This window comes from Oryctolagus cuniculus, chromosome 7 (genome assembly GCF_964237555.1).
Source record: "Oryctolagus cuniculus chromosome 7, mOryCun1.1, whole genome shotgun sequence".
In the NCBI taxonomy this organism is placed as follows: domain Eukaryota; kingdom Metazoa; phylum Chordata; class Mammalia; order Lagomorpha; family Leporidae; genus Oryctolagus; species Oryctolagus cuniculus.
The window spans coordinates 45,349,294-45,492,210 of record NC_091438.1 but is presented as its reverse complement, the minus strand read 5'-3'; the positions used below and the strand labels follow the sequence as shown (position 1 = coordinate 45,492,210).

Here is a 142,917-nt window from a genome sequence, read left to right as displayed (position 1 = left end):
ACATTATTTTATTTATTTTTTAAAATTTATTTATTTATTTGACAGATAGAGTTGGACAGTGAGAGAGAGAGACAGAGAGATAGGTCTTCCTTCCGCTGATTCACCTCCAAATGGCCGCTATGACTGAAACTACGCAGATCCGAAGCCAGGAGCGAGGTGCCTCCTCCTGGTCTCCAACGAGGGTGCAGGCACCCAAGCACTTGGGCCATCCTCCACTGCCTTCCTGGGCCACAGCAGAGAGCTGGACTGGAAGAGGAGCAACCGGGGCTAGAACCCAATGCCCATATGGGATGCCGGTGCCGCAGGTGGAAGATTAACCAAGCGAGCCACGGCGCTGGCTCCTGTACTGTCACATTAATACCCAGCTAACACTTCCTCTATTAATACTGGCAACACTTGGTGATGTCAGATACTTGTTTCATTTTTTTAAAAGATTTATTTATTTGAAAGGTAGAGTTATAGAGAGGCAGAGGCTGAGGTAGAGGGAGAGAGAGAGAGAGAGAGAGAGAGAGAGAGAGAGGGAGAGAGAGGTCTTCGATCCACTGTTTCACTCCCCAGATGGCTGCAACAGCCACCAGAGCTGTGCCGATTGGAATCCAGGAGCCAGGAGTTCCTCTGGGTCTCCCAGGCAGGTGCAGGGGCCCAAGTACTTGGGCCAATTTCCACTGCTTTCCCAGGCCATAGCAGAGAGCTGGATCAGAAGTGGAGCAACCATGACTTGAACTGGTACCCATATGGGATGCCAGCACTGCAAGCGGCAGCCTTACCCACCATGCCACAGTGCCAGCCCCACTTGTATCATTTTCCAACAATGAGTATGAAATAGTCTTATTACTGTTGTTAATCCATTTTCCTGACTACTGATGGCTCACTTAAAAATGTTTATTACTACATAACATGTATTTTTGCTGTTATCTTAAAAAAGGATCTTTTAATCTTCTATTACTTTCAAAGACATACGATTGCACCTGTTGGTCTTGCAGCTGAAAACCTGCTAAACTCTTAATATTTCTAATGTGTTACTGTGAGCATTATCATGCATGTAGTCTCTTCTTTGTGTTTCTTTATATCCTTAGATCTAAATCCCTAGATGTGCAAGCACTGTAGCAGAGTATGGCCCTTTTTATTTTATTTAGTTTACATACCACAAAGTATGTCTTGAACGAATTGTCATATTGTCACTCAGAATAACTACACTTATTATTGAAGCAGGAGCACCCAATTCCACTCATGTTTAACACTGAGTTCTTGGGCAGTAAGTAGGTAAGTTGGATAGACCCCTTGTAACAGACGCAGACCTGTCCCTGGGTTTGACTCTTTTCTGTTGGCTTGTTTGCATGCCTCCTATTGCCTTGTGAGAGCTGCTTCTAGGTATTCCTAGCAAATACTTTTATGTTGTCATTTTCCCCAACTTCTTTCCACCTTTTTCAAGGTTCTGCTTGCTACATAAATTTTAAGTATTAAAATACATTTATAACTTTTTATATTTTCTCTTCCTTTATTCACTCAAAATAATTTTATTTCTCAATGAATTAGGAATTATAAATATTTTCTTCTAATTGTATATTTAAAGTAATTCACAGGGGATGGCATGGTGCCAGCCACCTGCAGTGTCGGCATCCCATGTGGGTGCCAGTTCGAGTCCCCGCTGTTTCACTTCTGATCCAGCTCCCTGCTAATGGCCTGGGAAAAGCAGCAAAAGATGCCCCAAGTGCTTGGGCCCCTGCACCATATGGGAGATCCAGATGGTTCCTGGGTTCCACCTGGACTAGTGAACCAGCAGATGGAAGATCTCTCTCTCTCTCTCTCTCTCTCTCTCTCTCTCTCTCTCCCCCTTCTTCTCTCTAACTTTTGAGTAAATAAATAAATCTTTTAAAAATTAATTTATAATACAACATAAAGGTTTTGAAATGAAGGGGAACAAACTTAAAATTACTAATGTGAAAACTTCCATCTCCAGAAGGAAGTGTAGGGTTGAGGAGCAGAGGGAAGTTGATAGAGTTGGAGCTCCCTCCCATAGATCTCAGCCACGCTTCCTCCTATTCCCTGAGATCATGGGAGGACATGAGAACAGATGTCCTTGATGGATGGATGGGTGACCTCAAAAAACCACTCCTTTGTCATTAAACATTTCTCCTATTGAAATGCTAATCAGCCAATTTGAACCTAACAGCCAAGGTTTGAAAATGAGTCCTCACGCTATGGCAACCATGCTGCTGATTTATGACCTATGCCTAACTCAGATGAGTTGACATCTGGGTGCTTCCCTGTCTAGGAGGCAGGGGCGTGACTCAATGCCTCTTGGTTCCATCATCCCAGGAATCAGAGAGCTGGGCGTGTGAGAGGCACTATCTGTGTGAGCCAGGGAATCAGTATCCCGGCCTCTCCTGCAGTAACTAAGTCCCTTGAGACAATCTGGGAGCAAGTCACACGGATAACACAGAGGCAGAGCTCTGCCAGCAACGTCTTAGGGTGGATTGCACATGTGACTTCCATGACTCAAGTGGAGGAGACACGTTCTCAGGGGCGTGAGATGCTCATGAAATGATTGTGTCCATACAGCTGCTCTCAGTGCTGACGCAGATACAGACATTATAACCGGATCCTGCTCTTTCGAGCTAGTCAGTCTCATTCCAGAGATCAACCACATGCAGCAAAACACAAGGAAGGCAGGGATCAGCCTGCGCAAAGTGGAGTTAACAGGCAAAGTCAGCTTAGGGACCTCCTCAGGCAGTGAAGCCCCTGAAAAGACTTCATTTAATGATAGCAGAAGTTTATAAATTGTTATCCACACTGGGATATGCCTGAGATTGAAGAGAAGGACTGTAATAACGAATGCTGAGACAAAAGCATAATCTTTGGCAAACTCAAATGTGTGGTCACCACATTTAATAAACGTAGACTATTATTTCCTGAAGAGTTATAATGAAGAAGAGCTAGATTGAGACACCAGTAGAGTGGGAGATAAGAAATAGTCAACAAAGTATACACACACACAAGCACACACAGAATCACTAAAAAATCCATGTGTGCATGCTTCTATAAGCGCAGTCATTAAGTCTCTGTGCTATTTATTTGCATATGCATAACCGCACATTTACAGTGTGGGACTACATGGGAACCAGTTTCACCCTTCCCCTTGCGTTGGAGATATTATTAATGCATCGCATTGTCGCAGCCTCTGGGGGATTTGAGATTCTCCCTCAGCATTTCTGCTGAGGACGGAGAGGATTTCTCCTCAAACGCTGCTCCTGGCTTCACTGTATCTTCTTCTAATTCATTGGGCATGTTTTGGGGAATCTCTCCATAGCGCTATACGCCAACTGAAGCAGATGTGACCCCTGACCATTCCCTGCGTCAGCTGGAAGTGGAAGGTCGAAAAGCGTTCCCAAGCAGAGAAGGAAGGTGTGAAGAGCCAGGGTAGAGAACTGAACCCCCCACCCAACAGCTCCTCCAGTCCTCCCACCAGGTCATTCTAGAGTGTCCCTGGATGGGGACCTGGCCGACCCCACCCCCTCCAGGCTGCCCATGCGGGGCAGAGCTCCCTTTCTCCACACATCTCCTCTCCTGGGTGTGTTCCAGACCGAGTCAACCGCATCCCTGGACTCTGCGGAAGAGAGGGGTGTTAAATACACACACATTCACAAAGCACATGAATAGCTGAAAAACCCGGACAGCCCCCAGAGCCACATTGGCCATGCTTAGAAAGCAGCGTAGAAACGTCTGTCCTCCTCTAGAAACAAGTATGTAGACATCTCAATTTTGAGAGTCCATCACACTAGCCACCTTCTACCCAACACTTATATTATTCCTTACAATATCCCTGTGAGTTTTTTTTAAATCTCTGTCTGTACTTTATAACTGAGGAAACTAACAACAGGAAAAACCTAGAAATGAGTCAAGTTAGGTAATTTTCACGGGACACACAGTTACCAAGTGGCAGAACCTGGACTGTACCTTAGGTCCATCTGACTCCTTTAAGTAATGGGTTACACTAGAGTTATGGACAAGAGAGTAACTCTTTCACCTCTTGGAATCACAGCATGTCTGTTGCAACTATTCAACTCTGCCTTTGCGGTATAAATAGCCATGGAGGGCGAGTGTTTGGTACTGTCAGTAAGATGATTCCCCGAGGACCAGCATCCCGCTTCAGAGTGCCTGGCTCTGCTTCTCATTCCTGCTTCTTGCTGGTGTGCACCCTGGGAGGCAGCAGGTGATGGCTCAAAGTAGTTAAGTTCCTGGCACTCCTATGAGAGTCTGCATGGAGTTCCTGGCTCCTGGCTTGGGCTTTGGCCTGGTTCAGCTCCAGCTTAGTGCAGGCATTTGGGGAGCGAAACTATGGATGGAAGATTTCTGTCTGTGTCTCTGCTTTGAAAATAAATAAAAATAAATAAGTAAGGGATGGGTGTGTCTGGGTTCCAAAAAATAAAAATCTGTGGCTATTGAAATTTAAATTTCAGCCGGCGCCCGCGGCTCACTAGGCTAATCCTCCGCCTAGCGGCGCCGGCACACCGGGTTCTAGTCCCGGTCGGGGTGCCGGATTCTGTCCCGGTTGCCCCTCTTCCAGGCCAGCCCTCTGCTGTGGCCAGGGAGTGCAGTGGAGGATGGCCCAGGTGCTTGGGCCCTGCACCCCATGGGAGACCAGGAAAAGCACCTGGCTTCTGGCTCCTGCCATCGGATCAGCGCAGCGCGCCGGCCGCAGCGCGCCGGCTGTGGCGGCCATTGGAGGGTGAACCAACGGCAAAGGAAGACCTTTCTCTCTGTCTCTCTCTCTCTCACTGTCCACTCTGCCTGTCAAAAAAAAAAAAAAAAAAAACAAAAAAACAAAAAAAAAACAAAAAAAAAAAAGAAATTTAAATTTCATATTACTTTTGTGTATCATGAAATATTCTTATCTCCCTTTTTCCACTGTTTAAATGTCTGACAGCCATTCTTTGCTCATAAGACTATGACAAAAATTGGCCTGTAGGTGAGATGGGGATCATCGAGTCATCGCCTGTCCCTGGGCCATGCGGGCGTTGGGAGGTGGGTCCCTCATGCCTGTCTCACACCCAAGGAGCAGGGTCCTGGCCAGGATAAAAGAGCTCAGGACCAGAGCACCTCCATCTGCTCATCTCCCACGGCCCCTGTGCTGCCAGGCCCCCTGGTAAGTGTCCACTGAGAACAGGAGGAAAGGCCTCCCCAGAGGAGGTCAGCCCAGAGCAGGAGGGGAGGCTGGGCAGGGCCTCGGGGCTGCAGGCCGCATTGTCAGAGGAGGAGAGTTAGGGTCCCCTCTGAAGCTCCAAGCCTGGCCCTGCCTGCAGAGGAAGAGCTGGAGCGGGCACAGGGCACCGCGAGTTCACTATGCTTAGGAAACCCATAAAGCTGTGGATCTGACATCTGCTCACAAGCCTGTCACGCTGAGACCTAAAAGGCAGTGACTCAACGGGCCAACCATCAGCCTAAACAGATGCTGACGGGAGGGAGGGATTGCTTTTTTCTAAGACATATTCTCGCTTAAATAACCTGCAAATTTGGGCAGTCAGAGTGTGAACACAGATTTAGAGTAATGTCCTCCTGAAAGAATGCATCTTTGACTCTTAGACATGTTTCATAAAACAGTTTGATCTGAGTTTACTATAACTGTAAAATAGATGTACACTCTTATGTGGCCTACAAAGCTATCTTTGTGTGTTTTTTTTTTTTTTTTTTTTTTTTTTTTTTTGACAGGCAGAGTGGACAGTGAGAGAGAGACAGAGAGAAAGGTCTTCCTTTACCGTTGGTTCACCCTCCAATGGCTGCTGCGGCCAGCGCACCGCGCTGATCCGAAGCCAGGAGCCAGGTGCTTCTCCTGGTCTCCCATGGGGTGCAGGGCCCACGCACTTGGGCCATCCTTCACTGCACTTTCGGGCCACAGCAGAGAGCTGGCCTGGAAGAGGGGCAACCGGGACAGAACCCGGTGTGCCGGTGCTGCAGACGGAGGATTAGCCCAGTGAGCCGCAGCGCCAGCCTACAAAGCTATCTTGAGCTTCTGAAAGGGGTGGCGTTGCTGACGTGTGGAGGGGATGCTTCCGTGATTGGGAGGGATGCTGGAAAGGTCAGAAGGGGCAGGGTGGCCTCTGTGGCCAGGGGCCGATCCGCTGTTTGGCTCTTCTTCAGCTCTCCAACGTCCACCCACCTGCCCAGATGTCCTGCCAGCAGAGCCAGCAGCAGTGCCAGCCCCCTCCCAAGTGCCCCCCCAAGTGCCCTCCCAAGTGCCAAGCCCCCAAATGCCCCCCAAAGTGTCCCCCTAAGTGTCCTCCAGTGTCCTCCTGCTGCATCTCCAGCTCCGGGGGCTGCTGTGGCTCCAGCTCTGGGGGTGGGGGCTGCTGCCTGTACTACTACAGGCCCCGCAGGTCACAGCAGAGCTCGGGCTGCTGCAGCCAGCCCTGGGGGGCTCCAGCTGCTGTGGAGGGGGCGGCAGCCAGCAATCTGGGGCCATGCGGCAAGATTCCTCTTCCTCCTCACTTCCTGAGTGTGGGAGAGGCCTGGGAAAAGCTTGAACTAGTGATTCTGTCTGGCCTGGTGCCTGGAAGCCCAGACTGGGCCTGAGACACCATTTGAAGGCCTCCTTCCCCCAGCCCTGCAGCTTTCCACAGTGCTAGTGTTGTGCCCAGATCGTCGGACCCCCAGATGCCGCCAGAGACTTGAACACACCGAAGTTCAAGAGCAAGGTTTATTTTGGAAGTACAGGCTGCAGCAGGGACCCTGTCTACTCAACTGCACAGCAGAGGGCAGAGGAAGGCCCCAAGCTGTGCTTGGGCGCCTCTCTTAAAGCCCGGTTACGTCATCGAGGGGTGTGGGGTAACAGTGGATTGGCCGGGGTCACCTCTGGTACTTCCTGATCGAACGTGGTTGTTCCTGATTGGGTCAGACCCAGGAGATTTCCTTCTATGGTGACCGCTAGCAAGCTGTTCCACTGTAACTTTCCGCCCCAGAGTGATGCTGCTTTTATGGGAAGTCGGGCCTGCCTCTCCAAATGGAGGCACTTTTTCGAAACGTAGTTACTCTGGCCCTTCACTAGGACTGGGCTGGTCCAAAATCAGGAGCCAAGAAATCAGTCTGGGTCTTCCAACTGGGTGGCGGAGACTCAAGCACTTGATCCATTTGGGAGATCCTGTTGTCTCCCAAGGTATGCATTATCAGGAAGCTGGGATTGGAAGTAGAATCCAGACTTGAACACAGGCTCTTTGATATAGGATAAGGGTATCCTGAGTAGCTTTCTAACCATTACACCAAATATCCACTGTTTTCACACATTCATAAACTGGCTTATTTGATTCTTACCACTTGTATGAGTTCTTTTTTAAATTTTTTATTTTATTTTTTAAATAATTTATTAATACATTGGATTTTCAGTGAATGCAAATGCCTAATAATTACTACAACACAATTCTCATCAATTATCATGTCAATGTGATATTAATACAAAGAGAACAAATTCAATGCACTTCATAAATACAGTTCTAATAATATAATAATGCTTCCCTCCCTTCCTACCTACTTCTTTCTTTCTTCCTTCCTTCCTTTCTTTCTTTCTCTCTCTCTCTCTCTTTATCCCTTCTTTCCTTCCTTCCTTCCTTCCTTCCTTCCTTCCTTCCTTTCATCTATGATTTTATTTTTTATAATTGTTAAAAGGAATTTGACAAACTGGAGAAAAGAAAAGAAACATGACAAATTTGCTTGGTGCTGACTTCAAAAGGCAAAGATAAAACAATATTCTGCCTGAACTATTTTCAGTTTGATATCAATAATTGCTCCTTCAGTTCCACAAGATGGCAGTTTAATGACATGAAACTTAGGTGCATTGAATCTCTAAAAGACACTAACTTGCTAGTCAAGAGGTTTATATTCAGTATTTTTTTTATAGGCAAAGTTAGACAGTGAGAGAGAGAGACAGAAAGGTCTTCCTTTTTCCATTGGTTCACCCCCCAAATGGCCACTACGGTTGGCGCGCTATGCCGATCCGAAGCCAGGAGCCAGGTGCCTCCTCCTGGTCTCCCATGCGGGTGCAGGGCCCAAGCACTTGGGCCATCCTCCACTGTCTTCCCGGGCCACAGCAGAGAGCTGGACTGGAAGAGGAGCAACCAGGACAGAACCGGCGCCCCAACCGGGACTAGAACCCGGAGTACCGGCGCCATAGGTAGAGGATGAGCTGCGGTGCTGGCAAGAGGTTTATATTGATCTGCTGTCTAAGCCATGAGATCTCATAGCCAAGACTTAACTTGCAATGTTTTTGATGAAACTGTGTTGCTGACTCACTGCATGCATACAAGTCAGGTCAGTTGGGGGTTTGGGTGTTGCCCTGCAGAGAGACAGAGGTGTGGACCAGATGGCAGCCCCAGCATCTTAGATTGAGCTTCCCTAGGATTGAGCTTCTGAGATGACCTACCATTGTGAGAACCAAGGAGCCAAAAGTCTGACCGCTCTCCCACTACTAAGCCTTTGGAACAACCTGAGCAAGAGAACAGTGTCAACCAGATGATTCAGTGACCAATACCTCAGAGAGATGCGGTCCACACTCCTCACTCTGCTTGGCTCAAGATGTAGACTAAGAGAATGACTTACATCATAAGAAGTAGCTATTTATAAACTATGAAATCAATGCTAATACTAATGAGAGGATGTAAAAGTTATTAAACAACTGCTGTATGTATATATGTGTATATATATATATATCTGGCTGGGATATTAGATTTCTATACCTCCATACCTCCATTAATTCAACATATATGTGTGTGTGTGTGTATATATATACACACATATGTATATATACACACATACATATTCCTATGTATATATGTGTATATATACACATATATATGTATATACACACACGTATATATGTATATATACACACATATATATTCCTATGTATATATATGTGTATATGTATATATTCCTATGTGTATATATGCATATATATGCACACATATATGTATATACACACATATATATTCCTATGTGTGTATATATATATATATATACACACACACACACACATATATATTCCTATGTTGAATTAATGGAGGCATGGAGGTATAGAAATCTAACATCCCAGCCAGATTGTTAAGAGATTTGTTATACTCTCATTTTGAGGGCTATGTCACACCAAAGTTGAAAAGAATAAGTGGGATTGATGTGCGTCCTCCAAGAAGGGCACAGGCAAAGCATGTGCTGTAGGGAGAAGCATAATCTGCTACAGGAAACCATCTGGTTCAGCTCAGAACATTTCTGAGGGTGGTGATTAAACCAGAGATAGAGCATCAGTCATTTCAAGCAGGGTTCTGGACTTTTCCCTTTCATCAGTGTGCAGTCCTGAACAAGACTTTGCTAATGCGTTAGTGTTAATTTCATGGGAACGGGCAAGTCCTTTCTTAGATCCTATACGGGAACAGAATGATGAGCAGACCAGAAGGGTTTGGAGGTGGTGTGCTGTCAGAGTCTAGGCACCTGTAAATGCCTGAGGCTCTGAGGAAGACAGCACATAAAACCAGTCTAAACTATTGCTACGTCTCTCTCTCTGTGTAATTCAGGGACTAGCGCTGTGGTACAGTGTGCTAAACTTCTGCCTGCAGTGCCAGCATCCAATATAGGCGCTGGTTTGTGTCCCAGCTGCTCCTCTTCCAATCCAGCTCTCTGCTTATGGCCTATCTCTCCCTCTCTCTGTAATTCTACCTTTGAAATAATTTTTAAAAAGTCTTTAAATGTGTAGTTCACCACATTTTGGTTAGATCATTGTGTCTGTTGTGACCTAGAGATTATTTCAAGTTATGGGCATTCAGCATCTGCCAGGGTCAAGAGAGAAGAGGGTGTGTTTAAAGCCATTTATTCACAGTAGGATTTTGAATTTTTCCCTTCATCAATGTGAGACATTGTGCAAGATTTTTGTAATAATTTAGTGTTAATTATTTATGGAGATGGAAGAATCTTTTCCTAAATCTCATGCTGGAACAGAATCAAAGAGGCCCTTTTTTCCCAACCCTGGACTCTGTCCCCGTGCGTGAGTGCTGGAGCTGTAGCAGGAAGAGACCGGAGGCACCTAACAGATGTGGATATAGAATGTCCATTTCCATTCCCATTCATCCTCGCCTCCCAGACTCACACGCACACATTGTATCATTAGTCGGGGTGCTTCACAGGAGCCTAACTGTCAGGAATTGGCTCATGCCACGGTAGTTCGGAGAGTCTGAAATGTACAAACCAGTAAGCTGTCGACCCAGAGAAGGGCTGACAGTGCGATCTTGTGTCTGAATGCAGTCTGGAGGACTCTCTTGCTCCTCAAAGGACCTGGGTTTTTTCTCTCTTAAGGCCTTCAACTCATTCATGTTGACTTATTTACTATGGAGGGCAGTTGGCTTCACTCAAAGTCTTGATTTGAACATTAATTATATATAAAAAAATTCTTCACAGCAACATCTCGAATTGTGTTTGACTGAATGCTGGATAGCACGTACCATCGTTCTATGTTGACACCTAAGTTAACCGTCACAGTCTACCTCTTTTCAACCTGGTTCCCATACACATCTATTTGAACAAGACATTTTTAAAAAGATTTATTTATTCACTTGAAAGGCAGAGTTACAGAGAGGAAGAAGCAGAGAATGAGAGAGAGCCAGAGCTGTGCTGATCTGAAGCCAGGAGCCAGGAGCCAGGAGCTTCTTCCAGGTCTCTCACACAGGTGCAGGGGCTCAAAGGGCTTGGGCCATCTTCTACTGCTTTCCCAGGCCATAGCAGAGATCTGGATCGAAAGTGGAGTATCCAGGACTCGAACCAGTGCCAATATAGGATGCCGGCACTGCAGGCGGCAGCTTTACCCGCTATGCCACAGTGCCAGCGCCTGAACCAGACATTTTTGTCTACTAAAGACTTTCTGAGATCAAGAAACACCCAAGGGGTATTTCTCTAACATCATCTCAGGTAACTATAGGGCACTGCAAAGATCTTTTTATTTAAATGATTTTATTTATTTATTTGAGAGGTAGATTTGCAGACAGTGAGAGGGAGAGACAGAAAGAAAGGTCTTTCTTCCATTGGTTCACTCCCCAAATAGCCGAAATGCCCAGAGCTGCACCAATCCGAAGCCAGAAGCCAGGTGCTTCTTCTCAGTCTCCCACGAGGATGCTGGGACCCAAGGACTTGGGCCATCCTCCACTTCTTTCCCAGGAAACAGCAGAGAGATGGATTGGAAGTGGAGCAGCCAGGACTCGAACCGGCGCCCATATGGGATGCAGGAGCTGCAGGTGAGGGCTTAACCTACTAGGCCACAGCACCAGCCCCTGTCCTGGATTACTCTCCTCTGTGCCCTCCTACTCCCCTCTCTGAGCCTCGAACAGATACGTTGATGCATGCAAATATTTCCCTCTTTGCAAATCTTTCTTTTGAATTCTAATTGATCAACACTACCCTAAAAAACAAGAGAATATAAGAAATTGTTTCTTAATTATTAAGTGAGGGAGAGTATGTCATAAATAAATAATTTATGACATTTTTAAGAATATTGTAGGTATCATGACATTTAAAACTATACATTGAGAAGCTAGATGATATAAAACTCAAGTATTTGTGGCAAAAATAAAAACACACATAAGGAAAAAGATGAAGTGTCAGGTAGGAGAAAATATAATACATATACCACATAAGGTTGATATCCCTAATATAGGAACAATGTTATAAGCTAAAAAGATAAACAAAAATAAACCCTTATGGACTGAGAGCACAGGGGGTTTTCCCCTTCTTACTCACACATTCACACAGTTGTGCACATACACAAAAGAGAGAGCATGGAGTTTCTGAATCTTCAAGTAAATGCAAAGGAAACACTAAAGAAGTATCTTACACTGGGATGCAGGCAATCAGATTCATTTATGTGTTTCAAATTAGTAGCATTAGAAATACTCAGTGTGTGAGAGAGTTTGTGGTCAAACACATCCACATTTCGGGCTGGCAATAGAAAGTGATACAACTGTTCCAGATGACAACATGTAGAGGGCACTCCAAAAGGCTCCTGGAAAATAGAATGAAAGATATGACTATAGGGCTGGCACTGCGACGCAGCTGGTAAAGTCACCAACTGCAGTGCGGGCATCCCATAAGGGCGCCAGTTCAAATCTCGGCTGCTCCACTTTCTATCCAGCTTCCTGCTAATGGCCTGGGAAAAAGCAGCAGAAGATGGCCCATGTGTTTGGGCCCCTGCCACCCACGTGGGAGACCCTGCTGAAGCTCCTGGCTCCTGGTTTGGGCCTGGCTCAACCCTGGCCATTGCAGCTCTCTGGGGAGTGAAACAGCAGATGGACAATTTCCCTCTTTGTCTCTGTCCCTCTCTCTCTGTAATTCTTTCAAATAAATAAATAAATCATTAAAAAGATAGGATTATTTTAGTGCCAAAAGTGTTTGAAATTCATTCTTTTTTTTTTCATAACATGTATATTCTACAAACTTTGTGAAGAGTGAAAAATTCCATTTGGTGAATATTTTGCCCCTAAATGAATTTTTTCTCTTTTTTTAACTTTTATTTAATGAATATAAATTCCCAAAGTACAGAATATTGATTACAATGGCTTCCCCCCCATAACGTCCCTCCAACCCGCAACCCTCCCCTTACCCACTCCCTCTCCCCTTCCATTCATATCAAGATTCATTTTCGATTCTCTTTATATACCGAAGATCAGTTTAGCATACATTAAGGAAAGATTTCAACAGTTTGCTCCCACACAGAAACATAAAGTGAAAAATACTGTTTGAGTACTAGTTATAGCATTAAATCTCAATGTACAGCACACTAAGGACAAAGATCCTACATGAGGAGTAAGTGCACAGTGACTCCTGTTGTTGACTTAACAAATTGACACTCTTGTTTATGGCATCAGTAATCACCCTAGGCTCTTGTCATGAGCTGCCAAGGCTGTGGAAGCCCCCTGAGTTCACTGACTCTGATCATATTTACACAAGGCCATGGTCAAAGTGGAAGTTCTCTCCTCCCTTCAGAGAAAGGTACCTCCTTCTTTGATGACCCATTCTTTCCACTGGGATCTCACTCGTGGAGATCTTTCATTTAGGTCCCCCCCCCCCCCCAGAGTGTCTTGGCTTTCCATGCCTGAAATACTCTCATGGGCATTTCAGCCGGATCCGCATGCCTTAAGGGCTGATTCTGAGGCCAGAGTGCTGTTAGGACATCTGCCATTCTATGGGTCTGCTGTATATCTCACTTCCCATGTTGGATCATTCTCTCCCTTTTTTATTCTATCAGCTAGTATTTGCAGACACTATTCTTGTTTATGTGATCCCTTTGGTTCTTAGTCCTATCATTACGATCAATTGTGAACAGAAATTGATCACTGGGACTAGTGAGATGGCATTGGTACATGCCACCTAGATGGGATTGAATTCGAATCCCCTGGTATGTTTCTACCTCTACCGTTTGAGGTAAGTCAGCTTGAGCATGTCTCGAATTGCACATCTCTTCCCTCTCTTATTCCCACTCTTATATTTAACAGCAATCACTTTTCAGTTAAGTTTCAGCACTTAAGAATAATTGTGTATTGATTACAGTATTCAAAAGTATTAAGTAGAATCCAAAAGTATTAAGTAGAACAAACAAAAAAAAATACTAAGAGGGACAACATATAAAGCTGCTCATCAACAGTCAGGGTGAGGGCTGATCAAGTCACCGTTTCTCATAGTGTTCATTTCACTTTAACAGGTTTCCTTTTTGGTGCTCAGTTAGTTGTCACCTATCAAGGAGAACAAGTGGTATTTGTCCCTTTGGGATTGGCTTATTTCACTCAGCATAATGTTTTCCAAATTCCTAACAGGGATCACTTTTCAGTTAAAATTTAAACACCCAAGAATAGTTGTGTGTTAATTACAGAGTTCAACCAATGGTACTAGAACAAAAAAAATACTAAAATGGATAAAGTATTACATTGTACATCAACCGTCAGGACAAGAGCTGATCAAGTCACTGTTTCTCATAGTGTCCATTTCACTTCAACAAGTTTCCCCTTTGGTGCTCAGTTAGTTGTCGCCAATCAGGGAGAACATATGATATTTGTCCTTTTGGGACTGGCTTAATTCACTCAGCATGATGTTTTCCAAATTCCTCCATCTTGTTGCAAATGACTGGGTTTCGTTGTTTTTGACTGCTGTATAGTATTCTATAGCGTACATGTCCCATAATTTCTTTATCCAGTCTACTGTTGATGGGCATTTGGGTTGGTTCCACGTCTTAGCTATTGTGAATTGAGCTGCAATAAACATTAATGTGCAGACAGCTTGTTTGTTTGCCAATTTCATTTCCTTTGGGTAAATTCCAAGGAGTGGGATGGCTGGGTTGAATGGTAGGGTTATATTCAGCTTTCTGAGGAATCTCCAGACTGACTTCCATAGTGGCTTAACCAGTTTGCATTCCCACCAACAGTGGGTTAGTGTCCCTTTTTCCCCACATCCTCCCCAGCATCTGTTGTTGGTAGATTTCTGAATGTGAGCCATTCTAACTGGGGTGAGGTGGAACCTCATTGTGGTTTTGATTTGCATTTCCCTGATTGCTAGTGATCTTGAACATTTTTTCATGTGTCTGTTGGCCATTTGGATTTCCTCTTTTGAAAAATGTCTATTGAGGTCCTTGGCCCATCTCTTAAGTGGGTTGTTCGTTTTGATGTTGTGGAATTTCTTGATTTCTTTGTAGATTCTGGTTATCAACCCTTTATCAGTTGCATAGTTTGCAAATATATTTTCCCATTCTGTCAGTTGTCTCTTCACTTTCCTGACTGTTTCTTTTGCAGTACAGAAACTTCTCAATTTGATGCAATCCCAAATGTTAATTTTGGCTTTGACTGCCTGTGCTTCTGGGGTGTTTTCCAAGAAGTCATTGCCGGTATCTATATCTTGCAGGGTTTTTCCAATGTTCTCTAATAATTTGATGGTGTCAGGTCGTAGATTTAAGTCTTTAATCCATGTTGAGTGGATTTTTGTGTAAGGTGAAAGGTAGGGGTCTTGCTTCATGATTCTGCACGTGGAAATCCAATTTTCCCTGCACCATTTATTGAATAGACTGTCCTTACTCCAGGGATTGGTTTTGGACTCTTGATCAAATAGGAGTTGGCTGTAGATGCTTGGATTGATTTCTGGTGTTTCTATTCTGTTCCATTGGTCTATCCATCTGTTTCTGTACCAGTACCATGCTGTTTTGATTACAACTGCCCTGTAGTATGTCCTGAAATCTGGTATTGTGATGCCTCCAGCTTTGTTTTTGTCGTACAAGATTGCTTTAGCTATTCGAGGTCTCCTGTGTCTCCATATAAATTTCAGCATCATTTTTTCTAGATCTGAGAAGAAGGTCTTCGGTATCTTGATTGGTATTGCATTGAATCTATAAATTGCTTTTGGGAGAATGGACATTTTGATGGTATTGATTCTTCCAATCCATGAGCATGGAAGATTTTTCCATTTCTTGGTATACTCTTCTATTTCTTTCTGTAAGATTTTGTAATTTTCATCATAGAGATCTTTAACATCCTTGGTTAAGTTTATTCCAAGGTATTTGATTGTTTTTGTAGCTATTGTGAATGGGATTGATCTTAGAAGTTTTTCCTCAGTCATGGCATTGTCTGTGTATACAAAAGCTGTTGATTTTTGTGCATTGATTTTATACCCTGCTACTTTGCCAAACTCTTCTATGAGTTCCAATAGTCTCTTAGTAGAGTTCTTTGGGTCCCCTAAATAAAGAATCATATCATCTGCAAAGAGGGATAGTTTGAGTTCTTCCTTCCCAATTTGTATCCCTTTAATTTCTTTTTCTTGCCTAATAGCTCTGGCTAGAACCTCCAGAACTATATTGAATAGCAGTGGTGAGAGTGGGCATCCCTGTCTGGTACCAGATCTCAGTGGAAATGCTTCCAACTGTTCCCCATTCAATAGGATGTTGGCTGTGGGTTTTTCATAGATTGCTTTGATTGTATTGAGGAATGTTCCTTCCAAACCCAGTTTGCTTAGAGTTTTCATCATGAACGGGTGTTGTATTTTATCAAATGCTTTCTCGGCCCTAAATGAATTTAACTTTTAATTCCATTTCCATAAACTTTTTGAAATACTTTGTATTGACATGTAATGAATTTAGACTTAGAGTGAAATTATCCTTTTACGAAATCATTCTTCCAAGTATTAGTCAAAGGAAATAAACATGATTCAGGAGAGAGAAATACCTAAGAATGTTCTGTGTAGCAAGGTAGATACAATAAGAGTTCTTCAAGTTACCAGGACACAAGTCCACACATCATGAGAGGCCTAGCATCATGCCCTAACCACCGTACCACTCTTTGGGATCTCTGCAAAAATGCAGAACCTGAATCGATTCACAAAGAGCCACCAGGCAACGCAAACTGAGATGCATTTGACAAAACCAGTGGCTCTTTAAAAGGTCAATGCCATCCCTACAAGGGATCCTGGTCTGGGTTCTCAATGAAAGAAATTTTGGTTTGCTATGCAGTAGTGCAAGTGGAAACATTTGAAGTTCTTTATACAGTGAAGTCTTAGGGCAACCAAGAGCAGATAACAATGACGAGACAGTACAAACAGCAATCAGTCAAGGCCAAGCCCATGCAGGTTTCAGGGTTTATTGTTACACATCAGGCTGCAGAGCCACAGATCTGTGCTCCAGGGTCCCCTGGGCAAGGTAGTCCCACATACGGGGATGAGGTCAGCAGCAAACAGTCTTTGGAAAAATCTGGGCTCCTGGACCTAGAGATGGAAGGCAGTTCTAGGCTTGAGGTCCGACCTCACCAAGGCCTCTCGGCAACATGGGCTGGCTCAGCAGCAGGGGCAAGAAGAGGGGAAGCTGTTTGGCCATTTGCTGCCTCCGTGTCTCCTCTTCCAGGCTCAGGGTCCCCCTCAGCAGCAGTCCCCAGATGACTGGCTGCCGCCCCCTCCACAGCAGCTGGAGCCCCCCGAGGGCTGGCTGCAGCAGCCTGAGTTCTGCTGTCTGCGGCGGTGCGACCTGCGGGGCCTGTGGTGGCTCAGGCAGCAGCCCCCACCCCCAGAGCTGCAGCAGCCCCCACCCCCAGAGCTGCAGCAGCCCCCACCCCCAGAGCCACAGCAGCCCCCGGAGCTGGAGATGCAGCAGGAGGACACTGGAGGACACTTAGGGGGACACTTTGGGGGGCATTTGGGGGCTTGGCACTTGGGAGGGCACTTGGGGGGGCACTTGGGAGGGGGCTGGCACTGCTGCTGGCTCTGCTGGCAGGACATCTGGGCAGGCGGGCGTTCAAGAGCTGAGGGGAAATCAAACAGCACGTCAGACCCAGGCCGCAGGGCCAGCCCTGCTTTTTATTGTCCTTTCAGCATCATTTCTAGTCCCTTCCTTTTAATCAACTGTGCAGTGTTAAGCACTGAAAATTCCATTATTTCCAATAGTTGGACAAATGTTTCCGTATCCTCTCTTCTAGCCAACTGTTCTTACTATACAATTGGAAATATATCCAAATGCTTTATAATTACAGACTGAAGGGGGAAACGCTGAGAAAACCGTCTGAAAACCCAGCATGTAGCAGGAAAGGAGTCTACCTAATTATACACTCGAGTTATAAAAACAACCTAGGAAGCAGTTCAGAAATGGAATCGTTTCTTTAAAGAAAACCGACGTTTCCTCTCAGGAGAATTCGCTATATAATCTTGCTCCATACAAAATCACAGTTGCAAAGCATGCTGGAGATTGCCTAGGGAGACGAACTGATAAAAAATATCATCGAATTAAGTTGAGACTGACACCCAAGTCTGAGCGTGGTCTGGGGCTCTGACGGTCTCAGCAGACAATCGCCTCCAGCACTCACCGCAGCCCTGAGCTTTCGGCTCGTCCGCTCTGTGGAACCGTCTGTCTGAGTGCATTCTCAGCCAGTTTGCTCTGATTTCTAGTCTCCTGGCTGGAAACCACCTTTCCCAGCTCAGGATTTCAGGAAAGAGCTATTATGTTTTCAAAGGTACACTTCCCATTGTGAATAATGTTACAGGTTTCCGGATGGCTGATGTTGCAATGTCCAGATTAGAACCCAGCAGCTGGAGGTCAATTTTGCTTTCTCTAGAGCACCAGAGAACACCCGCAAGTCACTATCCCCAGCTGCCCGCTTCGTGTTCTCATCTGTCCTCAATGCCTCTGTCTTTCAGTCTTCCTGAGACTGGTGCCTTTGTAATCTGGATGCCAGTACCAGCCCACCCCTTGAGGTCCTGCCCAGCCTCCCCTCCCGCTCTGGTCTGAGCGTCCCTCTGGGAGAGCCCCTGTTCCTATTCCCAGGGGACACTTACCAAGGTCACAGGCACACAGGGTCTGTAGGCACCTCCAGAGGAGAGTGGTTGCAGGTGCCCTGGACCTGAGCACCTTTTATCCTGGCTTTGGAATCTGTGACACGGGACCTAGGCATGGGGGACCTGCCTCCTGACACCCACACTTGCAGTGACAGGTCATGACTGGCTGATCCTCTCCTGCCTTCCTCCACAGGACGCAAAGCAGCTGCTCCCATGTTGGACTTAGCCCACTGACCAACGGACATGGGGTGGAAAAGTCCCCACCCTCACTCCCCACCTTGCTCTCCTGGAGGGCACCAGCCTTGCTTTGTTTTGGAGCTTGAGTTCCCGACTTCCCTTTTCTGCCTTCCAAGCATTAACTTAAAGGTTCCAGACAACCTAATTTAAACCACATTTATTAGACTTCTCCAACCCTCAACAATTTTATAGCTGTGTGTGTGTGTGTGTGTGTGTGTGTGAAGGCAATTAGGAAACTATCTTATGGCTGTGGCTGTGGTGTAGTTGATTAAGTTTCTGCTGGCAGGTTCAAGTCCCAGCTGCTCTTCTTCCAATCCAGCTCTTTTCTGTGGCCTGGGAAAGCAGTGGAAGATGGCCCAAGTCCTTGGGCCCCTGCACCCACATGGAAGACCTGAAAGAAGATCCTGGCTCCTGGCTTTGGATCGGCGCAGCTCCAGCCATTGCAGCTATTTGGGGAGTGAACCAGCGGATGGAATATCTCTCTCCTCTCTTTCTCTCTGTCTCTTCCTCTCCGTCTGTAACTCTAACTCTCAAATAAGTAAACAAAATCTTTAAAGAAAAAAAAGTAAACCGTCTTAATCATCAAACAAACCAAGAGAGAATCCTGTTTATACCTGCTGTTACCTGCAAGACCTTTTGAAAAATCCTTTAATTCTTGTTCTGAGTTGGAAAACTCTACTCTAAAGATAATATACATAAAGCTTCCACGGGTGAGGCTGAAGCTCAACGAGCTTGTGCAAAGACAGTTCTGGCAGGTATCACATGTTGTATTCTCTAAAGAAATGCCACCCCATTCTATCTTAAAATACAGCTGCTTTTTAGGGAGACTAGATCCATTTAAAAATAAAACAAGCCCCTTTTGTCTTGTTGAGATTTTATTGAGAACATATGAAGGAATGAAATTATATAGAAAATGGAGAGAGATAACTTCATGTGCTAGGGAGAGCGAGGATTCAGATTTTCTAAGAGGGTACTCAGGTGAGCCGAAGTTCACGGGAGAGAAAGTGGAAACGTGGAAGAGAGAGAGAGGCTGTATTGGGCTGGAGCACTGTCTGGTGCAACGGGCAAAGGAGACATCATCCCCAGTGCAGCGGAAATAGGAAGGCGCTTGGGAACAGGGACGTCTAATAACTCATAGGAATTCATTTTCTTTCTGTTTTATAAGCCTGTCTCAACTGCTGGCCCCTCAAGCTCTCAATTCAGTTATGTATATGAACATGGACTTTTCTTGAAAGAAATGTTGGTTTTTACACTGTCTGTAGACTAAGGGGAAGGGGCTACAGTTTCCATCTGGGTTAAGATAGTGGGGCAGATAACAAGAATCCCAGCTTCGGTGTGGCAAGGCTTTGAAACAACTAAACTGATTTGTTGGATGAAGGGTAATTGAGCTGGAGGTGATCGTGTCTAGAGGATGCGCTTCTCTCCTGGCTGGAGGGAGAACTCGGACGTCCCTGGACACTGGATGGATGCTGAGTTGGTAATATCTAGGTCGTTTTCTACAGCATGAACTCCACCAGTGTGTGACTCAGATGTGTATCAGTATGTGCTTCTACCTAGAGGTTCTACACACACCGTGAGAGGACCTAAGTGTGCAAATGTGTGCAACACCTAAGACCATATTTCTGTCCATAGCTGGTGTTGCCTGGAGTCCATTGTCCTGGACTCTAACTCCCATCTACCTTGTTCTTCTCCTGTTCTATTCTTCATTTGGTTCCAAAGAAGGACTCTCTCCCTCTCTCAACCCAAGACTGTTAAGGGAGGCTCACTGGCGTCCTACGGGGTCTGTGATGAGCTCTAATATCTATTGACAGGTGTTTGACGCCTGTGTGATGTGACCCTTTGCTTTTTCTCTAGTTTAGGCTGTGTTACTTCCCTTTAGAGATGTGATGTTTTTAGGCTAAAATGACGTATTTTTCTCTACATTGCACCCCCCCATCTTCCATGCTTTATTCCTTGCTATGTGCACCTCTTAAACAGTACCCTTTAAATCCCACTTGCGCTGTCTTATCTTTCAATGATTATTTTTCAGTGATTACAATAAGCTTTTCTTGGTTTTGCTGGTTGGGTCTTAATTTATGTACTTCTCATCAAACAGGGCTATGAATTCAGTAGGCAATCAACTTGAAAACAAATTTATTACTATCAGCAAGGATGTAACTTTGCATATGACTTAGGCTATCCTCACTAGAATTCTCACTCTGAGACACTGATGACGCCACACACTAACCTTAGCTTCTTGCCGACATCGCCCCTCAATCACCTGAGCAGGACTCGTGTTGTTTCAGAGGGTGTGTGTAATGAGACTGAAGTCAGGATATTGATAATACCGCCTGCATCGGATGTCCTGATCCGGAAGTCCAGCCTAGCCATTCCAAGGATGATGAGGACTAGAAACTATTCTGTCCATGCCTGTGCCACCATGAAGGGTGGCACCAGATTACCAGTTAATGTGACACAGGTTTAGGTAACAGGTAGCAGTGTGATGTAACATTGTGTCCTCGGCTTCCTTACATCGGGCGTTAGCTCTCAATGGACTGGGTGCTATTTTATTTTATTTTATTTTATCTCAAGACTCAGCTGACAGGGGTCCAGCTCCAAGTGTCAATTCTTACTGAGAATTGTATCTTGTGTCTCCAAGGAGATGCTCATTTTTTTTTTTTTTGGTGCCATTTTAACATGAACCATGTGCAAAGAAATGACTCTATATAAAAGTATGTTTCTTATGTCATCAGTTTTTCATCATCTCAGGGTATTAGAAGGAAGAGACCTGGTGAGCATTAATTCAAACAGTGAATTTTACTATGATTTCCATTTATTTATTTCTCTGGAAAACTCCTCTTTAGAGTAGCAACGATTAATCAATTTTCCAAGATTGCTAGAAAAATATATGCCTAATTATTTCTTTGTAAATAGGTAAAATATTTTAAATGTGGCAAAATTCTTTTTTTACAAATATTGCTACATTGTAAAAAAAAACACTTCATAGCAGAACATATAATACAAAAAAAAAAGATGGTAAAAAATTCCACCTGAGGAAAAATTGAAGGACACAGTCAAGATGATATTCAAACTCTTATAATTTCATAGAAAAAAAGTTATTCATAAACGAATGGGCAAAGTGCATGGGCAAACAAGGAGCTTAGGAAGAAACAGAAATCACTGGTACATTTCAAAATTTATTGTTTCATGTCTGTACCCAAAAATAGTCAAAGCACTATGTAGGAAACAAGAATGATTTTCAAGGATGAGGTCTATCAGGTTCATTCCTTTATATTTAACTTGAAAAGATTTAAAATACATAACAAAACAGTATTGCTCAAGGTGACAAGAAATGAATTTTATCAGAAATGTAAATTGGCACAACCAGTCTGTATGAAATTTGGTGATTTGTTATTCAACACATTCTCACTGTTGTATGTACAAATTAAAATTTAAAACAAACATTCTCTTTTATGTAGTAATTGTACTTCTTGGAAGGTAACTTAAGGAAAGAAACTTTGATAAAGAAAATATTTATGCTTAAGAATGATTAATACAGGCCGGTGCCGTGGCTCAATAGGCTAATCCTCTGCCTAGCGGCGCCGGCACACCGGGTTCTAGTCCCGGTCGGGGCACAGGATTCTGTCCCGATTGCCCCTCTTCCAGGCCAGCTCTCTGCTGTGGCCCAGGAGGGCAGTGGAGGATGGCCCAAGTGCTTGGGCCCTGCACCCCATGGGAGACCAGGAAAAGCACCTGGCTCCTGGCTCCTGCCATCGGATCAGCGCGGTGCACCGGCCGCAGCGCGCCGGCCACGGCAGCCATTGGAGGGTGAACCAACGGCAAAGGAAGAGCTTTCTCTCTCTCTCTCTCTCTCACTGTCCACTCTGCCTGTCAAAAAAAAAAAAAAAAAGAATGATTAATACAGGAAATTAAAAAAATTATAAAAGTTGCAAGATATCAGGCTATATAGGACAAATAAAATTTAAATTAACCAGTAAAAATAATTCAAAAATATAACTTTAGGAATTACTATTTTAAATGGAAAAATAATCTCTAAAATGTAGTTTTAATGTAAAATAGCTTAATAAGATAATATTGTAATAACAGGAATTGTTGAATATCAAAATAAAGAAATATTTTCACAGATGGATAGAAAAGAAAATTATAATGAAATATGACAATCTTCACCAAATTAATTCAAATATTCAATGAAATTTTCTTTGAAATTCTAATGTTTTGCTCGACTTTATTTTCATTTTATGGCACATGACAAACTGACTCCAAGTTCATGTGCAGGAGTGAACATCCAGCACTCACCAAGATAACTTTGAGGGATCATGGAAGCTGTGTGATTAAATATCACAGCTGATTGTGGGCCTGAGGGCAGACAAATAGACAATGAATTGTCCTTCTATTTATAAATCTACAGATTTGTGATAGAGAAAGCTTTTCAGAATTACTGAGGAAAGTTAAATGTTTAATTATGATACTGAAACAATTGATTACTCACTTGAAACAAATTAAAATAGCTGTAAAATATACATAGCTCTCTGCAAGATTGAATAAAGACCTTAATTTTTAAAAGAAAACAAATATTTGCAATTAAAAAATAGAAAAGAAAATCTCTGAGCATATGAAAAACTGAGATTTCTAAAAATCACACAAAGCACAACAATACAGATGCTGTTGCAGAAGTCTAGTTAGGTTAAAAGTGAAACACCTGTTTATAAATGACATTAAAGTTCAGACAAGAAGACACATTATTGGAGAAAGATACTTGCAACACCTCTAACAGAGGCATTAGTACCTAGAATATATGAAGAATACTTCTGGATCCTAGCGAAAGGAGATAAATGGAGAGAAAAACAATTTTAAAGAAAGAATAAGCAAGTCACAGAAGAGGAAACCCAAAGACTGGTAAACATTTACAAAGACAGTCACGGTCACGATGAAGCAGGGAAACACATGAAATCTACAACTGATAACAATTTACATCTATCAAATGGTACATATTTATGTTTACCAACAATGTGCAGCAAGAATGATTCCTACACCCCATAGATGGGGTGCAGAGAAATTTGAAAATTTGAGTGTGATTTAAAATCCACTTAGGAGACCTAAACTTGGAGAGACTCACATATATAAAAGTTGACATGAGCAAAAATTTTCAGAGCTACGATATTTGCACATAAAATACTGGAGATATCCTAAAGCCCACCCAAAAGAGACAGAATAACAAAATCAGGCTGCCTTCGTAAGATGGATTCTATCCAGCTGTAAACATGTGTAACCTGTGCGTTCCCAGAACAGGCTGAAGACCCTCCCAGGTATTATGGCATTTGCGCAAAGCTGAAATTGCAAACCTTGAAATGTTTCGTGTCTAAGTTATCTGTGTGGAGCAGACTTTGAAGGAATATTTGGACAAGGTTGTATGGAGTCATTAATTTAACATTGGGGAAGCAGAAAAGGAAGTGCTGGGGGAGGAAGCTCTAAGAAAGAGAGGTCAGGTACCCTCCAGGAAGAATGGGTGGAAAATGATGGTAGGGACTTCCCCACCCCACCTCCTTTCCCAAGTGGTCGAATTCCAAGCTGGGAGCAGCTTCCCTGAGCCCTGTGGAGGGAGGGAGGGAGGGAGGAGAGGACTTTGCAGTCATCACCTGTCACAGGTCTGTGTGGGCGTCGGGCATCGGGAGGCGGGTCTTCCCATGCTCAGGGTCTGTCTCACTCTTGGGGCAGGGCCCAGGCAAGGATAAAAGAGCCCTGGGTCCAGAGCACCAACATCCACTCTCCTCCTGAGGTGCCTACGGACCCTGTGCTGCCTGTGACCTTGGTGAGTGTCCACTGGGAAGAGAAGCAGGGGCTTCCCCGGAGGGATATTCAGACCAGAACTGGGGAAGCGGGAGTGGGGCTTCAAAGGTGAGGGTGGCTGGATTAGCAGGAGGGGAGAAGCGAATGCTAATGAAAGAGGATGCACCTTGGGGTGGGAGAATTTATAAACACCAGATGGTTTGTAAGTTGATGTTCTACATTCTAATCCAGATTAGCCTGGTACCTGTCTGAGGCTCTCACATCTCAGAGAAGCTAAAGTAATTCTTACTTTCAGAGGAGTGGGCAGGTGTGTTCCTTCTCTGAAGCCTATACTGAGGTCATAGTCATTCTCAGTTGGTGGAGACCAGGAACAAGTGTTATCAGTTGGCTCTTCCCAAGCCCAGTTGATGTGGCATCAGAGGCTGGTGGACAGCAAAGACACAGGATCACATGAGCAGAGATAGGCTAGGCACAGCTCATGCTTATAAATCCTACACTCTGGGAAACCACCTTCCAAGGGCATGATCCCAATGACCCAAGAACCTGTCACTAGGCCCGCCTCCTAGACATCACAATTGGACTAAGCTTCTATCCTTAATCCATTAAACACTGACCCATTAGCTATTAAAATAAGACTTTAGGGACCAAGTTTTTAACACATGGGCCTTAGCAGGGTACCAAAGCTAATATGCAAGCCACGATATTAGGGGAAACACATTTGGGGTTTGAGAAACAGAGATAATGGCCCTGCCTTCACCAAATACCATCCGGTTGGTCAAGAGTGGGTCCTGGGTATCTCCATCAGGGATGCCAAAGTTGAATATTGAGTAACATGTTTATGTTGGTGTTGAGGTGGGAGAGAGGGGAGGCTTGGGTTGCAGAGGATGCATCACTGGGCTTGGGCTCTCAGACCAGGAAATCTAGGGTAAGGTATCAGCTGCCACACTTAGCTTTAGATTTAACTCTCTCTACCTACAAGATGATTAGGAACGATCACCTCTTATAAGTGGGCCTCTGCAATTCTGAGTGTAATATGTAATATATTATATATGTCCTCCATACACGATAAATATATTATGTATCACATACATATAATCATGCACATCTGTTAAACAAAGCTGTGTGGAAAGCTGCTCCAAGAGGGAGTCCTTATTTCTTCCTTAACAAAGAGAACTGCAGCTGTAAACCAGCGCCCAGATTGGACATTCCAGAATCCTGAGCAGGGCGGAGGAAGAGTGGACTCCAGTCATGCTGTGGAATGTCCATTTGCCTTCTCTGCTTGCAAGACATTGTCTTTGGGCAAAGTGCATCATTAAGGTTGTCCCCATGGTCTTCTTGCACTGCTGAAAGAAGACAATCCACTTCTGTTTATGAAAACTTCCTAAGGTTCCAGTGAGTTAATGTGGAACCATTTGACACATTACAGATAGAGGGAAAAGAAATGATGGTAAGAAGGCAATAATGATGCTTGTGTGGCCTGGGTCTGATCTACTGTTTAACTCTCCCTCAGCTCCTGAACGCCCGCCTGCCCAGATGTCCTGCCAGCAGAGCCAGCAGCAGTGCCAGCCCCCTCCCAAGTGCCCCCCCAAGTGCCCTCCCAAGTGCCAAGCCCCCAAATGCCCCCCAAAGTGTCCCCCTAAGTGTCCTCCAGTGTCCTCCTGCTGCATCTCCAGCTCCGGGGGCTGCTGCGGCTCTGGGGGTGGGGGCTGCTGCAGCTCTGGGGGTGGGGGCTGCTGCAGCTCTGGGGGTGGCGGCTGCTGCCTGAGCCACCACAGGCCCCGCAGGTCGCACCGCCGCAGACAGCAGAGCTCGGGCTGCTGCAGCCAGCCCTCGGGGGGCTCCAGCTGCTGTGGAGGGGGCGGCAGCCAGTCATCTGGGGACTGCTGCTGAGGGGGACCCTGAGCCTGGAAGAGGAGACTTGGAGACCAATTATTTTCCTTCCCCCTCTGCCCTGCTGCTGAGAGGTCTTGGTAGACTGAGCCCAAGCCTAGAGGATTCTTCCTTCTTGGAGAACAGGACCTCAGACTTCTCCTCCAAGCTGTGCCCTGACCTCATTCCCACTCTGTGCGTCTGCCCTGGAGCCCTAAAGCGGAGTGTGTGTCCCCCTGCAGCTCCACCCTGCATCCCTCAGCCCGATGGGGACAATAAAGGCTGAAATCTGCTTTTCGTTTGGCGTTGTTTCTGGACTTGCATCATCATTATTCTCCTACACTGTTCTCAGCTCTTGGTACCCCCAATGCTGCTACACCTGCCTCACAATTTGCCATTTGAATCACTTATATCCAAAAGTTCTTCAGTTTTTCCCTCTTTCTTTCTCTCAAAACAGAATTGAACTAATGTGAATGTAATCTTTTTTAAAAAAGATTTATTGATTTATTAGAAGGGCAGAGTGACAGAAAGAGACGAGAGTTCCGCTGGTTCACTCCCCAAATGACTACAATAACTGGGCTGAGTCAGAAGATAGGAGCCAGACCGGATTCTGTCCCGGTTGCCCCTCTTCCAGGCCAGCTCTCTGCTGTGGCCCGGGAAGGCAGTGGAGGATGGCGGAAGTGCTTGGGCCCTGCACCCCATGGGAGACCAGGATAAGTACCTGGCTCCTGCCTTCGGATCAGCGCGGTGCACCGGCCACGGCAGCCATTGGAGGGTGAACCAACAGCAAAGGAAGACCTTTCTCTCTGTCTCTCTCTCTCTCACTGTCCACTCTTCCTGTCAAAAAAAAAAAAAAAGATAGGAGCCAGGAACTCCAGCCAGCTCTCCCACTTGGATAGAAGTTCTTGAGTCATCATTTGCTGTCTCCCAAGAGCATTGCACAAAGCTGGATTGGGATTCCATTCTAAGCACTCTGGTATGAGAGGTGGTAACCCAGGTGGTGACTTAACCCACTTTACCACAACACCTGCCCCAACAGGAACATAATCTTAAGGCTGACTTTTCAGAGTTGGTTCTGGGGGTTATGGAATCAGTTCTTTAGTCTGATTAAATATAAATGTACCTAATAGGCTGTATGTAAAGCAATAAAGAAGGCAATGTGGCTATAAAGAAATGCGTGATTCCTGCCGCGCTCAGCAGGTTAAAGCTTCAGCCTGCAGCACCAGCTTCCCATATGGGCACTGGTTGAAAGTTCCCCTCCTCCCCACTGGCTGCTCCACTTCTGATCCAGCTCCCTGCTGGTGTGCCTGAGAGAGCAGCAGAGAATGGCCCAAGTCCTTGGGCCCCTGCACTTGCCTGGGAGACCCAGACGAAGCTTCTGGCTTCAATTTGTCCCAGCCCTGGTAGTTGCGGCCATTGGGGGATTAAACCAGCAGATGGAGGGCCTCTGTCTTTTCTTCTCTCTCTCTGTGACTCTGCCTCTCAAATAAATAAATAAATCTTAAGAGAATAAAGAAATGTGAAATTTCACTACTGGATGTTCCTTCTCGAGTGCTTATTGGAAATAAGATTCTCTCCCTAATGGCATGGCAACAGCCATATGTTTGGTAATGTAGAATACTTTTTTCCAACTAATGAAATAAAAAAGACTAGATGATTGCTTCTAGATAAAGTGGGAGGAGAAGAGGATGAAGTCTAGGATTCTTAGGTTAAGAATCACAAAAGTCACCAAAAAGTTTGTCCCCTCTTTGAAAGAGACCCTTATCTTCTGTATGCTCATGACTGATATTGGTACAAATCCAGTCTCAGAATTTCATCTGGTGGGTGTCTGAATCACAATACAAATTGAATTCCCAAATGCTCAAGGTGTCTTCCATTAAAATGGGGGCATTGGTTAGGAAAGAATGGGATCCTGAAAACTGAAATGGAGACCAAGAGGAAGATTTTTTCTTCTTTTTTTAAAGATTTATTTATTTATTTGAAAGTCAGTGTTACACAGAGAGAGAAGGAGAGACAGACAGAGAGAGAGAGAGAGAGAGAAGTCTTCCATCCGCTGGTTCACTCTCCAATTGGCTGCAATGTTCAGAGCTGTGCTTATCTGAAGCCAGGAGCCAGGAGCATCTGGGTCTCCCACATGGATACAGGGACCCAAGGACATCTACTGCTTTTCCAGGCCAAAGCAGAGAGCTGGATCAGAAGTGGAGCAGCTGGGACTAGAACTGGCGCCCATATGGGATGCAGGCACTGCAGGCAGAGGCTTAATCCGCTATGCCACAGCTCTGGCCCCATCCTAGGGGAAGATTCTGATGAAGACGGGCACACTGAACCTGACTCTGGTGTCTGCTTCATCAGCTCTTCCATCCATGCCTGAGCATATGAACCCTAATTCTCCTGAGGGAACCACCATGGCCTCTTGAGGGAGCTGCCTGGCAGGACTCTGGTGATTCTACTCCGAAGCTGTCCCCACTACCCCTCTTTGCTCCTAGACTCAAGTCCAAGCATGCTTCTACAGGTGAGATACAAAGTACAACCCATGAAGAGATGGACTACATTCAAAAGATCTACATCATTTTCCCATTCTATTCAGACAGAAAATCAGGCAACTTGCAGGGGAATGGAAATTAAGGGTGTGGAACAATTGAGGGAGGAATACAAAGTTGAATCAGGCCATTATTGCATATTTCAGACTCCTGTTGCAGCTCAGAGGGCTTAACCTCTTACCTGAATGAAACAAGGAACACAGGGTAGTCCAGCATGAGTGCTGTCAGACCAGCTTTGGCTTACTGTAGAGGAAGGAATTCAAAGGCTTAGAGGGGCTTAAATGTTAAAGTGGACTTGTCACTTAGGATCAGCTCTCCCACTTTGGAAAGGTACAAAAAGGCACAGATTTTAGCAAGTCAAAGCACACAATTACAATAATTTAAAGATCTTAGATGGCTTTATTTTCAATTCTAAAATAGAGCAACATGTCATTCCATAAAATAGAACAAGTGTTCTGATGGTCCAGGCAAAGAAATTTGGTTTTATGGAGAACGGCTTAAAAACCACCAAAACAAAAGCAAAATCCAATTGATTTTCCATGTAAGGCAATGACAGAGAGAATAAAATAAATAACTGGTTCCAGCAGGTTACTTTGTCTGTATAAGGATTAGAGTAGAAGGAACTTGAGTATCATGCCAGTGAAACTGGTGCTGTTTGGAAAATCTGACTGATGCCTCTACAATTCTGTTTCCTTCTTAGGTCAGATAAGTAGCTTAGTTTTGGCTTAGTGATGTGGAATTTTAGCATACTTGCCTCCATTTTGATTCTTAACCTAGTCTGTGCAAGGGCTTAATCCTAAACAATGGCCTTCTCTAAATTTTGTTTAACAATCACAAGTCTGAAAAATAAATTTGTGAGGGAAGCCACCACATCCTTGAAGAGCTCTGTGATTGCTCTTCTCTGTGTTCAAAAAATTGTTGTGGGATGTGATGTCGCTGAATTGGGAAACCTAAATGCCATGGGAATAATTGAATCCCTGGGTGACAAGGGCCAAATGACTGTGCTTAAACACCAAGACGCACTGGGTGTGGATGTCAGAATGTTCTGACTCCCAGATGCTTGCAGTGTTGGCTAGTAGATCATGGTGCCCCTACAACTGGAAAAAAATGTAAAGCATAATCAGTTGTTGCTTGATCTGTAGAGACAAGGAATTCTAAGGAAAGTGAATAAAAATCTAACTTGAATCCTAAAAACAGAGTCACTGTCCTTCAGACATACCCAGACTTGAGCTAGTTTACAGACCTTGAACGAACGGGAGGATTAATTTCTGGAGAAAAGTCCTAGGACATTGTAAAAAATTTATACTTTTTATCATTCTCTAAGGCTTCTTTACAGGAACGCATGGCCTTTTATCTGGCATTGAGAAAAAAGAAATAATGGGACTTTTGTGGATAATTGGATATTGGCTGCTAATTGATATAATTCCAAGTGACCTAAAATGCCACTTGGGCCCAGCATTCAGAGTAGGGGCTTATGGAAGTCAAATGATCAATGGAATTTTAGCTGAGGTCCATCTCTCAGTTGGTCTTCAAATCCACCCTGTGGTTATTTCCCTAATTCTAGATGTACAATAACAGACACACTCAGCAACTGGCAGAATTGGGACCTACATTGGTCCCTTGCTTTGAAGAGGACTATTAAGCTGAAAAAGATCAAGTGGGGGTGACTAGAGCTGCCTCTATCTAAGAAAATAAGAAATCAAAAGTAGGATCCAGGGCAGGCATTCGGTGCAGTGGTTGGGACATCCATATATCACATATTGAAGTGCCTGAGTTCAAGTCCTGGCTCTGCTTCCAATTCTCACTTCCTGTTAATGCATACCCTGGTAGGCAGCAGGTGACAGTACAAGTATCTGGGTCTCTGACAACCACATGGGAAGCCGGGCTTGGGTTCTGGGCTCCTGGCTTCAGCCCAGCCTAGCCTCAGCTATTGCAGGCATTTGGGGAATGAATTAATCAATGGGAAATTTCTGTCTCTGTCTCTCTGCCTTTCAAAAATAAATTAATAAATAGATACTTTTTTTTTTCAAAAATTGATATTGCAATCCTGGAAGGATTGAATAGAACAGCGCCACTATCAAGGGCTTGAAAGATGCACGGTGATGATTCCCCTCACTACCTTATTCAAGCCACCTCTTTGACTTGTTCAGAAAATAGATGAATCTTGAAGAACCAAAGAGGGTTCCACAGAATGGTTTGGGTTCCACAGAGTTCATGTGCTGAGCCCTCCCAACGTGACTGTTTTTGATGAGAAGTCCTATAAGGAGTGTCAAAGGACGTCACAAGAATGGAGCCCTAATCAGATAGGGCTGGTACCCTTAGGAAAGAGGAATAGATGCCAGAGCTCGCTCTCTCTGCCATGTGAGGGCACGGCAGCAAGGTGAGCCTCTATGAGTCAGAAACAAAGCCTTTACCAGAACCCAAACTGGCTGCCTCCAGAACAATGGGAAATAAATTTCTGCTTTTTTATGATTTACTTATTTATTTGAAAAGCAGAGTTACCGGGGTGGGGGGGGGTGTGAAGGAGGGGACACAGGGAAAGATTGGTTCCGTCTTCTGGTTCACCTTCCAAATGGTTTTGATGGTGGAAGCTGAGCCAAGCCAAAGCCAGGAGCCTGGAATTCTGTTAGAGTCTCCCACGTGGGTGCAAGGCCTGAGCACCTGAGTCAACTTTCGTTGTTTTGCCAAGCGCATTAGCAGGGAGCTGCTTCAGAAGTGGAGCAGTAGGAACTCCAGCTAGCACTCTGATATGGGATGCTGGCATTGCAGGTGGCAGCTTAATCTGCTGTGCCACAGGCTGGCCCCAGTATTGTTTATTTATGACATCCAGTCCATGGTAATTTTTTTTATGGCAGCCCGAACAGACAAATACTGGATTGTGACTTAGCCAGGTGGTGACCTCCTTTGCAGCTGCTGTACTATAGTTTCTATGTTTGAGCAAATTATCACATCCCCTTCTAAACAGCTACTGACCTGGAAAGCATTTTTTTTCTCCAAAATAGTAAAAACCATCAAAATCTGTTTTTTCCTTCAGTTGGCAAGGACAGTAATGTTACTGTCCTACCTAAGCTGCTTCATAGTTAAGCTCTCCAACTCTATGCCATAACGTAGGTCTCGGGAGTCTTGATCTTATTTCCTTCTGTAAGACATCACATTGATCCTTACATTGAGACATCGGGCTGATCGGACCTCGTAAGCAAGAAGTAGTGATTATTCTAGACCCACTGGTAAGATATTTGCACGGCAGAGGATGGAAAATAAATCTGACGCCTCTGGGCTTGCATCTAGGGAATTTCTAGGGATCAGTAGCATGGGACACATTGAGATATCCCTTCTAAGGTAAAGAATGAATTATTAAACCTTGTCCCTCCTACAACCAAGAAAGAAATAGAATACCTAGTGGCCTCTTTGGATGTTGAATCAACCCTAATATGAGTGAACTACTCTGCCCCATTTAATAAAAGATGTGCATATGTAAGGGGTACAGTGAGGCCCAGAATGAAAGCAGAATCTTCAAAAGATCCAGGCTACTGTCAAGCTGATCTACCATTTGTACCTTGTGATCCAACAAATCCAATATTGCTGGAAGCGTCAATGGTGGACAGGAGTGATCTCTAAGACTCAACCAGACATCCATAGTCAAATCGTCCTGTAGATCCTTAGAATTGTGGAGCAAAGTCCTGCCATCTGTGAAGAACTACAATTCATTTAAGACACAAGTTTCTACTTGCTACGGGGCTTTAGCAAAAACTTAACCAGAAGCCACCAAGTTGCCATGTAGACTAAGCTGGTTATCACACACCGGGTATTATCCCACCCTTCTTGCATAAAGCATACATGGCAGCACCTTGTCATCAGATGGAAATGATAGCTGCGAGATTTGGCACAAGCAAGCCCTGAAGGCACAAGTAAGTTACATCACGTAGTGGCTCAAGGGCTCACGGCCCTAGCTCCTGCTCCACTGCCTTGTCTCTGTTAACCTCTACCCTCTGACCTCATGGGAAGGTCCCTATGATTAGCTGATAGAGAAGAGTCAGACCTGCTTTACAGGTGGCTCTGAGTGATATTGAGACAATACCTGAAAGTGGGTAATGCAGCATTTATAGCCCCTTTCTGGGACAATCCTGGACAGTGGTAAAATGAAATATTAGTGAGAGGCACTTAAAAAATTATTTATTGGGGCCAATGCTGTGGTGTAGTGGGCTAAGCCTCTGCCTCTGGTGCCAGCATCCCCTATAGGTGCTGGTTTGAGTATGCTTTCTCCTCTTCCAATCCAGCTCTCTGGTTATGGCCTGGGAAAGCAGTGGAAGATGACCCAAGTGCTTGGGTCCCTGCACCCAAGTGGGAGACCCAAAGAAGCTCCTGGCTCCTGTTTTCGGATAGGCTCAGCTTCCAGCCATTGCTGCCATTTGGGGAGTGAACTGGCAGATGGAAGACCTTTCTCTCTGTCTCTCCCTCTCTCTGTAGCTCTGCCTCTCAAATAAATAAATAAAATATTCTAAAAATTATTTGTTTATTTATTTATTTAAAAGGCAGAGGGGGATAGAGAGAGGTATCTTTCATCTGATGGTTTAATACCCAAATGGCAATAACAACCAGGTCTGGCAATGATGAAGCCAGAATCCAAGAAACTTTCTAGGTCTCCCACATGGTGGTAGGGGCCCCAGTCCTTGGGTCATCTTCCACTGCTTCTCAGGTACTTAGCAAGGAAGTTGGATCAGAAAGAGTAGCCAGTACTGAAACTGGTACTCCAATATGGTAGTCACAAGTGGCAGCTTAGCCTGTTGTACTGTAATTCTGGACCCCACAGGACTTTGAGAAATGGATCTGACTGTTCATTTTTCTTAGAGGGAGAAATTGTCAAATGTTTAAGTGCATGCAGATTCATGACTTGTGGCCAGTGGTTTGGATGAATGATCAGGGACTCGGGAGGAAAATGATTGCAAAACTGTTGACAACAAGATCTGAGAAGAGGCATGCAGATAGATCTCCTGATGATCACAGAATGTGAAGATATGTGTGATTGATGTGAATGTTCACTAGACAATGACCTCAGAGAAGTTTTGAGTCATAAATGACAGATATGTCTCTTTCTGCAGACACAATTCAGCCTCTTACGCCACGGTGACAGGTGTAGAGATTACGCATAGGCTCAGCATCACGGTCTTGCACTCACCAAAGCTAATCTGTCAGTAGCAACAGTTAAGTACCCAATCTTCAGCCTGTAAAGAGCAACACTGGGTTCTCAATAGCATCCCATTCCCTGGGGTGATCAGCAAACCACCTGGGGCAGGCTGTGCGTCCTGTGCTGGAGGGGCGGTGTTTCATTCTTAATGGATTAGAGAATTATTCAGATGCAGGTTTGCTTTCACTGAATGCCAGTGCTCCTGCCAAATCTATCATCTGTGGTCTTCCAGAATGCCTTTTCCACCATAATGGCATTCCTTCCCCTCAAGGAACTCATTTCACAGAAACGAAGCATGGTAATGGAACTATGCTCCTAGAATTCACTGATCTGATCCTGCCTTTGACTAGTACAGGCATGGTTAACTTGTGTAGTAACATTCTAAACACTAAATGATAGTGCCAAGGTAGGTGAATGCTTGCAAGGCTCCGGCTAGGGTACCCTGGGGCTATTTGTACTCTGAATCAGCAACTAATATATGGTGCTTTTCTTCAGACAGGATGAACAGGGCCAGCAATTAAAGGGTCGAAAAGGAAGTGCTACTGCTCATCTTACCCTTGATGATCCATTAGAAAAATGTCACTCCAGTTCTTGTGACTTCACAGTCTATAAATCTAGCGTTCTTACTTTCAAGTAAAGGAATTCTTCTAACCAGGGGACACATAATTCCTAAATTGAGCAAAAATTAAGGTGGCCATAGAGCCAGTTAGGGGTTTTACTGTCTCTGAGCCTACAAAGAAGGGAGCTATTATGCTGGGTGGAGTGGTTAGTACTGAGTTCCACGCCGCAATCAGATGGTTATTCCTGGTAAGGAAGAGTGTGTTTGGTTCATAGGCCATTGCTTCAGGGCATCTGTTAATACTACTATGCCTCACAACAGCTCACTTGGGCCAGGGCTGCAGTGGCTTTCAGCAATGAAGGTTTGGGTCACAACAGGAAAAGAACCACGACAAAGGCATTGGTAATATTTTCCTTATTTTTATGGGTATGTTTTTGGTAATATTTTTCTTATTTTTTATGGGTATGCTTTTATGTATGCCTCAAGTATGTTTTGTTTCCTTTCTTAATCTGTTACATATAACAATGTTGACTTTATATCATTGTATTTGAATATTGTTAACTTCACATCACACTAATTAAGGCTGCACAGGAGAAGAGTTAACATTATCCAAGGGCTTTGCATCCCCTCTGGAGAAATGGTTAGTTCAAGGTTAGGCTGTTCACCAGCAGTGTTGTGTTAGCTGCACATGTGACTTTGTTGTTGTCTTTACTGGAGATTAACATGGTTTAAGGAGTGGTGTATGATTACCCAGTGCAAGGATTGGACTGTGATGGTTAATTTGCATAAAAACATAAAAGTATTTGTTACTGATTTTTTTAGTCAAACAGCAGTTTGCTGTAAAGACTTTCTAATGTGATTAATGTTGAAATCTAGATTTTGAATGAGGCAATCTGTCCTCCATAACACGTGTGGGCCTCATCAAATCAGTTTAAAGGCCTTAAAAGACTAAGGTGCTTTCAGGAACAAGAAATCTGCCTCCCTGCAACCTTCCAATGCATGACAGTACTCTGAACTCTTCCCTGGGATTCAGCATGTTCTGTAGACTTTGGAGTTGCCAAACTACCATTATGTGAGACAATTCCTTAATAAAAATCTCTGTTTTTGTGTACTTCCAATTTGTTAGATTTCTTTGAAGAACACTGACTAACACAATATGCATGTCTGTATATGAGGCTGGAGGGGTAGCATTCTGTGTTGTTGTTTTTTTTTTTTTTGTCCATTCTTTCTTTTATGTGTATTTTTTTTGAATTTGTGTATTAGGGAAAATAATTCATTACTGGATATGCTGTTACAGTTTTCTCTATGTGATAAAATGTGAATTTATCTGACGTGGCCCTTTTTGCCATCTGGATTTCACTTCTATGTAATTTGATTGTTCAAATGTTTATTGATTATGAGTTTTGCTCTTTCTTAATAGGTACTATATAATCTCCGGTATTTCCTGTTACTTTTAGCGTATTCATTTATAATTTAAAGGAGATTTTCAGGAAGGTAAAAATCTACATTCATTAACACTCTAACTGATGGCTTGGAAGGAGAATGGGGAGACACAGAGGAAAATTAATAATTCAGTGTGATTTTCTTCCTCTAAAATATCAGAAGTTGGGGCAGACTTGGTGGCTCAGTGAGCTAAGTCACCTCTTTGGACACCTGCATCTCTTACAGGAATGCCAGTTTGAGTCTTGACTGCTCTGGTTCTAATCCAGCTTCCTGCTACTGTGCCTGAGTGGCAACAGATGATGGCCCGAGTAGTTGGGTGTCTGCTACCCACATAGGAGACGTGACTCCTGCCTTCACCTTGGCCTAGCTCTGCCTGTTGTGGGCTTTTTTGTGTGTGAGTGAACCAGTGGATAGATGATCTCTTTCTCTCTGATTCTCTCCCTCTGTTTCTCTCTCTCTTCCCCCATTTCAAATCAATCATCATTTAATCAATCAACTTTAAAAATTTCTCAGCAGCACACCCTGCATCGACCTACAAAGATTCAAGGGCAATGTTGTAAGAAATGGACCCCTCAGAGCAGCAGGCAACCTCAGAGAGCCTTGGCTAGCAAAATGTTAACTGAGTGGTTCCAAGGCCATCAACAGCTAATATCCATGCCAAAGGTCAGTCCTGGTGATGCTACAACCATACGGCTGGTTACCACTTAAGTTCATCACCAAGTGCTGTCCCACCTCAAGACAGAGGCATGGACCAGGCGATGTCTTCACAATGTCATCCTAGGAATCTGGAGCTGGATTTCAGGGTGAGCCATGGGATGAATATCCTGGCCACTCCCTTATAACTAGACCCATAGGAAAAACCTGAGCCGATATCACACCCAGGTGAGACAGTGGCAGACCTCTGCAGGGTGATGTGGCCCTGCCCCTTGCTGTGCCTGTCTCAGAGTAGTCTTCCAGAAAAGTCTACACCCAATGCAATAGACATTTGTAATGTTCATGCTACACAGATCTCCTGTGCATGCTTAACCTTATACTAGCTGCTGATAAGGAATAAAAATAAAGGGCATGAGTAGCATGTTGAAGAGTTTACTAAAATATCATTAGTGAGATGCATCACGTGAAGGATAAGAGACTAAGTGATGTTTGAGTGACATCATCTCAGAAAGGAAAACACCAAGGAACACAGCATGAAGGCAGAGGAAGGGGTTCAAATTCAGCCAAAAGGCCAATTACTCTCAGGAAGTAAGAAGAAAATTCTATCAATTGTAGTCTTATGGAACAGTTTGGATGGTCAGTCAATAGATATTAGTCTTTGTTGTGAGCACAGTGTGGAGCCTGACATGAGGCTTTCAAAAAGGTCAGAGTAAGTATTCCTGCCGGTGAGAAACCACGTTTGGATTCCACTGAAGAATCAAGAAGAAATTGTACATATGTGAGGCAGGGAAATTTCAGGGAAGTCACAGAATCTGAGAGCTCTGATGCTTTACTAATAGGACAAGGTGGGTTATAAATGTGTACTCAGGTCTCTCTCTCTCTCCATATCTACACTTATGTCTATATCTAACTATCTACACACACACACACACACACACACACATCCACCATGTGGTCAGTTAAATGCAGCAATCAAATACTCCAATGTACATGAACACATACATTTCACCACACATTGTTTCTCCTGAAGCATCATGGTCTGGATTTAGGCATTATTGTGTCGTTTTCTATTTCAGTCTGCATTCCAGAGAATTACTCTGGAACTTTCTTGAAGAGAAAACTTTCTTCACATAATTAGCCTTTGTCTAGTTTGCCTTCATCTAATTAGTCCTCTGAACTTTTAAAAGCTGTCCTCAACATAGGATGAACCCCTATTATATGACAAATTGGCATTAATATTTGTCTGAATCTCCTGAAAATGTTCCAATCCAAAAAATGGAAGAAAGACAAGACCAATCCTTGAGCCAACTTCGTGTCCATGTGGCTCCAGACTGGAAACACAAGTTTCCCACTGAAGGTCAAGCTCTCCTTGTCCTTAAGGCCTTCCAGCCCTCCACACAGGTGCCCTTTCCTCAGTGCCCGCAGCCACGTGGTTTCCCGGTCCTGCCCGGTCCACCGCTTCTTCTCCCTTGTCTTTCTCATCACAGACCTCACCTTCTCAGTTGTAAGAGTTCTGAAAAACAGCCTCCCGAGCTGTCCTACAGAACAACAAACAGGGAGCTCTTCCCTTGGGCGTCTCTGCAGGGTTCTTGGCACGTGAAAATACGTGAAGGGCCTTATTGAAAAAATGGCCATTTAAAAATTCAGATGCCACTCCCCCAGGAACGTGCTGCGATCTACACAAAGCCCACGCCTCTTTCATTCCTGATAGATATATTTTGTAAGAGGGCCTGCTACGTGACAGGAACATTCATAAACATTTTCCTTCCCTATTCTGTTGACCCTCACACTACTTGGAAAATAATCAGCACTATCTGTTTTGTCAGGTTCATGAAATTGACAAGAAGAAAGTGCAGGTGATTTTCACAAGGTCACACAGGCGGTAAGTCAGTGACAGAACCAAGATTCTGGGGCCGGTGTTGTATGAAGAGTAAAGCTACCACCTGTGACACCGGCATCTCACGTGGGCACTGATTCATGTCCTGGCTTCTCCACTTCTGATTCAGCCTCCTGCTAGTGTTCCTGGGAAGGCAGCAAATAATGGCCTGGGTGCTTGGACCCCTGCACCCACATGAGAGACCCAGATGAAGCTCCTGGCTCCAGCTCCAGCCTGGCAGAACCCTGGCCATTGTGGTCATCTGGGGAGTGAACCACAAGATCCAAGATCTCTCTCTCTTTCTCTCTCTCTCCTCTTCCCTCTCTCCCTCCCTGTATCTCTGTGGCTCTGACTTTCAAATAAATCCATAAATCTTAAAAAAATAGGACCTGGGGCCGACGCTGTGGCACAGCAAGTAGAGCCACCGCCTACAGGGCCGGCATCCCATATGGGCACCAGTTCAAGTCCCAGCTACTCCACTTCCCATCCAGCTCTCTACTATGGCCTGGGAAAGCAGTAGAAGATGGCCCAAGTCCTTGGGGCCCTGAACCTGTGTGGGAGACCTGGAAGAAGCTCCTGGCTCCTGGCTTCGGATAGGCACAGCTATAGCTGTTGCAGCCAACTGGGGAGTGAACCAGAAGATGGAAGACCTCTCTCTCTCTCTCTCTCTCTCTCTCCCCTTCTCTCTTCCTCCCTCCCTCCCTCCTTCTCCTTCTCTTTCTGTATAATTCTGATTTTCAAATAAATAAATAAATCTTTTAAAAAAATAGAACCAAGGGCCAGTGTTGTGGTTAATTCTTCGCCTGTGGCGCCGGCATCCCATATGGACACTGGTTCTATTCCCGGCTGCTCCTCTTCCAGTCCAGCTCTCTGCTGTGGCCTGGGATAGCAGTGGAAGTTAGCCCAAGTGCTTGGGCCCCTGCACCCACATGGGAGACTGGGAGGAGGCACCTGGCTCCTGGCTTCGGATCAGTGCAGCTGTGGCCATTGTGGTCATTTGGGGAGTGAACCAACGGAAGGAAGACCTTTCTCTCTGTCTCTCTCTCTCTCTCTCACTGTCTGTAACTCTATCTGTCAAATAAATAAATAAAATCTTTTAAAGAATAGAACCAAGATCCTGCCTCGTGTGAGGCCAACTCCGTACACACACAAATACACTCATACACACACAGGCAGGGCCTGCCAGGTGGCTGGAGAGAACCAAGACACAGAAAACAGAGGGAGGCAATTTAGGAGACCCCACCCCAAAATCAAGATCTGAGGGTCAGGCAGCTGTGGAAGGGCAACTAGCACTGATGGCAGAATTGTCCTGAGCCCCATGGAGGAAGCAGGTAAGGACGATCCAGTCATCACCTGTCACGAGACCAAGTGGGCGTCAGGAGGTGGTTCCTCCATGCCCATGCCCTGTCTCACGCTTGGGGCAGGGCCCAAGGCCTGAATAAAAGGCCCTGGGGACCACAGCACAGCCAACCTCTCACCTCCTGAGGTACCCAGGAACCCTGCGCTGCATCTGGTCCTGGTAGGTGCCCATTGGGAACAGCAGCAGGGGCTTCCCCAGAGGGGTATCAGACACAGCAGGAGGGGAGGTGGGCATGGAGGCTGGAGACCGTGCTACTAGAGACAGGGGAGGCCCAGACGGACTGAGCAAGGAGATCTGCCACTATAAGAGCAGCGGGGGTCTTGCCACGGCTGCCTAAGCTGTGAAGAATGGGACTGCTCCTCCACTGGGGATTCTCAGGGTGAGAGCCCTAAAGGCCATTCTGATTTCTTAGAAGATATTTCACACCGGGAGACTACCTTTGAGATACCACTGTATCCTTCTCTTCGTGGTAGGATTCAGGGACATCAGTTCTCACAATCTGGAAGAGATCAGAGGCATTTTGGGAGGTTGTTGGAAACATGGGCATTGGATAGGTATTTTGAAATTCCAGAGTTGAAGGAACACAAGAAGTATAATAACCTTAGGTGCAGGCAACAGGAGGCCCTTTGGAGAGCATGAGCGTTAGGCTGTGAGCCAAGGAACTGCGTACAAGCTTTGCCTCCCGCAGCTTCCTCTTCAGCTAAGTGAACCAGCCTGGAAATGGCCTCTGTCACCTTCTAGTCTAATCTAGCGCGTCTCTCTCACTCTGAACTATTTAGGATGTGTTATTTCCATAATCAAATTAAGTTTCATAAGATCATTTTAATATTTTGATGGCTTATGTAAGAAAAAAGTATGTTTTTCACTTTTTTTACATAAATTGGCCTCAATGTATCTATGTGGTGAAACATGATCATCCCTCCCTACTTTCAAATGATAAGCTAAGGTTCAAAGATCTCATGAGAAGAGTGGGCGGGATTTGAAAGGATAACAGTGTTGGGGATTTGCTCTCTAAAACTCATCCTAGTCGCTGTGTACAAATGCTGCTGAGAGGAAAAACCTACGTAGGGCTGGCCCTGCGGCCTGGCCTGACTTGCTGTGTGATTTCCCCTCAGCTCCTGAACACCCGCCTGCCCAGATGTCCTGCCAGCAGAGCCAGCAGCAGTGCCAGCCCCCTCCCAAGTGCCCCCCCAAGTGCCCTCCCAAGTGCCAAGCCCCCAAATGCCCCCCAAAGTGTCCCCCTAAGTGTCCTCCAGTGTCCTCCTGCTGCATCTCCAGCTCCGGGGGCTGCTGTGGCTCTGGGGTTGGGGGCTGCTGCAGCTCTGGGGGTGGGGGCTGCTGCGGCTCTGGGGGTGGGGGCTGCTGCAGCTCTGGGGGCGGGGGCTGCTGCCTGAGCCACCACAGGCCCCGCAGGTCGCACCGCCGCAGACAGCAGAGCTCGGGCTGCTGCAGCCAGCCCTCGGGGGGCTCCAGCTGCTGTGGAGGGGGCGGCAGCCAGTCATCTGGGGGCTGCTGCTGAGGGGGACCCTGAGCCTGGAAGAGCAGAATTCAGGAAAGCAGACCGCCAAGGACAGTCTCCTCCTCCTGGGCCTGCCCCTGCGTCTCAGATGTCCCGGGAGGATGCTGAACTTCGTAGAACTGTTTCTCCTCCCTGATCCCCGTTACCTGTCCTGGGACGCCATCTTTTTGGCCACCCTCACAACCTCAGGGCAACAACCATAGCTCATTCATCCTCTTACAGTGATTAAAAGAATAAAACGAGCAGTTTGCTGTGTCTCATTCAACAAGGCTCCTCTTCTTCTCGGGTGGCCATGGTTTTCCTCAGCCTGTCCTAACTTACGGATGACCTGACACCTCAGAGGCCAGAGGGGCATTCTGGCTTGAAGTGGAGTGAGTAGGGGAAGGAGTGGAAAGACAAACGCTTCCACTGCTGTGAGTTCCGCGCCACCTGACCCTGAAACAGGGTTGTTAGTGAACTAGCCTGAGTTGTCTTTTCTAAACTGCTTTGCCTCTGGGCCCCTTCAGGACCCAACCTGGTCCCTCCATGACCTTTCCCTCTGTGGGCTCATTATGTCACTCCTGACTTAGCCCCACCAAAACACCCTCCTGTTTACACATGCAGGAATATACGCATGCACATATGGAAAGAAAAAAGAAAAACATGACAAATGAAGAAAAAAAAAGAAATGAAGGATAGTAAAGGACAAAATAGCTTTAGTTTGGAAATACAGGTCTCCCTACTTCTGCAATCAGTTAATTTCAGACACATTTGCATATAAAATTACTCTTGCAATCATCTGGGGAGTGAACCAGTGGATGGATGGAAGACCTCTCTCTCTCTCTCTCTCTCTCTCCCCTTCCCCTTTTTCTGTGAGTCTGATTTTCAAATAAATAATTTTTTTTTTAAAAAAGAACTACATTGGGCCACAGCCATGGCTCACTTGGTTAATCTTCTACCTGCGGTGCTGGCATCCCATATGGGCATCAGGTTTGAGTGCCGGTTGCTCCTCTTCCAGTCCAGCTCTCTGCTGTGGCACTGTGGCCCGGGAAGGCAGTGGAGGATGGCCCAAGTGCTTGGGCCCCTGCACCTGCATGGGAGACCAGGAAGAAGCACCTGGTTCCTGGCTTCAGATCGGCGTAGCTCCAGCCGTAGTGGCCAATTGGGGGGGTGAACCAACGGAAGGAAGACCTTTCTCTCTGTCCCTCCCTCTCACTGTCTAACTCTATCTGTCAAAAAAAAAAAAAAAAAAAAAAAGAACTACATTGAAGACTCAATGGAAACTGTTTCCAACTTCTCCATAACTTTTTTTCTGGAAAGAAGTCAATAGGATTGACAATCCTATAGCAGTGTCTGGGATATTGTAAGAGTTCAATAAATCATAGTTTCTCTGTTGTAACTGTTACCACACTATTGGTGATATGACTGCTGCTATTGTTATTACTAACTACTCATTACTTCCTATGTTTATTATCAGTATTACTTGCTATTTTGTTTATCTGACACTTTCTTCAAATCCCTCTCCACCATCTGGATAATTTGCAAGTCTACATCTCCTTCAACTCCCATCTTAAATAACACACTTCTATGACACTTTATCAAGTCATATGTTTTTGTGAGCAGGTGTGTGTTAAGTAATCTATCTAAAACCCTCACATTGAGCAATATTAGCTTGCAGGATGTAATTAAATGCTACAGTACTTAAAGATAATGATCCTAAGGAAACTCAGTTTGATGCAAAAGAATACACATAGACTGTTTGAAGAAATGGGGACAACAGCAGATTACATAAAGGAGAAATTCACTAAGATAGAAATCATTAAAAAGAAACAATCAGAGGGAGCTAGGAACACTGCAGAGATCTCCCAGGTGGTGGAGGGAATTCACTGACTTTAGCAATCACCATTGCCTCATGGGGTGTGCATTAGCAGGCAGATGGAATTAGGAGTCAGGGATCAAATCCAGGATTATCTGATGGGCCAAATTCTCACTCACTGCCATTTGAACATCTTTTGAGATATTTATTCTTAGATCTATATTTTATTGCTGATATATGGTCACACACAACATAAGAGAATTTCAGTGAACAACAGACAGCATATATAATGGTGATCCCATGAAAGTATAATGGAATTGAAAAATTGTTATTGCCTGGTGATGTAGCCTGTCATGTACAATGCACTACTCATGTAAAAACAAACTACTGTAGTCACGTAAAAGTATAGCAATGCAATTATGTATAGTACAAAATATTTGATCATGATAGTAAGCAACAATGCTACTGCTTTATTACTTCCTATAGTATACTTTTTTAAGATTTTATTTATTTATTTGAGAGGTAAAGTTATAGACGATGAGAGGGAGAGACAGAGAGAGAGGTCTTCCCTCTGTTGGTTCACTTCCCAAATGGCTACAATGGCCAGACCTGCGCTGATCTGAAGCCAGGATCCGGTGCTTCTTCCCAGTCTCTCATGTGGATGCAGGGGCTCAAGCACTTGGGCCATCTTCCACTGCTTTCCCAGGCCATAGCAGAGAGCTGGATCAGAAGAAGAGCAGCCGGGACTAGAACCAGCACCCATATAGGATGCCGGCACCACAGGTGGAGGATTAACCTACTTTACCACACTGCTGGCCCCACTATAATATACTTTTAATCACTAATTTAAAGTGTACCCCTTCTACTTAAAAAAAAGTTTACTGTAAATCAGTATACCCTGTTACGTATGCTGGCAGCAGCCTCGTGTTTCTCGTCTTTACTGTGTGTCTTGGTTGCAGTATTTTCTCTTGTGCTTGATTTGATCTCAGGTTGTTTTGTTCATCATGGCCAGTGAGCATAAGAAATTCATGGCCAACGTTTCCAGTAAGAGTCCACATTGAGTGTTTAACATGAAACTAAAATGAAAAATAACGAGGGATGAGGAAGGACAAAAATCACTGACGGCTGTTGCTCACAGTAAGGCACGTCCCACTCCCTCGTAGTTATGATCTTGACAAACACAAACACAGTGATGGGATCAGTGAAGGATCTGCTGCGTGGAAGGCAACAAGACTAACACATGGTCAAGGACGTCCCCTGTCAGATATGGAGAGACTGTTAGTGACCTGCACGGAAGACCAGAAACAGAAGCTTATCCTTCTAGGCACAATGCTTGCTTGCAGTATTGAAAGAAAAGCATAGACTTGAGTAGGATGTTGAATTTACTGGCAGCTCTGGGAAGTTTCAGCTGTTCCAGGACCATTATCCATCACATATTGTGAAAGTGAGTGTTGAGTCGGCAAGTGCTGGTGTGAAGGTTGCTGGAAATCCCAGGTTAGCAGATTGTGGAGGAAAATTACCTGCCAGAGAAACCTTCAATATGGATGAAATCTCCCTGTTTTGGAAACAGATGCCTAGAAGGATTTTCCTCTAGGAAAAGGCCAAAGTAATGCCTTTTAAAGACAGGATAATAGTCTTGCCTTGGGCAATGTTGAAATCCTCTGTGAACTGGCAGACAGAACCCCAAGGCCTTCAAGCATTCCCGTAGGCACACACTGCTGCCAGTTCTACAAGTGCAACATCAAGTCCCAGGTTACCCAGTTCTGCCTCCAAGATGCTCTTCTGAATGGCTGTTAGAGCAGGACAGAGAACGACTATTGGGGAACAAGTTCCCTTTCCAGATGTTGCTTCTTGTTGATGATGCTCCTACACAACCTTCTGCTGGTAATCTTCACTTTCCAACATCCTAGTTAATCAGACTTTTCTTCATCCTAATATCAAAGTGATGCTTCTCTCCCCAACCACCTCTTTCGTCCAACCAAGAGATCAAGACTTTACAGCGGCTTTCAAAGTGCGCTACTCAAGGAGGCCCTCATCTCCAGACAATTGCTGCATCTCAGGAATACGCTGAAGCAATTCCGGAAGGATTGCAGCATTTATGACGGCAACAAGGGCCTCACTTGACCTGGAAGTGTTGTCACCAAGAAGTGTATGAGAAGCACCTGGAAGAGGGCACTCAAGAGGCTCAACCTTTACTTCAAAAGACTTGCCAAGATGAAGAGGTTGCAAAAATCACCCAGGCAGAGGTTTGGGGACGGTAACCAGTTTTAATCTGGGTGTGGAGGGGGAGGACACTGAGGAAGTCCCAGGGTAGTTCCTGAGAAACAGACTCATGAAGAGTTGGAAATGGAACAAAAATGCATAGCTGGAGACGAGGTCAAAGAAAAGGAAACTGAGAAAGAGGGAAAAGAAGAAACCCTAAGAAAATTCACAGTGAAGGGTGTAGCAGCAGCTTTTGCAGACCTCAGCACACACCTTGGAAATCTTGACAATGTGTCTCCAGACCAGGAGGTTCTCATTACTAGAGAGAAATGTTCATGGTAAATAATCTGTCTATGAACAAGTCTGTGATGACAAAAAGAAACAAACCAAGCCTGCCACCAAGTACATATTTCTAAGAAGAGTTACACCTCCTCAAAAGGAGCCTTGGGCACGTCCCTCAGGGGGACAAAGAGATTGGCCATCTGCTGCTTCAATGCCCACAAGAGTGGAGGCTGAGCAGAGCTGAGGCCAGAAACTCAGAGCTCAATCCAGTCCCCCAGGTCATAGCAGGAACCCAAGCACTTTAGCCATAATCTTCTGCCTCCCACAATGTGCATTATCAGGGAGCTGGAATTGGAAACAGAGCCAGGACACCAGCCCAGGCACCCTGATGGTGGGATATGAGCACCCCAAGAAGTATCTTTATCATTGCCAAACTCTCACCGAATGGCAAAAGATTTTGCATATGGAAAGTCTTTATAAAATACATGGAAAATGTGTATTATGAAAAAACTATGAATTGATTTATTCCAAGAAAGTTATATTTCCTTTTTAATTTTTTCAATCATCCATTGGTCGTTCAGTAGCATATTGTCTAATTTCCATGTATTTCTAAGTGTTCTATTGTTCTTCCTCTTGACCCCTAGCTTTATGGCTTCGATATCTGCAAACATATGTGGTATGATTTCAGTCTTTTTAAACATGCTGAGTCTTGATTTGTAGCTCAATATATGGTCTATTCTAGCCTAGAAGCACCCTACACCATACAGCCCAGGTGTGCAGTGGACTACACCAATGAGGTTTTGTAAGCGCATTCTATGAGGTTCACACAAGGATGAAATTACGTAAGAAAGCATTTCTCAAAACATATCCCTGTTGTTAAGAGACTCATGGTTATATATGGCTTTACATTTAAATTACATTTTCTGGGGCCAGCGCTGTGGCGTAGCTGATAAAGTCGCTGCCTGCAGTGCCAGCATCCCATGTGGGCACCAGTTCGAGACCCAGCTGCTCCACTTCCAATCCAGCTCCCTACTGATGGCAGTAGAAGATGGCCCAAGTCCTTGGGGCCCTGCACCCACATGAGAGACCCGGAGGACGCTCCTGGCTCCTGGCTTCCGATCGGTGCAGCTCTGGCCGTTGTGGTCAATTGGGGAATGAACCATCGGATGGAAGACCTCTCTCTCTCTCTCTCTCTCTCTCTGCCTCTCCTCTGTGTAACTCTGACTTTCAAATAAAATAAATAAATCTTTTAAAAAATAAATTACATCTTCTGATTGTTGTATAATGAAGGTACTTTGAGAAGTTTGTGGAAAATAGAATTAAAAGATAAATTTATTTGGATGTAAAAATTAATTTTTTCATAATATGCCTTTTCATGAATTTTTGAAGACTTATCAAATGCATGGGTGTGAAATTATTTGCAGCAAAATTTTTAAAAAATTAACTTTCAGAGTCAGAGGGATGTAGAGAGAAACGGAGACAAAAAGACATACACGACTCCACTGATTGACTCCCCAAATGCCCACAACAGCTAATACTGGGCCTGACAAAAGGTGGGAGCCAGGAATGTAACCCAAGTTTCTCATGTGGGTGGCAGAGAAAGTGAAGGCTAAAGCTAACTGTGGCAGCTCGGAACTGGCCCCAGGTTTCCCTCTGCAACCGCAGCCTCCCCCCATCACCATCCTGCCGTGACTCTCCGCTTGCAACCCGGTGTTCGACTTTGGCTCTGATAAACAGAACTGGATTCCTGATGACACACCTAATTTTGTTTAAGCCATAGACCGTAGACTGACAAGTCATCTGTGCCTGCCTGGTTTCTTCCACCCCACAGTCCATCCTCCTTCATTAGAATTTTGGAGATGTTCTCTCTCCCAGCTAGTTCAGTTACCTCCTCCCCCTAAGGCCCTGCCCAGCCCCCCTTCCAGCTCTGGTAGGAGCATGTGTCTTGGGAAACCTCTGCCCCTGTTCCCAGCGGACATTTCTCAAGGTCCCACCCAGCACAGTGTCTCTGAGCCAATCAGGAAGTGAGTGGGTGGAGATGCTCTTGCCCCAAAGCTGTCTTATCCTGGCCTTGGGCCTTTCCCCCAGCGTTATTAGCCCAGCACGTGCGAGAGGGCTGGGCAGGGGAGTACTTGCCTCCCCAGGCCCACATGGTCCTGTGACTTAGAAATGGAGTGGGAGTGAATCCATTACCACCTCCTGCCTTGTCTTCTTAGTGGCGCTTGCCAGTCACTCTCTTGGAGCTTGTTCCACAGAACTCCCCCCTTCTTCCTCCCACAGTGTTAATTCATTAGCTGCAGTTCTTCAGATTTGTACAAAGAAGCACAGACATCGCCAAGCTTTTTCATGTCTCACCACTTTACCACGGATGCCCAGAGTTCGAGTTTCCTCCTGTGCTGGAGTCACAGCAGCTCTTGCACAGAGTCTGGAGGACACCAACAAGGATACTCGGGGGGACATTCGAGGGGGGCGTTTGCAGGTACACTTGGTTTAGGTTTGGCACTGCTGCTAAATCTGCTGCAGAGTGTCTATATGTGCATATGAGTGCCCATGTCTGCTTTTAAAAAATATTTTCTTTTTATTTGAAAGATAGAGAGACAGAGAGACACACAGAAAAAGATATTCCATCCACTGGTTCACTCCTCAAATACCTGCAACAGCCAGAACTGGGCCCAGCAGAAGCCAGGAGCCTAGAGCTCAATCTGAGTCTCCCACATGGGTGGCAGGGACCCAAGTACTTGATTCAGCATCCACTGTCTCCCAGGGGCTGCATTAGCAAGAACTTGGAACTGGGAGCCTAGCTAGAACTTGATCCTAGGCACTCTGATACAGTATAGGAGCAGCTTCTTAACCACTGTGTAAAAATGTCTACTTCGTGTGTGTTTCTAAGGATGATATATGCATTATATGTATGGTCACAAAGCAAGCGAAGAAATGGGTGTGTTTTGACACTGCCTAGTTGGGGCTTGTAACAGCCTTCATTTTTAAAAATGTAAAGGGTATGGTCAGCTTGCCCAGATAGATCTGTGTTTGGTGGGGCCTCTCTTCTCATTTTTTATTTTGTGAATTCCCTGAAAAAAAAAGTGTTTTGTTTTGTTTAGGTTTTTAATTCGCTATTCCTTTTGCAAACAACTTTTTAAAAAATTTATTTATTTGAAAGTCAGAGTTACACAGAGAAGGAGAAGCAGAGAGAGAGAGAGAGAGAGAGAGGTCTTCCATCCACTGGTTCACTCCCCAAATGGCCGGCTGCAGCCGTCGGAGCTATGCTGATCCAAAGCCAGGAACCAGGAGCGTTTTCCAGGTCTCTCACATGGGTGCAGCAGCCCAAGGACCTGGGCCATCTTCTACTGCTTTCCCAGGCCATAGCAGAGAGCTGGATCAGAAGTGGAGCAGCTAGGACCTGAACCTGCACCCACATGGGATACCGGTGCTGCAGGTGGTGACTTTACCTGCTATGCCACAGCACCAGCCCCTGCAAACAACTTTAATAATGGTGTTAAAGCTGTAAACCCTGGGACAATTCATTCTAAGGGGTGAGTGTACAGTTGATGTGTTTTTTAATTTGGTAAATCCATGAATAATGTGCTAATGCTCATTTTCTTTAGGATATGAAGAGCCACAGGATGCTCTGAGTCTGTATATGTTATTCTCATAAAATTCATACTGTTGATACAAACCACTGTGAACGTTTTTTTTTTAAATTTTGTTGCAAAAGGATTGCTTTTGTTTCATTGTCTTGTCATGTACAAACTAGTTTTTATAGCTATGAACGTTAAGAGTAAGTTTCACACTTGCCAGCATCACTGGTCTGGTGTACACCTAATTAAAGCACATCTTTACGCAGTGTATACTTAAAATGGTGATGAAAGTCATTCTTTTGAAAGTTGTGACTCTTTCCTAAAGCCAAAGTTTCTGTTGCAATCGTATTGACACACCCATAAGTACAGGGTGGCATGCGTGTGTATGCATGCCACCTCCGCAGGGATTCGAAAGCAGGTGGATTTTTTATTATTTTGAACAGCAATTATTAATATAGCTCTGTTTAAGCTATTAGTGATTAAGGTTAATAGCATTTTGTGCGATTTCGATGTAGTCTGTTCATTAAGTAATCTTTTAACATTTCCTTGGGCCCGAACCTGCCCACTCAGAAAGCTTCAAATTCATGTGTATTCTATTCTATACGAGAAACAATGCTATTCTATACGAGTGACAAGTTATGCTTTCTTTAGCCTATACTCTTTATTCTGTGGTGAAATGGAGGCTTAAAAGTCTAAACAAAGGAACCAATTTAATACCCACCGTTTTATACAGAACTCACAGCATCTTTTTAAAACTCAGATTTGTTACAAAGAAATGTTTCAACAGATGGCCGTGTATAAAACCATGTGGGGAAAATGAATTCAGACCTATTAAATGAAGAACTTGTTTTTAAAAAGGATGTATGGGAAAGAAATGATGGTTAGAAGATAATACATGAGGCGTGTGTGGCCTTGGTTTGACTCCCTGTTTGACTCTCTTTCAGCTCCTGAAAGACGCCAGCCCAGAGCCAACAGCAATGCCAGCCCCCTTTGCAAGAACACCCCAAGTGCCCCTCCAAGTGTTCTACCTCTGAATATCCTCCAGTCTCCTCTGCCGTAGTTTCAGCTGCAGGAGTTGCCACACGTGGCCAGCTGGGGATGCAGCTCCAGCTCTGGGGGTGGCAGCCACTCCCTGCACCGCCGCAGGACCCCCAGGTCCCCTAGCTGCAGACAGTAGGCTCTGGCTGCTGCAGCCAGTCCTCCAGAGACTCTGGGCACTGCAGGGGGCTGACCAGCAACATTTTGGAGGCCCCCACTGAGGAAGACCATGCACCTATAACAAGAGTTGGGAGAAGTATGTGGTCACCTTTTCCTCCTCTTCCTTCTCCTGGGCCCTCATGAGTGGCTGAGATGTCCTGGTAAGGGCTCAGCATTCCAGCCTTGTGGAACCCTGTGCCTATCATCGGGAAGCCTGAATCCTTTCCTAACAGCCTATGTGCTGACCTCCGCACAAACTAGTGTTACTCCACTGTCCTCAAACCACAGGTGCTCACTCACTCCCAACTTACTTCCTTGCAGACCGGAACCTCAAAAGAAAAGATAAAGCAAAGATTTTGCTCACCATCTTGTTCTAGACTGTTCCTTCCCTGCTCCTGTGTCCATGTTTTTCACTGATATCCATTTTCTTGTTGCCTGGAGACCTTAGAAGTTGATGTATTAGTTCCACTGCTATGGCACGAGGACACCTCTTACTCTGACACGTGTATAGCTCACTTAAGCTGAGTCTCCGTGGGCTCTTAGGAGCACAGTTCCTTGGACTCTGAACTGTCGTTCAGGGTCCAGCTCCACCCTAGGCCACGGCGGGAAGACAGATGCATGCCCCATCCCTCATTGGCCTACTTCTACTCTTTATCATTTTGACCAACCCAGTCCTAAATTTCTTTATTTTACAGTGTTGAAAATTTTAAAAAATTACACATGAAATTTCTGCAAATAGATCAGGAATCTTAGTTCTAACTAGAAATATGCACATAGGATATAGAAAATATCATAAAATTTACAAATCTATAGAAAAACAAAGCATGAAATTCAAAGATTAGTTATTTTCATTTTCTCTCCAAGTCTCAAGTCCAGTTTTTTTTTTAAGATTTATTTTATTGTATTTATTTGAAAGATAGAGTTACAGAGAAGAGAGATAGAAACAGAGTGAGGGAGATTTTTATCCACTGATTCACTCCCCAGATGGTCGCAATGGCCTGAGCTGAACCTATCTGAATCCAAAGCTAGGAGCCTCCTCTGGGTCTCCTACATGGGTGCAGGGGCCTAAGGACTTGGGCCATCCTCCACTGCTTTCCCAGGTGCATTGGCAGGAAGCTGGATTGGAAGTGGAGCAACCAGGACTCAAATCGGCACCCATATGGTATGCTGGCACTGCAGGCTGGGGCTTTAACCCACTGTGCCACAGCACTGGTCCCTCAAGTCCAGTTTTTTAAGTCAAATATTTTCATATTTTATAATGAAGCCCTAGTTTTTAACATAATTTTTCTCAATTGTAAATGTCACATGAGATAATTATTAATTTCACTTTATGTTAATTATGCCTCAATAATGTTATAAACTTGGTAAATATCCATTACCTTGCACTTGCCTTTCAGTCCATGATAAAACACAAGTATCTGACAGCTCAGGTATGGCAGGAACTCGTCCCAGGAATCACGCAGTGCACACCTCCCAACTTCTGTGATTAATGTGACTTCCAGATGTCCCTGTGTCTTTGGTCAGTCACTCAAATTCAAAGTCCATGGCAGAACATTCAATACACGAGTCCTCGGTCATGCACCTGCTCTTGAACTATTCCACAAGGCCAGAATCCTTTCGATTCTGTAACATGAGGGGTTTCAAACACCACAGGTATTGTGTGAGCCACTCCAGAAAATCCAGCCAGCATCCCACCAAATGCAGAGTTGGCACATCTCAAAGTGACAGATGAGCACCATGCAGTCTAAACAGGAGTTCCCACACAAAAGAATCAAAAGAATCCCATATTCACCAGAGAGAGGAAGTGCCCCACCTGGACTCAGAAATGTTCCTCTCTCCTCTCTCAGACAGGACACTCCCTAAGGACGGGTGCAGCGGTTTCTTTCAGACCAGAGTTCCATGAGAGCTGAGATCACACTTTCCCACAAAGTCATAATGGTTTTATTGTATATGTTCTTCTTCTTCTATGAATTTTATTGTTCTGACCACCTTTTTTTAACCCATCTTGAGTTAAGGGTCATCATCGTTCTTTGGCGTATGGATTTCTAGTCGTCTCAGTATCATTTGTTGAAAGACTGTTCAACAAAGAAAAACATAGAGAGAAATACATATAAATTTTGGCACCCATATAAACAATTAATTCACCATATTTATAGTTTTATTTCTAAATCTCAGTTTCTTCCCTGAATCTTTATATGCATCCCTGGTTGACAGTTTTGTTTCCTTGTGCTTTGTTTTGCTTTTTTTTTTTCCTTTAAACACCTTGAAATGTCATTCCAAGGCCTCTGGATTCTTTCTTTTGTTAATGAGAATTCAGCTGTAAATACAACTGTGATTCCTTTGTAAGTGATGACCATTTTTTCTGTTGCTGTCTATGTTTATGTTTACGTTATAGTTAATGCTATACTATCTGCTTGTGAATTTCTATTTCTTGTATATTGAGCTTGCTTATCTTTTTAAATAGATTCATGTTGGCATTAAATTTGGGGAACTTTTTGTCATTACTTTTGAAATTTTTCTGCATTATTCTCTTTGTCTCCTTGACCTCTTGTACTCATCTAACACATAGGTTGGTGTCCTTAATGTCCTTTCCCCCCCTTAGATTCTTATCATTTTCCTTCAATATTTTTTCTTTCTGTTCTTGGATTATGTAATCTCTATTGATCTATCTTCCTTGTATATTCTCTTTTCTGCCAGTTCAGATGCACTGTTGAGATCCTGTAATGAATTTTTCATCTCATTGTCATCCTTTTCAACTGTAGAATTTCCAATTAGGTTTTAAAAATAATTTCGATCAGTTTATGGACAGTCTCCATTTTTAAGATATTTTCATATTTCCTTTATTTTTAAAGCATGATTTCCTTTAATTCATTGAATACAGCTATTAAGCAGGATTGGGCTATAATGCAGAACAATCCTGAATGCCATGATCCCTAATATTGAAATCCCCAAAAAATCAAAATAGCAAAAAACTAAAATCTTTAAAGCTTAAAATACTAAAAGATCAAAATCTCAAAAATACAATTCTGAAAAAGTTAATTTTAAGAATTCTTTGAAAGATATTCATTTACCTTTTCAAAAAGAATTTTACTTAAAAACAAATGAAGATAAGACTGGGTATTCGCAGGCCACTTTACACAATAAAGTAGAAAATAATAATATACACACCCTTTAAACATTTTTATTTATTTATTTATATTTTATTTTGAAAAATGGAGAGACAGACAAATAGAGAGTGAGATTTCTTCTGTCTGCTGTTTCTCTCACCAAAAGCCTAGAACAGCTAAGCCTGAGCCAGGCCAAAGCCAAGAGCCTTGGACATTATCTAGATCCCCCATGTGGCTGGCATGGACCCAGCTACTTGAACCACCACCTGCTGCACCCAGGTTGTGCATTAGCAGGAAGCTGAATCAGAAGCAGAGGAGTCAGGCTTCAATTACGCACTCTGACATGAAATGCAGGCAACTGGTGACTTAATCACTAAGCCAAATGCTAACCCCACGATATACCTATTTTTACAAGCATAAATGCTCTGTTACACTCATGGCAGATAAGTGTAAATAGTTGTGGGGAGAGAAACCACATTTATAAACCAACAGTTAAATAAGCAAAATGTTGAAATATATCTCACTATATTTGGTAATTATGTGTACCTTGCTTTATCAGTGTGGTCTCCTGAAATACCTTGATGGACAACCTCAGGTTTTTGACAGGATAGATCAAAAACAGCAGGGAGTCACCATCCACATGCAGTTGCCCAAGGAGGAGAACTCTCAGGAAATCTTACCTTTCACAAAGGCAGATGTAAAAAAAGGACTTCTCTTCATTTATTGAGGAAGTTTTAAAATTTTCATGTACATGCACAATGCTTACATACAAAGTCAACATTGTGATAATGCTTTTTGTGGAGTCAAAAGGCATAAAGCGAGTTAAAACTCTCCAAAGTCTTTACACAATGCTATGGTTTGGATAGTACTGGTTCTCATTCAAAGATCCATAATTAGAGGCTTGGTTCCCAGGGAGGCACTGCTGGGAGCTGATGCAACCTGTAGGAGGCAGAGTAGAGTGGGAAGTGTTTAGGTCTTTGTGAGTATGCCCTAGGAAAGCAGTTGTCATTAGAAGACTGATAAGAAACAATCCTAGCTTGAACCCAGTCTCCCCTGGCTGCCTGGGTATAGATGTGCCTGCTCATCCCAACACCTGCTCCCTCCATTGCTATCCCCACCCTCACCAGAGGCCCATCGGATCTTGGACTTTGAACCTTCACAACTCTGAGCTAAATAAAACTTTTGTCCTTATAAAGTTAGTTTCCTCAAGTATTTCATACACAATTTATATGCCCTGGTATTAGAAATGAGGCAGAAGGAAGTAGAGAACACAGAAAATTTTCTAAAAATAATGCTGATGATTAAAAATAAAGGAAACAGCTTTAAAAAGAAGCAACACAAAAAACTAGAAATAAAAAGAAATTGAAGGCCGGCACTGCGGCTCACTAGGCTAATCCTCCGCCTAGCGGCGCCTGCACACGGGGTTCTAGTCCCAGTCGGGGCACCGGATTCTGTCCCGGTTGCCCCTCTTCCAGGCCAGCTCTCTGCTGTGGCCAGGGAGTGCAGTGGAGGATGGCCCAAGTGCTTGGGCCCTGCACCCCATGGGAGACCAGGATAAGTACCTGGCTCCTGCCATCGGATCAGCGTGGTGCGCCGGCCACAGCACGCCAGCCATGGCGGCCATTGGAGGTGAACCAACGGCAAAGGAAGACCTTTCTCTCTGTCTCTCTCTCACTGTCCACTCTGCCTGTCAAAAAAAAAAAAAAAAAAAAGGAAAGAAATTGAACACACAAAAAACGATGTTATAGGGACAGATTTGTAGCAGAAAGGCAGTACATAGGAGTTGGATGACACTAGCAATCATTAATCAACCATACGTTGAAGCTCTACATAGTGATAAATAGCTGTTTTTTTCCTTTTCAGACAAGGCCCTGCTTGGACAATATGTTCACATTTATGTTCTTTTTGAAAATCTTTGATTAAATATGCACCTACACGAGCATGTCCTACTAAATTTTCCCATCTTTATACCGCACTTCTATGTTGTTTTGGTTACACAGAAATCTTTTCCACGTGCACTCAAATACAGCCCACGAGTTTGGCAGAATCAATATGAATGCCAGCTTAATATCATGCCATGTGCATAATTATTTTTAAAAATTTTTGCTTGGTTATTTTTATTTATTTGAAAGGCAGAGGAACAACAGAGAGACAGGGATCTTCCATACACTAGTTCATTCCCCAAATGCCCATGACAGCTGAGGCTGCATGGGGCCAAAGTCAGGAGCCCAGAACTCAAGCCGGGTCTCTCACTTGGTTGGCAGAGGCCCAAATACTTGAGCTCTGGCCTGTCCCCAAGGCATGTATTATCAGGAAGCGGAAACTGGATGCATGGGCGGGACTTGAATCCCGGCACCCTGATACACGGTGAGGGTGCGCAAGCGCTGTCTCAACCACTGTGAGAAATGCCCATCCCTGCAATCACGTTTGAATCAGCCAGTGATTCCACTGGTTTCATCACACAAAAGAGCCTTTAATTCACTAACTGCTCAAATTTCATCAAGTAGAAGAAACATCAATGTGCACAAATGACCCATTTTTAAATTGAAGCTTTGTCATTGTCATATTGTATGGCAAGTCCCTTCCCCAGAATTAAACATCTCACCCTTTTATATTGCTTTTGTTTAATGGGCTTGTGGTTTTCAGGCTTTTGGCTTTCAGATTTCAACTCCCGGGGATTTTAATCTTTTCTATTGTGACGTTCAGGATTTTAAGCCTTAGAGATCTTAGCCTTCAGGATTCTGGTGTTGAAGATTTTTGTCTTTCGGTGGTTATGATCACATTCACTTTAACAGCTGCTTTGAAGTCTTTGCTTATGAAGTCCAACCTTTGGGCCCCTCACAGGCAGTGAAAAGTCACACTTTGCTGTTGATTTGTATGTTCCATATGCTTTCCAGTGGGAAAAATTATCATTTTAGATATCCTACTGTGGCAACTGATCCTCCCCTCCCCAAAGGTGTGTTGCATTATTTGCTTGTTTATTTGTTTACTGATTTGGACAGACTTGTTAGGGTAGTCTATTTCCCCTGCAGTGAGCGGCTTCTGATGTCAGCCCCAAGGGTTCATCCTTGGTCCTGCACACAGTTAACCTGAATGGCGGTAGTGTCAGCAGAGCTGTTCTTGGTTGTCTCTTTGGTGACTTCTCTGCCAATCTGTCTTCCTCTGTGGTATCTCACTCAACTTGCAGACATCATTCATTGTTAGCAGATTATTCTGTTCTTTTTAATATAATTATTAAGAACATAAATAGAAGCAGAATTGAATCTGATTATATCCAGTCTCCTTTGCCGGGGTACTTTTGAGGTCAGTCTTTAAGGTTTGCTTTGAACTCAGAACTCAGCCCTTGCTGTCCTTGATTTTCCCTGGAAAACCATCTCTCCTCAGGTCTAGCATATCACTCTCATGGGTAAACGGCCTCCCTTTAACTGCTTACAGATAAAATCTGTCTTTTTTAAAAAAGATTTATTTTATTGATTTGAAAGACAGACTTACAGAGAGAGGTAGAGCCGGAGAGAGAGAGAGATCTTCCATCCACTGGTTCACTCCCCAAATGACCTTAACAACCAAAGCTGAGCTGATCCAAAGCCAGGAGCCAGGAGCTTCTTCCAGGTCTCCCATGTGAGTGCAGGGGCCCAAGGATTGGGCCATCCTCTACTGCTTTCCCAGGCCACAGCAGAGAGCTGGATTGGAAGAGGACCAGCCAGGACTAGAACCAGCATCCATATAGGATGCCGGCACTGCAGGCAGCAGCTTTAACCCACTGTGCCACTGCACTGGCCCAAAAATCTGTTCTATTTTCCAGAGTGGCGTTAGGCTTGGATTTGTGCAGAGTGTTCCAAATAAAGCCAATTCCTTTGGCAAGAGCTTTGGCCTGCCTCTTCCCCACCAGATTCTCTGAGCCACTGCTCTTAAGTTGGGAGGGGGTGGGTTATGTCTCCCAGAGTGACTCTTCTGCTTCATGGGGAGGACACTGTCCTGGGTGGCAACCTCTAGTCTTCTTGGTCTGCCTCTCTCACATGAATCCTCACTCTACAAGGAAGCTGGGACAAAGGCCATCCCAGGCACATTGGTAGGGAGATGGATTGCAGGTGGAACAGGATTGGAACTAGGGCCCAGAGAGAATGCCGGTGCTGCAGCAGCAGCTTTACCCACTAGGCCACAATGCCAGTCCCAGAATCCTATTTTTTTATACCTGAATAGCATGCCATTGTGTGTGTGTGCACATGTGTGCGTGTGTATCACATTTTCTTTATCCACTCATCTGATGACAGACACTTTGATTGATTCTATATTTTGGTTATTATGAATAGTGCTGCTATAAACATGGCAGTACAGGAATCTCTGATAGAATGGTAAAATTTAATTATTTTAGGCTTTCTGTAAGGCTCAAAAAGACTCTGAATCTCAAGATTTTATGTATTTATTTTATAATTTACTTTTTAAAAATTGTTTCCTAAGGAGTTATGGACCATGTAAACTCTGGGCATAGTTTTAATCATTTTCCTTTAAATCTCAGAACTTCTTCACTTCTCCCTTTGAATGGGGAGTGAGGAATGAAAGAGATTGACTCCTAGGAGCCAGCATTGTAGCATAGCTGGTTAAACCCCAGCAGGTGAAGTTGCTGCTACTGATGCCAGGTGCCCATATTGATGCCTGTTTGCATCCTGACTGCTCCACTTCCAATCCAGCTTCCTGATAATGTGCTTGGGAAAGCAGCAGAAGATGGCCCAAGTGTTTGGGCCCTTGCAGGCACTTGGGAGATCTGGATGGACTTCTGGGCTCCTAGCTTTGGCCTGGCCCAGCCCCCAGCCATTGCAGTCATTAATGGAGTAAACCAGCAGATGGATGGTATATCACTCAGTAATCCAGACTTTCAAATAAATAAATAGGTTTTTGTTTTTTTTTTTTTTAAAGAGACATGTCCATTGATGAAGAAAAGGCTCTACCAGGCCTATATTTTGTTACTGACCACTTCTTCTATTGAAATGGAAACCAAAGCATTTAGGTGTAGGTACAAGGTAACAAGCCAATCAGCATGATGTTAGAGCCTCAGCTAGAAGTCAGAATGATCAGTGGCTCTGGTATAGTCCTAACTGGAGGGAAAGACAAGGCAAAAAAAATCTCTTAGCCCTTCTTCCTAAGAAAATATGAGCAGGGCTGCATTCTGGAATAAGCTGTATGTGAGTCATGAACAGATGTCCTGTATGCTCCCTGACAGTAAACTCTTGGGCACAATCTAAGTCAAAATATCACAGTATTCACAGGATACAGTTGAGGTGTTCACAGTGTGAGGTGGACAGTTCCAACCTCACTGATTTTGTCATGCCATCTTCATCAGAATTAATCAAGCCAGGACAGAATATTTGGAAAGCACTCTGTAAATGGAAGAGTTATTTGCAAATGCTGGTGATGACAATTTTTTAAAAGCCTAATAGTTGGGAGAAAAATGGAGCAGGAGAAATCCAGGTAGGTAGGCGGCAGAGCAACTTCACTTGAGGTTGGTAACCCAGAGAGACCTATTGCTCAGAGGAATGGGGTCATGAACACAGATCAGGAATGATAAGAGATTGTTCCCAGGATGGATTATAACAATGGGAGTCATATCACTTCGCACACTATCATTTTAACTTGGTGCATTTAAGCTGAAGAATGTCATTCTCAATCTACAACTGGAAGTCACTTGCCTTTCTGTTTGCTCATCTTTCAGCTATTGTCATGTGATGTCTACTAATGTGTCTATTTTCTCTCTCCAGAGTGAATGCTTTGCAGCATGAGGTGGGACTCATACACTTTTTAGTAGGTGCTGAACAAATACCAAAGCATAGCATCACACTCACAGATCTGAAACAGGAAGAGAGATGGAGTGAGACTAGAAGGAGAACATTAAATTTGTGAGGCCCTGATTTAGAACTGGCTAGGTTTGTATGTCTGTTTGGGAGACACTATAGCCAGAAGCCTTGAAAAGGCAAATCTAGATGCTAAATATGTTCCTCTGTAAGTGCAAGTCCTTTTGGAGTTGACCTCTAATTCTATCCCATATGTGATGGAATTAAATGTACTGAAAGCAACCTCACCTGGAGATGTCTGTGGGCAGGGTTTTTTTTTTTTTTTTTTTTTTTTTTTATTGTTGTTGCTTTATGAAGAATGGTCTGAGAAAGACACAGAGGAGGAAGGGAAGCTAGGTTTGCTCAGTGTGGGACCCCCAGAAAGCACCATTATCCTGTAGGTAGGGTTAGTACGGATCGGGTGCTTGTGCTTGTTAGGTGAACTCCAGGAAATGCGTTTATGACGTGTGAGAACTTTGAAGCAGGCACTTTTATGGAGTAGTCTTGGGTGGAGAAAAGGAACAATCGGGAAGGTTCAGATCAGAGCCCATTTGCTTTCTCACTAACACTTAGTGCCTGTGAAGCACTTCTGAGGAGCAATCTGAATTATCTCCTATTCTGTGCCCTAACCCATACCCAAGGGAGCAGGGAGGGAGAAGGTTAGAAGGAGAAAGAGGAGGGAAGGACGATAAAGGCAGGGAAGGAAGGAGGGGGTCTGATCCCTGAGGCTCCATAACACAGACACCACCTCTGGGAGCCTATTCTGATGGGGTGAGAAAGGCTTCAAACCATGCCCCTGCCTTGCGTTTCACTCACAAGGTCCTTTTTCTCCCTATGCCCAAACTGCCTCCTGACGCCTTCCCAGACAAAACCGTGAGCCTGGATAATCCAGTCCTGCTGGATCTGGGGTACCACCGGCTGCTCCTCTTCTGACCTTGTCCTGTCTTCCACTCTGGTGCAGTCCTTATGTCCTATTCTATGCCCAACCCTGCCTACCCTTGTCCCATAGATAATTCGAAGGCTTTTGAGGACTGTTCCTACAATCAGAATACCCCTTGTAATTGCTCACCTCTGTCATTTACCAAACTGTTTCCTGAATAGTGTATGTGTCTGGCATTAGAGATACGGAGGCAGACAAGGTGCAGTGCTTATCAGCCGGGAGTTTCCTTGGTACCAGACTTTTTTCGGAGCTGTGCACACCAGCAGTGATTCTGAGATGGCAGCACAGGAGGAGGAGACCAGGACCAAATTTAGCAGCACGTGTTCTCACTTCACGTACCCTAATACACAAAGACATCAATGTCCACGAACGATAAAGAGAGGCTTCACTCTGTATAAGGCTGTCCACATGGTCCCCTGACATTGCACAAACAGTACCTCATTTGCCTTTAAGGGACAGTAGGGTGCATGGACATTCTACTCTCCACCCCATTCTCAGCTGCTTCGTAAGGTGAGGTCCACCCACACATTTCTCTATACTAGTTACAAAAGGGTGTTCACAAATGCCTGAGGTGAAAATGAAGAAAACAAGAAGTTAAGACACGATTCAAAACAGAAAACTGAGTTGGCCTCAGTTTTTCTCCATTTCGTTTTCCGAAAACACAGTCTATTTGATTGGTGCATAGGTTGTTTACTTCACCAAACATTAATGAGCATTTTCTGTGTGTCAGGGACAATATCAATCTCTAGGAATGCAGAAGCGAGAAAGACAATGTCACTGTCATCAAGGAACAGTTTAGTAGAGGAGATAGGACATGTACGTAGGTCATCATGACCCAGAATGACTACAGAGGTTGTGAGAGATGGCTACAGAGTTCAGAGGATGGAGGGCATGGGCGTGGCTAGGGAGACAGACAAGGAACCATAAGGGTGATAGCACTGGGCAGGACATGAGGTCATGATTGATGGGTGGAGGGTGGGGAACAGAGATCTTCCTCAGACTCTGGGTTGTCTTGCATCTGATCTTCTCCCTCCAATCCTTGATAGAACTCAACAGCCATCGCATTCCTGTCCTTACCTCCAGAGATGTCATCATGTTTGCCAGGTGGACCCCCCTCCTCCCAGGCGGGTGTGAAGGCTCTAGCCTTCTGACCACTCACCACATCCCAGATGTGTGTTGATGAGGAATCCAGCCTAGGAATTGTGAAACAACCAGATACATCATCTGCTCCTTTGTTGCCCTAAGATAACAAGTGGCCCGGAGGCTTCAATTAGAGGATATATAAAAACGCTCTTCCTCCTGGCCCCACAAGGCTTCCAGACTCTTCCAGGGATGGCTTGTCCACTCAACTTCCTCTAGGGTAAGGCTTCTTCCAAGTAGAGAGACACTGCATGTCCCTCTCTCAGGTACTGCTAAGGCAGCCCTGATCTCTCCTCTTTTCTCTCCTTAAAGAGTTGATAATCTGGGTAGGGGAGGCTTGGGTTAGGGAGAATAGAAGTGGGTACCTGCAAAAGATCCCAAGTGGTCTAACATAGGAGAAATCCATAGACACTAGAGTGCTGGACAAGCAGAGAGGAGATACACGGCCTTAGGAGTCTCCAGGAAGAATAAAAATGAGTGAAGAAAGCATAAAGCCTTGGTTCTTCTTTATACACTTGACACAGTGGATATCTGCCTGGGAAAGAGAAGTAGACTTTCAGCTCAAGTAGGTTGTGGGTTGGTTTTCTTTTTTAAGAGGAAGAATGCGTTCTTAGTTTGGTTGTTGTTGAATGGGCCCCCTGGGAATTTCCACAAACAGCTAGCCTTTGAAAATGTGTTTTTCCCTCCTGGGATGGATTTTCAAAGGTTGTAAATGGGAAGCTCCATTTTTAGGAGAGGAGAAGAGAAAGATGCCCAAGCCGCCTGGGTTCCTGATATAACCCAAGCTCTTCCTCTTCCAGATTTGCTGTGTTCGCCTAGCAATGTCACAGCAGAAGCAGCAGCAAACTTGGGAACCTCCCAGTGCTCCCAAAGGCTCCTCTCCTCAGTGCCCACACCCCCGCCTGGCTCCCTCCTCCGCACCCTGCAGTACTTCCTGTCACTCTGGTTCCCAGACATCCCACGCTCAGAGTCCAGCCCCCTCTAGGCGGCATCGCCGCAGGCAGCCCCGCTGCCTCAGTGGCGGCACGGTCTACCCCTGCAAAGAGGAGGAGTGCTAAGGCCGCCAGGCGCAGAGGAGAGCGACACAGGTAAAGATGCTCCTCCGCCCCTCTCCTTTGGGCTGAAAGCACTTCCCGGACCCCAGCACGGCCGAGGTGAGGACCACGCTGAGCTTCACTTGTGTTTCTGTCTCCCACTCCTTCCTTCAGCTCAGCGACAGCCACGCTGCTTCCCTTACAGCACGACGTCGGTGAGTCCACGAGGTCACGCTCAGGTGTCCTGGGATCCTTCCGTTGGATGCTGCTCCACTTCCTTTCCTCCTAAGACAGTTTAAAGAGATGCAGATTTGGGGGCCTAGGTCCTAGTATTTTGCAGCCTCCCAGTCATCAAGCTGTGTCATTGCATGATCCCAGCACTAAGGGCTGCAGTGCAACAAGTCTACGTTGAGGACTGTGTGGGTGCTGGCCTCTTGTTCATGGTGTAAGTGGGAGAACTGTTGCTGCTCCAGAAAATCTTCTAATGCAATGGGAGAGGCCATGGATGCTCCAGGTGGAAACATGTGAATTAATAAATATCATTTTAACCCTGCTAACCTACTCATTTTTACATTCTCAATTTGTATCCAAAAGAACTTAAAGTGGGGGTGGGGGGGAATGTCGAGAAGGTCAAGGACACCAGTGAGAGACTCATTCTGATGGTGGGGATCAAACAGGGTGGCTGGACCTGGAAGGAAAGCTGGGAAATGGGGACTCTTCCCCTTGGGGTGCGGAGAGTGGGCTTTCTGGGGTAGGAAGCAGTAAATCTGGCCTCTACCAGTACGTGGAACTGGGTGCTGGGAGGGAAGAGTGAGAGGGTGAATCTTTCAGGTGGAAGATTCAGCATAAACCAACTCCTGGCAGATGCAGTGCGGCCAATGGCAGAAATTTCAGTTTGGCTGGAGTGTCAGGTGTGGCATGACAGATGTGAAACTTTTCATAACCCCAGTTCCTTATGATAATTCAAATGAGCCGAGTTTCCTGGACTTATGGTCTAAAATCTGAGCTACCAAAGGATTGTACCTCTGGGGAATGACCTGGGATGACGTGAGCCTGGAATTAATAATGGGCGTTTGAAGGGGTTTTGTGAGTTAGCTGTGTTGCATGACAGTATAAGTACAGTGTAAAATATTTAACTGATCTCCATATTATAATGAACACTGGAATGAAAAAAATGCATGTATTAACCAAGTACCCAACAGATTGCATATCCAAGGCTCAGAGTAGAATCTCAGCTTATCACTTCTGACAAATGGGATGTTCATTTCTAGAGTTTACTAATCTGCCACATCACTATGCCCTAATTTGACCTCTGTTATGAATGTATCTATACATAGATGTACAACATAAATATATACAATTACAATTTTCATGTGTTGCAATTTTTCTCTTAAATGATGCATGTTTAAAATTTGTTAATGTAGATAAGCATAAGGAAGATTATTAAGACCAATCTAAAGTATTTTTGTTTTAACTTACACTTTAACATTTTTACTAATATAAAAATAACATATTTAATGTAATTCATAGATAGAAATCCAAGAATATATTACTTCCCTCCCTCCCTTCTTGCCCCTTTCTTCCTTCTTTCCTTCGTTCCTTCCTTTCTTGATTTTTCAGATACTATATTTTTAATTTAGTTTATAGTTAAAGGATTAATGTTCCACTAAATAAAGAGTTCAACAAGTAAAAAGACCACTGTTTAGAGTCTGGCCCTGTGGTTTATCATGTAAAAACACCCCATGCAGTGCCGACATCCTATATGGACACTGGTTTGAGTCTGCTGCTCCACTTCTGATCCAGCTCTCTGCTATGGCCTGGGAAAGCAGTAGAAGATGGCCCAAGTGCTTGGGCCCCTGCACCTGTGTGGGAGTCCTGGCTCCTGACTTCGGATCAGCTCAGCTCCAGCTGTTCAGTCATTTGGGGAGTGAACCAGCAGATGAAAGACCTCTCTCTCTCTCTTTCTCCCCCTCTGCCTCTCTGTAACTCTGCCTTTCAAATAAGTAAATAAATCTTTTTTTTAAAGACCACTGTTTAACTGGAATATAGACAAGGGTTATGAACAAGAATCAAATCCAAATATGTCAATTTCACTCATTTACAGAAAATTATTTTATATTACTTCTATATACTAACTACCACAAGTCAGAGAAAATATGTGATATTTGTCTTTCGGGGTCTCGCTTATTTCACTAAGCATAATGATCTGTGGTTGCAGATCAAACCACAATGAGATATCACCTCACCCCAGTTAGAATGGCTGTCATCCAAAAATAAAAAATCAATAAACACTATCAAGAATGCAGAGAAAAAGACATCCTAATACACCTTTGGTGGCAATGTCAACTGATATAACTGTTATGGAGACAATATGGAAATCTCTCAGAATACTAAGAGTAGATCTTCTATATGACCCAGCTATCCTACTCCTAGGAATATACAAAGAAAATGAAATCAACATATGAAAGAGTTACCTGGACTACCACATTTATAAAAGCTCAGTTCACAGTAGTGAAGATATGGAATCAACTTAGAGGTCTAGCAAATGATGACTGGATAAAGAAATACACACACACACACACACACACACACACTGCAGCCTAAAATCTTATCACCTAAAAATAACTTTGATTAATAATAATTTCATAAATATTTGAAAACTTAAAAAGATCTCAAAATGCATATTTTATAAAATGCTAATTTATAATTAAGTGAAAAAGTAAAATTTAACAGTGAAAGAGTAATTGCCAGCACTCTTCCATGCTGGTAAATATTGATCAACACTGTTTTATACTGGTTTTCTAATGGCATTTATGTTGTTTCCATTCCTTTGCTGTCAACACAGTAGCAATAAGCATTCTCACTGGAGATTAGTCTTAATTTTCTAAGGATAAATAAGTTTAGAGTTGAAATTCTAAGTTGTCAGAAACTATGAAGATTTTTACTTCCAACTTTTATCTATATAAAGAGAAGAATTTTCATGTATTTCATGATATTATATTCTTAAAACTGTATATATGAAGTTTTTTCAGACTCTCCACAGGGATTGCATTTTGAGAGCAATTAAAATCATTCCTTTTAAGAAAATCGTTTTTAGGGAGAGGAGTTCCTTTGTTGTAGAGGAAGAGTGAATACCGCATGAAAGGCCCATCAGTCAGAGCGGGAGAAGTCCACTCTGTGAGAAGAAACAGCTCCTCGGAGCTCTCCAGCTTTCTGCCCATTGTACCATCAGAAAATCTAGACTTTACAAGCTTAGACAATTCATGTAAGTGAAACTGAACATCTTTTCATGTGATCATTGTTTATAGCCCTTGCCTGCATTCCTACTGAACTATGTTTTTTTTTTTGCTTTTTATTTGCTAAACTCTTTATTTAGTGTAGCATTAAGCCTTTGACTATAATATCAATTTAAAAATGTTATCTCGGTGCCTCTGAATGGCCTGCTCTGAGTGGATTGGCCCCCCAGAGGGCTCATTCCATTTACCACTCATTCGCTGAGTGAAAGAGGCCATTCTCCTGCCTGGCCGTCATGGGCACCCGGACCGGGATTTTGAGAAGACATCGGAGGACCCCAAAAGCGGTGTCCTCTTGTGACGACCCCAGAAACACAGACTCCAGACCAGACGATGCAATAGAGCAGGAGACTAAAAGCTGTTGAACTCCAAATGGTCATCAGGCAAGACTTCCAGCCCATTCCACTGGACGACTTGAGCAGCCCTCTGGACCGAGCAACACAGTCTTTCCAAGGCCACTGTTGCACACCATAAGACAGGTAGCAAGAGGAAATACCCAAATCCCCCTCAACACCCACATGCCAGCTTCAAAGAAGTTACAGAAAACGGAACTCCATCCATAATCCCAAAGAAGAATTTGGGGTATTACCTCTTGAGGGAAAAATATTAGGCAGAAAGTCAGTTATGAGCTTATGTGTGTGTGACATAAAGGCCTAATGTGTCCAGCATATGCATCTGCATCTCAGTCATCCTGACAATGTTTCACGGGCAGCCTGGCCTTCGCATCCTGCCCTGCCCCCTTCTACCTGATAACCTGCCAGGTGGAGATCCCCGCCCCTTCTGCCTGACAAATCTTCCACAATCTCCCAGATGCGGCCCAGTATCTGCATTTCAGTATTACAGAACAGGCGGGGGTTGAATCTCATTTTCATGGTTGGGGGGTGGTTATGCACGGTCCTAAAGGAAAAATGTTGTTTTCATGCCGACTGAACCTGGGTGATTAGAAACTCCATGGCCAAACTAAAAAAAAAAAAAAAAAAAAAAATGACTGGAACAATGGCAACGGGAGAGGGAAACTGAACAGGGATGGTTTGAGTCATGGTTCGGCCGGTCCCCATGGCTTACTACCCTACTGTCAGCCCTAGCAGGACGCTTAATTGTTCTACTCCTAATTGTAACCGTAGGACCTTGTGTGTTAAATAGACTCATCACCTTCATACGGAAACAAGTTAAAAATGTTAAACTCATGGTCATAAGACAACAATATATCACATTAAAAGAGACAAAAACGAATAATCTCTAAGATTAGAGATCCTCACAACAAGGAGTGGGGAATGAAGAGTTAAAATTGTATGTGTGCGGGTGTAAAAAGTTAAGCTTATAGGTTTAAACCTTCCTGGTGCAGCTGTGAAAATAAGACAGAGTGAAGTAGCACCTTGACAGTAGGGACTCCATTTTGGAGCACTTGAGACTGCATTCTAGGAAAGCAACCCCCCCCCCCCCCCGACCACCACCACCGTGAGACTCTGGTCTGAAACTATGATCTCAAATAGTCAGACAATAGCAGTGCACTACATCACCCTTGGCAACACACAAAAACCCCCTAGCATGATTGCTCAAGCTTAAAAATAAAAAGGTTACACCTGGGTTACCTGAGCTAATAATGAAAATGTGATTTGTCTATGTCTGAAGATCATAATTGCTGATTGTAAGATATTAGCAACCGCTTAGCAACCGTGTGTTCTCTCCCCTCTCCCGATTTTGTGGTTTTTGCCTTTATAAACCCTAACCTTTGGTTATTCGGGGCTGCTCTGCTTTTGTATGATCAGGCAGCCCCAGCATGCTGGATAATCAATAAAGCTTCCCCGTGCTGTTTGCATAAGAAAAAAAAAATGTTATCTCAAAAACCAGTAAAACAAAATGTAGATGTTTAGATTTTTTGAAGGAAAATACTTTATATTGTATAAAGCAAAGTCATATGAGTACAGATATACCATGGTTTGAAATTCTATATCTAGCTAAAGGGACTTAAATATTAATTTTAGATGTTCCATGTGTTCGTATGGCATGTTTATGGAAAAAAACCCATGCTACCTAGGAAAAAATGCAAACTATCAATACTTGGTTGAGTAAAGTTTAACATGTAAGATGTTTTTCTTAGTCTTTGTCAGAATCACATGATTTGCAGTTGTCAATGTGTAAAAGAATATGCCATTTTTCATGCATCTGAAGGGGCCGGAGGCCAAGCCTTCCGTAACAGAGTATTAGCAGATGAAACCCATTTCAAATCTATGCTAACCCTGGGACCTTCTGGAAATTTCTGTGCCTCTGTGTGCCTCAGTTTCCTCATCTAAAACCATAAAGTTACAGTCGCTCCCTTTTGAGACCGTGGAGGGGACTATATGCCATATTCTACATAGCATACCTAGCAAGAATCAACTCAATATATGCTAATGATAGCTGGCATTTGGAAAGTATTCTATTTTTGAAAAGATTACCTACTTTAGGATAGTTTTATACTTACAGAAAAGTTGCAAAGATAGCAAAGAGTTCCCAGAGACCGGCATCCAGATTCTCCTGTCTGGATTTTACAGGAATGGTGTCTTTGTTATGGTCCATGCTTTGTGACTGCTGCCTGCTCAGGACACCATGTCCCGTTCCATGGTCATTTCTCCGTAGGCGCCTCTTGACTGACAGCATCTCCACACTTCCCTGATCTCGGATGATCTTGGCAGCTTTGAGAAGTATTCATTGGACATTTTGAAGAACGTCTCCCATTTGGGATTTGTGTGGTGTTTTTCTCATGACTGGAATAACTGACTTTTGGGAGGAAGAAAATGGGGAAGTACTGTTCTCATCATGCCATGTGAAGGGGACATCATCACTGTTGGTAATGACCTTGACCACCTCCCTGAGATTGTAGGTGTTTGTCAGGCTACTCTGTGCAATGCCACTCTTTCTTTCCCTTTCCATGCTATGGCTGTGACTCCATGCAGCCCATTTGGAGGGTAAGGGTTTCTGCTCCACCACCTAGACAGGTTAGAATCTACAAAAAGAAATTATCCAGGGCTCTTCTCTGCGAGAGATTTGTCTGCCCACACCTCATCTTTTCTTTTAACTCTAGTCAGTCATTTGTTTTTCTGAGTATGTCTCATGGTTGTTGGATATCTCTTTATGCCACACTTTGGATTATAATTCAGTGCTATGTTATTTACTCTGTTTTTCAGATTCTCTCAGCTCTGGAAGTTCTTCAGTTGGCTCCTGTGTTCTGTTGGTATAATACCACTGGTTCCTTTCTCAAGTGCTTCTCAAATTTCTAACATTGCAAGAGGCTCCAGACTTACCTTGCATATTCACTTACCTCCTCAGTCCAACCTAGATTCAACCTTTTCTCTAGAAACTTTGGATTTCCTTTATTGAAAACTGATTCTAGGACCAGCACAATGGTGTAGTGGGCTAAGCCTCTGCCTGTGATACTGGCATCCCATATGGGTGCTGGTTCATGTCCTCTTCTGATCCAGCTCTCTGCTTATGGCCTGAGAAGGTACTTGAGGACGGCCCAAGTGCTTGAGCCCCTGCACCCACGTGGGATGCTCCTGGCTCTTGGCTTCAAATCAACCCAGCTCTAGCTGTTGCGAGCATTTGGGTAGTGAACCAGTAGATGGAAGACCTTTCAATAAATAAAGTCTAAAAAAGAAAAAAAAAGAAAAACAATTCTATAATCCAAAGCCTGAGAATTGGATGTGCTCATTGCATGTATGATGTGTGAGAACTATTCCCTAAACACGTGACTCTGATCCACTTTGAATCATTGCCTGACCCACCTCAGTATTCCCTGGGACTCAATAGCCCTGACACGTGTGTGGGGATTTCTATAGGGGATGGTGGTCAACCTGGAGGGCGGAGGTGGAGAGAGTGCTGTGAATCCAGCTGTGGCCTGTCACTGACATGTTCCATTGGCATTCAGTGGCATTCAGAAACCTTAGGAGAATAAACAGAACCATCCTCATCATTGAGGGACACGAAGCTAGTCAAATAATAATAATGATGATGATATCAACAACAAGAATGCAGCAACCTGTATTTAAGTTGTATTATGCACCAAGTTCTCTTCTAAGCACTGGACATATGTTGCCCATTTAATCTCACAATGCTCTATGAAGTGTACGTAATTGTCACCACCATTTTATAGATCAGGAACCAAGGGAGAATGTCAAGTGACAAGGTTAAAACTGTGCAACTCATCAATGACAGACTGTGGCACTTGAAGCCAGGTGACCTGCTGCAAACACTGGGCATTCAACCCCTATGCTATCGAGGGAGCCAGCCCGACTGCATCCTGCAGCTCCTGGCCAGCAAGTACACACTAAATAAAACAGTATGGAAGCCCCTTGCAACAAATGTTTGCCAGTGGACAATAAGATTTAGGTTTCGGGGCCAGCTCTGTGGCATAGTGGATAAAGCCACCGCCTGCAATGTCAGCATCGCATATGGGCGCCAGTTCTAGTCCTGGCTGCTCCACTTCCAATCCAACTCTCTGCTGTGTCCTGGGAAAGCAGTAGAAGATGGCCCAAGCATGGGAAACCTGAAAGAAGCTACTGGCTCCTGGCTTTGGATCAGTGCAGCTCTGGCCGTTGCGGCAAATTGGGGAGTGAACCATCAGATCAAAGATCTCTCTCTCTCTCTCTCTCTCTGCCTCTCTGTATAACTCTTTCAAATAAATAAATAAATCTTTTAAACAAATATTTTAGGTTTCAACAAAAACAAGTTAGAAAAGGCTCTATGAAGACTGCCCCTGCCTTCATAGTAGCTAAAGTGTAAGCACACACCTGATCCTTGGAGATAATGTGCTAAAGACTACAAATACTCCTAGAGGGAGAGCCCCCGTGGCTTGACCTCCCTTCCACCAGCCCCTCCCTTCTGGGGAGCTTCTCCTCTCTTTACTTAGATAAAACTTCACTTCTTCTTCCCGTATCACTGTGTCTGGTCTCATAAATTGTCAGCAACACCAGGGCCCGAGTCTGAACTCATGTCACCAGTATTCCTGCAACTGTGTTCCCAGGAGTGAACTGCAGAACTGGACACGCTCTCCTCTCATTACTTCATGTCCCCACTCTTTCTCTGCATGAATGCTGGGTTAAAAGTCAATTGACCTTAGCTTCAGTCCTTATTCTGTCACTATTTGTGGACTGAGGAAGATGACATCCATGAACCTTCAATTCTCATCTGGGAGATGGAAACCTAGATCCAAGCCAAATGGAATTCTGATTTATAAATAAACCACTCACTGGTTCAACAAGCCTGTCTATATAAAAAACTCTTTTTTGAGCTATTATTGTAATTAAGCTTTCATTATCTGGTCTTACACACTTATTTGGGCAAAAATTTCTAACAAAGAAAATAATCTAAGAAGATGGACTGCCTTATAAGGTACTGGGTTCCCTAAGTAAAAGAACTGCCAGTTAGGGCAGAAGTTCATCATTAGGTATGTGCAGAGAAGTAAGTACCCTGTGGAAAACCACACCAGATGCTTACAAAATCAGTCCAAGTATGAATGATCTTGTGAGCTCCCTGCACTTTCTATATCATTCAATCTTTTATGAAGATCCCTAGAGGATCCCTAAGGAAAGTCATACAAAGCTGTGGAAAGGTTACCAAAATGTTCTACAGGTTGGCTCTATTTCTATTATTTTTCCAGAACACTTAAGAACTGAGGTTCCCAGACTGAGCAGAATGACCCAGAAAACATTTCAGCAATTCAAATGCTTAAGACTCACTCCTGGGGCCAGTGAGTGCTATGGCACAGCATGTCAAACCCACAGCCTACAGCGTTGGCATCCCATGTGAGAACCAGTTCAAGTCCCGGCTGCTCTACTTCTGATCCAACTCCCTGCTAATGCTCCTGAGAAAGCAGCAGAAGAAGACTCAAATGCTTGGGCCCCTGCACCCATGTGTGAGACCCAGAAGAAGGACCTTGCTCCTTGCTTCAGCCTGGCCCAGTTCTGGCTGTTGCAACCATCTGGGGAGTGAACCAGCAGATGGAAGATCTCTCTCTCTCTCTCTCTCTCTCTCTCTCTGTAACTCTGCCTTCAAATAAATGAAAAAAAAATAAATCTTTTTTAAAAACTTCACCCCTTGGAGATTGAGATTCAGCAGGTCTTGTAGGAATCTGCATTTTAAAAGTGCTTCCCAGGTGACCCAGCCCAGTCTGGGGTCTCTTTTATTTTTTTTTTTAAGATGTATTTATTTATTTGAAAGTCAGAGTTACAGACAGAGAGAGGAAGAGACAGAGAGAGAGGTCTTCCATCCACTGGTTCACTCCCCAGATGGCCGCAATGGCTGGAGCTGCACCAATCCAAAGCCAGGAGCCAGGAGCTTCTTCCAGGTCTCCCACGCGGGTGCAGGAGCCAAGGACCTGAGCTTTCCTTTTTTCCCAGGCCACAGCAGAGAACTGGGTTGGAAGTGGAGCAGCCAGATCTCAAACCGGTGCCCACATGGGATGCTGGCGCTTCAGGCCAGGGCGTTAACCCGCTGCGCCGCAGCACCAGCCCCTCAGTCTGGGGTCTCTGATCTACAACAGCATCAAGAATAATTCTAAGGGGTCAACCCTTATGGCATGGTGGGTAAAGCCATGACTATGGTGCCGGCATCCTGTATGGGTGCTGCTTTGAGTACTGGCTGCTCCACTTCCCATACAGCTCTCTGCTATGGCCTGGGAAAGCAGTAGAAGATGGCCCAAATGCTTGGGCTCTTGCACCCGTGTGGGAGACCCGGAGGAAGCCCCCAGCTCCTGGCTTTGGATTGTCCAGTCCTGGTCATTGTGGCCACTTGGGGAGCGAACTAGTAAAGGGAAGATCTCTGTGTCTGTGGTTCTCTCTCTCTCTCTCTCTCTCTCTCTAACTGTGCCTTTCAAATAAATAAATAAATTTTACAAAGCTATAGGTTCCCAGAATGATGGAGAAGAGTACCCTGATGCTGCCAATGAGGGTGGGTGTCTCCCCAACACCCATTCTTAGTGAGGATCAGTGGGGAAGGGACTCCCCTTCCCTGCCTGTCTCTTCAGATGTGTGGGCTGGGTCATGTGCTTTTGGCACCAGTGAGAGGATGATGGCCAAGTTGCTCGGCTTGCCTTGGTGGTAGGAGCCCACATTTAGCATCTAAAGAAATAGGTGAAGATGAACAGAGGAAAGAAAGCTCTGTCATTGTAGGCTGCAGAGTCTTTCTTGGATGGTCCAGAAACATCTTCTTGGGACCTTTGTCTAGAGGAAAAAAGGTAGATGCGATGATCTCTCTGTGTCTCTTCCTATTTTAGGACTAACACGCAACACTTGATGGTGACATTTGTAAGAACACATCCCTCATAGGGATCTTTTTAGCCATTGCCCCATGACTGAGGTGAACTGAGGGCCAGGGTGGACTCAGGATCTGATGAGTGGATCACAACGTTGGTCACCTAGGAGGAAGAACAAAGCTGTCAGAGCTGATGAAATAGTGAGCTACCCAGTTTCTAACATGATCTAGAATGGCCTCGGACACAGAGCTCACATAACTTCTCTGACATCAAGGCAAAGACAGCAACACTCATTTCACAAATGAAGAAATAGGCTGAGAGGAGGCAAGTGACCCACGGCTGGTCAGTGTCGGGACCAGGTCTGTGTTCCGGGGATGGCCTTTGACTTCCTTCCCAGGGAGTTTTCTGCAGTTTGAGTTATCAGAGAGATGAAGGACCACAGACCTGGCTCCAGACAATATTGGCATGCACCCTCCAGCCCCCCAAGCATAGCACTCAGCAGGTGGAGAATACCTAGGACTATAACAAATTATAATGCTCATGACTGCAACTGCGATCTCCAGGACACCACATGCTGTGTTAGTCTCTTCACCCACGATATTTCCTATTTCCACCATATTGTACATGACAGAACCAAGTCTGTAGCTCACGCTATGCAGAGAGTGAAGTGCCTGGCTTTTGAAGTCACCTCATAGAAGGGATAAGGATGTGTAATGCTGCATAGGTCTTGTCCCTCTCTTCTACCCACTGAGATGGGTACAGACCAATGGGGCCAGATTAGCAAACATGGGTCCCAGCTTCCCTATGACCCTAAAGAAGCACAAGCAACTCTGGTCCCTCAGTGACCCTTGTACAAGTCCCACTGCCCTTGGCAGGGCCATGAGTCCTCTCCCAGTGTTGTTTGCCAGCCAGGCCCGTGGGTCCTTCCTACCCACTGAGATTCTTTTACCACTTGGGTAAAAGGACTACACTTGTTTTCCTTTCTTTCATCACTTAGGAATTAGCTTGATAAGAATCACATGCATGCCAGCGCTGGTCTGGCTGGTACCTCACCCTTCTATTAAGGGACACACCCATGTCAGGTGGGAAACTACAACATTCTTGAATCCTCAGGCAGGCTGGTGCGGAGGCGCATGTGCAGATGACAGCAGGACTCAGGAATGCGCCAGCTGTGCCCGGACACATCTCAGCCAAACAGAGACCCTCCAATCGCCTTCCGACCAGTCCCCAATCCACCTTTGATCCTCATATCAAACCTTCGGGCAGACATTCACCACAGGCTTCGGTTTTTTCTTTTTTAAAAAAGATTATATTATTATCATGAATGTCAGAGTTACGGGGGCGCGGGGGTCTTTCATCTGCTAGTTCCCTCCCCAAATGACTGCAATAGCTGAGGCTGAGCCAGGCCAAAGCCAGGAGCCAGGAGCTCTTCCAGGTCTCCCACATGGTTGGCAGGGCCCAGCTACTTGGACCATCTCCTACTGCTTTTTGCAGGCCATTAGCAAGAAGCTGGATAGGAAGTGAAGCAGCTGGGACACGAACTGGCGCCCATGTGAGGTTCTGGTGTCTCAGGAAGCGGCTCAGTCTGTGTGACAGCAAATTATTTTTAAGCTGTCTGCTGTGCACAGACTTAGTTACTTTCAGTTCGATCCACAAGAAATACACTGCACGTCTTGTAATATTAAGAAACAAGCAGTTTATTTAAGTAGCAAATTTTAAGCAGCAGGAGAGAGAGAGAGAGAAAGAAAGAATGGGGGGGGTCTCTAAGAGTAGGGGACTCAACCCGGGAATTTACCACTAGGCAATCTTCACACAGCACCGGGAAAGGATTCATACTGAGAACCAAACATCATCAGTAATCATCACGGGCACATTCAACGTTCAGCTTGGCTGCGTGTTCCCCAGGATGGAACAGCAGCAGCAGAGGCTTGCTCCAGCTCCCTCTTAAAGCCCCCAAGGGCAAAGGTGGCTCGTTGCCAAGATTTTAGGCAAGCGGTGCATCCCATCTTGGATCTTGGCCAGAGAGCTGAGAAGCGAAGCATGCCCACCTGTTTATCAAAAACATTCCTTTATCCTCCTCCCCGGGAACTGGCCAGGCTCCCAAGGTGCAGGAGAAGGTCATCCGGCAGACAAGTTACTTGTTTACCAGAGCCGAACCTAGATACAAGCCTCTCCATCCTAAAAATTTGTCCTTACAATCTGCTACGCCACAATATGGTTTCTTTCTTTTTTTTGACAGGCAGAGTGGACAGTGAGAGAGAGAGACAGAGAGAAAGGTCTTCCTTTGCCGTTGGTTCACCCTCCAATGGCCGCCGCGGCTGGCTGCGGCAAGCGCACCACGCTGATCCTATGGCAGGAGCCAGGTACTTATCCTGGTCTCCCATGGGGTGCAGGGCCCAAGTACTTGGGCCATCCTCCACTGCACTCCCTGGCCACAGCAGAGAGCTGGCCTGGAAGAGGGGCAACCGGGACAGAATCCGGCACCCTGACTGGGACTAGAACCCGGTGTGCTGGTGCCACAAGGCGGAGGATTAGCCTAGTGAGCCACGGCGCCGGCCAATATGGTTTCTTAAGTAACCAAATCAAGGCCTCTAAGAACACCTAACCCTAACATCCCTTACAAATGTAAATTTGATTGTAACTCTTCTTTGACTAAACGGTCAGTGGTGGCTAGTTCTTTCTATGCCCATGTCTTTAAATAGGAGGATCCTGTTTTCAATTAAATTACATGTATACCTCCAACACATAAGGCAAAGGTAAATGTGTATCCAATCTGATTGAAGCAGGGGCAGGTGCAAGACCAAGATCATTGTCTGCTCAGGCACATTTTTTTAGGCAGACCAAAATAGTCAAGGATTAAGGATTAATGATATGTTTCAGTAGAACTCAAACCTTCATATAAGTAGAATGATACGAAGGAAAGCAAGTATGTCAAATGTTGTTTGCGTGGATCACACTATGAATTTCTTATTGTTAATCCCATTTTACAGGTTAAAAGATGTGACTCAAAAAACATTAAGTAACATCCTCATGGCTCAAATGCGTGGGCCTCAAATTCTGAGATCATATTCTTCCAAAGCCTCCATTCTAGGCAAAGACACAAAGCTGATGCAATAGACAACAGTGGGAAAATGTAAGAAGGGCTGGGAAGAACAAAGACAGAGATTTATACTGTCTGGAGCTATGGCTCTTGAAAGAGATGGAAGTTGAAGTTCCTTGGCAACAATGTTCCAGGGAGCATGACTGGGAAGCCATGAATCTATAGACTGAAATCACACAAACCAGAAGTAAGCCTCCTAATGCAGGGTCCCTCCTTCCTTTCTGACCAGCCAGTGTCCCACTTCTTGTTTGAATAAATCAAATATTTTGACTACTGACTGTTAGAATAAGTCAAGCTCTTGTGTATCTCTGTGCCAGCCCATGTATTCTGTTTCCCTCACAAGGGTGGGGAATGTTCTGTCTATGGGCTGTGCAATCATGTGCTCTCTCCCCACCAAGGCAATTGCAAGTGGGACTCCAAACTCAGTAAATCTATAGAAGACTAATTTTTGTGTTGATAATTTTGTATAGCCCATAAATGATGCTGTAAATATCCTAATGGCCCTTGTCAGAAAGATTCCTTCACCCCCTGACTAATTCTCATCTTTCAAAGCCCATCTCTTCCAAGAGCCACACCTGTGGACAGTATGAGCTGTTGTCTTAGCCCCTCCCCCACCCTCTCCATACCTCCATGATTGCCTATTTCACTGACTTCATGTCTTTTTTTTAAGGTATATTTATTTATTATAAAGACAGAGTTAAAGACAGAGAGAGAGAGAGAGAGAGAGAGAGAGAGAGAGAGAGAGAAAGTCTTCCATCTGCTGGTTCACTCCCCAAATGGCTGCAACAGCCAGGGCTGGGCCAGGCTGATGCCAAGAGCAAGGACCTTCTTCTGGGTCTCACGCATGGGTGCAGGGGCCCAAGCATTTGAGCCTTCTTCCACTGCTTTCTCAGGAGCATTAGCAGGGAGCTGGATTGGAAGTGGAGCAGCTGGGACTTGAATTGACGCCCATATGGGATGCTGGTGCCACAGACAGCAGCTTTATTTGCTATGCCACAGCACCAGCCCTGACATCATGCCTTTATAAGAAAAGAAATTGGAAGAATATGGGTTTCATAATTAAGGCACCAGCTTTGAACATAGAAACATTATTTACTGTTTTGGGTTTTCAGATTTTTTAAAAAGATCTATGAAATGGGGTTTAGCACTGGCAAACTTATAGAGCTATTGCTGTAAGGTAATGCAAATAACGTGTTTGATGGAAGAGAGGTTGAGAATAAACTTCAGTTCCCTCCCTTTCCCTCATCATCTCAATATACCATTCCTAGGGATATGGAAGTATCCTAATCTTTGAATTCACAAAACCCTGCACACAGCAGGCGCTCAGAAAATAAATTATACTACAGTATAGTATAAAAGAGGTTTCCACTGAGATCAATAGTTCTTTCATTATTGAACTAGTGATTTGTTAATGATAATAGGTCAATTAAATGTCATTTGCTAATCATTTGACATTGTGATTTTTGAAGTGGGCTCCACTGGAGGGAGGTGCATCATTTTGGTCAAATCTACAGATCTGGGCTTCAGTAGATCACAGTCTCAGCCAGGAAAGGCTTAGTCAGACAAGAACCACAGAAATCCACAGCACTCTGCTCTGACACAAGGAGGCGCTGTTAAGTAACTTCTCCAACAAGGGATGAACCAGACAGGCTCTGGTGTGACCTCTGGTGTTCCCACCCACTCATACTCACATACCAGCCTCATCTCTTCACTCTGTCCCTTGCATCCTGCTACTCTTCCAGGCAAAATACATTCAGGAAAGAAGCCTGGAGAGGCAGTTCGTGGGTTGGTTGATGAAAACGTCCTGCAGTTCATCTGGTCCAGTCTCCTCCGAAATGCAGCAGAGCTCTGGAGCCAGGACCAGAGCACTGATATCTGCCAATCTCAGCGCCGCCATGCAGGGAGCTTCCCACAGCTGCCCCTCTACCTGCCTGGCCTGGCCCGGCCTCTCAAGCTACTCCCTCGCTCTCAAGGTGTGAGCGGAGGGGAGACCTTTGCTTCCCCCCACTCATCAATTCACTGAATGCAGATTTTTGAGCATTGATAAAATGTCAGGTACTGCCAAGGGGGTTGGGATAAACAGTGAACCTTGAGATTCGATTCCTTCCAGCATGACGGGTACTGAAAAATACACGCAAACATGTGTCACAAGGAGAACAGGATACCAAGGAGAAAATAAGAAAATCGGGGTTGAAGAGAAGAGGCTCCTGAGCACGAGTGTAGGCACAGGCATCGGAAAAGACCGGAGGTTTCTCTCCCTGTTCAGGGATTCTTAAAGGGCGGTTGTGGGCATAGTGGACTTGAAGAATTGGGAGTGGAAGCAAAAGCTCTTTACATTTCACAGCAACCATCTGTTCCATGCAGTAGCAACAACACCACCTGTCTGGACACAGCCGTGACGGCTCGGGAGGCTCAAGAGAGAAGGAGAGGCATGATGAATGTACATACTGACAACAAGGCGGGCAGGAGGGGTTGCCTTGCACTGTTTTCTGTCCAGCCAAGGTGGATGACTACAATTTTGTGATGTGTCAGCCTGCTAAGTTGTCTCTTTATTTCTACTTTTAATTTTTACTTTTTATAATTTTTATTTATTTATTTGAAAGTCAGAGTTACACAGAGAAAGAAGGAGAGGCAAAGCGAGAGTGAGAGAGAGAGAGAGAGGTCTTCCATCCGCTGGTTCACTCCCCAATTGGCCACGATGGCCAGAGCTGTGCCTATCCAAAGCCAGGAGCCAGGAGCTTCTGCTGGTCTCCTACATGGGTGCAGGGGCCCAAGGGCTTGGGCCATCTTCCACTGCTTTCCCAGGCCATAACAGAGAGCTGGATGGGAAGTGGAGCAGCCGAAACTCGAACCAGTGCCCATATGGGATGCTGGCACTGTAGGCAGCGGCTTTATCTGCTACACCACAGCACCAGCCCCAATTTTTATTTACTTTTAATCACTTTACTTGAAAGGGAAAGAGAAAGAGAAAGAGACATAGATAGGTGGACCGAGATCGTCTGTCATCCGGTTCGTTTCCCAGATGCCTTCCAAAAGAGTAAGTTAAGCCAGATGGAAGCCAGGGGCATGGAACTGAATCCAGACCTCCCACATGGGTGGTGGGGACCCAGCTCTATGAGCCATCATCTGCTACCTCTCCAGATGCGCATTAGCAGGAGGCTGTGGTTGGAAGTGGCTGCCCCAAGCAGCATCCTGTCTGCTTTGCCAGTTGCCCACTGCTGTTTTTATTTTTATAGCAAGTAGGCAATGTAGGGAGGATTTGGCAGGGATGGGATTTTGTTAGTTAAGTGCATTAACAGCCATTGGGGTAAGGAAGTTTATAATATTGATGGAAGAGTAGTTGAAATGATGGAATAAGCATCTCCTTTGCCCTGTCTAGCTACCAGTTTCTGCCTCAGTAAGCGGTGTGTGTAAGCAGAGGCATGAAACCCTTCCCATTTGGGTCTTCCTACCATGCCATATTGGTTAATGTTGCAGTCACTCCGGTTTCTAAAGCAAATACACTGAAGCCCTGGTAGCGGCCCCGGTGTGCTTATATTACCAGCTGATTGTTGGTGAAATTTACACAAACACTATCTGCACACTGGGTTGTCACAGCACTTATGGTTTTGGATGTTCATCCCATCTTGCTTTGCATTCCTCCAGAAACCCTAGTTCCAATCCCCATACTGCATCATTGTAAATGCCCTTGTAAATCATGATCTTATCTTTATGGAAGGACTTCCAGCATTTATAGAGGGGAGGGATGCTCTGGGGAGATACTCATGAAGATTGGTGGTGACCCAGAGTGACAGAGTGACCGAGTGACAGAGCCACCGGAATGTGGGAGGCTATCATCACCACCGCCTGACAGGGAAGCAGATTTCATATCTTCGGTGGCTCATTCTCTTGAGTTGGGTGCAGAATATGTATAAAAGGCTTCAGCTCACAGGGTCTCCTTAGCTCCACTGCTTGCCCAAGGTTAGGAGGACAAGGTGAGTGTGCTGACTGACCTGTCGGCAGCTTGGGGGTGGCTGGGACTGCCACTTCTCTTCTCAATGGATCAAGTCATTCCGGGATGGAGAGAATGAGATCTAACTGGTAATTCCATGAAGACCAGGCTCATGGAAATCATCAAGGTGTTGAAAAACTGATGCCCTGGAAGGGGTGAAAGTCAGCCAGAGGCTGGTGCGGGGTGGGGGGGGTGGGCTGGATTGTAGGACAAGAGGCTGCCACTCAGGACTAAAGGCACAGTACATGAGGCAAGAAAGAAAAATAAAAGCAGGTGATGAAGAGAGATGATAGAACCGTCAACTTGGGCTAAATCTGTGGCTTCTGGAATGCATAAATTAGGGGACTGGACAGAAAGTGTTTTAAGATTGTTGAAACTATCGGGTTCTGCGTGCTGTTGCTTTTGAAATCAGGAGTCCTGGGAGAAACAGGACAGGCTGGAGATGGCGCTACCACATTCTCACTTACGCACAGCTGGTTCTCCACACCAGGGGAACAGGGCTTCTCTTCTGTAAGGATTCAGCCTCTGCAGCCACAGATTTGATTGCAGCATTCCAGGCTTTGTAGAAAAATATTGATGGAAATGAGGCCTGTACTCGCGGGGCTTTCAAGATACCTGCATTGTTTTCCAGGGTGGCTGAACTGTCTCCAAGATGTCCTGCCAGCAAAACCAGCAGAGGTGCCAGCTGCCGGCCAACCCCCTCCCCAAATGTCCACCCAAGTGCCCCCCGCAGGCCCCTCAGGCTCCTGCCTCATGCCCAGCTCCACGCCCCACTCCGGCCTCGTCCTGCTCTGCTCCCAGTTGCTGTCTCGCCCCCAGTTGCTGTCTCTCTGGCCGCCGGTTTCCAAGTCTCCACCCTCGCCAGCCCCAGCCATCCAGCTGCTGTGAGAGCGAGTCCTCTGGGTGTTTCAGCTGTTTCCACCACTCTGGGGGCTGCCGCTGACCTGCAACCAGCGAGGAACCAAAGAGCTGCGGCCAAGGACCAGCCTTGAACCCGTGCCTTTTCTCTTGCCTTTCTTCTCCCCTCTCTTATGGTACCGGCCGTGGAGATGATGGAGATGATGGCTTCCCCTTTCTGCTGAGCGTCTCAGGCCTCCCCAGCCTTTTCTCTGCTTCCAAGTCAAGATCCTGAATGTAAGAGAAGAACGGATTCCCAAAGCCTTCCCTGCAACAGAAATAAAGCCTGTCTTTCCTGGAGCCCTGCCCTTCTTGGTGTTTGCTGATTCCTCATCCCCTGCTCGGCAGAGCTCACATTCCCCTGGATTCTCTCAGCAGACCCCTGGCATGGGCCACCTCGGTGGGGGGGGGGGGGATGCCAGCCAAGTAGACTCGGGGCAGGGGGGGAGCATACAAGAGGGCCAGGAGAAAGAAGCCCCCAGAACAAAGTACGAGGGGTTTCCAAGATGCAAGTGAGCCTGCTGTGCTGGTGGTGCCACTGCTGCCATCGCGGGCTTTGCCTCTGCTCGCCAGGGCCTTCTGCTTCCCTCCGCCTTCTTACTCAGGAGACCGGAACGCTGCAGAAGGAGGAGGAACAGGGGGACTTGTAGCGCTCAGATTTCAGTTATACAAGGCATGGGAAACATCTTTCTTGAGCACACCCCCTTGACTGTCCCTCCCCCCACCTCTGCACCCAGGAGCGGGAGCAGGTGGGTCTGTACACTAACCAGGTCAGCACGACGTGGAGAGACACAGTGGCCTTGGTGCTGCTGCTTGCCCTTTGTGATTCTTCCTTCGTCTGCCCACCAGAGCCCCTTGCAGGGATCTGAGACATGTTCTCAAAGCACTGGGCCATGGGCAACAGCAACGCTTCTGCTCATCCTCTATGGGTGGCAATTTAAATATTTTTATACATCTTTTTTTTTTAATTTACTTTAAAGGGAGAGGGAGTGGGAGAGAGGGAGCGAGAGAGAGAGATAAAGAGAAAGGACATTTCCATCTGCTGGTTCATTCCCCATATGCCCACAGCAGCCAGGGCTGGACCAGGACAAAGCCAGGGGCTTAGAACTCAGTGTGATCTCCCCAGCGGGTGGCAGGGGCCCAAGTACCCCAGTCATTATCTGCTGCCTCCCAGGGTGTGCATTAGCAGGAAGCTGGAACCAGGGGCAGAGCCAGGACTCAAGCCAAAGCGCGCTCCAATATGGGATGTGGGTGCCCCAAGAGATGTCTTAACTGCTATGGCAATGCCTGCCCCTGGGCTCAGGTTCTTAACCAGACTATTGAGACACGCTGGGCTCAACAGCTCTGCCAGACACAAAGGGGCAGAACCTCAGGAACTGCACATAACCCACAGCGATTAAAACACCTGGCTTTGTGGAGTGGCGAGTGCCGCACACAGGAGGGATGGACTAGCGGACGGGAGATGGACGATTGGTACTCCTGGCCATTTCCTTCCCCATTTTCTTTCTGACTGCCATGACTGGCCAGGGGCTCCAGAGCACTGAGGGCTTTGGGAATGAGGATGGGGCAGACTCGGCTGCACTCCCTGACAGCCCAATATCCAGCATAAGGAATAAGCTTCCGGATCAACGTTTTCAGCCAGTGGAAAAGGGAAAAGCAGGGTTGCAGAAAGGAGGTATCTCAGGGCTCGCTGAGATTTCTGTGTGTGTGTGCATGTGTGCACATGTGTGTGCATGTGTGCATGTGTGGTTAAATACTGTGATATATTCAGCATGTTTATTAACAAATAGAAAATACCATGAGATAAATGACTACACCTTGGAGGTCACCCAGCTCCTCAGGATAATCTGGGATAGGAGTCTAACCCACAGATGCAGAGCAATCATTTTATAACATCTCAGTGTACATTTTCAACAGAAAACCATATTTATTGATTTAAGGGGAAATATCCTTGTTCTCTACATTCAAGCCTCACTCTCAGTATCTTCCATCTCCAACGTGCTCCTTACCACTGGAGAAAGAATGAATCATCTGATAGCTGACATGCCTCCTTTTTCAAATATTGACATTAACGTGATAGAAAAAGAGGCTGACGTTGGAAACTGAGCCTTTGAAACTACAGCAAAGAAACAGCAAGCCTTGACAAGTGGGAGAGACGGGAGAGCCGGTGCTAGGGCTGGGGCTGGGGCTGGGGCCCCGGGGTGGCCTGGTGCACACTTCGCAGAGTTCTGATACCCATCTGCATAGTGGTGATTACAGTCTCACCAGTGCTGCCCAACCTGGGAAAATCCAGCAGCAGAGTGGGTTCTGAGACTAACACTGAGATTGCAACTGCCATCTGCATCCATGACTGATCTATGTTCATCAAAATAGCCCAGGTGTTCTCAGCTGATGAGTTGATATAAATTTCAGTGTGAAAGGTAAATGTGCAGATAAACTCTACTCTGCTTTATTTGTGAAGGCAGTTCAAAAGTTCATGGGAAATGGAATTAAAAATATGAGTTTATTTTGATGTAAAACATTTTGGTGCAAATATTTTTTCATAATACATGGAAAACACGCATTTAAAAAAAACTATGCATGGATTTCAAAATTTATTTCACACCAAATTAAATCGACACCTTTAATTCCGTTTTCCAAGAATGGTTAAAAACTATTTACTTTCATTTTATTTAAAAGGCAGACACACTCACACACAGAGCGCTCATCATATGTTTGTTCACTCCTCAAATGCCTGTGACAGCCAGGGCTGGGCTAGGCTGAAGCCAGGAGCCTGGAACCAAATCTGAGTCCTCCACATGGGTAGCAGGTAAACAAGCACTTGAGCCATCATCTGCCGCCTGCTGGTAAGAAAGCTGCATCAGAAACAGAGGAGCTGGGGTTGGAATCAGGCGATCCGGAGTGGGATGTGGGAGTCTTAAGTGATAACGTAACTGGGAGGGAAGTGTGGTCATCTTCTTAGAACTATACCTAGGGATGCCTGAATCTGTTCTCTTTATACTAAAAATTTTTTAAAAAGCAATAAACCAAATGCTTGCCCTGGAAAAAAACCTTTTTGAGGTGCCCTCATATAATGGCCCCAGGGCAATATTTATTGAGAAATGTTGCAGTTATTAAAGTATTTGAAAGCTCTCATAATATAATCTTACGCTACGTCAACGGATATTCTATACAATAATTATGTGACTGTTCTTCATGAATGTTGTAAATATGTGTCATTCTCATGTAAATCACATGTATTATTTTTATTCACAGCACATAATCCGCATCTAAGAAAAAATATGCCTGATCAGAGACACCCAGGAAGTAACCTACAAGTCATCTACCCTACCCTGGAGCACATGACCTTTATCCTGGGCACGAATTCCACTTGAAAAATATCCAATTAATTTTTGTCTTCACAGGGCCAGTGTTACACTGTAACAGGTTGGGCCATCACTTGTGATGCTGGCATTCTATACTGTAGTGCTGGTTCCAGTCCTGGCTGCTCAGCTTCCAATCCAGCTTCCTACTGATATGCTTGGAAAGGCAGTAGAAGATGACTTGACTGTTAGGACCACGGCCACCCATGTGGGAGACCTAGACAGAGTTCCTGGCTCTTGACTTTAGCCTGGCCCAGATCTGGTTGTTGTGGTTATTTCGGGAGTGAGCAAGTGGATGGAAGATCTCTCTCTCTCTCTATCTCTCTCTCTCTCTCTCTCTCTGTCTTTGTCTCTTCCTCTGTGTCACTCTGCCTTTCAAATAACTAAAAACAAATAAATATTTAAAAATATATTTGCTTTCAGGCCGGCGCCGCGGCTCACTAGGCTAATCCTCCGCCTAGCGGCGCCGGCACACCGGGTTCTAGTCCCGGTCGGGGCGCCGGATTCTGTCCCGGTTGCCCCTCTTCCAGGCCAGCCCTCTGCTGTGGCCCGGGAGTGCAGTGGAGGATGGCCCAGGTGCTTGGGCCCTGCACCCCATGGGAGACCAGGAAAAGCACCTGGCTCCTGGCTCCTGCCATCGGATCAGCGCGGTGCGCCGGCCGCAGCGCGCCGGCCGCGGCGGCCATTGGAGGGTGAACCAACGGCAAAAAGGAAGACCTTTCTCTCTGTCTCTCTCTCTCACTGTCCACTCTGCCTGTCAAAAAAAAAAAAAAAATATTTGCTTTCATATATATTGACTAGTGGGACAAAAACTCATCAGTGTTTTTTATCTTATTTTTCAACATCATAATGCATACTTGAGGTACTATTGAATACAATTATGTTATCAGATGTACACATTTTACTAGACAAAGATATCCCCTTTTATCTCTTACTGAAAACATAAATTTGTGAGACTTTAATTTTTTCCTCAACCTTAATGTAAGGAAACATTATTCAAATTTCTTTAGCAAAATTCACTGTATTCCTTCCATTATTAGATTAAGAAACACCTATGCTCTATTCAAATAATTTTGGGAAAGGTAGCTCTAGAACAATGTTATTCAACCCCCTATTAGCTAACAATACATGTACACACGTTGATTAATGGATTCTCTACACAAATTATAATTTAATTTAAAGTACAATACTATAAGTAACAAAAATAAAAGTATGAAGAGATAATATTTAGAACTACTTCCTCTTTGAGTCATATTTGTCAGCTTCCAGTATTGTGTAGAGTCTTCTATGGAGACCAGAGCTGTTTTAGATGAAAATGGAGCAAAAATTACCAGGGCCAAACCCTCTGCAGACCCCAGGGGCCAATAAGCCATGTGGTTGATGCAGTATCAGGTGTGGATATCCTCCAGACCACACGAGGGCAGTGGTGGAAAGTCCACTGGATGAGGGACTCTCACCATCAACCTAGCAGTGCTCCTCTTCCAATCCAGCTCTCTGTTGTGGCCTGGGAAAGCAGCAGAAGGTGGTTCAAGTCCTTGGGCCCCTGCACCTGCGTGGGAGACCCGGAAGAAGCTCCTGGCTCCTGGTTTCAGATTGGCCCAGCTCTGGCCATTGTGGCCATTTGGGGAGTGAACCAGTGGTTGGAAGACCAACCTCTCTGTCTGTCCCTGTCTCTCTGTGTAACTCTATCTACCACAAGTAAATTAAAAAAAAAAAAAAAAAAAAGCAGTGTGGCATTGAACACTTTTTTGAACTTCATCTTAGACTTTTGAAAGTAGAAACAACCTCAACAACAACAATACATGCTAAGTTGTTCTGAAGGTTAAGAGAAATAATATATTTGAACATAGTTTGTAAATTATAAAATACTGTATGAAATGTTTACATCCAATAAATTACAGGACTCACTGATTTCTTGTGCATTGATTCCATTTCCTATTGATCTCTTGGCTTTTGCTTCATGTATTGATGTTCACATCTGACATTCATTCTCTGTCATTCATCTGCTTTATTCTTCATTTCTAACTCATCTCTTTTCTCTCTGTGTTAGTCTTCTTCACTGCCTATATCTCACTGCTTGTTAACTCAGTGCCAGCACACTTCTAAGACCTTAACATCTTCTCCCTCAATCTCTACAAGGATGGTATACAAGAGCATTGTGTCCATGTTCCTTGTACAAACCAGGAATCTGAGGTTAAGAATGTGTTCAGGGTTACAGAGCTGTTAAACTAAAGCACTGAGCCTGAGTTTACATTATCTGCCGCAGTTGGTCCACTCAGAAGATGGAAACCGGAGCTGGCATTGTGGCATAAAAGTTAAGCTGCCACCTGCACTGCTGGCATCCCATTTGGTTGCTGGTTGGAGCCCTGGCTGCTCCACTCCGGATCCAACTCCCTGCTAATGTGCCTGGGAAATCAGTGGAAGAGGGCCCAAGTGCTTGGGCCCCTGCTACTCATGTGAGAGACCCAGAAGAAGCTCCCAGCTCCTGGCTTCGGTGTGGCCCAGTCCTGGACATTGTGGCCATCTGGGGAGTAAATCAGCAGATGGAGGGTCTGTCTCTCTCTATCTCTACCTTTCTCTCTGAAACTCTGCCTTTCAAATAAATAAATAAATCTTTGAAAAAAGAAGATGGAAACCAGGGGATATGTTCAACAGAGGAAGCTCAATATATTAATATACATTGAATAATTAATATATAAGAAGGAATTACTATGATGCATAATTAATATAATACATAATTATCAATAATAAAAGACTAATGTAATATAGAAGGAAAAGGCGGAGGGAGGGAGATTAGTGAGGACTAACTTGGAGTGGGTTCTTACCTCATTGGTGGTTCAGCCACCGGTGAGCAGGGTTCTCTGGTCTGGTTAGACCAGGGAAGCTCTGGAGGCACTAGGAAGGCAATAGGCCACTTTCCCAAGGGCAAGGCAGGAAGCAGCTGAACCACGGTGCCTTGGGTGTGGACTGGGAGCCCATGCAGCAGCGGGGACTGAAGGCCTGCAGAGCACATGGGCCGCAAGGAGGCTTGGAGCGGAGTCGCAGTTCTGTGTGCACAGTCCCCACTGCCACCTTCCACACGGGTAGACAAGCCATGCGCTGCTCAGGCCATGCATGGGCTTTGGTCTCGGCGCTGGAGAGCTGTGCCAGGGCCATTCTCATGCAGAAGCTACACAGACGTGGAGGCATCGGGCTGAGGCTGGCGCCACACGCTCACCTGTACCTGCTTGCCTCGCCTCTCTTCCTCTTGCAGGGACTCCTGCAGCGTCCTCTGTGTAGAACTCCTAGCATGGTCTTCACCCTAAAGGAGGACTCCCATTGCTTATGGCGGGGAATATAGATATATATAGATAGTCTCTCAGTTTGAAGATGTGACACATGAATTAATAATTGATTTTCTCTCTTTCTCATAAACACACACACACACAGTGCCACCAATACTTTTGAAATTCATTTTTCAGGTAAATCAACTAAAAAGGAATGGTAATTTTTGTTTTAGGACTCTTAAGGTTGGCAGCCATTAGGAGTCCACAAAGTTAAGCATTAAACTAAACTTTGCAGCACTAGCCATTGTTTGGGGAGTAAACCAGCAGATGGAAGATCACTCTCACTTTCTTCAAAGTCTCTCTCTCTCTCTCTGCTTTTCAAATAAATAAGATAAATCTTTAAAACAAAGAAAAAAAGCCTTTTCACTTCATATTAAGATGAGTCCTTAAAGAATTAAAATATTACAAATTATTTTTATAAAACTGAGTATATTGTATAATTTCAAAGTTGAAATCAACTTTATAATTATGATACAAATGAAAACTGCAAAAGGAAATATTTTAAAATGTGTTTCCATAAAATTGACATTTTCTCTATGGCTAATATCTAACCACTCTAAAAGCCAAAAAAATACACTGGAAGAAAGTTTGTATCTCAAGTTTGCCTAATTTCCCCCAATAGAGCATCACAAATCAACACTAAAATGACCAGCAAAATCCTATTAAACGTTGGATAAATTATATGACCAGGCAGTTCCCAGAAAATGAAATAACATGGTTCTCTAAATAAAATATAATCAAATTTACTTCCTAAGAGAAATTCAGATTAAAATTACTTTGAGGTACTATTTTTAACCCATAATACTGTCAGAAAATAGCGAATTTAGTAACACAATGTGTTGATAAGTTTGTGGAGAAACATGGTCTCCCACATGTGAGAAGTGAAGTAAATCATTGAAACTTCCATGGAAGAAATGTAGAATGTTGTTCAGATACAATATTAGGTAGCCTTTGAGTTGGTGAGATTGAACTTGGGTTCTCCCTATACTCCCAGAGAAATGATCTACGAATAATGTACTCACTACAGCATTGTTTGGAAGAATCAAATTTGGGAACTCACATATATTGACAGATATATGTTATATATATATATGTGTGTGTGTGTGTGTGTGTGTGTATGGTTTATATTTTCTTCACAGAAGAAAAAGCATAAAGGTTTGTATGTGCTTTCATGTGTATAAAATATGGCTGAAATGATATATATAAATTGATCCCTATTGTCTGTAAGAACTGGAGTAACGGGGTAGAAATCTCACTATGTATCCTTCCTAACTTTTGATTTTGGGACCAAGTGAACATATAATAATGAGAGTTATTGGTAATTTAAAGGAAACCTGATGGGAGCAGAGTCTCAGGGGCGGGGCCCAGGACTGGGCCATCATAAACAGCGACTCCTTTAGTATTTATATTAGCTAATTCTTGCGATGTTGCCTCAGTTTCCCTGCCACCAATGAACGTGGCAACCAGGGAAGGCAACCATAATCTCTGCCAACTTTCATAACAGAAACAGGAAAACCATAAAGCGGTGGGAGCAGGGCTGCTGCAGAACATGAACTGTTAGTCTGGACGGTGCATGAAAAACAGATTTTTTTTTTTTTATTTGACAGGTAGAGTTACAGACAGTGAGAGAGAGAGAGAAAGGTCTTCCTTCTGTTGGTTCACTCCCCAAATGGCTGCTATGGCCAGCGCTGCGCCGATCTGAAGCCAGGAGCCAGGTGCTTCCTCCTGGTCTCCCATGCGGGTGCAGGGGCCCAAGCACCTGGGCCATTCTCCACTGCACTCCTGGGCCATAGCAGAGAGCTGCAGTTGAAGAGGAGCAACTGGGACCAGAACCCGGTATCCATATGGGATGCCGGCGCTGCAGGTGGAGGATTAACCTAGTGAGCCATGGTGCCAGCCCGATAAAACAGATTTTAAAGCTGGGTTCCCAGCCTGGACAAGCAAGTGAGTTTGGGAATTGTTGACAAAAAAATCATTTTTCAACAAAACAAAACAAAAACAAGCAGTAGCTATCTCCATTCAAGCAATCAGTTAACTTTTATTTTTAGTATCTACTGTATCTCAGGAGCTGTTGCAAGAGCTTGAGATATGTTAGTAAACAACAGCAACAACAACAAAAACACTTTGCTTTTCCAGACATGACACTTAAAAATTTTATTTCACTTTCTGTCCTTAGATTTTTAGCTCCATCATCAACAGAGAGAGATGAGTAAAGCCCCATCTCTGACGGCTGCTCAGGAGGTCTCCACCAAGCCTGGCCTCGGTAGGCAGGAGCCTGCCTGAGTATGCTGGTTCCATATGGCTGCTGTGACAAAAGTATCACCAACTGCATGTCTCGAAATAAGAGAAATACATTCTCTCGCAGTTCTGGAGGACAAAAGTGAGAAATCAAGATGCTGAGAAGTCATTACGCTTCTCTAGCCTCCCCAGGACAATCCTCCCATTTTGCCTCCTCCAGCCTCTGGAAGCCCTAGGAGTTGGCTTATGGCAACCCAACTCCAACACCTGCCTCCATTTGCACTCCAGTAATGGTTCCCTTAATCCTTTTATTTAATTTTTAAAATTGACACATAATAATTATATATATGTATGGGTACCAGATGGTATTTCTGTACATGTATACATTGTATAATGCTCAAATCAACTTAAGCCTTCACAATCTCCTCAAGCATTTGTTATTTCTTGGGTTTTTTGTTTGTTTGTTTTAAGGATTTATTTATTTTACTTGAAAGGGGGAGTTGCAGAGAGAGAGAGAGAGAGAGATCTTCCATCTGCTGGTTCACTCACCAGAAGGTTGCAACAACTAGGGGTAGGCAGGCCAAAGCCAGGAACCTGGAACTCCATGTGTTTCTTCCACATGTGTGGCAAGGGCCATCTTATCCTGCTCTTCCAGGCACATTATCAGGAAGCTGGATTGGAAGCAGAGCAGATGGTGCTCCAACCAGCACTTATATGGGATTCTGGCTGGCAGGCCACAGCTTAACCCACTACACTACATTGCCAGTTCCATGTCATTTCTTTGTGATGAAAACATTCAAGATATTTTCTTCTAGCTTTTCCAAAATACATAGTACATTATCTTAATCACAGTACATTATCTTAATCAAAATTCCCCCTGCTGTGCTATAGAACATCAGAACTTACTTCTCAAAGGTATTACGTAGTACTGTTGACCAGTGTTTTCCCTTGGTCCCTCCTTTGCACTCCCCCCAGCCTCTGGTAATCATTATTCTACTCCCAACTCCTGTGAGGTCAATATTGTTAAGTTCCACATGTGAGTGAGATCATGAGTTATTTGTGCTTCTATGCCTGACTTGTTTCTCTTATCATGATGACCTCCAAGTTGATCCCTGCTGTCTCAAATGATAGAATTTCTTTCATTTTTCCAGTTGAATGGTATTCCTTTGTGTACTTATATCACTTTTTATTTATTCATTCATCAGTTGATGGACACTTAGGTTGGTTCCCTTTCTTGGCTGTTGTGAATAGTGCTGCAACAAACATGGGAGTCCAGAAGTCTCCTTGACACACTAGCTTAAATTCCTTTGGGTATTTACCCAGTAGTGGGGTTACTGGATCACATGGTATTTCTTATTGTAACTTTTTAGGGACCGTTCCTACTATTTTGTACTTATTTACTTACTCACCAAGAGTGTATAAATATCCCTTTTTATAGTTTTAAGTCTCACATCTAAGTCTTTCATTTTGCATTGATTTTGTAAATTGGGAGAAATAAGGGTCTAGTTTCGTTCTTCTGCCTTTGGACCTTCAATGAGTCCAATACTATTTCTCCTCAGTGTGTGTCCTTAGCATTTTTCTCAAAGATCAAGTTGCTGTAGATGTTGGTTTAGTCCTGTGGTCTCTATTTTGTTCCATTGGTCGATGTGTGTTTTTAACCAATGTTATGGTTTCCTGGCTAGTTTATACTTGAAGTATATTTTGAGACCAGGTACTATCATTTTCCTGCTTTGTTATTTTCACTCAAGGTTATTTTGGCCTTTTAGTATTTTTTGTAGCTCCATATGAATTTTAGGATTCTTTCAAATAATTCTGTTAAGAATGTCATTGATATTTTGATAGAGATGACATTAAATCTGTAGATAATTTTTGATGCTATGGACACTTTAATAATATTGATTTTTCCAATCTGTGAATCTTTCAATTTAAATTCACAAGTGTTTTATAGCTTTCATTGTAGAGATAGCTTACCTCTTTGGTGACCTTCATCCATTGGTTTTTGTAGCTATTGGAAATGAGATTTAATTTTTTTCTTTTTCAGGTAGTTCACTATTGTATGGAAATGTGATTTACTTTTTTGTATGTTGATTTTGTATCTTGATATTTTGCTGAATTTTCTTACTAATTCAAATAGATCTTTGTTGGAATACTCAGGATTTACTATTTATATAATATTATGTCATCACAAACAGTGGCAATTTGACTTCCTACTTTCTAATTTGAATGCCCTTTATTTCTTTCTCTTATCTCATTGCTCTGGCTAGAACTTCCAGTAGTATGTTGAATGCAAATGGTTGAAAGTGAGCATTCTGACATCCCTTTTGAAGAGTGATAACCTGAATATTTGCTCTTTTAATGCTAATTCAAAATTCCCATCCCTCCTCTGTGTATTTTCTCTTTTTTTTTTTTTATTTGACAGATAGAATTAGACAGTGAGAGAGAGACAGAGAGAAAGGTCTTCCTTCTGTTGGTTCACTCCCCAAATGGCCACTACGGCTGGAACTATGCCGATCCAAAGCCAGGAGCCAGGTGTTTCCTCCTGGTCTCCCATGCGGGTGCAGGGGCCCAAGCACTTGGGCCATCTTCCACTGCCTTCCCAGGCCACAGCAGAGAGCGGGACTGGAAGAGGAGCAACCAGGACTCAAACCGGCGCCCATATAGGATGCCGGTACCGCAGGCAGAGGATTAACCAAGTGAGCCACGGCACCGGCCCCATCCTCTGTGTATTTTCAAATAGTCTGTCTTTAAGCTCACTGATTCTTCTATTTGTTCTATTCTACTATTGATGCCTTCTACCACATTTTTCATTTTGCTAAGTATACTTTTTAGCTCAATGGTTTGTTTGATTTTTTTAAATAATTACTTCAGCGTGTTAAATTTCTCTGATAAAACAAGAAATTGCTCCTCTGTGTTTTCTTGACATTTATTGGGTTTCCTTAAAACAGCTATTTTTAAATTGTCTAGATGAGAATTAACACATATTATTTGCTATATGGTTGTTCTGATTCCTTATTTGGTCTGTTGGCTGAGGTCATGGTTTCCTGAAAATTCTTGATGTGTATTAGTATACAACAGCTGCACATTGAAAAATTGGGTATTTATTCTGTTCTGTGTAATCTGGCTTTTTTGTGTCTGTATTTACAGAAATTCTAAAGTGCCTGCTCATGAAGTTATTTCAAAAAATGCATAGAAAAGTGGAATTAAAAATAAGTTTATTTTCATTCAAAATATTTGAAATTCTTGCACAGGTGTTAGTAATATATGTTTTTGCAGACCTCATACTTTCTCCAAGGCTATGGCTACTGCTATTATTTTGGTTCTAACGCCTATGAATCCATACCTGATGTGTTGCTTTGATTCCAGGCCCAAGTTTATCTCAAATCTGCAGTTGATGTGCTGTTCAGAATGGACTTCAAAGAGGTGCAGGCCTAAAAAGATAGACTGGGGGCCGGCGCCGCGGCTCAATAGGCTAATCCTCCGCCTAGCGGCGCCGGCACACCGGGTTCTAGTCCCGGTCGGGGCGCCGGATTCTGTCCCGGTTGCCCCTCTTCCAGGCCAGCCCTCTGCTGTGGCCAGGGAGTGCAGTGGAGGATGGCCCAGGTGCTTGGGCCCTGCACCCCATGGGAGACCAGGAAAAGCACCTGGCTCCTGGCTCCTGCCATCGGATCAGCGCGGTGCGCCGGCTGCAGCGCGCTGGCCGCGGCGGCCATTGGAGGGTGAACCAACGGCAAAGGAAGACCTTTCTCTCTGTCTCTCTCTCTCACTGTCCACTCTGCCTGTCAAAAAAAATAAAAAAATAAAAAAAAATAAAAAAAAAAAAAAGATAGACTGGGATGCCAGCGCTATGGCAAAGTAGGTTAAGCTTCTGCATGTGCTGGCATACTATATGGGCACCAGTTGGAGTCCTGGCGGCTCCACTTCTGATCCAGCTCCTTGCTAGTGGTCTGGGAAAGCTGTAGAAGATGGACCAAGTGTTTGGGCCCCTGAACCCATGTGGGCGATCTGGAAGAAGCACCAGGCTCCTGGTTCAAATAATCTAGGCCATTTGTGGAGTGAACCAGTGGTTGGGAAGACCTCTTTCTCTGTCTCTCCCTCTCTCTCTCTCTGTGACTCTACCTCTCAAATTGAAAAAAAAAAAATCTTTAAAAACAAATGAATAAAATAAAAAGACAGACTCTTCCTGCTTGTGTCTGCCTGGGGCCAGGGCAGGCCTTGATGTCTCATTCATAGTCACCAGCCTCTGTTCAGGTGCTAGAGCATTTCTCTCAATACCAGCCTTCACCATGGAGGAACTGGCCCCAAGCATTTAACAGCAATTTGGTGTCTCCCTCCCTCTTATTTCCCCAAGAAGACAATGACTCTGTGTTATTCTGTCTGAGCTTGGGAAAGGGACAAGGTGGGCAGTTCCACAGGTACCAGTGCCACAATCCTGGTCACACCCAGAGCCCAGAGACCTCCAGCATCAGTGCAGCACAGTGGCAGCACCAAGGCCTGCTGTGATGGTGGGGAAATTGTGATCCAAGACCACTGCAGGCAGCCACAGGTGATTCTGGCTGGAATATAGTTTTGTTCAACCAGAGCTGCAGGTCTCTGCTAGGGACCAGGACATGTTCACAGAGACCAGTGGAATCCCCTTGGTGTTTCATTTCGATGACCCAGTACTAAATTCCATCTCACTTCTTAGCAGATGGAATCTTTCTCCATACTCTGCTGTCTGATGTTGGGGAAAGGGTTGTGGATGAAGCACCTGCCCAGGCTAACGAGGGTACAGAGGTTCAAACTGGGTGCATGGGCCTCAAGGTAGGCTCTACAGGGCTCTCTCTACTATTGGATTTCAGTGTGGCAGGAAGGGAACTGGGTTGCAAGTCTGAGGTATGGAATTAATGTCTTCTCCCTCCTGCTTACTCTCCATACTCTGCTTTTTGGAATTGAAAAAGCAGGGCAGTGATGTGGGCAATCCTGCCAATTCTGCCTTTTTCAACACATCCTTTCCTTTGTTTTTTAAATGCATTTATTTAATTAAATAAATAAATAAACAGTGAGAGAGACAGAGAGAAAGGTCTTCCTTCCATTGGTTCACTCCCCAGATGGCTGCCATGGCCTATGCTGTGTTGATCCGAAGCCAGGAACCAGGCGCTTCCTCCTGGTCTCCCATGCGGGTGCAGGGCCCAAGCACTTGGGCCATCCTCCACTGCCCTCCTGAGCCACAGTAGAGAGCTGGACTGGAAGAGGAGCAACTGGGACTAGGACTAGAACCCAGTGCCTATATGGGATGCTGGCGCCGCAGGTGGAGGGTTAACCAAGTGAGCCATGGCACCAGCCTCAACGCACCCTTTCTTATGATTATGTAAGACCCAGGAATTGTGATCTCTTCCCTGATTGCTTTAGTGCATGAAATGCATTCACATTGATGTGTCTGTGGGGTAACTATGGCTGGAGGATCTTATTCTTCTGTACCCCTGGAGACGACATTTTAATTCAAGAACAAAGACAATACACAAAGATATAGAAAATAAAGACATTATACTGTGCATATATGTGAAATTACTGCCAAAGGAAAACAAAATGGGTCTGTATAAAGATAATTAAAGTGGAAAACAAAGGGGAAGATTATCATTTTAATTGGGAAGATGGGGTGGTATCTCATTGAGAAAGTAATATCTAAGTAAGGACTTGAAGTAGGGAGGGAGTTAGTCATGGGGATATCTTGGAGAAGACAGACCAGCAGCACAAAGGGCCCTGGGTGGTGTATGTGTATTTATGTATGCAGTGTGTGTATCTGTTAGGTAGGAAGTCAGAAATTGAGCCTATTTGTGTATGAGAAGGGCCTGAGACCCACACCTACTGTGGAAGCTCCAGAGCCCAGCATCTTGCACTTCAAAGTCCTGCCCAGACCCTGATGACCTCCCAGGTGGTCCCAGCCCTTCCCCAAGGAAAGCTCCCAGGGGAATTCTCTCTCCTCAGGACCAAAGGGGTTACCTGACAACATGGGGCAATAAAACCTTCTCAGATGCCCTAAGGGAAGCCCCCCCTACTCTGCCCAGGCCTTAAAACCTAGGGAGTGCAAACATACTATGTACTCAGCCCTCTGCCTCTCTGCTGAGCTGCCCGCCTGGCCTGCCCAGGTGTATTCTCTCCACTCAACCATGTAACCTCGCTCTCCCCCAGAGAGAGCAACTGAGTGCTCTCTCTCTGTCCCTTCCGTTCTGACGGATGCCCTATCCCCAATAAAGCCTTATCACTCTGCTGTCTCACACCTGAATTCTTTCTTGAGTGAAGACAAGAATCCCACGGCTTCCACAGCTTTCCCTCTGGTAACATATCCATGTGTGCATGTGTGTGTTCATGTGTAAAGTGCATGTGTGTGATATATAGGAAATGTTCATGTATATACTAACACATATGTTTAACTTAGTTTCTATGTACCTTACTGCATTCAGAGTTTTTATAAGAAAGGGAATATACTCATATATTGTTTCTTGCTTTTACCATGTCACACACAGCTTAAAGAACTTTGCATATCATCTACCAACAGACTCCACACTTCTTTTAGCTATAATAATATTCCATCAAATATTTGTAAAGTAAAATCTCACTAAGAGGACATGAGAATATTCGCATCATAACATATGCATCAGCAATCAGTGAATTTTGGCAATTTGCCATGGAAATGCCAGGCTCTCATGATATTCTGGTTGACATTCTTTTAGTTTTGTATAAACACTTCTTTATAGGTACACTGCCATTTATACCTCTCTCTCTCGTTCTCCTGCCCTGTATTCGTCTCAGAAGCAGCTTATTTCTTACAGATCAAAGCCTCCATCTAAACTAAAATGCTGGACACTTTTGGAGATGGGAAGGACTCCAGGCGTTTTCCTGAGAACAGCTTTTAGGTATGACTCTAAGCATGGCCACCTGAAGAAGTCAGGTAGACAAAGAAATTCTTGGATTGTTGCTATGGAATAGGAGCACAGTTCACACGTTCTAAGAGTACTGCTCTAAGTCTCAGCGGCTGGGCTCCCTGCCCTGGATCCACACTTCAGAGTCTCTTTCTGGCTCTCTCACTCATGAGCCTTCCCACAGGATGACGAGCCCATAGCTCCAATGCACAGGCCCAGAGCTCTTGTCATCCTCATTCCAGGACCTCAGAAATCCTTGCCCAAATGGCCTGAGACCATTGCACTGTGTCCATTCTCCTGAGGACCCACTTGGCCAACGCTGCTCATCTCTAACCTTCAAAGGCCAATAAAGGGGAAATTCAACATTTTGAGAAATCTCCCAGAAGTTCAAGGTGCTACAACCAACTAATCTTTGACAAATGTGCTAAAAATATTCCTTGGAGAAAGAAATAACCACACTACTTATTATTCAATAAATAATAGCACCATTTAGATTAAATGATGTGGAGAAAATAGGTTCTCCACCTGCAGAAATTTCAAATGAGACCCTTGCTTTATGCCCTATTTAAAAATCAACTTAAAGTGGTTCAAGGATCTAAACGTAAAGAATTTTTCTTTTTGTTTGAGAAAAGAAAAAATGGCGTGAAATCAGACTATGTGGCCAGCAGGGGGCACCAGTGAGTCAGCCAGCCAGTCACTGCTCATAAAGAGGATTATGGTGTCATAGAGGCAGGGAATCTCATCACCTTGGCGCCAGGAGGGTGGGGGTGGGGCGCAGCTGGCTCAGAAGCCTTTGGCTGCTGATAGTCATGGGCTCACTAGGCTGCTGAGGAGGATTGGTCATCACATCTGCTGGAAACAGTCAAAGGCGGGCAGCGTCTGTGAGGAGCCAAGCATGGGAATTGCGAACTGAGAAGAGTCTGAAAAGCAGTGTGTGGCCAGATCAGGTGACAGTGAGAAGCCATGTCCTCCGGGTCCCCTCCCCTTGTCCTGTTCCTTTCCTGGGCGGCATTATGCAGTGCGTTAGACGTCAGAGCGCGGCAGGCAGGAGAGCAAAGACGCTGTGCTCCCGAAATTATCAAGCAAGAGGCACGGTCAGACAATGAGGGAAATCAGAGTTACTATAGAAGTGTACATATTTACACATTGAGTACAGGGAGCTTCAAGAAAGAGTATTGGGGCCTGAGTCTCTGGGTCAAGGGCCTTTCCCTCAAGGGAGCGATGTCTAAGCAGAGACTTCAGATTTGAATCATATGCAGTGAGGGTGTGGGGCGTTCAAAGATTCAGTAAGAGGTGAGCGTAATTCAGCAGGGACCTGCTGCGACCCGGCTGCTGTAAGAGCGATCAGCAGCTGGAGCTGAGGCTGAGCTGGGAGGCAGAGGTCAAAGACAGGGCAGCCTAACCAGACACTGCTGCACTGGAAGTTGGTCCTATGTGGGTCCACACTGGAGCAGAGCAGTAAGCAGGCCTACGAAGGTGGCCCTAGCACTGTGCCACAGGTGTTCCATGACATGATTTGGCAGATTTCTCGGGGCAGGCTGTTGGGCACCAGGTCGGGGAGGAAAGCACATGGATCTTGGGAAGAAGCTTGTTCTAAGAAGAACTGTATTGTAGGAAGCAAGTTGGCCCAGGATGCAGGTTCACTGGGTGAGAACTAGGATTGTGAAAGTGGGAGGGTTAACTACCCCTGAACTCAAGGATGGGCACCATGAGGAGCCAGGCGAGAAAGGATCTTCCAGAATAAAGGGGCACAGACACAGTCTATCCAGTAGCAGGGCGCAGTGGTGGCAGTGCTGGCCCGGGAAACAGGACTTGTGTGGGGGATGGAGAGGCTATTGAACGCCCTGCCATAGCCCTCCCCATGCTGCCGTGGGCACAGCCTGCTTTACACAGTTGACAAGGCACGACCTCTGCGTTCAGGATCTGTTTCCAGGATCTGGCCACAGAGGGCGTGCAGCAAGGATGGGAGCAGCAAAGGAAGTCCCTGGACAGGAGCTCTGGGGGCTCTGATGTCTCCACAGCCTCTGGTCCTGGGATGAAAATAGCTTCTGTAGAAACAGCCCAACCCACCGTGGGAAGGAGGGATCCTAACCTGCTGGAACCCCACATGACAAGAGGTTCTTCACTGTCAGTTCAGGGCACTGAACTTTAGGGTAGACACAGGTAAACCATAGACATAGAGGAGGAGAGAAAAGCACGGATAGAATGAAAGACTAGAGAGCAGAGAGAAAAAATAGTGAAGGGGGCAAAGACAAAGAACAGCCACAGAAAATAAAAATAGAAAGGACTTGCTCCTTCCCTCCTCTTAGAGCCTGGTCTTAGATCTGGCTCCTAAGGGAGTAGATTCAGACAATAACATGACAGAGACAGATACGGGGTCCGCTGAACACACCCACACACCCAAACACAGCCATTTGGGGTGGCCAGGGTGCCCAAGCACCGCGCACACACACAGACACCCTATGCAATAGCCTTGAACCTCACAAAGGCCGCTGAAAGCGAGGCACTCACAGCCTTCTCTCTCCCCTTCGCCCTGGTTTCAGGTTGACCTGACTTTCCCCTGCTCCTGTGTGTCTTGCCAGGCTCAGCTCTTCCTTCCTGTCCTTTCCTGGGCAAATCAGGGCATCTCGGGGTGGATCTGCCCCTCAGCCTCTGGGCAGCTCCCTTGACTTGGGAGCGGGAACTGTGTGTTGTGCCCCTGCCCCTCCTCTTACGAGTCCTGTGCCAGTGTTTCCCTCTTGAAACACAAGCAAAAGCCTCTTTCTGAAAGACAGGCGAATCCTGAACACCAGGCACACTCAGAGTCATGGGAAATTAAAGCCCAGGAATCCCATGTCCCAGGAAGTAACTTTCTCCTCTTAGCTGGGAGCTACCCATGGCCAGGAGCTTGGCATGTGAAAGGATTAGGCCTGCTGGCAGGGGTCTTGCCATAGGACTCTCCTTCCTACATTTCTTTCCCTCCTGCAGCTTTTGTTTAGGTCTTAATGGGGTTAGCTCCACCTACTCCTCAGACAGCACCAAGGCAAGGCCCCTGGATATGTGTCAGGGCCTCTTCCCACAGAGAAAGCCCGAGATGAGGCTCTGGTTGTGATTGTTCAGAGTTGAGACAGGGAAAGGCTGGGCTGGGGCTGGGCCACAACTTGTCAGTCTTACAGTCACTGTCTCCAGTGGGTGGAGGCACCAGCCACGCCTGGCTCAAGGGAACCCAGTCCACACAGCATGAACTGGATTTATATGAATCCCCAGATGAAAGAGACTTGAGTCTCAGAGCCTGACACCCATCATCCAGGACAGCCAAGGCCCTGGGTCTGCTCCAGCGTCATGGGGGTGGTTCTGAGAGCAAGAGTGGCATGTGACAGGTGTCCTGCAGCACCCATCCAACCTCAGGGGGGAGCTATCAGCTTTCTGGGGAGATTTTGGTGTGAGGAGGGGTTTACTGTTCCTCTCCCTGGGAGTGTCCTCAGCTACAGGACACAGACATGAATAGAATAGACAGGAGATACGCCACATGGTGTGTTTGGCGTAGGCATGGCTGAAGGCCAGGGAGGAGACAACAGCAGTTGATCCACTGGCCGGAGAGACAGAGGCCAGAACAGAGGACGCACCTTGCATGAGTCCTCCATACTTGCCCTCATTCTAAAGCCCGGTAAGCAAGTATAAATAATCCCAGTTTGATCCTGCTTGACAATCACTGTCACAAACCCAAAGTTCTTGCTGTGCATGGACAGAGTATACACACCTGCACCCCCCCACACACACACACAGACAGGAGTATGTGGTTACGTGAGTGATTAGTGGAAAGCCCACAGCAATAAGCAGTATAGTTTTATAAAGTAGTTTGGGTTAAAGACTTTTCTCAAAAGTCCTGTGGGTTTCAGAGGCTAGAGGGTGGTAACACTTCCCGCCAGCAGTTGTCACTCGAATTCCCACACCCATCTTTCTCCACCCAGGTGACAGGGCTCTGACAAGACTGGCACCTCCAGCACAGGGTATGTGGCCCTGTGGGGTGATCCCCCGGTAGATGTTACAGCATCATTCACCACCACTGCCACCCCACCACACACACACACATATCTCCCCTAAGTGTGGATCGTTAACAGGAAAATGGCATGGAGAAATTATTGTTGCCTCAGTTCTTTGTCTCACATGGAAGAAGAATTCCCAAGTGGACGGCAGAGAGATTTAAAAGTATTTATTAGAATCAAGGACCTCCAGCCAGAGTGGCATGGGGGGGCATCCAAGAGAGGAAAACCCCAAGGGGACTGGTGGCAGTCAGCCTTAAGTACAATTTTGAAGGGGAAAAAAAAAAAAACTTGATGATTAGATTGGCATTCAGTTAGCAGGCGGGGACAAAAAACCATCCAAAGACCTCATTTACAATTCTCCATCCTGTCTGGCCTGCTAAGGGTGGGGTAAATAACTTGTTTTCACAGTAAGCTGTGAGCTCTGGAGGAGCTCCCTTGCTCTTCCATGGTAAATTTGGAGAGTCCGAAGGAAGGAGGGCAGCCTGCTTGTTCTTGCTAAAGATAAAGTTGTGAGGAAGAAAACAAGTATTTTACACTCCAAATTCCACTGGGATCCCCTGACTATTAAACCATCTGACTCCTCACAGGATGACCAACCTTGTCCCTGCCCACATGCCCATGGATCCTGGCCACTTGTAGGCCCTCTGCTCTGCTCTGGGGTCGTGAGTGACATTCAAACTTTCACAGAAGCCATAGAGGGCCTTTTCCATTGGCCTGTATCTAGGAACCTTCCAGGGAGAACCTGAGTTTCTGGGGCAGGAGAGGGATGGGTTGATAGAAGCAAAGAAAGGGTGGTTTTGTGTTTCTCCTACTCCTACAAGAAATCAAGCAGTTATAAAAGTGAAGAGCAGTTCACTTTGAGAACACCCACTGGTTCCGGCTCCCCACTCCTCACCCCTGCCAGCTGCTGCTTTGTAGAGGAAGAGAGAAAAGCTGAGAGGTGGAGAGCTGCCTGTGCCCACCTGGAATCGAGCCTGGAGCTCAGGCACCACAATGTTAAGAGCAAGGTCCTTCCCATCTCATCCTGCTGCAGCCACACCAGCCACAGCAAACTTCTCCTGCGCTGAGTGGCGTGGGGTGAGACAGGGCATTCCGGAAGGGTGCACCGGTTGGTCACCCAAAATACAAGAATCCTGTTGCGCCTGGGTCCTGAGTGCCACATTGGAGACCAGAACAAGCATGTGCCCTGGTGTGGGACAGACTGGCTTGAATCCACTTGCAAGCAACTGAAATAGGTTTCCAAAGCTCACTGTCCTCACTAGCGAAGCGTGTTGAAAATGCCTGCCTCTTAACTGGCCATGATTATTATACAAAGATGACCTTTGTGACGTGCCTGACACTTGACTCAGAATCAGGCTACTGAGGGTCACACTCATTCCTTACTAGCTGAGACACCTTAGGCAAATCCCTTCCATACACTGGTCTTTCAATGCCTTGTCTGGAAATGGGTTTGTAGTGAAGAACAAACATTGACTCACTTGAAGGCACAGACTCATGGGGCTGACTGAACCACGTGAAGGGCCCAGCTCTACTTGTCGTGACCTGGTCTGAGTCAGTACCCTCCAGATGGATGCAAGTGGGTATCCAAGGAGGACATGAAAGCAGGTCCCCAGTTCTCTTGCTAACAAGGAAATTCTTTTCTTTCTTTCTAGGACCTCCAAATCTCTGAAGATGTGTGACCAACCGAAATGCAACGCCTGCTGCCCATCCAAGCCCCCCTGCTGCCCATCCAAGCCCCCCTGCTGCCCATCCAAGCCCCCCTGCTGCACCCAGGCCAAGTGCTGCTGTTTGGAGGCCAAGCCTGAGTGCACATGCCTGAGCAAGGACTCCGAACCCGCATCACCTCCCACGCAGGAGAAGAGCTCCCAAACCCAGCAGCAGCCCCAAAGTCCACCAGCTGCCAACAGGCCGGCCGCCGCGGGCCAGAAGAAGCCAAACAAGTAGCTTGCCTTTGGGGCCATGTCCACCTCATCGCGGGGTAGGGTTCCTGAGGGCCAGGCCTGATCTAGGTTTAGGAAAGCTCTTTCCTCACAGACCACCGTTTCCACCCAATTAGAAGCCCCCATGTCTCTTCACGGCCCCCTCCCCTAGGGAGGTCCCCCCAACTGGAAATGGAAGGCTGAAGAGTTTAGAATGACCTCTCTTAGTGATCCTGACGTTTCAACAGCACCGAAATAAAGCGCAATACAAAGAACACTGCCTCTCTCTGCTCCTTGCCTTACCTGTGAAGCCCCCGCAACACTCTGGCCAAAAGTCCAAGACAGTGTTCTGAGCATGTCCTCAAGGACCAAGGGGCGAGAGAGCTATCGTCCTGGAACACAGGCCTCTGCCGAGCCAGAGTCAGAGAGCCAGACTCATCTTGGTTTTAAATTTAAAGTCCTGTATTCCAGGAAGCCCAAGTGTAAGAAGCCCAATGCTCTTGGGTCCCTGTGGGTCGTATTTGACTCCAGACCAAGCAATGACACGAGTCCCTTGGGGTCATTCCTTTCCCCCACCCTGGAGATTCTAGGCCAAGGTAGAGTTCCCAGGACTCAGCCAGTGCCACGGCCGGCAGCAGGTGGGGAAGCCTCTGGCAGCTACGCTGGTTTTGGCCTGAGGGCAGCAATCTACAGTAAGTGGTTCCCTCCCTCTGAGGCCTTATTTCTTCTTGTGAAAAAAGAGAACAATGGTGTGTATTTACCTCTGAGGGTTTTTAAAAAAAAATTTTTTTTTTGACAGGAAGAGTTAGTGAGAGAGACAGAGAGAAAGGTCTTCCTTCCGTTGGTTCATCCTCCAAATGGCTGCTACGGCCAGCGCGCTGCACTGATCTAAAGCCAGGAGCCAGGTGCTTCTCCTGGTCTCCCATGCTGGTGCAGGGCCCCAGGACCTTGGCCATCCTCCACTGCCTTCCTGGGCCACAGCAGAGAGCTGGACTGGAAGAGGAGCAACCGGGACAGAATCCGGCGCCCCAACCGGGACTAGAACCGGTGTGCCAGCGCCGTAGGCAGAGGATTAGCCTAGTGAGCCACGGTGCTAGCTACCTCAGAGGGTTTTTAATGGGAATGAAAAGGGGTAATTCAGTTCAAATTCTTATCAGAGGGTCTGGCACATAGTGGGTTTCAATGTGTGTCCATCACTAACTTCTCTGTGCCACTCGGTGCCTATTCCCCTCTGAAGAAGACACTGTGCTCTAATAATTCGTCCACAAACACATCCTCCATTAGTCCAGATGGGCAGATAGAAATAGGGAAATTACCCTTATTCGGCATGCCTGTTAGCTTCAACTTACTTCCACTGTTTTGATGTGTAATAGACAAATCACGTCTAAAATTTTCCAACACCCCTTGGTTTTCCCTCCCTCACACTTCTCCCTGCCCACTAATCCTCAGCATGGGGATTAGCTCAGTCAGCCCCATGAGAATCAGGCCACTTTTTCTTCCTACAAATTAGTTTGCCTTTTCAAGGCACATATGTGAATGGAAACATACAGTATGCGTTCTACAATTTTTTCTTTACATTGAGAATTTTTTCAAAGCAAGTCTCCCCCGACCCCTAAAAGCCACATAGAAGAGGTAGCTAAAAACTGTCATTTCTATTCTGGTAGCATGTAGGATTGATAGATGTGGTGTTGACAGATGTACTTGGGATTCCAAAATTGGGATTTCCTGAAAACAATGCACCAGTGGCAGGCAAAATACCTCATTTTGCTTAGTTTGCAGGAGAAGATTCTGACCCATGTGGAGGCACAGTCGTGTTAAGAGGCTGGAGGGATTTTGTAGCCCTACAAAGATAACATAGGAATGAGCTCATGTTTCCCTCTAGGATGGCGGTCATTTCCCTAACATGTGGCACGAGGGGTTAAGCCACCACCCACAATGTCTGCATCCCGTATGAGCACCGATTACAGAGTTCTGGTGCCCCACTTCCAATCCGGCTCCTTATCAATGTGCCTGGGAAAGCAGCAAAAGATGGCTCTAGTACTTGGTCCCCTGCTGCCCATTTGGAAGACCCGGATGGAGTACCAAGCTCCTGGCTTTGACCTGAGCCAGCCCCAGCCACTGGGGCCATTTGGATAGTGAGACAGGGGTTGGAATGTCTAGCTCTCTCTGAGTGTCTCCTTCTTTCTCTGTAACTCTTGTATTGCAAACAATTCTTTAAAAAGCTAAGGCTCAGATTTCAACATGCAAATGAGAGTTCATAAAGCACAAGAGACAAGCCATTTCTTTTCCACGCCTCGCTGGTGGAGACTGAACTGTGGTGTGTTCCAAACTTGCCAAGGGCAACGCCCCATCCCTTGGACGTGAACTTTAAAAAGAATAGGACAGCGGGCTTCAGGAGTTTCCCAAAGTGGCTGTGAGGTGTAAGGCCAGGTGGCGCCACAGTCAGATTCTGAGAAACCTTGAGTGGGAGAGCACCCAGAGGTCTCCCAGGCCTGGCTAGGGAGGGGCTCCACGTGCCCCTTAGTGGTCCCGGGAATGAATGGTTGGCACACACTAGTCAGTAGAAGAGGGTTGCCACTTTTATCAGGCCCAGCTACTGGGTGGCCTCGATGCAGGGGGCAGAAGGTGCGTGTCCCTGGCTCTCTGCCTTGGGAGCCCCCAGCTGACAATCACCCCTGAGCAACTGTGTTGGAGCAACAACCTACATTGTCCCACAAGGCCAGTCTCCAAGCTTTGCCCAAATGCGTGGGCAGCTGTCACACCCAATGGGGGCCAGGAGAGACCCAGGCAGAGTCCTGTGGAAAGACAGTAGTGGGGAGCCTTTCAGCTCCCTGTGCCCTGTGGAGATCTCCAGAAATGGGTAGTAATTGTCCAAGAACCCTGTCCTCCACGGTGGGTGAGGCTGCTGCAGGGCTGTGCTGGCACTGCAGGACCAGGCAGCTGGGGAGATGCCAACCTTCACCCTAGGCCCCGGCCCCTCTCCCCTGCTACCCCCTCGGGCAGCCCTCCTGGCCGCCTCTCCCACACAGAAGCACCCCCACAGGATGCTCTCATTGTGGGGGCGCCAGCACCTCTGCCTCCTCCAGGCCCAAACACGTATGCATGCCTGGCTTCTTACACTCAGCAAAGATAGTCTGAGATTCAAACATGGTGTTGCATGTAGCAAAGAGTTCCTTCTCTGAGTTGCTAAGTAATCAATACCCTCATTGTACAGCAAACGCTCTTATCATATGTATATTCCCTATTTTGGTTATGTGTTAACCTATTATTTCCAATTTTTAGCTATTACAAATAATAAAACTGCTATGAATATTCACAGGCAAATCTTTGTGTAGAACATTCTTTCATTTCTCTTGAGCAGAAAGACCATGTTGTATAGTAGATATATACTACTATCAAGAAACTGCCCATTTTCCAAAATGACTGTGCCCTTGCGCGTTTCCCGTAGGAGAACGCGAGTGTTTTGGTAGCTGTACATCCTCCCTAACTTATCGTATCCTCAGTGTTCCTAGCACTGGGCATTCTGGTAGGTAATGCCAGTTCATCACAGCGTCACTGTGCGTTTCCTCCACAGTGGAGGGGGTGGGGCATCTTTCCATGCATTCCTTTTTCCCTTTGCTCCATCGTCTCCTCAGATATGCCCTGCGTGCGTTTTCTTTCACTGAGCTGTTTGGTTTCTTATAACTCAATTTTGAGGATATATATATATATATATGTATATATTTCTTGATATAAACCCTTTATCAGACAAATGACTTAAATATTATATAACCTTTCAATAATCACATTTTACCTCCTTTGTTGGTTCAGTCTCTGTAACTCTTTGTGCTGTTATTTTGCTGCTTACATTAGAATTTATTGAGTAGGTGTTTAATTTGCATGGTTTCCCTTCATGTTAACCATTTCGTTTAGACTCTAAGAACCCACAAGCAGTACACTTTATCTGATGCTTGTGCTATTGTTTTAATGTGATTTTCTTCTATACATGTTAAAGATTTCATAATGTATTGCTCCCAATTTTGCTTTAAAGGAGCATTTATTCTTCATCTAGGTTAAGAGATTATGAATCAGGTTCTTTGGTTTCTACCCCGGCAGTTGCTGTTTGGAGGTCTGTCCCTCCTCTGTGTGGCTCCAGAATCCACGTGATATCATATTCCTTCCTGCAGAGAACCTCCCGAAAAGTTGTTGTTGTGTGCCTTGGTATAACTTTTCTCATGTTTCTTCTGCTTGGGTTCATTAATGTTCCTGAATTTGTAGATTTAGAGGCCCTTCCTTCACCCCATCTTGAAAAATTTCCCTTCTATCTTATCGGGGGCTTCAACTGTTTTTACATTAGCCAGCTTGAAAATTTCCCACTCCTCACTGATATTTTATTCCTCATTTTTTTTGTCCCCCCAACCAAGTGTGATACTTCAAATCATTTCTACTCTATATCTTCAGGTGTACTAATGCTTTCTTCTGTAGCATCTTAAGTAGTCTTGTTCTCATTCAGTGTATTTTCTATTTCAGGCATGGTAGTTTTCACTCTATAAGTTTGTCATTTTTAGTTCTATTGACCATGGTCAATATTTTCTCCAGCTTATTGAATGTACAGAGTAAATTTATCATAATTGTTAGTTCAATATGCTCATCTACTAATTTTATGTGTTTTCTTGGTTATTTAAATTTTTCTCATTATTGATATTTTACAATGCCTTTGTATGTCTAGCAACTTTTAATTGGAAGTCAGACATTCTAAATTCTTTACCTTTCTAGGTGCTGAATATTTTTGCATCCCTGTAAATTTACCTGACCTCTGATGCAACTAAGTTGCTTGGAAAGTTTAATCCCTTTAGTCTTCCATACGTAGAACCAGAGAAGCATTTAATCCAAAGCTAACTTTTACCCAGAACACATATAAAATTCTTAGTACGCTATTGAAGCTATGTGAAATACAAAGTTTTCCACTCTGGTCTGTGGGAACAGGAAGTATTTCTGGGCCTGTGCGTTGCAGAAATTTTTCAGGTGGTTGTTTCTCCTGTCTGGGTTAGCTTCCTCACATGAACGTGCCTATCAGAACTCAGCTGGAGACTCCAGGGGAACCTTGCGCAGTGCTACGTAGTACCTTTTGTGCAGTTCTATACTCTCTGCTGTTTTACAAACTCTAGCTGCCATGGCCTCAGCTTCCCAGTTGTCTCTCCTCAACTCATGGAGGGTTCCCAGTCATGTCTGGATTCCCCTCCCTTCCCAGTGTCCTGCAAATTTTCCCTGAGCAGTAAGCTACAGGGATCATAAGGCTCACCCTGTTTGTGTCTCTCTGTCAAGAATCACTGTGATTCATTGTCTTATATGTCTAGTATCTTAACAACCGCTGTCTCATTTATATTGCACCACTCCCCTTTGAAGGGTAAATCTGGTATTTTTTATTTCGTCTTTGCCAGAAGTAGCAGTTCACTTAGTTTCACCAATCATTTGTTTGAGTGTCATACAATTGTTAGAGTCTACATCAAAAATAAATAAAGTCTGTGCTCTGATGCTTATAGCACAGAAAGTAAAGTGAACAGACACAATAGATAAACGTATTATAATGGTAGGATGCAATTTTCTATCTCCAATAACTTAATCATTGCTGGTGATAGAGCTTCTCTCCCCAAGTCTCCTTGGGCTCCTCCTTGAGTGCCTTCACACAGAGTGAAAATCAAGCACGGGTGCACTTTACTGAGGTTGAAGTGAGTATGAGTGTGGCCATTGACTGTGGGCCAAAGCTAAGATGGCTCAGGAGGCTAAAAATAAGGTGGGAAGCTTTTAAAAATATGTAGCAAAAAAAAGTATCTGGGGCTCTTTACAAACACTGACGAGAAGCTGTGCAGTGGTGGAAGAAATTATTTGGCATGAGATGGAAGATCTGTGAGATCAGAGCCTTGGGCCTGCCAACTCGTCCCTGAATCAGGAGGCAGGAGCCTAAGAAGAGCGTCCACTGCAATCTAAGATGATTATTTGTGGAGGCGGTGGGGGAGGAGAAGCCAACACAGCACTTTGTATCAAAAGCAATCATTTCAATGGCAGAGAACTCAGAACCGTGTCCCCAGAAGTCAAAATAGAGAATGTTTCTACAACACTTGGATCAATTGTTGCTTGTTTGCTTAAGCACTGGTTGAAGTAGTTGAGTTGCATTTGGGACAAGAAATACAAACCACATCTTTGAACACTGGAATCGGACTTCACCCAACCAAGATGCTCATATTGTGCAATTGCAGTTACACATACATAGTTGGGCTTCTTGCATGTGAGCTTGATAGATTGTTCCTTTTTCCCCAGGTAAAATCACACAACAGCCCCCCTGGCTGCAACTCTTTTCCCCTCCATCTTTGCCTACCTCCTGGAAGTGGGCAGTGAACTCCTCAGGACAGCTGGGGCTGGTGTGGCTACATCAATCCTGTGGAAACGCCAGGACTTACCTCTCCTTGCCTCCTTCCTTCATGCAGTTTCCGTCTCTGGTCTCACAGGATGTTAGATTGGCCTGCTGCTGGGAGTCCCTAAAGGCTGGGGCAGAGGATGGTTGTAGGTCATGCCAGGGCTGCAGACAGCAAAGGAGTAAAACTGCAAGCAAGCACAGAACAGCTGCCAACAGCATCAGGGCCAATGCAGAAGGGAAATGAAGCACTGTCTTTGTTCTTGGAAGCTTGGGGCTATTGATCAGGAGATTAAAAAGCCATATACCCACCATTGCCGCCACATGAAGAGACTGTGTAGGGATGAGATCTTGGGTTACTGGGATCCCACCCTTGTCTTCATGTTAATCCTCCTCTGTGACCATCTGTCATCCAGTAAGCAACACACAACCCCTCAGGAAGGGTCTGGAGCCGCATCCTTAGAACAAAGACTCTTAGCTTTCCAAGGAGATTTTTGGGCTCACTATAGAGAGAAGTCTTGTGCTTTCTGCAAAGCAGACTTAACTACATCACAGGTGTAAAGAGAGAAGGGGTTGAGGAGGAAGTCCTATACTGCCTGGGGTAAGCCACAGCTGACTATTGACCAGGAATTGGCTCCATTGTTTCCTGCCCATCAGAAGCAGTGATTAGATATTAGATTTTTTTTTATAAAAAAATTTATTTATTTGAAAGAGTTTCAAAGAGAGGTAGAGCCAGAGAAAGAGAGAGGTATTCCATCCTCTGGTTCACTCCCCAGATGGCTGCAATGGCCAGAGCTGAACTGATCCAAAGCCAGGAGACATGAGGTTCTTCTGGGTTTCCCATGCAGGTGCAGGGACCCAAGGAGTTGGGCCATCCTCCACTGCTTTCCCAGGCTATAACAGGGTACTGGATTGGAAGTAGAGTATTCGGTACTCAAACTGGTGTCCATATGGGATTCTGGTGCTGCAGGTCATGGCTTTAACCTGCTGAGCCACATCACTGGCCCCTGGATATCAGACTTTATGTTTATTTGCTTGTTTTCAAATGGGAAAATACGTTTACATTTTCTAACATGAAGAGACTCCTTCCTTCAGTAAGAATTTAGGAAGGTGTCATATTGAGCACACTGCAGAGGCCATGTGTCAAGGACAGTCTAGGGCACTAAACAGTCCAGAGCCTCACTCTAAGAACTTCCATTCTAGAAAACAAGCACACAGTAAATATCCTACATTCAAACAGAAATGTTGAGTGCTGTATTGAGGTAAAAAGTCCTGTGGAGCGGGGGAATCTGTTTTGGAAAGGCTAGAGAAGCATCTCAGAGAAGTGATTTTTTCAAACTTTTATTTGAGAGGCAGAGAGAGGGAGAGAGAGGAGAAAGAGAGAGAGGGAGAAGGAGAGGGAGAGAGAGGAGAAAGAGAGAGAGGGACAGGGAGAGGGAGAGGAAGAGGGAGAGGGAGAGGGAGAGGGAGAGGGAGAGGGAGGAGAGAGAATCTCCTATCTAGTGGTTCATTCAGTTGCTGGGGCTAGGCCAAGCCAAAGTTGGGAGCCAGGAACTCAACCCAAGTCTCTACATGGGTGGCAGGAATCCAGTGATTTGAGTCTTCTTCTGCTGCATTCCAGGATGCTCATTTGCAGGAAGCTGGAATTAGAGTGGAGCTGAAGCCGGCGTCACGGCTCACTAGGCTAATCCTCTGCCTGCGGCACCGGCACTCTGGGTTCTAGTCCCAGTTGGGGCACCGGATTCTGTCCCGGTTGCTCCTCTTCCAGTCCAGCTCTCTGCTGTGGCCTGGGAAGGCAGTGGAGGATGGCCCAAGTGCTTGGGTCCTGCACCCGCATGGGAGACCAGGAGGGAAGCACCTGGCTCCTGGCTTCAGATCAGTGCAGCGCACTGGCTGCAACGCGCCGGCCATAGTGGCTACTTGGGGGGTGAACCAACAGAAAAAGGAAGACCTTTCTCTCTGTCTCTCTCTCTCTTTCACCGTCTAACTCTGCCTGTCAAAAAAAAAAAAAAAAAAAAAAGAGTGGAGTTGGGACTGGAACCCAGGCATTCCAGTGCAGGATGCAGGTTTCCTAAGTAGCAGCAGAAATGCTGGGCCAAATGCCCACCCCCAAAGTGATATTTTGACCGGAGATCTGAGTGATGTGAAGATGTCCCAGGGATGTATGCAGAAGAGCTTTCAGGGAACAAAGACCAGGTGGAATAATCCCAAGGCTGGATCCAAACAGGTGGGAAGACAGGGTTGAAATGAGCAATGACTGTAGGACAGTCAGGCATCATGGCCTTTGGTCTATCAGAAGTGGCCTTCTGGTGGATGAAAGTTGGGGTATAGAGCAGAGTTTAGAAGCTAGAGGGAGGGTCTTCCACTTCTCTGCTTCTTTAACAACAAAGCGTGTTTTTGAGAATTCTGTCCCTGCTCACTGCCCCCAAGACATCTCTTTTCTTTTGCTCTTGAGCCCACTCCAGTTTGGTGTCTGTCCTAACCACTGCCCTAGCCTGCAGCTTTCAAGGTCACCAGTAGCCTCCATGTGACCCAATCTAATGGTCATTCTTAGCCCTCATCTTTTTTTATGTTTGACAAAGATTATATATATTCAAGATGTACATGTGATAATTTGATTTCTGTATACATTGTGTAATGATTGCCACATTCAAACTAATGAACATATCCCTCACCACCCATCAGGCCTTAGATTCTCAGAACCTACTTATGCCATGACTGAGGGTTTGTACTATTTGACCAACAGCTCCAACTTCATACCACCCCAACCCCTGGTACCACTTCTCTGTTGTTTGTTTCTATGGATATGACTTTTCCAGATTCTCTAAGTCTTTACAACATTTGCCCCAGTTGCTCTCCCCTCCTCCTCCACGATGTCTCTACCTGTCTTCTAGGAGACCCTGTTCTCCTGTTGGGTTTGAAACTCATTGCCTCATCTTTCTCACTTTCTCAACTCGCTATCTCACATTTCCCTGATGGCTTCACACTAAGTGATTCAAGGGATGGTCCTGGAGTTCTCTCTTTTTATCTCTCCATTTTCATCCCCTTGATAGATTTCACACTGGTTCATGACTTCAGTGCGTTTATGTACCAATGATTTCCAAGTTTATGTCCACAGCATGAGCCTCCTCGGATGTCCAATGGGTAACTCAGACCTCGCAAGTCACCGCTGATCTCGCCCTCCCTTGGTCCTCCTCCTCTCCGAGAGTGGCTCGCAGTCACTCAGCTCACAAACTTTGCAGTCATTACTTGGTCCTCAGTTATACCTAGTCTGTTACATCTAGCTTGTTAGTAAATCCGACCAGTTCCGGTGTCTAAACAACACTTCTGCCTGCCTTTGCTGCCAGCACCCGAACTCCAAGCCAACTCCTGTAAAGGCAGTTTCTCCATATGGTTCTCTCTGGCTTCCCTCCTCGCCAGAGGGATCCTTTCCAAACCAAGGCCGATGATGTCACTGTTCTGTAACTTCCTACCTCATTCACTGTACAAGTCAAAGTTGCTTCACAACTTCTCCCCACTACCCACCTCCACCTACGCCCCAACCTCATCTCTTGCAACTCCTTCCCTCATTCACACATCCCCAGCCATTCTAGCTCCTTGAGGGCTCCAGAACATTCCTGGCTCAGAGGTATTGCCCTGCAATACCTCCCCCACTTGTCCTCGCGCTGACCTCACTTTCTTCCTGTTCTGGCTGTGAGCACTGCCTGACTGCCCCATTTCAAACAAACAGCGCCTCACTCTCCAACCCCCCAGGAATCTCCTTCTTGCTATGCTTTTCTACATAGGACTTTTGAACATGTTTTAATAAAAATATTTTATTTATTTATTTGAAAGGCAAACTTACAGAGAGGGAGAGAGAGAAAGAGAGAGAGAGATGTCTTCCATTGCTGGTTCACCCCCCAAATGACCTCAATGGCTAGGGCTGGCCAGGCTGTAGCCAAGACCCTGAACCCCCATCCAGAGTTCTTGGGCCATCTTCTGCCACTTCCCCAGGTGCATTATCTGGGAGCTGGATCAGAAGTGAAGCAGCCAAAACCCAAATCAGCACTCATATGGGATGCAGGTGTCACAGGCCATGGCTTAACCCACTGTGCCACAACCCTAGACCAGGACTTCTTAACATTTCACATTCTTTGTATTTCAGTTATGTGTTTATTTTACTTACTGTCTACCTCCCACTCTAGAATTTAAGCTTTAGCAGGGCAGGAATTTTTACCTGTTTTGTTCAATGCCATACGCCTTGAGCCTGAAAACAGGAAACTCAATAAACGATACTTGAGTGAAAAAGAAATCAATAGAACAGAAGTCCTTTCTAGCAGACAGAAGGGAATTCATAGGGGCTAGAGATTAGCAAAAGCAAGGGCAAGAGACCTGGGGCCTGGCCCGGGCCAGTCCTGCCTCCCTGGGTCTCCTCTCGAGACTCTGTGTTGACTTCCATGACCGGGAAGGCCCTTCTAGCAGGAACACTCTCAGACTTGGAGCCTAAGTGGGACAGGGAGGTGGCTCTGGCATGACTGGGCCCGAGTGTCCCAGAGGTGCTGTAGGAGAGAGTACAGGGGAGAGGGTGAGGTGAGGCTGGAGCTGAGCAAGCAAGTACTTGCGGTGAGAGGAAGCCTGGGCTTGCCCGCCTCCCCCCACAGCATGCTGACCTTTCTCTCGCCTTCCTGCCCACCCCACCCAAGCAGGCTTTCTAGTAAAACCTGAGTGGCTGGACAGCAGCGTTTCAGCTGCTCCAGCAGTTTCCAGCTCTCCTGTCTTCCCCTGGGGCAGCCCTGGGCTCTGGGTGGGGCCATGCTAAGACTTCAGTAGCTGCTGCACTTGGTGGACACTTCTACTCCAGTCGTGGAGAGGGGTGGCCTGGCAACAGGAGACCCAGCGTTGACCCGCCTGCTAGCTGTGGGACCGCAGCCCCTCCTCTGTAGTGTGTGAAGCATTGCACAGGAGAGTGAAGGAGAGGTTCACAGCAGACTCTCTGCTAAACCAGCTGGCTTGCAAGCTTGTTTTTCTCTGCCTGCCTTCTCTGCCGGGAGATTTTCCCAGCCCTGGGTCTGTTCACACCTGCGTCCGTGCCTGCATCCATGTCCAGCGAGCTGAGGGCTCACTTGGCATGATGCTGAATTGCACCCATGTTTTGGTTTCTGTACCTGTCTCTCCATCCGACTAGGAGTCCCCTGAGACCATAAACAGGGCTTCCCTCTAAATCTACAGCTTGCTGTGGCCTAGTGGGTAAAGCCTCTGCCTGCAGTGCTAGCATCCCATATGGGCGCCGGTTCAAGTCCTGGCTGCCCCTCTTCCAATCCAGCTCTCTGCTATGGCCTGGGAAAGCAGTAGAAGATGGCCCAAGCCCTTGGGCCCCTGTACCCATGTGGGAGACCTGGAAGAAATTCCTGGCTCCTGGCTTCAGATCAGTGCAGCTCCGGCCGTGGCAGCCAGTTGTGGAGTAAACCAACAGAAGGAAGACCTCTCTCTCTCTCCCCCCCCCCTCTCTCTCTGTCTCTCCTTCTCTCTCTGTGTAGCTCTGACTTTCAAATAAATAAATACATCTTTTTTAAAAAATCTACAGCTTCCTGAGGTCAGACTGGGAGGCCTGGAACTTTCCCCAGCACCCCGGCCCAGTTGAGGCTTCAGAGGCCGCACTTGGCCTGACTCAGCATTGAGACCTGGTTTGCCGGGAGCTGGTAAGCAGAGGAGCTGTCTGCAGAAGGAAGGGTTAGGATAGGTAGTGTTCTCTGCTCTAGATCAGGCCAGCTTGTCCAGAAGCAGCAAATAGCCTCATGGCAAATTGTCCACAAATGCCGAGAACAGACACCATCAGGGAAGAGCCGCCCTAGCCTGGGTCCCAGGGGCTGCCCAGGACCTGAGCAAGGCCAGGACGTATGGGCGACTGACTCCTGATGCTGAGAGCATCTCATCCTGGACCAGATATTTTGCTCAGATCCCCCCACCACATGTGTGCCGCATGCACTCCACATGCAGCTGAGTGGCCTCCCCAGTCACGTCCAGGGGTAATTTTCAGAGCAATTACGCCTCTCAGGAGGTAGCTGATGCAGCATCAGGTGTCCCCCCACCCCCCTCCCTAATTATCAGGGGGCAGAGGGGGTGGGGAGTGATAGATCAGGAGGAGCCCGAGCCAAGGCCCAGGCACATGCCTGCTTCCATTTGCTCGCCTGGCAATTGAAGAAACTTCTAGGGAAAGCACCATGGCCGCACTTGGCCTCTCTGCTCCCTTTCTGTTCTGTGACTATCCCTTCTCTCCCCTCTGAAATGTCCCCGACCCATTCCCCACCTGAGGGCCCTGCCACCCTTTCTCCCGACCTCTACCGCACCGTGCCCTGCAACCCTTGCTTTTGCTCACTGCACACAGCCTGGGAAGTCTTACGCTGCGGCTCTTCACTGGTCATCCTCCTCTTTCTGCAGAGTCGATGGCGTCCTTGCCACCCATCCCTAGCCCGGGCGCCTGGGCTCTCTGCATTTGTTTCCCTGTTACCTGGATTGCTTTATCTTTTTCTTTTCTTTCTTTCTTTTTTTTAAGATTTTACTTATTTGTTTGAAAGGCAGAGTTACAGAGAGGGAGAGACAGAGAGGTCTTCCGTCCGCTGGTTCACTCCCCAGATGGCTGCAATGCTGGAGCTGGGCCGATCCAAAGATAGGAGCCAGAAGCTTCTTCTTGGTCTTCCACGCGGGTGCAGGGGCCCAAGGACTTGGGCCATCTTCCACTGTTTTCCCATAGCAGAGAGCTGGATGGGAAGAGGAGCAGCCAGGACATGAAGTGATGCCCATATGGGATGCCGGTGCTACAGGTGGAGGCTTAGCCTATTATGCCACTGCGCCAGTCCCCCTGGATTCATTTTCCCAAGTCAAATTCAGCTCCTTACTTCTGTCCCCAGCCCCTGCTCTTAGAAATGCAGACTCCTTTTAATTTCCTCGTGATCCCAACCACAAGGAAACACAATCCACACAGAGCCTCCTTGGAGCACAAGAGGTGAGGTGAACACAGGCTCGTGTACTGGGTGACGCCGTGGAAGGCAGCTTGCATGGATTCTCACCCCACTCTACGCCCAAGCACTGGCTGGCTTTGGAGTTTGGTGGTTTTCCCCTGGAAAAATGAGATTGTGGAAGCTGATGATCAAAGACCTGGCAACCTCAAGACCTTCAGGCAAGTGACAGCTGCATTGCATCAGCAAACACCTGCCACAGCTCAGCAAGAAATCAGCCAGTTCCCAAGGACAATCCAAGTGCCAAGCGAACCCCCACCGAAATCTAAGGATGTGGTTGCAGCCCCATATCACAAAGAAACTAAGAGAGAGAGGTAATGTGTCTCCCCCAGAGAGTAAGACTTGCAGGGGGGAGTCAAACTGAGGCCTGCCTTTTACCCCAGTGCCTGTCCTTGAGCCGAAGCACCCTTCAAAGCTGGATCAGCGTGAACTGAATCCAAACACCGGAGCCAGAGAGCCGGTGCAGCTCTCCAGGCCCCGGACCCACAAGGGCCATCCCAGTGACATCGGGGCTGGAGGAGAACCGGAGAAAACCGTGCTTCCTCCAAAAAAATCCAGAACTGATCACACATGATTGGCTCATAGGTTGGAAGCTGTCCTTGACGTCATTTTGTGCAACCGTCACACAGCCGTCAGATATTCGCACCCCAGGGCAAGCAGCCTGCTAGGGAAGAGATTCCCCAGCAGGGGCCTCTGAGTTCCAGCCCGGCTGTGTCACAGACTCGCTGGAGGCCTCTGGGCAACTTGCGTCCCCTCCAGAGTTCCCTCCGTCTCTCAGAAGAGGGGCCAGCCCAGCAAAGGGGGCTGGGGGAGGAGCTTCTACGCGTGCAGCAGCCTCGGCCCGCTAAGCTACTGGAAGGCAGGGACTGTGTCTTGCTTTTGTTATTTTCCCACCACGCTGTCTACAGTGCACATAGTGGGGTTATGTAGCCCTGTATTGATTGGCAGGGTGCCTCCACCACATTAACAACTTGACCTTGTGACCTGCCATCAGGCAAGGGAATTGAGGTGAAATCCATGCGGCATAGGACTAGCCGTTTTAAAAGGCGCAGGTCAGTGGTATTTAGTTCATTCACGTGTCTCATAACCACCAAGCCTGTCCAGGTCTGTACACTTGTCATCACCCAGAAGGGGTTATGTGCCTGTGAAGCAGTTACTCCCCATTCTCCCTTACCCCCAGTCCCCATCACCAACCTGCTTCCTTTTCTTCTGAGTTGAAAGTATTAATGACGATGATTAAAAATTGCAATTATGTATATATAGAGAGATACGGAAAGCCCTGAAGCACCAGGCACAATGGGAGGCGTTTCCCATGCACCCTCTCAGGACTCATCCATCTCAGACTCATGCTGCTGTCCTCTGCTACAGAGAATCAGCTGCAAAGAACCTCAGTTCCCCAACAATCAGCCCGGGGCAGGGCCCTCCCTGTGCCTGACCAGGGCCACCCAGCAGCTCCATTCCTCCACTACTGCGAGTCTTTGCTCCCCCGTATGTGGAGCAGTAAGTGTCCTTCCACATCTCCCAGACCCAAGCGCAAGGCTCAGCATTAAAGACTGAAAGTGAGAGCCAGCAATCTAACAGGTCAGGGAGGAGACGCCAGAAGAAGAGGCCAAGGGACAAACAGGTCGGATCAGATAGATCCACCCAGGGACCCACAGAGGAAGAGCTACTCCTCTTGGCCCTTTCTTTCTCCTGTTCTCCCTCCTTGCCTTCTCTCTCTCTCTCTCTCAGACAGGCACAGAGGGCAAGTGGGGAGCTGATGCTAGGTTTGGGAAGCAGTGGAGAAAGGCAAGAAGGATTCTGGGTGTGTGTGGGCAGAAGCAGTGCAAGTTACAGATTTAGGGGTGATGTAGGAGACAGTGCCTTGGGGTGAGGAGGAGGCCCCATGGGGAGCAACTTCAGAGTGTGGGGCCAATGCCAGGCCAGGAAGCAAGCTCTGCAGGGCTGCCCAGAATGGAAGCATGAGGTCTCCTGACCCAACCCCCCTTCCCAGGACCACCTACATTTACCCCGTGCTGGCAACTCACTAAGAGCTGTCATCAACATCCCCGAGGCCATTGCCATAGCCAATGCACTCTTGCCCACCCCACCCCCAGCTCTACAGCTTAAAAATATTACCTCACTCAGGAGAGAGAAAAGCCAGCCCATTTCTCTGGAGAGAAACAGCCAGGGCCTTCTCAGCTGGGGCAGCGTAGGGGTCATGGGCTCTGCGTGTGTCATGGGAGATGAGCTCATCCTCGTCACACAGGGCAAGGGCTAGACAGGTGCCCAGACTCACCATGTAGGCCCCCAGGGCCTGTGAGGTCACCCTCAGAGTCACTGCTAGAATCTGCCCTAGGTACTTGCAAGCTTATCCCTCAAGTGGGGCAACCTAAAGACAGAGTATGGGGCCTCTGGGCCCTCAAAGGCTGGGAGCTCTCCAATCCCACCCTGTGCACGTCCCACCAATCCCCCACACACACACTCTCACACTCCCGCAGCTCCATCCCCTGCCCTCCTCCCCACACCCCAGCCCTGTCCGTGGTCAAAGGCTTAGCTCACATATACCATCTTCTCACAGCACTCATTATGCTGTGAATCAGAGGGCGGGCGGCAGATCTGGTAGATACCGAGCCCCTGAAAACCCATAGGACCGGTGTGACTTCCTCGCGCAGGGTCTGCTGCCCTGGGACTGACTGTCACGGGCTGGGGAGAGGTGGATTCTTCCTCTGTGAGGTCAGCAGCACAGTGCCAGGGCAGCGGGCCCATGTGAGGATGCGCAGTGCCTCCTACACAGTGAGCGGCGTGGGGGAACCTTCCCCCTCAGCAGGCAGCACCGTCCCTGCTCTATGGAGCAGGCAGTGGGAGGTCCCTGAATAAGCTCAAAGAGCCAAAGGTATCAGGAGAGGGTAGCGCTCCAGAGGCCAGAGGCCCCCTGTGAGTCCTCAATTGTGGCCACACACTAAGCCGCAGGAACACAGCAAAATTACTGCTGTACAGTGATCTGCTTGGGGCTATGAGGAAAACTATGGGGAATCAGGACACATCGCAAAATTAGCCCCAGAAATGGGTACTGTCTTCAAACTATTCTAATATTTCTTTCTTGATTAGACTGTAAAGCAGAGTTTAAATAAGTGTGGTCCATAAAATAAGCTATTAACCAATCATTAAGAAAGGTAAGCCCTATTCAGTTTTGTCTTACACACACATGTGCACACACACACATGCATACGCTTGCCCAACACTAAAACGTTTGATAGGAGTTATCTCCATCTGGTGAGAGGCGCTGTTCAGTCAGTCCTTCAGCTAATATTTATAGAGCACTCACAATAAATGGGGTTTTGATGGGTTCTAAGGACATGATGGAAAACACGCCAGGCAAGACCTTGCTCTGATAGAGCTTATTTTCCAGTGGGAGACATAGACACTAAACAAGCTAACAAAAGTGCATAAAATGCCCCTAGATTGTTATTGGTGACATGAACTGACCCAGGGGCTAATGCATTAGTCAGGGAAGGCTGTCAGGCAGGTCCCTGCATTATGTTGGAGCTGGAAGTCACAAAGGAGCTGGGTTCCTGGGGGGGGGGGGGCGATTGTCGGCAGAGAGGGAGCAGGTGTCGGTCCAAAGGTGAGGAGCTCCAGGCACTGAGGCCCCTCCGTGAAGTGGGAGCACATCTCTCAAGGACAGAGCAGTCTGAGTGCAGGTCCTAGGGAAGACAGGGACCCAGTACCCCAGGGCCTTTGAAACCATGCTGGCGGGGTTGGCTGTTATTCCAGGTGCACTGGGGAACCCCTGGGATTGTGCGGTACACACTCAGGTCCCCACTCTGAAAGATTTCTTGATCTGTTTTGACAGAGTGGTTTAGAGAGAACTATGGATAATTCCGATTTTTACACCATCATGCATTTCCAAAAATAATTATAGAAAGTGTTTCATAAAATGCAACAGTTCTATGCATAGTGCCTGTGTGGTCCAATTTCCTTGCCTAAAGAGGTTCATTCTCTAGAGTTACTATGAGTACAACATTCTTTTTTGTTTAAAAAGATTAATTTATCTATTTGAAGGTTAGAGTTACAAAAAGAGAGGAGAGGCAGAGAGAAATAGAGGTCTTCCATCCACTGGTTTGCTCCCCAATTGGCTGCAACAGCCAGAGCTGAGCCTATCCAAAGCCAGGAACCAGGAGCTTCTTCCAGGTCTCCCATGTGGGTGCAGGGGCCCAAGGACTTGGGCCATCCTCTACTGCTTTTCCAGGCCACAGCAGAGAGCTGGATTGAAAGTGGAGCAGCCAGAATACAAACCGGCACCCCAAAGGGATGGCAGCACTGCAGGCGGTGTCTTTACCCACTTACGCCACAGTGCCAGCCCTGAGCATAGCATTCTTAGGGACTTCTGTAACTAATATCTTGGGTGTGGGGTCCCCTGGCACACGGAATGAGACCACTAGAGCCTTCTAATTGACTTGGGATTGGTTACAAACACATACTGAACACATGACATGTTCACAGCCCAGAAGAGCCCTCTACAATCCCATTCCTTTGTGAGATGCGACTCCTCCTGTCTTCATACCACATATCTGGCCTGGACATTCCAGAAAGATATATAATTCACTTATCCATGACATTGGAAATGAGTTCCTCTGCCTAACAATGAGGATGAACCCTCTTTATAGATGGGTAAATGGAGATTCAGAGTAGATGTTCAGCTGGAGTCGCCATCCTCCTGTTGCTCACCTCCCCGGTGCCCAGGTCAGATGGGCATAGCAGGAATGAGCCTTCAGAGCCCTCTGGCCAGGCAGAAGCTGTGTGTCCCTGGGAAAAAGGGCCCCGAGGGCTTTGCTGCTTATGATGTGTGTGATGAGTCAGAAAGGGGCTGGAGGAAGTTGACCAACTCATGTGGTGAAACCAGTCGATCGCCTTCAACCTGGGAAGGAGGCCAGGCCGGGGAATGGTATAAAGGTGCCCGGGCCCCTGTTCAGCTCAGCACTCTGCTGACAGCCTCCGCCTCGGTCCCTACAGTGAGGCTGGTAAGTGGACCGGGGGTGGGGAGCCGGGGGCCTCCCACAGGTAGGAGCTGGGGGTGGCCAGCCTGGGTGGGGTGGGGGGCAGCATGGGCATCGCTCCAGGGCTGGCTGCAGCTGGCTGCCTCTCCTCGTGGCTCAGGTCCACTGTGCAGAAGGAAGTGTGCATTCCTGGGGATGCAAGGCCAAGAGCATTCCTCTTGGGTCCCGACTTCCCTGGGGACCGTATTCTGGGGCGCTGTGAGTATGAAAGTGATGCTAGGTAGGGAGACAGGGGCAGTAGCATCAATTTCTTCCTTAAAGTTCTTTATTTGGGCTGGCAATGATTTTCCCCTTATTTATGGAGGCAAGGTGTGCAGGGGAGCGTTTGTAACCTTGGGCCGTGCTGCACAACACAGGGAGCAGCACAAGAGAAGTCATTCTCTGCTTGGAGGAGCCCAGGCAGAGCAGGGCCAGGAGATCCCAACTTGAGAGTAAGACTTGAAAGAACAAGCTCCAGCTCTCAGCAATCTTCCAGCTCCTCCCCCGACCCTATGTATAAAGACTGCAGCTAAGGCTCAGTGGGTCAGGAGAGAGGGGCGCTCTAGAGCAGGGCAGCAACCTGCTGATTTTACAGGGGAGAAACCTGAGGCCTGGGGAAGCTGAGTGACCTCCCTAGAACACTCCGCACTGGAGTGGAAGATTGAGGTCCAGAATTTGGTCCTGAAGACCAATCCCAGGGCTCATCACTCCACCCTGGTCACTGGAGGGCAGGGCAGAAATGAGAGCAGAGACAGAACAGATGAGAGCGGCAGTTCAAGCAGCATGCAACTTGCCATTGCAGAACAGCTCTGGCCACAGCTCTATGATTGGCTCTTGCGTGAGAGTATGGAGGCTTCCAGAAGAACCTGTCTCTCCCCCTCTTCACTCCCAGCTTTCACTTGCTGCTGCTCCTGGGGAGTGACAGCCAACAGGGAGTGGGCGAGTGCTTTATCCAAGGGAAGATATGGGGAAGTGGGAACCAGGTACTGCTGCAGCTTTCCAGGGAATCTTCTACTGCCTTTGCCTTTAGACTTCTCCTCTGACCCCCACGCCCCTGTTTTTCAGGTTGACCTATAGCAGCTTTCAAGATGTCCGAACAACACACCCTGCCGGTGACCCTCCCTCCTGCCCTGTGTCAGGAGATCCTCAAGACTGTTCCTCCTCCAGCTGCTTTCCATCAGGAACAAATGGTGCAGCCAACTCCACTGCCTGCCCCATGCCAGAAGGTGCCCTGTGAGCTCCCAGTGGAGGTCATCTCAAACCTTGAGGAGAAACATGCAAATCCTGTGAATGGGGGTTCTGAGCCAGAGTGTCAGCAGCCCGAGCCACAGGTACAGGAAGTGCATGTGGGACAGCAGCCTGAGCCACAGGTGCAGGAAGTGCATGTGGGACAGCAGCCTGAGCCACAGGTGCAGGAAGTGCATGTGGGACAGCAGTCCGAGCCACAGGTGCAGGAAGTGCACGTGGGACAGCAGCAGCCACAGGTGCAGGAAGTGCATGTGGGACAGCAGCCCGAGCCACAGGTGCAGGAAGTGCATGTGGGACAGCAGCCCGAGCCACAGGTGCAGGAAGTGCACGTGGGACAGCAGCCTGAGCCACAGGTGCAGGAAGTGCATGTGGGACAGCAGCCCGAGCCACAGGTGCAGGAAGTGCACGTGGGACAGCAGCCTGAGCCACAGGTGCAGGAAGTGCACGTGGGACAGCAGCCTGAGCCACAGGTGCAGGAAGTGCATGTGGGACAGCAGCCTGAGCCACAGGTGCAGGAAGTGCATGTGGGACAGCAGTCCGAGCCACAGGTGCAGGAAGTGCACGTGGGACAGCAGCAGCCACAGGTGCAGGAAGTGCATGTGAGACAGCAGCAGCCTGAGCCACAGGAGCAGGAAGTGCACGTGGGACAGCAGCCTGAGCCACAGGTGCAGGAAGTGCACGTGGGACAGCAGCAGCCAGAGCCACAGGAGCAGGAAGTGCACGTGGGACAGCAGCCAGAGCCACAGGTGCAGGAAGTGCACGTGGGACAGCAGCCTGAGCCACAGGTGCAGGAAGTGCACGTGGGACAGCAGCCCGAGCCACAGGTGCAGGAAGTGCATGTGGGACAGCAGCAGCCACAGGTGCAGGAAGTGCACGTGGGACAGCAGCAGCCACAGGTGCAGGAAGTGCATGAGGAACAGCAGCCAGAGCCACAGGAGCAGGAAGTGCATGTGGGACAGCAACAGCAACAGCAGCAGCAGCCACAGGAGCAGGAAGTGCATGTGGGACAGCAGCAGCAGCAGCAGCCACAGGAGCAGGAAGTGCATGTGGGACAGCAGCAGCAGCAGCCACAGGAGCAGGAAGTGCAGCCACAGAAGCAGGAACAGCATGAGGGACATCATGGGGCAGAAAATCTCAACCAGCAGCTTGAGCAAGAAAAAGCACATAGGGAGCAGCAGCCGAAGGAGCAGCTGGAGCAGAAGACACAGCTCTTGGACCAGCAGCTTGATCAAGAGGTAGCAAAGACAGAAGAGCAGTTGGGAAACAAAGAAGAGTGGCCGGAGCATCCAAAGCAGCCTGCCTTTCTCACAACGCCTGGCCAGGTCCAAGAGGTCCAGCCATGCCTGCCACCGAAGGGAGAAGCTTTGCTCCCCACAGAGCGGCTGCAGCAGAAGTAGGAGGTGCAGCGACTGCCTGAATATAAGTAACTAACCCTTGTGTCCCAGAGGCTTCAGTCCACCCCACACAAGGGGAGGGAGAGTCACTGGCCCCAGTGACCTCACATCCCCTGGATGGCTCTGCCTCTCTGCTTGGCTTTTTTATGGGGTTGCGGGAAGACGATGGTATGGCCAGCACCCACCTGTAGTGAGCCCAGTCCAACCTCAGGTGATTAGAGCCCCACCTGAGGCACTATCGTTGCCATAGTAACTCTGCCTTCACCCCAAGTATTAAACTGGATCTGTGAGTGTGCATGCATAATAAATCCTGGAAGTCCTGAGAGCCTGTATTCTCTTTGACTTTTTCTCCTCTGCCTCTCACCATGTAAAAATCCGAGTAGGGGTCAATGGTTGCAGCTGACTGGCTTGGCCAGTTTTCAAAAGAGGACAGGCATCTTGACCCTTCTTTAATTCTGTTTCCCAAACCACTCAGTATATTCAACAGCTTCTGAAAAGCAAGTTCACTTACACACCTCCAAGCAGCACTTGCCAGCCATGGGGGCGGAGTGGGGGGGGGGGGCAAGAAGATCTGTCTACCTCGGTCCAGCAGTGCCTAACACTATTCCTACAGTCCCCAGTCCTGCCCCATGGTGGGGCTCAGCCCTATACTTTACATCCTGACTTAGCTCCACACCTGAGGAAGGAGACTGGGGGGGGTGCCACGGAGGCTTGGGGGGCCCCATCTGGGTTCTGGTTCCTCCCCTAGAAACATCCCCAGGCTCTGCTTCCTGGGCTTTATTTCTACAGAATGTTCTCATTATATCCAAGAACCGCCTGGACATCCTACTTGGCTGAAGGAGACTTTAGTGAAGTAATAGAAGCATAATTGAACAAGTTAGAGCTGAATGTTTGGCATAGTGATTAAGAGGGCCCCTGGGACACCCCCCTCCCATAGGCAGTACTGGCTGGATCACACCTGATTACAGCTTTCTGCTAATGCATACTCTGAAAGGCAGCAGGTGTTGGACCAATTAAACAGATCCCTGCCACCCAATGGGAGACCCAGATGGAGTTCCTGGTTCCTGGCCTCAGCCTGCCACAATCCCAGCTGTCATGGGCATTTGAGGAATGAATTAGAGGATGAGATTCTTTCTTCTCTCTCTCTCTCTCTCTCTCTCTCTCTCTCTCTCTCTCTCTCTCTTTCTCTTTCTCTCTCTCTCTCTCTCTCTTTCTCTCTCTTTCTCTTTCTCTCTCTTTCTCTTTCTCTCTCTTTCTCTCTCTCTCACTCCCAATCTCGCTCCCACTCTCTCCCCCTCTGAATTTCAAATAAAATATTATCTAAAAAAAAAAAAAAAAAGAATTGGGCAAGGTGAGGAAGATACTTCCAAGACCGGTCTCTGATGTGTGAGAGATAGTGTCTTCTATGGAAGTAAGGATTAGATCAGCAAAAACTGTGGAAGCCAAAACTTCCGAACAGGCTGGAGAAACACAGATCCATCAAAAGTTACTGCTGCTGTTACCCTACACTCCCTGACCATCTCCATGGTCTCTGCTGCCCTCCTCCACATCAGAACTTGGTGCTAACTCTCTCCTGAGACAAGACTCAAGCTATTGGAAACTAGTTTACCAGGGGCGTCAGGATGCATCAGGCGTTCACAGGCACTCAGGTTCAATAGATCTGAACAGCATTTAGCATTCCTTACTCCCCGCCCACACTCAGCCATACTCACCATGTTGATTCCTTAGGAATTATGTGTTCTGGGTAATTATACAGCCATCTATGCATTCACAACCGTCCCTTCTCATTCCCCCGCCTCTTCCCTAACCCCACCAATGATTCATTCCTTTCTATCCCTACCAACATAGCCTAAACTCAGACAGGGTTATTCTTACCTGAACTGTTGCAATAGGCTTCAAGCTGGTCTCTCTTGCTCTGTGTCTCCACACACCCCACAATACAACCATCACACAGAGGACAGGGTGTTCTACTTAAAATTCCAATCTAACCACATCATTTCTTGCGTTAACGCTTGTCAGTAGTTCTCACTACGTAGAAGGTGAGAAAGGCTCAGATTCTCCCAGCAGTCAGCTGGGTGGGACTAGGCAGGAAGACTGAAGGCAATCAGGAAAACACAAAGTGTTTTCTTAGTCTGACCTCCTTTTTTCCTAATAGAACTTACCTTTAAGTACAGTTTTGGATTTACCAGGAAGTTGAGAAACGGTAAAGAGAGTTTCCTTATGCTCCACATGCAGGCTCCCCTATTATCAGCATATTAACTTCAGTATATTACACTTGCTAAAAGGAACACAATAGGTTGATACAGTATTTCTGATTGAAGTTCACGGCATACTGATTTTCTTGGTGCTCCCCGGATGCCCTTCTGCTATTTCAGTGTCCTGTCCGGGATGTCATGCTCTACTGGGTCATCTTATCTCCTTAGTGCTTTCTTGACTGCAATAGTTTCTCACGCTTGCTTGTTTTTGAGAACCTTGGGAGTGTTGAGGGGCCCTTGCCAGGTATTGTGTAGGCTAGTCCTCAGAGAGAGTTTGTATTGGTTTCAGGAGGAAGATCACGGAGGGGAAGTGCCATTCACCACATCATGTTATGGTATACAGTCTATCAGACATAACAGCCCAGTGGATATCAACCTGGAACACTCGACACTTCTCCACTCTAAAGTAGCTCTTACCTTCTGAAAGGAAGTCCCTGATAAGTTCACAATTAAAAAGGGGGATGTCGCTCCCCCTCTTCGTGGAGGAACGACACAGGACCCTGCGCTGTTCTTTCGTCTGCTCGGCCCTCCCCGGGTTTTCTGCTGGTTCTTCCCGGGTTGGCTACTATCCCTTCCACCTCCGTAGAAGGGCAGTTCCCCCTGGCCACATTCCCCACTTCCGCAGGGGAGCGGCACACCGCCGGCCGGCTCTCGAGGGGGCTGCACAGGTGTTCCCTTAGATGTTCCCCTTAGATGTTCCTGGTGCATGCCGTCTCTCTCCTCCTTTATAGTCCTCCTCTGCCAATCCCAACTCGGCTGCCCACACGCCGAGTACGCTGCTCTCCTCCAATCAGGAGCAAGTCCTACAGTTTATTGGTTGAACTGGAGGCAGCTGTGTAAAAGCTGTTTTCTTCTCTCCCAGCGCCATATTGTGGGAGAGCAGATGCATAGAATAAGTCTTAATTCCAGTAACTTAGTCTAGTCCGAATTGCTCCCCACAGGGGAGAGGCTGGCACTATGGCATATTTGGTAAAGAAGCTACCTGCAGTGCCAGCATCCCATATGGGCACCAGTTCAAGTCCGGCCTGCTCCACTTCCGATCCAGCTCTCTGCTATGGCCTGGGAAAGCAGTAGAAGATGGCCCAAGTCCTTGGGTCCCTGCACCCACGTGGGAGACCTGGAAGAAGCTCCTGGCTCCTGGTTTTGGATTGGCCCAGCTCCAGCCATTGTGGCCAACTGGGGAACTGCAGCAAATGGAAGACCTCTCTCACTCGCTCTCTCTCTCTCTCCCTCTCCTTCTCTCTCTGTGAATCTCTGACTTTCAAATAAATAAATAAATAAATAAATCTTTTAAAAAAAAAATGGGGAGTAGCTCTCTCATCAGTTAGGGTGGGTGTCCACATAAATAATTTGGAATTTTCTGTATGTTCCTCCCCCCCACCCCGGCTTATTTGTACAATCATTTATTTTTCTAGTTATGGGCTCATGCATATTTATTTTATACTGTGGGCTACAATACTACAGTATTTATTTATTTTGTTGTTCAAATTGTTGCAGTTTTCATCATTGGGAACTCTTTGATACATGTCCATCAATGTAGGGTTTGTTTTTTTTTTAAGATTTTATTTACTTATTTGAGAGGTAGAGTTACAGACAGTGAGAGGGAGAGACAGGGAGAAGCGTCTTCCTTCTGTTGGTTCACTCCCCAAATGGCCACAATAGCTGAAGCTGTGCCGATCTGAAGCCAGGATCCAGGTGCTTCCTCCCGGTCTCCCATGCGGGTGCAGGGGCCCAAGTACTTGGGCCATCTTCTACTACTTTCCCAGGCCATAGAAGAGAGCTGGATTGGAAGAGGAGCAGCCAGGACTAGAACTAGTGCCCATATGAGTTGCCAGCGCCACAGGCAGAGGATTTATTATGCCATGGCGCTGGCCCCAATGTGGATGTTTTTTGAAGATTGATTTATTTGAGAGGCAGAAGCAGAGAGAGTCCGAGAGGTCTTCCATCTGCTGGTTCACTCTCCAATTAGCCATAACTGCTGAAGTTGGGCCAGGTCAAATTTTAAATTCTTTTTTTTTATTATTATTATTTGTTGATCTCTTTGATAATTTGCTTTATTTTTGAGCAAGTCCTTACTCCCTGGTACTGCCATAGGTGCCAGGCTAACCTTGTACATTTCCTGCCCCATCCTTGGTTCACTTACTGGAGAATGGAGCCCAAAGGGGTACGAGGCCTGGTCTTACCACTGGCTGAGGTATCATTTCTTTGCTCTTTCAGTTGGCAAAGGAAATGGAGTGCATTTCAAAAAGTTCATGGAAAATGAAATTGAAAGTTCAATTTTGGTGCAAAATTTTTTGAAATACACAATTTGTTCATAATACGCATGTTCCATGAACTTTCTGAAGACCCTGGGTACCTGTGTGTATTTTAGCAGTATCTATGTTAGGTTAAATATGGGTCAGCCAGTGTCTCCAGCTATAACCCGTTAGCAGGTGGTTCATCTTTGACTCTCCTTTCTTATCTGTAAATTCTGACCCCAACAGTGAGAAACCTTGTCACACACCAATGGCTCTCCAATTCCGTAATCAGTCATTTCCTGTACACATGCACTGCAGAATCCGAACTATGGACAGGGACCTTTACGTCTCAGGGGAAATGCCTTCATCAGCAAGAACACGATGCTTGTACACAGAGCCTTTGCCTTGAGCAGACTCCACTCATGTCCAAAGCTACTTAGGTCAATCCATTGCCCTATAACACCACCCATTCCCTTCAGTAAGTTCACTCCATATATTTTTCATAGTTTGTTAGGTAGGAAGTCAGAAATGAGCTTACGTGTGTGTAACAAAGGCCTAAGGAGTTGACATCTACAGTGGTCCAGCATTCCCATCTGAAAGTCATCCAGATAACCTTCCAGGTGCAGCCCAGTATTTGCACTTCAAAAGTCCTGCCCAGATCCTGATGACCTACCTTCCAGGGGGTCCTGCCCCTTCTACCTGGCCTGATAAACATCCTTCCTCTAAGGTGGGGCCACGCCAGCCAGGCTTCCCCTGTTTGATAACTTCAGGGGGAAAACTCAGAAAGGAACTTTTCATATTTACACCCAACAAGTCCTTTGTTCAGGAGGAGAAGAAGGAGAGGGGGAGGGAAAAGGCGGGAAGGCAAGACCCATCCCCTTAAAAGCCCCAGCCTAAATGTGAACTATGCACTCTCTCTCAGGTTCTGTCTGGAGAGGTGCCCATCTGTTCTTACAGTTATATTTTCTTATCAAGATCTTCAATCCTTCCTAGGATTCCCCTGACTTCCTAAGTGATTGTTACAATTGGCATACTTAAGTTTCTATTCTTGTGTTCTAAAATTCTGTTGATTTTCACAAACGCCTATTATTAGGTATCCACCATTACATTATCCTATAAAATAGTTTCACCAGATAAAAACAAGTCACAGGTGCTTCACTTATTCAATCCTTTCTTGCATAAACCCCTGGGAATCAATGTTCTCCGTAGCTTTGTCATAGAATTAGAATCAGAATGTAGCCTTGACTGGCTTCTGTGACTTCAGGATATGCATGTATGTTTCAACTGTCTTTTCCTGGCCTGATGACTCATCATTGATAACATTCCACTCTAGGAATGTACGGCACAGTTTGTTTTTACATCCACCTATTGAAAGACATATTAATTGCTTCAATTTTTGTCAATTACAAATGAAGCTGCTCTAAACCTTTCTGTGCAAGTATTTGTGTGGGCATAGGTTTTCAAATCAGTTGAACAAATCCTCATAAATACAGTTGGTGAACCGTATGGTAAGATTGTGTTTAGCTTTATAAGAAACAGGAACTCTCCCTTCCAAAGTACCTGTTTATTTTGCATTCTCACCAGCAATGAATGAGAATAAGGGTGTTTTTTGTCCAACATTCAATGTTGCTATCTTTTTTGGATTTTAGGCATTCTAATAGGTAGTAATATCTCCTTGTTTTTTTTTTTCTTTGTGTTTTTTAAGATGTATTTATTTATTTATTTGAAAGGCAGAGTTACAGAGAGGCAGAGGGAGAGAGAGAGAGAGAGAGAGAGAGAGAGAGAGAGGGGAAGTCTTCCACCTGCTGGTTCACCTGCCAGATGGCTGCAATGGCCAGAGCTGAGCCGATCAGAAGCCAGAAGCCAGGAGCTTCTTCTGGGTCTCCCACGTGGGTACAAGGGCCCAAGCACCTGAGCCATCTTCTACTGCTTTCCCAGGAAATAGCACAAAGCTGGATTGGAAGTGGAGCAGCTGGGGTCTTGAATGGGCGCCCACATGGGATGCCAGCACTGGAGGCGGCAGCTTTACCCACTAAGCCACAGTGTGGCCCCATTATCTCCTTGTTTCAATTTCCATTCTCCACATTATGTGGAGCACATGTTCATATGCTTATTTACCACCTGTATATCTTTGATGAGTTGTATGGGTTGTTGATTTTCTTATTTTTTCTTAAAGATTTACTTTATTTATTTGAAGGCAGAGTAATGGAGAGGGTGGGGAGATTTTCCATCTGCTGGTTTATTCCCCATATGACCACAACATCTGGCAGTCCTAGGTCAGGAGTCAGGAACTCCATCTAGGTCTCCCATATGGGTGGCAAGGGCCTGAGTACTTTTAAGGCAGAACATAACTGCATTTGGACAATTAAATTCTCCAGCAGGGGCTAAATCTGAGTTAGAGATTCAGTGAATCTCTGAATCATGCCAGAGGTGCTCTCAGAACCAAATAACAGCTACAGTTGTTACAGCAGACAGCACAGTGAAGGGTCCTTTTAAGACATGAGGGCTTAAGATGACAGCATGGAAGTGTGTGGTATTAACCGATGCATTAAGCCTTTTTACTGTAATGTAGATTTAAAATATGTCATCTCAAAAACCAAAACACACACACACACTCACACAAAGAAAGGGGAAAGGAAGGAAGGTGGGAGAGAGAGAGGGCAAGAGAGGGAAAAAGGAAATATCATTATGTTCTTAGAATTGTGTCTACAAATCACATTGAATCTGTAAAAACTAGTTAAAATTAAAATTAAAAAAAGGAATGCATGGTGAAAGGAGAGTGCCCAGCCTCATACCCAGAATCATGACAGTAAAGGTAGAGGCATTGCAAACTTCAAACCGTGTCGTTGACCCTGGGACGCTATCTATTCTCCTTGCTCACTTCTTACTGAATGAAGGAGATGATGATGGTCGACTCCGTGGTTTAACCAAAGAGCAGACTGACAATCTTTCCACTAGGAACTAGGAGCATCCCAATCTTGATAGTGAACCAAGTAAAATCTGTAGCACTTGTGTCAGTGATTATGTAACTAGAAACAAGCTCAAGCAATTACCTTGCATGCATTGTATTAACCATTGGCTCTCAGAGAGTCGGGTTTGTCTGATCTGTCAGCAACTTCTTTTAGGGTCCAGTACAGGAAACGATATGTGAAGTGATGGAATCCAGTCAGGTATTGTATTTTAATTCAGGCATTCTTTTGTTTAGGTTTTTGTGATGAGCTCACTAGGATGAAAAAGAAGAGACTGTAGTTTAAATTTTGTGTGTGGGGCCAGCACTGTGGCATAGTGGGTAAAGCCGCCGGCTGCAGTGCCAGCATCCCATATGGACACTGGCTGCTCCACTTCTGATCCAGTTCCCTGCTATGGCCTGGAACAGCAGTGGAAGATGGCTCAAGTCCTTGGGCCCCTGTACCCACGTAGGAGACCTGTAAGAAGCCCCTGGCTCCTGCCTTCAAATCAGCACAGCTCTGGCGGTTGTGGACAACTGGGGAGTGAACCAGTGGATGGAAGACTCTCTCTCACTCGCTCGCTCTCTCTGCCTCTCCTCTCTTTGTGTAACTCTGACTTTCAAATAAATAAATAAATCTTTCAAAAAAAAAAAAAAGAAAAAAGAAATGTGTGTGTTTTCTTAACCTGTTAAAGAGGAAATTATACAAAATTCAAAATGCAAATGTTGAAATACCCAGTACAGAATAATTAATATTGTTAGGACCAAATAAACTTTAAAATGATTTTATTTTGGTAATTTCATCACACTAAACACTTTTGTATCTGCACAAATTCAGTAGGTTATGTGGGGGAATAGTCCCTGGCGGCATCGCTAGGCTGAGGTTTTTAGTTTCAGTTTTGACTGGGGGGGGGGGGGGGGCTTTCCTACGGGCGGGGCTCTCCAGAGGCGGAGGGATCGAGGTCCGGTAAACAACAAGATGGCGCCAGGACCCCCGCAGTGAGTCTGCCTGCCTGCCTGCTGCGTGACACCTCACCTGATTGGCCGAAGGACGCTTGCCCTTCATGTGAACAGAGACCAGATTGGTGGGCCTGATGCATGGACTCTAGCTTGCTCCTGATTGGTCGCATTTTGTATATAAGCTGCGGGTGTAAGGAGGAAGCGCTTTTTCTCTCCTCTCCTTTCTTCCTTCCTCTCTACCTCTGTCACGTTTACTTTCTTTAATAAAAAGTCTACTGAAGACTGATAAACGTCGTTCGTTCTTTTCTCGCCCGAGAAACCGTCGTCGCGAGCCCAGGGTTGAGTCTGCTGGCCAGACTCCCCGAGACACTCGCGGAAGGTTAAGAATCAGTCTTCTTAATATTACAGTGGACTTTATTAGGATTTTCAAGTTTCATAGGCATGTTACTATGTCTAGGTGTTGATGTCCATTCAAGCCTTTGAAAGAGTGTTTGTTAAATAAATTTAAATTATTTGAAATAATTCAATATGCAGAATAGTGAATGTGTATATATAGCTTTATGATTTTAAAGTTAAAATATTAATTTTAAAACATGATTCTTACACTTACAATCTGATTCTTATTTAAGCTTTTGGAGCAATATTACGTTTGGTACAAAGTTTACCATTGACAAGATCATCTCTGAGAGAAAGAATTTTAAAATAGAATTACTGAAACATCTCTGACAATCTGACTTATTACTCAACACTGAGTAAGTATTTCTTTACTCAGAGGTGGGAAATGAAAAGTTTAGAACATATACGTTATTTAGCTTGATTTCAGTCTTTTTGTGACATTTTTTTGAAAGTCCAAATAATTATTTGATCTCTTATGTGAGAGCTACAAAATACTTGGTTTCTGGTACTTGGTTTTAAAATCTAAAAAAGATACTGTCTTTAAAGAATCAAATGCAGAGCTTCCTTAAGTTCTCTTGGAGGCCCAAAACCTCCAAATAAAACAAAGAAACCTTAAGATAGTGTAGAATTTGTAAATGTAAAATATGTACTGATGAACTATTTCTCAACCAAGAGGAGTGAATGATGCACTTGCTAGAAGTGAGCAAGCTGAGCTGAGGGGCAAGTGCATGACGCCAGACCATTTCCTCCTGCCCAGGGGTCGCTCTTTGTGTTCTATTCAGACCCCCAACTGATTGCATTATGAAGGTCAGTCTGTGCACACAATGTTCAACAGTTCAGATATTAATCTCATCCAAAAATCCCAAAACACTCTCTCCACAGGTTTAGGGATCCCAGTTTCACCTTTCTGCTGTGATGGCTCTTCTTCCACACAGCAAGAAGCATAAATGAGAAAACAGCTAGGTACTAAGTGTGTTCTTCCTGTAAGTATGATTCCACCTGTTGGAAAGATGGCTGTTGGGTGTGTGTGGACCAGTTAGCCCAGGATGGAAACAATCTGGGTCAGAACTATGTCACCAACCCCCATATCCCTTATTCTAACAGAGAGAGCAAGCTGATCCCTAGAGTCCCCTGATATTAGTGTCATTTCAGGGTATGTATCTGTTAGGTAGGAAGTTAGATATGAGCTTATGTGTGTGACAGGCCTAAAGAGAAGACGTCTATGTCCAGCATATGCGTCTGCATCTCAAAGTCATCCTGACAGTGTTTCAGGGGCAGCCCTGTGTTCGCATCCTGCCCTGCCCCCTTCTACCTGATAACCTGCCAGGTGGAGGTCCCCGCTCCTTCTGCCTGGCAAATCTTCCACAATCTCCCAGATGCAGCCCAGTATCTGCATTTCAAACACCCTGCTCCGGATCCCCATTCTCTAGGGGGTCCTGCTCACCCTTCCTCTGAACCCAGAATGGTGCCAGCTAGGCTTCCTCATGTCTGATACCTTCAAGGGAAAACTCAGATAGGAGCTTCTTAATATTTACAGCCATAAAATCCTTTGTTTCAGGAGGAGATGTGTGAAGGCAGAGACCCATCTCCTTAAAAACCCCTGGCCTCAACCGGACGGCGCGCTCAGCCCTCTGACACTCTGCTGAGCCGCCTACCTGGTCTGGTCAGGTGTAATCTCTCCACTCAACCATGTAACCTCGCTCCTTCCCCTGGCCCGAGTGACTGCACTCTCTTTCAGGTCATGTCTGGAGAGGTGCCTATCCGTTCTTACGGATGTCCCTACCCTAATAAACTTTGCTACTTTTTACTTTCCACTACTCTGTCTCATGCCTGAATTCTTTCTTGCATGAAGACAAGAATTCTCCATTCTCCGGTAATATTTCCAACAGCCTTCAAAGGATCTAGGCACTTCCCTTTCTCCAAAGTACAGTTATGCAGAAAACAGTTGGGTGAACCTCTGCTCTATACACTTGATATGGTGACTTACTCAATAGGACTTGAATCTCTTTTAATTAATGGGACCCGGAACTGAGAACTGGCTCAGGACTGGATACTGGATACAGAATGAGACTGAGCTTTAAGGCACCTGACATCAACCATATACATGGAATAAATTCATAATGGTTGCCCATATACTTTATCACTGAGAATAACATCATCTATTATCCACTGCTGTAGATTCCTATGGGTCAGGATACCCTGGTGACCACGCTGAAATTCATAGTATCCATGATGGTAGTCACATCTACCTGGCCTCTGGTGGCTGCCTAACACCATTCTCTGCTGTTCTCAAACACTGTCATCCTCATTTACACAATGGAACTCAATTCAATAAACATTTCCTACCTCAGCCCCAGGCCACAGAGGACAATCACTGTTGGGCTTCTCAATAGTGATCGTGCATTCCTCACCAGCAAATTGCTTATAATTCCCTCCTGTTCAGAGGCCAGTCTTTTTGTTCTATTCAGGCCTTCAACTCCGTGGATTAGACCCACACACCTGTTAGTGAACGGAAGATCCTCTGCATCCTCCTGGAGAACACATTCCATTGGGGACTTTCTTGGCCGTCTAAGTTTCATTCATGCATATTCTTCTCTCAGATTCTTTCTCAATATTCTTCTCTCAGATTTCTTCTCAATATGCTGCCAAGGGAGCTGTGGCATTTCTGTCTCATCTAGTGTGGGCCCTAACTTTTGCCAAGTTTCAGAATGCATCCAAAAAGTACATTAGGTCACCTTCTAGAGACTGAGTCATGTGCATTGTCCCATGTCAGGAAATACAAAGGTTTGAGAAGCATTCCTGAAAATACATATTATGAAAAAACTACACATGAACTTCAAAAAAATTCTGTTTTTTAAAATTTTAACTTATAAAATTTGTACATTTTTATGGAATGAAGTGCAATATTTTAATACAAATATATAACATAAGCCAACTACCATTTCCACTTCTCCCAGCTCCTCTCTTTCAGGTCTATAAGTAGTATATAATACGTAATTTTGAGCTATAGTCATTGCAATGTGCTGTAATGCGAACAGAACTTCTGACTGTGTGTTCATACTCTTTATTCAGACCCCCTGTATCCCCACTCCCTACCTTTCTCAGCCTCTAGTAATCCCTATTCTAGGTTCAGGCTGGACTCTCTCTCAACTGGGTTTGGGGGTGTCTGTGTGGAGAGAGTGTTGTGGTATGGTGGATTGAGCCACTGTTTGTAATGCTGGCATTCCATATCAGAGTGCCACTTCCAGTCCTGGCTGCTCCGCTTCAAATTCAGCTCCCTGTTAATGCGCCTGGGAAGGCACAAATGATGGCCCAAGTGTTACCGGAGGGAAGGCCGTGGAAGCCCTGGGACTCTTGTCTTCACACAAGAAAGAATTCAGGCGTGAGACAGAGAGCTGAGTGATAAGGCTTTATTGGGGATAGGGCATCAGTCAGAACAGAAGGGACAGAGAGAGAGCACCCAGTCACTTGGACAGTGGGAGAGCGAGGTTACATGGTTGAGTGGAGAGAATACACCTGGGCAGGCGATTCAGCTGAGAGTAGAGGGCTGAGCCTGCCATCCCGGTCCCCTTGGACTCTCTAGGTTTTTAAGGGAGTCTGTTTACCCACCTCCCCCTCTCCTTCAGGACAAAGGATGGAGAGTCCTGGTGGAAGGTTTGTTGGGTGAAAATTAGCAAATTCCTCCCCAGATTTGCTAGGCCTGCCCAGCAGAGTAGGGGGCTTCTCTTAGGGCATCTGTGAAGGTTTTATTGCCCCATGTTATCAGGTCAGGTAACCCCTTTGGTCCTGAGGAGAGAGAATTCTCCTGGGAGCTTTCCTTGGGGAAGGGCTGGGACCACCTGGGAGGTCATCAGGGTCTGGGCAGGACTTTGAAGTGCAAGATGCTGGGCTTCTGGAGCTTCCACAGTAGGTGTGGGTCTTCAGGCCCTTCTCATACACAAATAGGCTCAATTTCCGACTTCCTACCTAACACAAGTACTTGGGCCCCCCCAGCCACCAATATGGGAGACTAGGTGGCAAGAGGATGGAGGATCTCTCTGCTGCTTTGTCTTTCAAATAAATTAATTTTATATATGTATGTACACACACACACATACACACACATAGAAAAATACATACATTTGGAAGGGAGAGAGTTAATTCACCAAGTGCCCCAAGTAGCTGGGATTGGACCAGGCCAATGCCAAAATACTGGAATTCAGCCTGGGTCTCCCATGTGGGTGGCAGGCACTCAGCTATTTAAGCTAGCACTGGATGCCTCCCAGAGTGTACATTTTCGGAAAACTGAACTGGAAGGAGAGCCAGGACTCGAACCCGGGCACCTCCAATATGGGATGCAGCATCCTAGGCAGCAACCTAACCACTGCACCAAATGCCAGTTCCAAGACTGCCTGGTTTTAGAACGTCTACATATACGAGAGAACATTGCAGCATTTGCCTTTCTGTGCCTGGTTTATTTCACTTAACAGAAGGAGCTCCCGTTCTGTTCATTTTGCTGTAAATATCAGGATTCCATTTTTGTTATGGCAGAATAATATTCCATTGTGGGGGGCCGGCGCTGTGGCGCAGCAGGTTAAAGCCCTGGCCTAAAGCACCAGCATCCCACTGAGTACCAGTTCTGGTCCCAGCTGCTCCTCTTCTGATCCAGCTCTCTGCTGTGGCCTGGGATAGCAGTAGAAGATGGCCCAAGTCCTTGGGCCCCCGCCCCTGTGTGGGAGACCTGGAAGAAGTTCCTGGCTCCTGGCTTCGGATTGGTGCAGCTCCAGCCATTGTGGCCATTTGGGGAGTGAACCAGTGGATGGAAGACCTCTCCATCTGTCTCTAACCTCTATCTGTAATTCTGTCTTTCAAATAAATAAAATTCCATTGTGCATATATGCCACATTTTCTTTATTCATTCATCCATTGATGGATACTTAGATTGACCCTATATCTTGGGTATTATAAGTCATGCTCCAGTGAACACAGTAGTGCAGGCATCTTTGTCTTACGCTGATTTCATTTCTTTTGCATGTATACTCAGAGGTGGGATAGCTGGGTCATACAGAAGACCTATTTTTGTCCTTTGAAGAGCCTCCATACTGTTCTCCATAATTACTGTACTAATTTACATTCCTACCAACAGCGTATAGAGGTTTCTCTACATCCTCATCATCATTTGTCATTTTATCTCTTGTAATAGTCACTCTAAATGGGTTGAGAGAATTCTCATTGTAGTTTGTATTTGCATTTCCATAATGCAAAAATGTTTGGTACTAAGTCAAGTTATATTTTAATTCCATTTCTTTGATTTTTTTTAATTCACCTAATCAATCTAACGTGGTCTAACACCCTCAAGACCTTCTCCAAGGTCAACTCTCTGAACCTGTGCTACCTGTCATGCAGGTCCTGAAGATCTTTCAGTGCATAACTATTTTGTCCCTTAGCAGAACCACAACTAACCCAGGTGGCTCTTGAGCCAATGTCCAGGAGGGGAAGTGGGGCCACATCTAGAGTCTGACAAATATCATCTTACAAGGCAACTGCTTCCGTTGAGGCTTCTTTATCATCTTCAACCAACAGGAATGTAGAGAACATATAATCTATCCAAGGAGAGCAGCAAAGCTCTACAGGCTGGGGACTCAAGAATTCACCGTAGTCACGGGTAACCACGCAAGTGTTCCCAGCCCAAGTTTCAAGTCTCATGCCTTCCTTATCAGGGCCAGACCTTTGGCGTAGAAAAAGTGTGGATGCTGTGAATTCACCCTTCCTGTAAAGGATGGAGTTTAATAGCATCATCCTGCAGGAGATGAGGACTTCTTTAAACACTGCTATGGAGATCTGACTTTCACATCACATCTTTTAAAAATAATTGCATTTTAATTTGTAGTTAACTTTAACAGATTCAATGTGATTGTAGATACAATTCTAAATCATGATGATATTTACTGTATATATCACATGGGTTTCAGATTTTCAAACCTTTCTCTTTTTAATTTAATCTTCAGTTTTTAATTTTTAAGGTGAATAAATTTCATGTATTTCATATATACATATTTAGGAGCACAGTAATACTTCCCACCTTACCCTCCCTCCACATCACACCTGGAGATGTATACAGATACAGTAAAAGAGTGACCTGCGTTTCTCTTCCATTCTCTTGAAAGCATCAAAAGCTTACAGTGTCATCAACCACTTCTGCTTCCTTGGCTACCATTTCCTCTATATCTTGCAAATGCCAAAGTTACTCCATAAGGGTGTAATTGTATTTAGCATGACAAGTGTTATAAACGTTTATGTTATGCTTCTTGGTGGAGAAAAAGTGCTTAATTTAGAGACGTATACATATAAAACAACTTGAGTCTGGAGTTTGCCAAAAGTAACCCTGAAGGGGATGAGCGAGTAGAGAAAGTAAAAATAAGTGGCCACGATTTGAAGATCACTAAATCTAGGTGATACACACAGTGTTCATTCTATTGTCCTGTCCACTTGATGCTTTATATTGCCATTAAAAGTTTACAAATAATATAATTTTATTGAAATATTTTAATACATCATAAAAGTTTCATCTTTGTAACTAAATATACAATTTTAAAAATCTGTATTTCAGCTTAAAAACGTAAAAAGCAGTACAGAACTTTTAAAACATTTTATAGAGATTCGCTATCTGGATTTCCCAAATAAACAAAGTCTGAGACAGGAGAATGCAGGCTAGTAGCTATTTTAAGAAATGATCCAAGTGGCAGAAGTCGGGGCAAAGAATGAAGAAAGCAAGAAAAGAGAGGAAGTCAGTCCAGGGAGGTGTTGTTGAGTTGGGTATTGATTATGGGCACCGGGGCTAAATCTCATTTGGAGACTTGCAGAGACCACGTAGGCTGTGTCAGGATTGTTCATGCAAAGTACTGAAGAGGGTGCTAGCCCTCTGTGGACTCCTCTGTTGCATGCTCAGTGGTGTCCTGAGGTTGCTAACTCCCTCACAATTACTTGAACCTACAAGACTGAGTAATCTACCGTGTGTGTGCCACACTGCGGCCATCAAAAAACCCTGGGACAGATGAAATACAAACCTGGCATGGCTGAAGCTGGGTGGCATGGAGCTGCACCCGAGCACACAGCCTAGGCAGACTTGAGAAAATGGGAGGTGAGGGGCCAGTATGGTGGTGCAGCAGGTTAAGCTGCTGTCTGCAGTGCGGGCATCCCATATGGGCACCAGTTCGTGCCCCATCTGCTCCACTTCAGCCCAGCTCCCTGTTAATGACCTCGGAAAGCAGAAATGATGACCCAAATACTTGAACCCCTGCAAATATGTGGGAGACCTGAGTGAAGCTCCTGAATCCTGGCCTTGCCCTGAGGCAGAGCTGGCCGTTGCAGCCATTTGGGGATTGAACCAGCAGATGGAAGATCTCTATCTCTCCCCCACCCCTTCTGTAATTCTGACTTTCAAATAAATAAATAGACCTTTTATTTTTATTTTTTAACTTTTATTTAATAAATATAAATTTCCAAAGTACAGCTTTTGGATTACAGTGGCTTTTTCCTCCCCATAACTTCCCTCCCACCCACTACCCTCCCATCTCCCACTCCCTCTCCCATTCCATTCACATCAAGATTCATTTTCAATTATCTTTATATACAGAAGATCGATTTAGTATATATTAAGTAAAGATTTCATCAGTTAGCACCCACACAGAATACAAAATGTAAAGTACTGTTTGAGTATTAGTTATAGCATTAATTTACATTGGACAACACATTAAGGACAGATCCCACATAAGGAGTAAGTACACAGTGACTCCTGTTGCTGATTTAGTAAATTGACACTCTTGTTTATGGTGTCAGAAATCTCCCTAGGCTCTTGTCCTGAGTTTCCAAGGCTATGGAAGCCTCTTGAGTTCGCTGACTTTGATCTTATTTAGACAAGGTCATAGTCAAAGTGGAAGTTCTCTCCTCCCTTCAGAGAAAGATACCTCCTTCTTTAATGGCCCGTTCTTTCTACTGGGATCTCACTCACAGAGACCTTTCATTTAAGTTTTTGTTTGTTTGTTTGTTTGCCAGAGTGTCTTGGCTTTCCATGCCTAAAATACTCTAAATACTCTCATGGACTCTTCAGCCAGATCCGAGTGCCTTAAGGGCTGATTCTGAGGCCAGAGTGCTCTTTAGGACATCTGCCATTCTATGAGTCTGCTGTGTATCTTGCTTCCCATGTTGGATCATTCTCTCCTTTTTAATTCTTTCAGTTAGTATTAGCAGAAACTAGTCTTGTTTATGTGATCTCTTTGACTCTTAATCCTTTCATTATGATCAATTGTGAACTGAAATTGATCACTTGGACTAGTGAGATGGCATTGGTACATGCCACCTTGATGGGATTGAATTGGAATCCCCTGGCACATTTCTAACTCTACTGTTTGGAGTAAGTCCAATTGAGCATGTCCCAAACTGTACATCTCCTCCCTCTTTTATTCCCACTCTTATATTTAACAGAGATCACTTTTCAGTTAAAATTTAAACACCTAAGAATAATTGTGTGTTAATTAAAAAGTTCAACCGATAGTATTAAGTAGAACAAAAAAAATACTAAAAGGGACAAAGTATTAAGTTGTTCATCGACAGTCAGGACAAGGGCTGATCAAGTCACTGTTTCTCATAGTGTCCATTTCACTTCAACAGGTTTCCTTTTTGGTGTTTGGTTAGTTGTCACCGATCAGGGAGAACATATGATATTTGTCCCTCTGGGACTGGCTTATTTCACTCAGCATGATGTTTTCCAGATTCCTCCATTTTGTTGCGAATGACCAGATTTCCTTGTTTTTTTTTTTTTTTTTTTTTTTACTGCTGTGTAGTATTCTATAGAGTATATATCCCATAATTTCTTTATCCAGTCTACTCTTGATGGGCATTTAGGTTAATTCCAGGTCTTAGCTATTGTGAATTGAGCTGAAATTAAACATTAAGGTGCAGACAGCTTTTTTATTTGCCAATTTAATTTCCTTTGGGTAAATTCTAAGGAGTGGGATGGCTGGGTTGTATGGTAGGGTTATATTCAGGTTTCTGAGGAATCTCCAGACTGACTTCCATAGTGGCTTTACCAGTTTGCATTCCCACCAACAGTGGGTTAATGAATAAATAAATATTTTAAAAAATTTAAAAAATAGAAGAAAATGGAAGGCAAGGCATAAAAGACATCAGCCAGCAAGCACCGAAACAGTGAGACTGTAAATCTTTATAGACCTTATATTCAGAACCTTCTCACTGTTGAAGTTGTCCCTCTCTCCTTACAATAATACTTTTGAGTAAAGCCTGTATTTTTCTTTAAAAGTTTGACAACAACCAATTTATTTTCTAGTACTTTTCTTTCTCATGTAAGTCAAAAATTTATTATGAATTTGCTTTTCTTTGTAATTTCTGGTCTGACTACAATCATCACTCTTTTAAAAATACTTGTATTAGCTTTTTCTCTTTTTTCTTCTTGCTTGATCAACATTATCAGGCTTCACTGTGTTTTCAAAGAAGCAGTTTGGTTTGGGTGATGCTCTGCTATTATGTCTTTATTTTGCCTTTCATTAATTTCTGGTTTTATTTGTATTATTTTCATATGTCTATCTTCTTAGGCATTTTCCAATTTTTAAATTCCACATTTTAAGACAGATTGCTAATTTTCAGACTTTCATATTTCTCTAAAAGCTTTCGAAGCTTTAATCATCTTCCATTTTATTGATTTTGCTGACTACTTGGTGAGTTCTCATATGTAGCATTTATGTTACTGCTTGGTTTTTAAGCATTTTTAAACACCTTTCAGACTATCATGTCTGGGAATAGAAATGATTGAATCCCGCAGTAACTCATCCAAGAGGGGCAGCTTTGTCTCCTTTCCCTCAGAGATACACACTTGGGCCACGCTGGCAGATGGTAGTAATTACACAATCAGTAACAATCCACAAGCAAGGCAACCCAACAAGGAAGGCACAGGGTGCAGGTCACGCAGATGCACCATGGAGCCCGCACTTGCTACTGAACCCATTTATCACATGCCATCTCGGCGCTCTTCCTTCCTGGTTAAAATGAGGATAAAAATACAGGCTGTTCACAGCCTTGGAGCCATCGCTGACACCAGCCGCCTTCTATCAGACACACTTGAGGTTTCCATGACTGGTGTGCTGTTGGTCTCATCGTTTCCAACACACCTGAAGGCTCTCTGGCAGGTGCAAATAAGCATAAGGGTTATTTAGGGTTCCATCGGTCTGTGTGAGTTTCCATACTTAAACGGTCACTCGGCCATCCCCCAGCATTGTTTAATCATCCCAAGCACCTTTTCCTTTATGATAACTGAGCCCCTCTGATCTATTCTCTGAATCACAATCCTTGTAAACATTAA

The 142,917-nt window shown here is 45.7% G+C and overlaps 3 protein-coding genes and 6 long non-coding RNA genes across 15 annotated transcripts; 6 read left to right on the top strand and 3 right to left on the bottom strand.

The window, feature by feature from the left end:
- Positions 1-16,600: 16,600 nt before the first annotated feature.
- Positions 16,601-18,371, bottom strand: LOC103350051 (uncharacterized). Its single transcript, XR_518119.3, has 2 exons — positions 18,313-18,371; positions 16,601-17,285 (listed from the first exon to the last, which is right to left on the bottom strand). It is a non-coding gene; the product is annotated as an uncharacterized lncRNA (long non-coding RNA).
- A 5,883-nt stretch (positions 18,372-24,254) lies between these two features.
- LOC100350759 (uncharacterized) lies at positions 24,255-26,503 on the top strand. The gene is made up of 2 exons (XR_518117.2): positions 24,255-24,358; positions 25,847-26,503. It is a non-coding gene; the product is annotated as an uncharacterized lncRNA (long non-coding RNA).
- A 13,409-nt stretch (positions 26,504-39,912) lies between these two features.
- On the top strand, positions 39,913-41,583 carry LOC100356379 (uncharacterized). The gene is made up of 2 exons (XR_518118.4): positions 39,913-39,981; positions 40,938-41,583. It is a non-coding gene; the product is annotated as an uncharacterized lncRNA (long non-coding RNA).
- A 9,688-nt stretch (positions 41,584-51,271) lies between these two features.
- On the bottom strand, positions 51,272-68,378 carry LOC127493751 (uncharacterized). The gene is made up of 3 exons (XR_011390115.1): positions 68,199-68,378; positions 54,183-54,441; positions 51,272-52,470 (listed from the first exon to the last, which is right to left on the bottom strand). It is a non-coding gene; the product is annotated as an uncharacterized lncRNA (long non-coding RNA).
- On the top strand, positions 61,506-69,385 carry LCE6A (late cornified envelope 6A). Of its 4 annotated transcripts, XR_007924285.2 has the most exons (5): positions 61,571-61,673; positions 62,208-62,495; positions 62,616-62,955; positions 68,354-68,564; positions 68,902-69,385. XR_007924285.2 is itself a non-coding variant. In XM_051858708.2 (3 exons), exon 2 carries the CDS (start codon positions 62,229-62,231, stop codon positions 62,463-62,465), a length of 237 nt encoding a protein of 78 aa, XP_051714668.2. In that variant the 5' UTR covers positions 61,506-61,627; positions 62,208-62,228; the 3' UTR covers positions 62,466-62,495; positions 62,616-63,002. The 4 variants fall into 4 exon arrangements, 2 of the variants coding, with proteins under 2 accessions (XP_051714668.2, XP_017201360.2); XR_011390114.1 differs by lacking the exons at positions 68,354-68,564; positions 68,902-69,385 and adding an exon at positions 64,190-65,865; XM_051858708.2 differs by lacking the exons at positions 68,354-68,564; positions 68,902-69,385 and having other exon boundaries at positions 61,506-61,627; positions 62,616-63,002.
- Positions 69,386-79,891: 10,506 nt separating this feature from the next.
- LOC108177603 (late cornified envelope protein 2D) lies at positions 79,892-81,253 on the top strand. The gene is made up of 2 exons (XM_051858704.2): positions 79,892-80,039; positions 80,688-81,253. The coding sequence occupies exon 2, from the start codon at positions 80,709-80,711 to the stop codon at positions 80,997-80,999; it is 291 nt and encodes a 96-aa protein (XP_051714664.1). The 5' UTR covers positions 79,892-80,039; positions 80,688-80,708; the 3' UTR covers positions 81,000-81,253.
- A 3,836-nt stretch (positions 81,254-85,089) lies between these two features.
- On the bottom strand, positions 85,090-109,251 carry LOC127493750 (uncharacterized). Of its 2 annotated transcripts, none has more exons than XR_007924282.2 (3): positions 109,160-109,251; positions 87,533-87,616; positions 85,090-87,315 (listed from the first exon to the last, which is right to left on the bottom strand). It is a non-coding gene; the product is annotated as an uncharacterized lncRNA (long non-coding RNA). The 2 variants fall into 2 exon arrangements; XR_007924283.2 differs by lacking the exon at positions 109,160-109,251 and adding an exon at positions 90,429-93,679 and having other exon boundaries at positions 87,533-87,636.
- Positions 97,590-102,997, top strand: LOC138850396 (uncharacterized). Its single transcript, XR_011390113.1, has 2 exons — positions 97,590-97,725; positions 102,456-102,997. It is a non-coding gene; the product is annotated as an uncharacterized lncRNA (long non-coding RNA).
- An 11,728-nt stretch (positions 109,252-120,979) lies between the features above and the next one.
- IVL (involucrin) lies at positions 120,980-124,093 on the top strand. Of its 3 annotated transcripts, none has more exons than XM_070076886.1 (3): positions 120,980-121,111; positions 122,192-122,844; positions 123,040-124,093. In XM_070076886.1, the coding sequence occupies exons 2-3, from the start codon at positions 122,215-122,217 to the stop codon at positions 123,769-123,771; spliced, it is 1,362 nt and encodes a 453-aa protein (XP_069932987.1). In that variant the 5' UTR covers positions 120,980-121,111; positions 122,192-122,214; the 3' UTR covers positions 123,772-124,093. The 3 variants fall into 3 exon arrangements, with proteins under 3 accessions (XP_069932987.1, XP_051714615.2, XP_008262643.3); XM_051858655.2 differs by having other exon boundaries at positions 122,192-123,120; positions 123,160-124,093; XM_008264421.4 differs by having other exon boundaries at positions 122,192-124,093.
- The last annotated feature ends 18,824 nt before the right edge of the window (positions 124,094-142,917 follow it).

What these genes read in the sequence shown, in the direction of transcription:
- LOC108177603 (XM_051858704.2), top strand. Translation starts at nt 80,709, where the DNA reads ATGTCCTGCCAGCAAAACCAGCAGAGGTGCCAGCTGCCGGCCAACCCC.
- IVL (XM_008264421.4), top strand. Translation starts at nt 122,215, where the DNA reads ATGTCCGAACAACACACCCTGCCGGTGACCCTCCCTCCTGCCCTGTGT.